At 45.4% G+C, this 144,179-nt stretch overlaps 1 long non-coding RNA gene across 7 annotated transcripts; it reads right to left on the bottom strand.

Moving 5' to 3' along the window:
• Positions 1–67,625: 67,625 nt before the first annotated feature.
• On the bottom strand, positions 67,626–143,383 carry LOC149120635 (uncharacterized). 7 transcript variants are annotated; one of them, XR_016225937.1, is made up of 4 exons: positions 136,940–137,259; positions 136,228–136,355; positions 132,123–132,196; positions 67,626–68,217 (listed from the first exon to the last, which is right to left on the bottom strand). It is a non-coding gene; the product is annotated as an uncharacterized LOC149120635 (long non-coding RNA). The 7 variants fall into 7 exon arrangements; XR_016225940.1 differs by lacking the exons at positions 67,626–68,217; positions 136,940–137,259 and adding exons at positions 109,716–109,982; positions 142,698–143,383; XR_016225941.1 differs by lacking the exons at positions 67,626–68,217; positions 136,940–137,259 and adding exons at positions 109,716–109,982; positions 142,809–143,382.
• Positions 143,384–144,179: the final 796 nt, after the last annotated feature.

Below are 144,179 nucleotides of genomic sequence, written 5' to 3'. Positions count from 1 at the left end.
GCAGAGTTATGGGGAGATAGAGGTCTTCGAATCTGTTGGTTCACTCGCCTTATGGCTGCAACACCCTCTATTTCAAAACTAGTAATCTACGCATTTCCAATAAACTACTGAGTTTGAGAATCTTTGCAGAAGAAAATCATTTGGGTATGGAATTGGTGAGCCTACTTTTCAAGTGTGTAGAGATAAGAAAAGTCAAGACTTAGTAAAAACATTTTCTCTATTTTATCCCAGTTTAGAATGATAGCTTCTAAAGATTGTCTTGTTCACTGTTCTACTTTAGTAACACTGTCCCTAGCATATTATAGTGCTCAGTAGACATTTGTTGTATATATACCAGGAAAAAATGTGAAAGAATTAAAGTCAAATCAGGATAAGATTCATTCAGCACACAATATTCTTTCAATAAAGAGGATTTCTTTTATAGTTATTATGTTTGAAGAAGACGATACTGTCTCAAGCAAGATGGGCATGTAGCTATACTCTTATCACATCTATAACTTATTAAAAAATAAGCAATAAACAAAATAAGTATATTTCAAGAAGTGACAGACACAATGAAGAAAATGAAGTGGAGAATTGTAGAAGGAAGGTGGGATATCTATATTCTAAAACACACTTCCAGCAGCAGGCACTGGTCTAGTGACTAAGATGCTGGTTGGGGTGCCCACATCACATATTGGAGAGCATGGTTTACAGAACTGACTCTGTTCCTGATTCCAGCTTCTTCTTGGTGCACACCTTGGGAGGCAGCAGATGATGACTCAAGGCGCTGGATCCCCACCACTCAGAGTTCCTGGCTCCCAGCCTAGTCCAAGCCCAGCCCTGGGCCTTGTAGGCATTTGGGAAGTGAACCAGGGGTTGGAAGATCACTCCCTCTCTTGAGTGCTCATTCTCCTCTCTCTCTCTGCCTCTCAAATAAATAATAAATAAAATATACAACTATACTTTGATATTTTGACTTTTTCAGGGATTAGTCACTGGGTAGAACATTCTAATTGTAACCAGGTCTCTTCAGCAGTGGTTAGTTGGTTTGGAGGATGGAGGTGATCCACTTCTGGCCAATAAAAAGTAAGGCAAAATCTGCTCATCTAAGAAGTTTCTTTGCTTGTTAAATAAAACACAATGGGCACAATAGCCTTTTTTTTGCATGGGTTTTGTTATATTTGCCTAAAACATCCCAAGCCTCACAGCCTTTTTATGACCTAACAGGGGAATGGGAGAACAGGGGGACATCCTGGGGTTCCTGATGACATCACTGAACAGAAGCATTTACCAAGAGTGGAGCCACCTCTGTCTGTGGGGTGACACAACACACCTTGATTTTTGAAAGTGGCTTGAGTTGGGTTGCCTTTGCTTATATCAACAGCATCTTAAATAATTCAAAGTAGAAGATGCTGGGTGGGCAGGGGATGGGAGTAGTCCAACAACGGGCTCTCCAGCAAGGTAACATTTGAGCTGGAGGCTCCATTAATGGAAAGAACAGTCCTCTGAATACCTGGGAGTGATGAATTCAGGCAGAGGACATCAAATGCAAGAGTCCTAAAGTGGTTGCACACTTGGAGTGTTCAAAGACTTGAAGAAGGCCAGCCTGGGTGGAGAATGAATCTCACTATGGGATCCACTAGTGGGACAATTTAAAATCCCACAGATGATGGCATAGATCAAAGTTAACAGGCATAGTAAGGTAGCTAATGTGATTCTCAGACCCCCTAAGTTACCTTACGTGGTCAAAAAGACTTTGCAGATATGATTAAGTAAGGAACTTGAGACATGGAGAATCCTGGGTTATTCTGTGAACCCAGAATAGTCAGGAAGGGGCCTTCATAAAGTCCTGATCAGAGGTGGGAGGTCAGAAAGAGCAGCAAGGGAGTAGGATGACAGCTCAGAGGGAGAAAGGCATGAGCCTAGGAGTGACGATGTCTGCAAAAGGCAAGGGAACAGCTTCTACCCAGCAGTCCCCAGGAGGAATTGTCCCTGCTAACACCCTGACCAAAGGCCAGCAAAACTGACCTTGAGCTTCTGATATTCAGACCTGTAAGAAAACAAATGCGTGCTGCTTTAAGCCACTAAGGTTGTGGTCATTTGTAACGGTAGTAAAGGAAGCTGATGCAGTGAGGCATCTAATACCACAGGAAAGCATTCAGTGTCATGGGGGGGGGTGTTTAAATAAGAAGGTACTGGAACAGCACAGTGCAGGAATTTGGAGCAGTTGAAGAGTAGAACAAAGTTCTGTTGGAATAGTCAAGAGAAGAAGAGACAGGAACACAGAGGTGGAAGTGAAGGCGGTGACAAGTAGGATGAGCAACCATTTCCGTTTGCTAAAGACTGAAGGGAGCATTATGGGATGTGGCAATTTCTATTTTCAAATGAAGGTAGTTCTGGTCGAGCATCCAGGCTCTTGGGTCTGAGGGAGATCCTCCGATGTGGGAGTTTCATTGCTAGAGTTGGAATAGTCTCAGGCGGCCCTGGATGGGTTGGTGACTCCAGTGAGAAATAAGAGGATATTAGTTACATAGGAGACGGACACAACACACCTTGCTGATCTGGGTTGAGGGAAGAGATGGAAGATACGAGTGAAGTCTAGATTCTGGCAAGAAACTGAATGGATGGTGGTTCCGTTTAGGGAACCGAGGAAGACTGGTGAAGGGCATGGTGGGGGCCAATCGCATGACCAGTATGGGGTGTTCCAATAGAAGAGAAAGAAACTAACAAAAGGACTGGTGCCACAAAAATCTACTTATTCTGCTTCACCATTTTGCTAAGCACTAGCCTGAAGTTATTCAGTCCAGGAGCTATTTTTTCTTCATTTGAAATAATCGTGACAACAGCCTCATCCTTACAAATTGAGTTTGTCTTCTAAGGTGTGTGCTAGAGCTTTACAAGGGGCTTAATCAGTTTCACATGAATTAATGATGGCTATCAAATGGAGAGAAAAGAATGAATTCCAAATAAATACTTATTGCATAATTGAAGTTGCAAGAATCCACTATAAATAAAATATATTTGTATTTACAATGCATAAATCTGATGGCAACACTGTGGGGCGACACACAGCTTTTTGATAAGAACCCTGAACAGTGTTAAATTAGTAATAGGCTGAATACATTTCTTAATTATGTCATGGGCATTGTGCTCAGGAATACAATTTGCAATAAATTGAGTCCCATTTGTATGCAGGCAGTACAAGGAGAAAGTGCCGTATTTTGAAAATCCTAATGTACTCATGGGAACACAGGTTAATGTCAGCTACTGCTTAAAATTAGTCCTTGGTTTCAGAGCTTGCAATTGTATTAAGACTTATCATGTACTCTTTTCATCAAAGTAATAATTACTATAGATTTACATATCTTGCCACAAGCAGAAGCATGGGTCCTTGAGGAGTTTCCAAATTGGGGAGTAGTAATGTGGGAGTTGTGGGCAGAAGTTACATTTGTGTGTGTTGTGTGTATATACAGATACGTGCATGTATATTTATGCATGTTCCTTTTTAAAAACTATTTTTGTTGGAAAGATCATGAACTATATGAAGGTAAAAAATCACAAAAATGAAAGCGATCCATGTTGTTGGTTTAATAGTTGCACCAAAATGGAAACAAATCCTAATCCTTGGAAATTTTGAGTTGGGTATCATTTGGAGAAAAGTTCTTTGCAGATGTAATTCAGTGAAAGATTTTAAGGCGTGGCCCCAAACTCTTCTAAAGAAAGGTCTGAGGTACAGAGTATAGATTAGCACTTGGGCTTACTCTCTGAAGAGCTGTGTAACAGAACACAGATTTGAGACAGAGACATAAAGAGAGGAAGGTAATGTGAAGACAGAGGCAGAGATCAGAGCAACGTGTCTACAAACCTAGGAACTCTAAGCCTTGTTGGCAGCCACCAGAAACCAGAAGGGCCTGGAACAGATTCTCACTGAGAACTTGCAAAGGGAATCAACTCTGACTTCTGGCCTCCAGACCTGTGAGATAACCAAGCCCTCTTTGTGTAAGCCACCAAGTATGTGGTTATCTGTCATGGTAGACCTAGGTACTTAATATCATCAGTTTTGCTATTGGAGAAAAATACCAGTGACCTATGTTTCTGAGAGAAATGTGGTCTATGAGGGAGGTTCCAAGGGGCAGGAAACTGAGGCACAGAGAAATTAGGCAATGTGTCAAGATGAAGTAGATGACAAATGGTCACCTGTGTTCTGAAACCCAATATACAGGCTCCAGAGCTGTGTGTTTTCACTAAATAAGCCACTAGCCAAGTGTAGTCATTTAAGTTAAAATTTTAATTAATGCTAAATAAAAAACCAATTTCAATTTCAGTTCCTCCAACCTCATGGCAATGTTGGAAGGACTGAAAAGCGGCACACAAGTTGTGCCTACTGCATTATCGGTTAGCAAGATGATGGAGTATTTCCCCCACTGCTAAAAGCATTTCTAGAGAACAGCATGTCTAGAGAATCTGTAATACTGAACTTTATACTGTACTACTTCATAAGGTAGTATTTATAACATTATTAGCATGGGGTCTGGCACGGAGTAAGCTCCATACAAATCCTATTTATTATATCATTCAAGATTTATGTTTTTGAGTATATCTGTGTGTCTATCCTCACCTATGCATACGTGTCTAAGGGAGATGATACTTACAGTCATAAATCTATATTTTTTGTGGTTAAAGGGCACACATGAGCTTCTGCTTCCTGTTTCCCCTCAATGAATGACGGACTGTCTCCTGATAGATACTTGAACTCTTTGAAACAGCCTCTGCATCTTGTCCCGGGGCACTGCACTCGTCGCCAGGCACTGTGGTCTCTTTCACATAAGAGCGGATGGCTGTCAGGAGTGAATCCCAAGAGAGGGCAATGCGATATGGCGGTTGATCTTGGTCAATAAACAAGGTTTTCTGATGATTGTCACTACGTGGGATAATAGATCATTGCGATTCTCTGGGTAATAACTGAATCCCAGTGCAGTACTTAACTTCCTGAGTAATAACTGACAACTCTCAGTGTAACGTCGGGCTCTGTGCAATAATTGACTTTCTGTGTGATCACTGATTCTGTGTGTGACAATTGACTTTCCCTATAACAATGAGCTCTATATCTAATAATGCACTCTCTAACCAAAGGCACAATCAATCAAATGCTAGAACTAGCAGAGGTTACAGAAATAGAGTCCCTCCCATTGCTAGGGATAGGACACCATTCAAATTAGTGGGAGAAGAAGGGCATCATTAGCTCACACACCTGGGAAGTCTAGAGACTAATTGGCCTCAACCCTAGCTGAGTGCCTGTGTTCAGCTGAGGTCCTCAGAACTGTACACTTCTTTCCATCTCTGGGCTCTTGGCTTTATTCCCAGAGAAGGCAACCCTCCACTTGGTGGGAGATGACCCTGGCAACTCCGGCTTCCATGACACACAGAGCGCCTGGCCCTTGGCAACTGAAGAAAGCAATGCCTCTAGCATCCATGTGAATTCCCCAAGGGAGTTCTGGCCAGCCTGGTTTATGTGCCCACATCTGAGATGGTGGAGCAGGCACCTTGATTGACAGGTACATCATTATCACAGGGGGTGGGGCGTAGTGCACAGAATGAACGGATGTGGAGCAGAACAAACAAGTAACAGATGTCTCCTCTTGTTCACAGGCTGTGAGCTCCAGCCTCCCGAGGGGTGAGCATGAGCTGCCTGGATTCATCCCAGCAACTTCTGCAGTCCTTAGGTGAACCAGGCACTGTCTTTAGCACTGATGGTACATTATAAAACGTTTACGGACAATGGGCTTAAGAGATAATACAATTACATTTTCCATGAACTTTCTGAACCGCTCACGTGTCTGGCTATTTTTTGAATAAGCCTAAGTGGCCTTAGGAAGAATATAAAGCAAAGGCATTTAAAACATCGAATTTATAGTAATGTTTTATCTTTATGAATGTGCTCAATCAGTGGCTACTAATACATAGCTATTGTCTGTTAGGCTTTTAAAAAACTTCTCAGAAAATACCTATGAAACATGGAAGCATGTATGTATGTATGTATTTATTTTTAATTCACAAGCTTTTATTGGGATTCCGCTCCTGGGCGAGGTTCCCCAGTCCAAACAGAGCAGGGGCCAGGGAAGTCACATGTCAGAGGTTGGGAGGGCTCCTTTTATAGATACAGGGCGTGTGGGGGGATGTATGTATTTATTAATACCTATTTGAGCCTTTCATTGTATGAGTTTTTTTTTTTAAGATGTATTTGCTATTTGAAAGGCAGAGTTCATAGGGAGAGAGAAGAGAGAGAGAAATATTCCATCCACTGGTTCACTACCCAGCCGGCTGCAATGGCTGGAGCTGTGCCAGGCCCACGCCAGGAGCTTCTCCAGGTCTTCCATGTGGATGCAGGTGCCCAAGCCCTTGGGCCATTCTCTGCTTGCTTTCCCAAGTCATTAGCAGGGAGCTGGATCCAAAGTGGACCAGCCAGGACTTAAACTGGTTCCCAATGGCACTGAAGGTGGCAGCTTTACTTGCTATGACACAACAGTGCTGGCCCGTGGATGAGCTTTTTTTCAGAGAAACTTTCGCAAAGTGGATGAAGATTTGGAATTATTACCTAAAACTGAGGTGCCCAGATTGGGGCGAGGAAGAGGAGGTGCAGAAAGAGATTCCCCAACTGTCTGTAAGCTTCTTTCTCTTTATCCTCCTGCTCACAGTGCCAGCATTGCTTCCTTGGGAAGCCTCCTTCTACCTTCTCTCACTGGGTCTAGTTCCCTTTGTGCAGCTCTTACGTGGGTGTATATATTATGCCCACTTTCAGTACACACACTAACATATGTTGTAGTGCCTGCCGTGGCTACTTAAACAGTCTCTCTTCTCTACTAGACCTGAAATGCCCGGAGAACTGAGCTTTGTTGTACCATGGTCCCAAGCACAGAGCCTACAGCCTAATAGACACTCATCAAACATTTGTCAAATGAGTGAATGAGTCCATAGTGTATAAATACTAAAGTGGAACCACAGGGTCACATCTGATTTTCTTGTATACTATCAGAAGACAAAGTGCTCAGTTTCTGGCAATATCTAGGATATAGATGCTAAAAGCTTTTACTACATAACAGCGTCTTTCCAATTCATGGGCAATTTTTGTCGATTTTAAAAATGCATTCTAAAGAAAGCATTATCGGGGCTGGCATTGTGGCATAGCAGATTAAGTTGCTGCCTATGACACCAGCAGCCTATGTGGGCACTGTTTCAAGTCCTGGCTGTTCCATTTCTGATCCAGCTCCCTGCTAATGGCCAGGGAAAAGCAGCAGAGGATGGCCTGAGTGTTTGGGCCCCTGCCACCCACGAAGGGGACCCAGATGCATCTCCTGGCTTTGGCCTAGCTCAGAGCTGCCCATTGCAGCCATCTGGGGAATGAACCATGGATGGAAGACCTCTCTGTCTCTCTCTCTCTCTCTCTTTGTGGAAATTTGACATTCAAAATAAATAAATAAATCTTAAAAAGAGAGAGAGAGAGAGAGAAAGCGTTATAAACAGAGGTGAAGGTAGAAGACTCAAGGAGAGGGTAAGAAAATGTAGTCCAAACAGGCTTTCTTGATGACGAACTTCAAACCCATTGTGTAATTTAGAAAAATTAAAATTCCACCCTTGCTCCAGGCACAAACAGAAATCTTAAGTCAGATCAATGTAAAATCCAACCAAGAAACAATTTCTTCTGGCATTTGTTGTTGATTCCAGATCAAATCAGTTGTACATGATGGCTGGAAAGAATATCACCCAGACCCAGCAGCAATGCTGACGGATGTCTCCGTGTTTGCCTGCCCCGTCTATCTTCCTCTGCTGGAACAATGGCTCTTTCAACCACATTCTACGACCTAGCATTGGCCCTGCCTTCCCCTTAACTGCAGGTCCAATCACAAGGTCCCATCTCACCGGTCACAGTCTTCGGTTCTGAAATATTATGTGTCTAGAGTGGAGCCAATCTGAGTCTCTCAAAGGCTTTTTGGTTTGTTTTGTTTTGTTTTTTTTTTTTTGGCTTTGGTTTTTGGTTCTGTTTTTGCCAAAGCTAAGAGGGGAGTCACTCCACTGTGACAAATAAGGTAAGTGTGCTAATACCCGGATGTGGGGAATCTAGTGCCCCATGGGTCTGCCATGCATGGGCGCACTGAAGGAGTGGAGAGAAATGGACACCGGACTGCAGCCTCTGGACCTCTGGCTGAGGTGGAGGAGCCTGAAGCCAGCAACACCCTGGAACTTCTTATTTATTTGAGCCAATCAATGGATGGCTGTTTTGTTTTGTTTTGCTTTGCTTGAGCTGGGTTTCTGTTGCTTGCAACACTTAACACATCTGTAGTTTATTGCTTGTTAATGTGGATTTAAAATGTTGCTTGGACTGGATAGTAGTGGTTTACAATTGCTTAGGCCAAAAGAACCACTTTGCAGGCCTAGCCATGACTGATCTCCAATAGGCTATTACACAGTTTCTCCCATGTTTTAGTTTCTGTCAGATTTTGCTATAGTTGTTGAGTGGCTCATAAAAGAGTATAACCAGACAATGGCTCCAAAAGGCATCCTGAGTGTGTGTGTTTTTTCTTAAAGCTTAGCAAGAAAGTGAGACATTTTTCATGTCTCTGGCAGCTCCATTATGATGCTTTTGGACATTTTTGATAAAATTATGAGGCATAAAAAGTTGGAAGCATTGAAGATTAATTTTCCTCCATAAATATATAGATCATAGTCAAATTCTATACGACTAGTTTTGCCCAGAGCAAAAAATATTTTCAGTGTAATTTCACAGTGATATGGACGCAGATGATAGGACAACAGCATTGAGAAAAGCTTTTGTGGATTGTAAGTGTCAGGTTAACATTCACAACCTGATGAATGGAGAAGCTGCTGTTAAAATGCAGGGCTTTGTTGTTTTAAAGTTTAAAAAAAAAGTTGGGAGCTGGTACAGAAGTAAAATTAAAGTAAAAGAAAATAAATAATCCATATCTCTTCTGTTCTGTTTAAATATTAAAGTGTCAGCTGCAATTTTGAAATGACACAAAGAGGCTTTGCTGAGCTGAGAAAATGCCTTATTTGTTGGGTTTCCGTGCTGTCTGAACTGCAATTCACCTAAGGACGAGTTTTCTGGAAAGAAGCACTTGTGCTGCAAGCTTTCTGACTGGGAACAAGGCAAGTCCGCCATGCGCTGGTGGGCTTTGTTTCTTCTAGTTCCTCTCTGGGCTCATGGCCTCTTCCCAGTGCCTACTGCTCGCAGCCCCGTAGGGTGGAGCCACTGGGTCCAGATGGCACTGCAGGTCCTTCCCCAGGCCGTGCCTGCATGATTTGTTTAGGTCAGCGAGTTGTCTCATAGGATTCACAAGGGCCAAGATTGAGCAGCTTAAATGCTTCCTCCCATCTGGGGCCACCACACGTCTTTCAGGGCGGATGCTGCGGCACATCCCTGGCTTGGGATGCCCACATTCCGTACTGAGTGCCATCTGGAATCCTCTGCTTCTGATCTAGCTTCCTGGAAGACAGCAGATGATAGCCAAGGACTTGGGCCCCAGATGGAGTTCTGGGATCCAGGCTTCAGCCTGGCCCAGCCTCCACTTGCCAGCATTTGGGAGTGAAATAGCAGATGAAAGATCCTCTCTCTCTCTCTCTCTCTCTCTCTCTCTCTCTCTCTCTCTCTTTCTCTCTCTCTCTCTCTCTCCCTCTTCCTCTCCCTCACTCTGCCTTTCAAATAAACAAATAAATAAAACTTGAAGCTTCAACTCTTGTATCTAAGGATAGGTGCTGTCAATTCAGGATCTTGGAGGACTGGAAACGACTCATCATGAGGCACCGTCTCATGGTGTTTTCCAGCTCTGTTCTCTCCCTGTGGAACTGGCAGTCTTTTTTTTTTTTTTTTTTTGAAGGCAGAGTGGACAGTGAGAGAGAGAGACAGAGAGAAAGGTCTTCCTTTGCCATTGGTTCACCCTCCAATGGCCGCCGTGGCCGGTGCGCTGTGGCCGGCGCACCGCGCTGATCCGATGGCAGGAGCCAGGAGCCAGGTGCTTTTCCTGGTCTCCCATGGGGTGCAGGGCCCAAGCACCTGGGCCATCCTCCACTGCACTCCCTGGCCACAGCAGAGAGCTGGCCTGGAAGAGGGGCAACCGGGACAGAATCCGGCGCCCCAACCGGGACTAGAACCTGGTGTGCCCATGGAGGCAGGGAGAGAGATTTGGGATGCTGCTTTTCTTGGGTGCTCTCAGTGTAGGATTCCACGAGTCACAGGGCTTTGGGAGAGCAGCGGGAACAGGCAGTCAGCACAATCAAGCTAAAGTAGATAGGTAGGGTAATAAAGCAGCGAACTGCACCAAGTCTACAGGCAGAGAGACATACAGAGGTCAGGCTCAGTGCAAAGAATTTGGAAAAGGGCTGAGACAGGATCAGAGCAAGTAGATGTCAGAAATAAATAAGGAAGATTCCGGGAACTCAACAAAGATGGCTCTGCAGTATCTATTTACGGTGAGATGAAAGAAAGGAAAGAAAAGAAAAAAGGAGAGGAGAGGAGAGGAGAGGAGAGGAGAGCAGAGGAGAGGAGAGGAGTGGAGGAACCAAAATCCCTTTTCTCTGAGGAGTTTTCCAACATAATTTTTTGGAGAAAACACAGCTCAACTCTTAAACTAAAACAAAAAATCTCAGCAGACTCATTTTCCCAACATCTCCTTCAACCAGGGCGTCTCGGCACAGCTGACATTTTGGACAAGATAATCTTGTGCTGTGGGAAGCTCTCCTGTGCACCTTAACATCTTTAGCAACATCCCCGCTGCTATCGTGAGACGCTGCACAGTCCCTCCCCATGGCTGAAATTCAGAACAGACTCCAGACACCGCCAAATGTCCCTTGGAGGCAAATGCACCCAGGTTAGGACCCCTGGAGGGGATGGGGCACAGATCTAGACTCAGCCAAGCAGATGCCGTCTTCTGCAGACCAAGAGCTAATGAGTCATGAAGCAGACCAAGGAGTTTGTGACGCCCTCCTCCAGTGAGGGCTCCACCGCCAGCCACGCCAGCAGCACCCAGTTCTGAAGGTGCAGTGGGCTGCAGGTCTTTACAGTGAGGTCCAGCGGTGTCCAGTTTGGCTGAGCTAGCTAGCATCTAATGTTAGTTACGTTTTAACCAGCTCTTTCGGGACCATGGCATTGCTGAGACACAGCTTGCCAAGCTCCCTGGTTTCCCAGCTTTCTTTTAAGCTGAACTCTCTACCTTTCTGTTGACTTCATGAAAAATCCAAAAAATTTATTAACAAATCCCCTTTCCGGTCCATTTCTGTTGCATATACTAAGAACTTTAACTGACCGACCGACCAGCCCTTACACCTAACTAGAAAACAGCCAGATCCATGGGTGGCAAAAGAGCTGAATTCAGAAGTTGTGCTAGAATAGGATGCACCGTGCTGGACCAGACACAAGGTCCCGTGGGTGTAGACTTAAACAAATCATGTCTCCAGGAATTTTCTCCCATGCTCCCACCTACCCTACCTCTGCATCTCCAAGAAATGTGGAACAAAGGATCTCTTTGCAGATACATTAGGGATGTAAGCATATCTAAGAGAAGCCAGCTTTCTAGGTTTATGTCCAGGCAAGTCAGAGCTGGTATTTGCAGCCAACCTGCAAGAGCAGAGCAAGTAGATGTCAGAAATAAATAAGGAAGATTCCGGGAACTACCCTATGCTTCAGTCTCCTCAGCTACAACATGCGTGCAGCGTTTCCAGCATGAAAGCTGATTGATAGGACAGTCCTGAAGCGGTTCTCGATTGTTTCTGCCTGCTCAGCATACATTTCTCCTTTTCTGTTTCCTGTTAGATCACGCCAGTGGTCGTTTTCCTTAGGGACATCATCTCAGTGCAGGAAACTGACTCCAGCCTACCAATGAGCATTTTCTATAATTCGAAACCACAGCTATTGCTTCATGCGTGGACTCACGACTCAAGTTTGTCTGATCAGAGTCGATTTGCGGGCCAGCAGCAAGGTGGTTTACTGCTTCTGGGGCAGTTCCAGGGGGCTGTAAATACAGGTCCAGAGCTGCTGGCAACCTTGTCGTTGTGAAGGGGGATCAACCAGCGCGCAGGGAGGTAAGAGTGCAGTGGAGAGAAGAGAGTGGAACGGTCTTCACACCAGAATTCCAGAATCTTAAGCAGGTCCTGGACCGGAAGTTCCCCTGGAAGTGGCTGTGTGGCACTCGCCACACAGGTGCCGACAATGAAACCACAATACACGTCTCAAGAAAGAAGAAATGCCTGCGTACGTCAGGTTGGCTGCAAATACAGTGTTGTGTCAAACCTTGCTTCGAATCTTTGTCAAATAACTTGATAGGAATTAGATCCTACTGCAGTTTTAATAATCATATGACTATTTGAAAATCCACTTTATATGAGTGAAGCTGAACATTACTTCATTTGATTATTGTTTATAGCCCTTGCCTAGTTTCCTTTTGGACTATGGTCTTTTTACTTTATTATGCTCTTTATTTAGTGGTGCCATTGAGCCTTGGAATATAATGTAAATAAAAATATATGATCTTGGCGATCTCGGCGAGTGCCGCAGCTCACTAGGCTAATCCTCTGCCTGCGGTGCCGGCACCCTGGGTTCTAGTCCTGGTTGCTCCTCTTCCAGTCCAGCTCTCTGCTGTAGTCCGGGAGTGCAGTGGAGGATGGCCCAAGTCCTTGGGCCCTGCATCCCATGGGAGACCAGGAGAAGCACCTGGCTCCTGGCTTCGGATTGGTGCAGCGCACTGGCTGTAGCAGTCATTTGGGGGGTGAACAAATGGAAGGAAGACCTTTCTCTCTGTCTCTCTCTCTCTCACTGTCTAACTCTGCCTGTCAAAAAAAAAATATGACCTCAAAAAAATTTTTAAAGGAAATCCAAAAAAATAAATAAAATCCGACACAAACATTAAAAAAGAGAACCGATCTTGTTGACCGTCCCCAGAACTGTAGACTCATCATGGGTCCCAGGAGACAGCAATACACATGTGTTCTACTGGCATTTCATTGCATGAATGCAAGGAGTAGGATCCGATAGGACGAATTTCTGCTCACCGAAGCTCCTGACTTGGGCTGATGTCTGTAGGGAAAATGAGCCTCTGGTCCATTCACAGAAGACACACGTGCTCCTCCACTCTCTAGAGCTCTCCAACTCTTCAGGGATTGAGCTCTGTATGTGCAGGAAGGTTTTGAAGCTTTTAGGTTAATGAAATTATGACAAATGAGCCCGACCTGGGAGTGCTGCCTGGGGCCCAGCACAACTCCCTGCCCCTCAAGTTCCGTAGCACGGAGCGCCAACAGGATCTCTGGCGGAGGAGGCCTGTGTTTAAAAGCCACTGCCAAAGGGGCCTGCAGATCAATACCATCCCCCTTGTAGCATTTCCTCACATATTACGCTAAAAAGACTAAGCCCTCGGAGAGTTGTAAAGATGCTTTAGTGCAGAGCATATATTATGAATGTTTCATCGTGAATCCTCAGGATTTATTTAACATTTTACTCGACGGTCCCTTTGGATTTTTGATTGATTACTAGGCAAATTAGATAAGAAAACTCTTTCTGGGAGAGATTCTGTAGTGCTGGCAAAGCTGAGGATCCTCCAGGTGACCTGGCCCTTCTTGTGTCAGGAAGCCTGCTCAGCTGTTCACGTGCCCAGCTTCTCTTGAGCTTTTCACCTCTTTGTGGTTCCCACGTTACAAATGAGTCACTGAAGCTTGGAAGGTTCCTTAGGCAGGCAGTGTCCCTTCAAGGTCAGCATGCTTAACGCACACGTGAGCCCCAAGATATCATCAGGAGAGGGATGATGCTTTTATCACCATAGTGCACCAAGAAGGTGGTAAGATGTTGAGACATGTATACAGCATGGTAGAGACTAGCTTGGTGCCAGGCAGCTGCGGTCCCAGGCTACCGCAAGAAACTCATCCCTGATAGCATGATCCTTCCTAGAGGATTTAAAAATAATTATGGAAAGTGGATTTACAGATAATTTATTTTTGTGTAAAAAATAAATGGGAAATCCATGCATACCAGGGGTCCTCAAAAAAGTGTACTGAAATTTCTAATAAAAACTATGCATGGATATAAAAAAGTTTTGTACCAAAAAATTATATTTTAATTTCATTTTCCATTAATTTTTTGAAGTACCTTCATACTTTGAAGTTAATGTCATGTAAAATAAGATTCAGGATCAAATAAATTGGAAAAGCGTTGTTTCCTCTGTGTTTGGGATTCGCGAACATGGGGGCCAATGAAAGGTTCTGAGACGTCCTACAGGGAAGAATCAGTTTTCCATCGATCTTCCAAATCCTGTCAAATTAACTCGATTCTGAGACCTTTTCTTTGTTGGTTTTGTTCATTAGCTTCCCCTCATAACAACACTCTGAATTAGGAAAGGAAAAATAGTTAGGATACTGAGTCTATTAAATAAAAAGTCTGGTCATTGACAACACCATGCTGAGAGTTGGACATAGACGTCAGAAACCCACAGATGGCGGGAACCCTGAAGATTGAATTACAATGATTAGAGGGAGCAGACATGTTTTATTTCTCTCCATTGACAGCACATCCTGGAGGACCCACATCTTGTATTCTTGCTGACTCTGTTAGAAGCTAGAGGATGGCCAAGTAGCTGCATCCTTGTCTGGCATTCAAACGATCTTATGGAGCCTGTAGCCTGGCGTGCCTTGTGTTTCAATGAGCTTGCACATCATCAGGATGCTGGATGTGCGGTGGATTGGCCCAGTCAGCTTAGACCATGAGAGTGAGTTTGCCTCCTTACTTAGGGGACATTGGGCCACGTCTGGAGACAGCTGAGGTTCTGCTACTGGCATCTAGTGGATAGAGCAAGTCTCGAAGAGTGCACAGGACAAACCCCAGAGCCAGCAGCACCGAGTTCAAGACGTCGCCATTCTGAAGGGTGGGAGACCTTGGGCTGTACTGTGTTAACACACAAAGCATATCATCTCAGGGGCTTAGCATGGCACACATATTCGCTGTTGCTGTTAACTGCTTCCTCTTCCTTCCAAGACATGCTTACATTTGTAGCTTCATGCTCTGGGACATGATCCTCCACATGGTACCTGAGCAATGCAGGCTCCCAGCTGCTTCTATCACTGGCCTTTGCTGTCTTCCAAGACCTTCCTATCAGCCACACAGACAGGTGAAAGAGCCCATTGGTGCTTATGACTCTCCATGAGGGTCCAAACCCTGCAACAATGTAATCCTCCCCTTCTACATTCTGACAGCCAGACCTCATGGAGGTGGGCACAGCAAGACTTGCGGCACTGTGGAACAGCCTTCCTGCATCCTTGGAAGTAAAATGAAAAGTTTTGATGAGTGCATTGTAATGTCTCTGGCATGCGCAGAAAATTTATTTGGAAAAAAATGCTGGCTATAGAAAGCACAAGAGCCAAAATGTTTATACAGAAACTTAAAAAGTGGCAAACCATAATTTAAATTTAACAGAATAGCACTGTTGCTGAGAAAATAGTTCTCAGGGCCATGCATCAGGATTTAGGCAACGAATCTGACATTTCGTAAAAACTCACCAGTGAGAATCACTTTGGAATGAGCGAGCCACTCAATCACTCTGTGATGCAATTATTACTCATATTTTATAGGTGAGGTCATTGAGAACCAGAGAGTCCAGGACACCCATGACAGCACACACAGTAAACACATTACAGTGCTAGGATACAAGTAAGGGACTGCTTCCCACCCCTGTTCTATTTCCATCAGCATCTTCTAAAGCAGGGTTAGTCATACATTATGCCTAGGACAGGATCCTGGCCAAAATTGTCTTATAAGCTAAAGTATTTGAGACTTTCTGAATACTGTTTGTTTTTCTGTTGTAAAGTCCTAATGCCTAGTAGAATAGTTAAATCATATAAGTCTTGTTTGAAATTTTTAAAATTTCATTTCATTTATTCTAAAAGCAGAGAGAGAGAGAGAGAATCTGCCATCTGCTAGTTCACTCCCCAAATGTCCACCACAGCTGTGGGCTCAATCCAGATCTCCCACACAGGGGAAAGGGACCCAGGTACTTGAATCATCGTCTGCCACCTGCCAGAGTTCACAAGCAGGAAGCTGGACTCGGGCTGGAACTCCAACCCAGGCACTCTGATATGAGCTGTGGGAGTTTCAAGCAGCATGTTCACCCAGTCCAAGTCTTGTTTTAAAGAGATGAATTAATCCAATCAGATACAAGATTCCTGCATTTGCATTACACATACCAATATTCCATGCAATTAACTAGAACAAATCTTGGAAAAATGTTGCCAGCTCACAACTTTTTCTGTTTTCAATTTAGATTTCAATTTTACACCCACATCTGTGCATACAATGTGTGCTGTTTCATCTAGCGCACTGTTTGGGGTACACACCATGCAGTGAGCAGGGGGTACTTGGAGGGTCCTGCTTCTTCGTCCTTGTTAGGACACTTGACCTCCCTGCCTTTGGTTTCAGTCCATACATCAGAGGGTTGAGGGACACCAAGAGGAGTTCTCTTCCTTCCCAAATCAAATATGCTCCATTCTACTTGTTTCGCTTTGCTTTATCTTACAGTTTGTTTTGTGTCTCTGGATTACTTCAGTTAGGAGCCAACACCTGTTAATCCCCAAAAGAATTTTGCTTTGCTCCAGTTTAGAGCCACAGTGGTGAATGACCACACTTCTCTCTGGAGAACGTTTCACTGAGGGCTCACAAAGCACACTGGTGGTCACGTTGCAGGGCCCAGTGGGGCTCCAAGTGTGGAAACTAACTTAGTTCTGGAAACAGGAGGAGAAGCTGTGCACCTCCTCCACAGTAACAGCCATTAGGTTTCTGCCCACTAGACCACGAGTCACTGCCTGGACATGTCAGTGGGCACCGTGGTAGGCTGCCCCGGCGGGACCTTCCACTGTCACCCATCCATGCATGTCATACACCATGACCCCCTCTTGCCCCAGGATTATTCTGGAAGCTGGACTCACTTTGTGGTATGGACTGCATGTTTGTGCCTCCCTCTCCGCCGCATTCCCAAACCAATGTGTTGAGAAGGACTCCCAGAAGCAGGGTGTGGATAAGGAGTCTGAGGCCAGGTTCAGCAGAAGCAAAGAATGTTCTGAATGATTCCTGGTGTCTACTGGGAGCAGAGGCAAGAGCACTCGTATTCTGTGTAACATAAATTTTCCACCTCTCATTTCCAATTCCCTCTGGTGTGAAAAATAACATGAACTATGAGCTCTTGCTCCTGCCTATACGTAAGACGTGGTGGGCAACAGAGGAGGCCCTTGACCTATGCGTAATTACGAGGTCTGTGGGCGTGTCCTAAAATCCCAGGACAAGGAAGGGCTAAGTGTCTAGACAGATCAGAGAGATGCAGGGCGTTGTGTAAGAGGTCACTTGGGAGCTGGTTTGGGACACGTAGGTAGGATCTTGGGAGGCAGAGGAGGGAAAGGACAGTCCACACAGAAGCAATAGTATCGCGGGAGTCTATATCATGGTGAAGAGTTCCGGAGCCAGGGGGTCCAGAACAGGGACAAATAGAAACAGAGGAACAAGTTGCAGCCAGGTAGGTGGAGATCTGTTTGGCACACCCTGGGAACGCTGGCCTCTGGGTGCAGCTCACTTCCAGGGTCTCAAGGTGCTGGAAGCGTGGGAAACCCTGACAGGTGCAAGTGGAAGAGCTGCTGATGCAGGTGGCCGGCCGCCTCCCTGCCACAGACAGAACCGGTTTGCACCGTCTGTCCCTCATCGCCCAGGGCTCCTGTCCTCTGCCTGGGCCTAATGAAATGTTTCCCGTTTTAATTTCAGCTCTGCTGGGAGGAGCTCTTTTATCTTGGCTGCTTCTCTGCCATCAAAGCCCACTCAGCGTTGAGTAGCTGCCCGCCCCCTCGCCAGCCCTGTCCTCCCCAGAATCCTGCCTGGAGGTTTTAATTCAGAGTCTCAGAAGACAAGCAAGGGGGCTGTCTTTGATTGATCAGTCAAGCACAATCCCTTCGTGATTGTCTTTGGAGACTCAAGCTCTAGACATGAAAGATAAAAACAAGAGATGCCAGCTTGGTTTCAGATGGAAGTGTGTGCTGGTTCTTTCTGTTCTTGCTTCAACTCAGAGGGAAAAAAAATGAAATAAAATAAAAGCCTTCTCTCTCCGCTCAATCAGTGCATTGTTTTGTTGTCTACCCATCTTGTTCTATTTCCCAAGTGAATTTTTACTTATTTCAGAAGTCATAAAAATCATCCAACATTTACTGAGTTGACTCTGATCACTTTCTGTATATTCTAGGCACGCCACGTACACTTAACCCATTTAATCTTAACTACCACCTTGTGAGGTGGGTGCCACTTTGGACTCCAGTTTGCAGACGGGGAAATTGAGTCCTCAAGTGCTCAGTGAGCTTCCCCTGGTAATACAGCTGGTAAGTGACGGAGCCGGAATTCAGTACCAGGGAATCTGGCTCTTTGCTGACATGTTGTGCTGTGCACCTGACATCATACATGTTGATGTAGGAGAAGAAGTTACTTCTTCATCGCTGAAGCATTGTGAGACTATCTCCTGGATGCACTGACAAGGACCGAGATCACCGTGAGCAAAGTCTTCCAGGATTCCCTAACCTCTCTCTCATACACGTGTTCTTTCATTCACTACGGTGTTTGTCAGATCCTTTCAGAGATCATAAATGACCTTGCTGTCCTCTCTCCAGGCAGACCTGATGCAGGGAAGCACCAGCAGGTGGGAGAGCAAGGGGGAGTGGGGGAGAGTGAAGGGCGAGCGCCCCCTCCGGTTGACGCTATTGTCGTAGATACAGGGCTGCCTGTGCGCAAAGAGACGCAAGCACGACTCTGTTCCTGCGGATGCTGGCTACACACGCACCGAGGGGCCAGTTAGGACACAACGATTCCAGTGGAGACAGAGCCCTCCTGCACCGGCCACCAGTTCCAGGGAAACACGGAAGACAATGGCGTTCCGCTCACCGCGTCTGTGCGTGCTCGCTGAGCGACAGTCTCCTGTCACTTCTGCGACTTCCCCACTACAGGACAGTGCCCTTCTCCTACTCAGTCTCACCCCATGATGATCACGTCATCCACAGTGAAGCCCTTCTGCCTGTTTGCCCTGAGACGCTCAGAGCCAGCCAACTGCCGATGTAGCTGCTTTGTTTTTCTGCTTGCACCTGCCACTCTCCAGTAAGGAGACTACACGGGAATTCATGTCCTTGCACAAGGGCTGTTGGGTCTCCCACCAGCACCCCTTCCATGGGGAGCCCAGCCTCAGCCCACTCAGCCTCCATCATCTTGTTCTACTTGGTTCTTTCCCTACCCTACCCCCAGTCTCCAACCTGTCACTCAGCCCTAATGCTGAAGGTAAGGGAAGAAGAATTGGAATTCTCTGCTTTCATCCTCCTCATTCTCTCAGAAGAACTCTTCTAAAAGCGTGCAAGTGTGTATCTGTCGCTACCATTTGCCACCAGACTAAGCCAGTCCATGCCCTTAGCACCTTGCCAATAAAAGTCAATTGAGTGCAGTTCAGCCTGACCATTGCAATTGTGTTGCTTTCCTTAGCCTCCTCCCAGCTCCTTAGTGCCACCTTGCCTTTATTGCAAAGAAGCCTGGAAGGATGGTAGTGGTAATGGGACATTGAATTAAATGAGACTGGGAAATGCTGAGGCTTACTCCAAGGGCCATTGTTAACCTTTATGGCTCCTTTGTGGGAATTAGGAAACGATGCTCCCTCCTCCAGGGAGGCACAATCCCATGGTAGGGTGCAGAACCCCCTAGCAGAACTGGAGTGGGAATGTGGTTCCCATTGCTCGACTGTACGCAGGAGCCTGGTCCTGCTGGTTAACGGTAGCTACTGTGCCTCAAGCCACTGACTTCATTCTCTGCTCTCAGTTCCCTCAGACACAGAAACAGGAGGCGCCCAGAGTGTATTAGAGGAAGGTGGTAGAATTCAGAGAAAGAAGATTCTCACGCAGTTATCGCCACGCCTCGTCCATGAGGAGCTTCAGGGAGATGCTCCAACACAATCACCACCTCATTTTTGTGTGACGCTCACACTTTGGATGTCATCACAGGCTTGGTTACAGTGATGGAGGGAACAGCCATAACTGACCGATATTTTGTTGTATTTCCAGCAATACAGAGAGCGTATTGCATTAAAATTAGACAAATAAGTGCACGAGACTTGTGAGAAGATAATGCGTAAAAACCACCTGCCTACGTGTTCACAGTGAGCATGGACTGTGTACCTCAGCTCCACTTCTTAAGCTCATTGAAAGGACCTTACCCCTGCTTTCAAAACCCCCCAAGGATTCCTGTGTGTAATCCATGACGTCAAACCTCTATGAATCATAAAATAATACATAGTGCACATATTACATATGGCTAATTCAAAATGTGTAATCCATATGTAGTTTTTTTGTAATATGCATTTCCATGAATTTAAGGGTCTATTATGTACATGCATCTCAAATTTTTTGCACCAAAATAAATGTATCTTCCCATTTTCCACAACTTAAAAAAGTTATTTATTTACTTAAAAAGGAGAGAGAGAGAGAGAGAGAGAGAGAGAGAATCATCCATCCATCCACTGGTTCACTCCCCAGATATCTGCAAAAGCTTCAAGCCAACGCCAGGAGTCAGAAACCCAATCTGCATGACCTAAGTGGGTGGCAGGGGCCCAAGCACTTGCACCACCCCCTGTTACCCACCAGGGTGTTCATCAGAAAAGAAGCTGAATTGGGAGTCGCGCTGGGGACTTCATTCCAGGCCCTCCAATATGGGACGCAAGCATTCCAGTCTTAACCGCTACACCGATTGCCTGTTCCTTGACACCATTTCGAAGTCCCCATGTAAGTGTATGGAGGTCATAGTGTGATGTCCAGCCTCCAACAGGGCCCCACTGACGATCAGCTCCTGGCACCTGTGCCCATGCGTAGTCTCCTCCCAGACTGAGTCAGTTCCGGTTACCATGGCCAGCAGGGCGTGTGTGACTCGGAAGGCGAGGTCATCATGTGTTACGGCTTAACCCCTCTCTTTCTGGGATCACTGCTCTGGGTGACGTCAGTGACACCTGGAGGACCTTCACCTGACCTTCTGCAGAGGAGCAGATAGAGAGGCGTGGAGGACTCTCCCTAGCAGCCAGCACCAAATACCGACATGTGAGAGAACCATCTTGGGCGCGTCCTCCACCTCCATCAAGCTTTAGTAACTCATTCCCAGCTGTCTGAACCCCGTGGGAGACTACGAGCGAGAGCCACCCCGTCGAGCCACCTCCAAAGTCCTGACCTGCACGATGTGCGTGAGAGGCAATGGATGCCTACCTCTTTTCAAATCATCAAGCTTTGAGAATAGGTTCCCATTCAGGAGTAGATAATTAGTGCGGGGTGTTCTCAGTTTGGAAGGAATGGCTGTAATTTCTGGTTTTCCAATCACGTCTCTGAGATGGCCATGCACTTGCTAACTATGGGCCACTCAGTTCTGTTCTTTGGGGCACGGCCATTCATCTTCGGTGCATTTCTATGACGTTAGCTACAACTGAACCACTTTGCAGATGAGAAAACCGAGGCTCCAGCAGGCCCCACTGCTGAAGATCGTTCAACCAGTGGGTAGGTGGGGCTGGAATTTGGATGCAGTTCTGCCTAAGCCGATGGCCTATGTCCTCAACCATGGTGGCAGATCATCCTCCTATGAGACGTTATTGCCAAACCCTGGGAAAAGCCTCTAACATGTGTCATCAAATTTGACTTTCATAGTGGTCACAGGTTGAAGATGGAGAAACCATAGCATTGGAAAGTCAGGGTGTGTTTCTTGACCCTATTTGGAAAAAAATCAAACCATAAACATTGCCACATCTTGGAGATGGTCAGCCACGTGCCTTCATCCAGGTCATTCATGGTGACAAGAAACAACTAGACTTGTAGGCAATGTGTCGCAAGGGTGTTGTGCATCCATACCAGAGTGACCGTTTGAGTTCTAGGTCCTCTGTTAATGCAACACGGGGGGTTGCTGGTGATTGCTCAGGTATTTGGGTACCTGCCACCAAAGTGGGAGACCTGGATGATGGCCTGTGATCCTGGATTTGGCCTGGCACACTTTTGGTTGATAAGAGCTTTTGGACAGTAAACCAGTGGATGGAAGTTCTCCCTCCCTCTCTCTCTGTCTCTCTCACCTCTCGCTGTCACTCTGCCTTTCAAGTAAATGGAAACAAGTAAACGTTTTTAAAAGAAAAAAGAAATGCATAGAAATTAGGAAACAAAGCGGGGTAGAGAAGATGGAAGGGAGGGAAGGGAGGGGAAAAGGAAACTGGAACAGTAAGATTCCCCTTCAGTCAGATCCTGGAGTGAGGCACAGTGAAGAGATCTGTTCGCCCCAGGGTGGGACTGGAAGATGTCACAGATTAGGGATTCAAAAAAGGATTCAAGTGGGCAGACATGCGATGAGGCCCGGAAGAGTATTCAAGGAAAGTGGTGACCCAGCAACAAGAGACACACTTGTCTGGTCTGAAAGAGGCCAGTCTCACCCTCTCAGTCCATGGTAGGCAAGCAGGTGACAGGTGTGCTGGCCCAGGGTGACACATGTCCCTCCCACCTCCTCTTCCCCCTCCTCTTCCTCGCCCTCCTCCTTCCTCCTCCTTCCTCTCTCTGCCCCCTCTTTCTTCCTGAAGTTGAAAATCCAGATTTGTATGTGAAGCCTCCAACTTTTGAAAGTTGACGGCTAATTCTTTATACTTTATTTTTTTTTTTAAACACTACGTGGGCCAAGCACAACCCGGCTACAAGCTTGAAGTGGCCCGCAGGCTGTGTGTCGGTGGCCTCTGCTTCAGAAAAAAACAAAAGGGCAGGAGGTGGCCAGACTGAGAAAGACCAACCGCTAAGGAAGAGAACAACAAAGGGAAAGAGGAGAGTGTTGCTTGATTCTCCTCCCACCTTCCAACTTGTAACCCAAAGGCTTGCTCACTCCGCCACTGGACAGTGGACGCAGGTGGGAGTGGGGCCTTGGGAAGCTTGCGGATGAATCATGACCATGACCGTGCTGCAGCCTGGCAGTAGTCAACCTCATCAACTCTGTTCTCGGGGAGAACAAGTGTTGTCAAAACAGAGCAGCAGCCCCCGGCAGGATGTGAGCTATATTCTTTGTTAAAGCCTACATCTGATCACTGACAGTTTTTTTTCCCCTTCTTCTTCCTTTTGACTCGGGAACATAAGGGATTGAGCACAAACTGGCGGTGAATGCTATCCCTCCCGACTTTGGGTGATTATGTGTGTTAATAATGATTATCACTTCTATGTAATATTTGCATGATAAACTATAGACATCTGGTGGAGCGTGCGTGTGCGTGTGTGTTTGTTAGGAAACAGAAGCAGGCTAAACGCTGATGAAATGCGGAATCTAACCGTTCAGACTAAAAATAAAGTCAGGATTTCTGCCCGCCTGCAACTCTGAACGGCTTGCACACTCTACCTTAGTTACCGTGGAAACACTTGGCTGTGCAGACGCAGCGGGCAGAGTGCACATTGTGTGGGCCTGGCCCCTGGAGGGGCTGGGGGGGACATTACAGAATTCATATGTTTAGAAATATTTTGCAATAAGGGCCCTGGTGTCGCTCACTAGTAATACAGTGTACAACTCCCTTCATCGCCATCAACCACACGTCTGTTGATTAGGGAAATGAATCAGCTTACTTCTAGGTAAGAGGCTGAGTGTGAGCGTATGCAGGGATATAATTTTATCCTTAATGCTTCCATGGAGTGTTATGTCACAGTTTATTTTTTTTCCAAGGAATTTTGCCTCTTACTCTTCCCTTAACTGCAGCATCAACTGAAATCTTGGAATTTGTATAAAACAAATTGTATTTCTGGAGCCCAGGCTCAGAGGCACAGGCGCGCTGTGTCTTGCAGTGTGTTTTCTCTTAAAGTGCAGATTTTAGATAATGGCTGATTTTCAGCATCACTGGCTTCATGAATTCAGGTGTCCTGGATGTGAAAACCTTTAGCCAGTTGTAAGTGCTGTGTTGTGTCAGTGGCGTTGGAGTAACATTCTAAAAGCATTCGCAAGTGAAAACACGACTGTGATTTTTTTTTTTATTATTACCTGCTCTGAGTTTAGAGGATAAGCGACTCCCCCGGATAGGTTGCTCCTTGGTGCTTTTCCAAAGTGTTCATCTAAATCTCTCCCGTGGCAGACAATGGGATGCTTTTGTGCGTTAATGGTTTTGGGGCTGTTTCAGGAAGGCCTGTAGTTGAACACTCCCTGGTGGATTCTACAGCATTATCAGAAGGATACGCATCGCAGAAGCTGCAGAAAACTTGGTGCTTTCCATGCAAGCCACGCCACTATCTACAGACGCCCTGTGCCACGCTGGCTGGTCTCGGTTCTGAGCTGCTCCTCTAAATTGGAACAGATGCGGGGTGAAGCTGGGAGATCTTTGGTTCTGCAGCTCTTCAGACCTGACGTAGGCTGGCCCTGCATTTCACTCAGCATGACCTCAAATAATTTCCTTATTTCCTCATCTGAAAACCTGAGGGACTAATGCCTACCTCATCAAGCCTTTGAAAACATTAAACATTCTATGAAGCGATAGAATGTATGCAAAAAAAACCGCCAGTAGTTGAAAAGATTATATCCTAATCAAGCCTTTTTTTTTTTTATCATACACTGTGTTGAACAATCAGTACACATTTTCTTGTTTCGGTCTTGCTGCAATCCTTGGAGGTAGGCAACATTATTCATGATTTTTAGCTGGATTAAAAAAACAGTAGAGGCTTGAGAGAAATAAATATCTCACCTAAGACGTACAAAGCCAGCTGAGTCGGGGATTACAGAGCTGACTAAGGATACTTCCTATACCAGTAAGTAATGCTAAGCACTGTTATTACTAAGAGAGCTGTGATGATAATTGGGAAACCTATCTGCGCAATTTTTGAAGGGGTAGAGAATAATGTTGGAGCATTAAACCCAATGGAACTCCTGGAGATTTGATACAGACAGAAGGTTTACCAGAGAAAAGATGCCCTTTGTATTCCAACTAGTGAAGAAAACAAATAGGTGACTAGTTTGCAGGCTTTTGTGAGAATCCAGAACCAAGCACCCCAACCAGCAAGGTCATTTGAGTGGACAGCACTCGTCATGGTGTGCCAATGGGGCAATCGGGGGTGAGCCTCCTGGATTTGGGAACGGGAGCAGTCCTTTCCCTGCCACTGGGATGAAGACGGAAGCGAGCTATCCAGGCAGGCGCTGCACGCTCCAAAGAGAGATTGGCAGCGATGGGGCTGAGAAGCCTAACACCAGAGTCGCGCCTTCGCTCAAGAGAAAGCACGCAACAGAGCAAGGATGCGACTCCTCCTCCAGCTCCACCCCGCAGCAGTGCCATGAGCAGCAGGACGTGTTTCCAAGGCAGAGCAGACCTCAGCCCTCCAGGGGCTCACTTTCCGGGGGGAGCACTGTTCGACAGAACTTTCTGTGGGCGTGTTTGCTACCTGTGCTATCTATCCACTGTAGCTCTTGACATGGGGCTGGTGTAACTGATGAACTGAAGGTTTCATTGCATTTAATTATTTGTATTTCAGAGTTCACTAGCCATAGAGAGCTAGCGGATAACTCCCTAAGCAGTGAAAATCTGGGGGATGTGATGGCGGACCGATCAGTGACTATGATGGGAACTGGAACCTTCTTGTCTCGAGGAGGTACTGGAGTCTGCATTCTCCCAGCCGTGTGACCTCAGGAAGTTAAAGAATTTATCTGAGCTTAGAGCATGCATCTGTAAGATGGCAACAATTGCAATGAAAGAATTATGGTATTTTTGTGAGTACGAGATATTCCACACAGGCTCCTAATGGGGCTTTAAAAGAGTTGATAAAAAGACTAGCGATTACTACTATCGGTAGTGTGTAATTATCATCATTTTATAATAAAGGCAGTGAGAGATTACCTGCTGTGGCTGAGACTGACATGGAAGGAGATGGCTGGTAAGGGGGGTGAGCTTGGGGCCTCACTGTCCACTCCTGATAGCGGAGGGTGACTCAGGCAGGCGGGGGCTTGGGAAAAGCACTGTGGCTTGAAGGAGCCTAACTTGTTCGGGGAACTGAGTCTGTGCGCTGGGAGGAGCAAGATGCTGGCATCAAAGCACCCACGGTGGAGGTTTGGGAGTCTTTTGAAGACGGCAGTGATTTGTCATACAGATCTATGGAGGGAACTGAAGTCAATTTTCATATCAAAAACCAAATCTGGGCATTATGGGGGAGTGAATGAAAGTAGAGGGTGGTTAAAGGCAGAAACAAGCTAGAAGGACGTGTGGTTGAGCTGACGAGATTCCCAGTTAGGCCAGTGTCTGTGGTGAACAGGAAGAGGTGGCTCTGAGAGGCAGGGAAAGGAAAAATTGACAGGAATTTCAAGAAAAGAGACCTTGGAACTTGTATAACCAGGAGCCAGATTTAGGTAAACCACAAGGTATGCCAAAAAGTTCACTGAAAAATAGAATTAAAAGATGCTTACTTTGGTGTAAACATTTTTGAAATCCATACATGGTTTTCTCATAATATGTATTTTCCATGATTTTTTGAGAGATCCTTATAACAACAATGATGACGACACTGGCTAATGTGTCCATTGTGTTTTCCAACTTACAAAACATTTATACGTTTATACAGATACCGTGAAGATTAGAAGAGAGGATGTGTATGAGGTGCAGGCTACAGCAAGCTACTGAGCACTCAGCAAATGATCTTCACTGGGGCAGGTGTCGTGGCACAGCGGGTTAAGCCGCTGCTTGCAACACCAGCACCCCATATAGGAGTGCCAGATGGATCCTGACTGCTCAGATTCCAGCCCAGCTCCCTGCAAACTGGCCTGGCAAAGCAGCAGGACAGGGCCTGCCACCCGTGTGGGAGACTGATAGAGTCCCAGTTTCCTGGCTTCAGCCTGGCCCAGACCTGGCTGTGGTGGCCATTTGGGTACTGAACCAATGGATGAATATCCTCTCCCTCTCCCTCTCCCTCTCCCTCTCCCTCTCCCTCTCCCTCTCCCTCTCCCTCTCCCTCTCCCTCTCCCTCCCCTCCCCCTCCTACCCCCTCCTCTTACTTCCCTCCCCTTCTCGCTGTCACTCTGCCTTTCAAATAAACTAGAAAGAAAATGTAAAAGATCACCATAGTCCACCTTATCATATTATCATTGATAAAACATTGTCACTAATGTTGCTTTGTTAAGGAAAGTTTCTTCTTTATCATCTGTCAAAATCAGGGTAGTATAGTCACCCCTCAATTTAGACAGGGGGTTAGCTCCAGGACCCCCAGAAGATACTAAGACCTGAGTGGGGCCAGCTCTGTGGCAGAGTGGGTAAAACCACCACCTACAGAGCCTGGTTCAAGACCCAGCTGTTTGTCTTCTGAACCGATCTCTGCTGTGGCCTGGGAAAGCAGAGGAAGATGGCCCAAGTGCTTGGGCCCCTGCACCCATGTGGGAGGCCCAGAAGAAGCTCCTGGCTCCTGGCTTTGGATCAGCTCTGCTCTTGGCTGTTGTAGCCATTTGCAGAGTGAACCAGCAGACAGAAGACCTCTCCCTCTCTCTCTGCCTCTGCTTCTCTATAATTCTGCCTTTCAAATAAATTTTTTTAAAAAAATTTAAAACAACAACAACCTGAGATTGCTCATGTTCCTTAACTAGAATGACCCATTATTTGCAATGTAACCTTCTCACATTCTCCTGAATATTTTCAATCATCTGCAGATTACTTGTAATGCCTAACACAAAGGACACGCTGTGAAAATCACTATACTCTATTTTTTAGGAAATAATGACAACAAAACAAAGACTAGATGTGTTCAATACAGACAGCTTTTTCTTCAAATTTTAAAGATTTATTTATGTTTTTTTTTTTTTTGACAGGCAGAGTGGACAGTGAGAGAGACAAACAGAGAGAAAGGTCTTCCTTTGCCGTTGGTTCACCCTCCAATGGCCGCCGCAGCCGGCGCGCTGTGGCCGGCGCACCGCGCTGATCCGAAGGCAGGAGCCAGGTGCTTCTCCTGGTCTCCCATGGGGTGCAGGGCCCAAGCACTTAGGCCATCCTCCACTGCACTCCCTGGCCACAGCAGAGAGCTGGCCTGGAAGAGGGGCAACCAGGACAGAATCCGGTGCCCTGACCGGGACCAGAACCCGGTGTGCCGGCACCACAGGCGGAGGATTAGCCTAGTGAGCCGAGGCACCGGCTTAATGATTTATTTATTTGAAGGGCGGAGTGACAAAAGAGAGACAGAAAGAGAAAGAGCTTTCATCCACTGGTTCACTCCCAACGTGCCCACAAAACCCAGCATTAGTCCAGGTTGAAGCCAGAAGCCCAGAACTCTAGCCAGGTCTCCTGCATGGGTGGCAGGAATCCAGTCCTCAGACCACCATACACTGGCTCGTAGGCACATCAGCAGGAAACAGTAACAGGGACTCGATCCAGGAGGTCCAGTGTGGGACGTCGGCATCCCAAGTGGCAGATTAACGCACTGTGCCACAACGCCCAGGCTTCAGATACTTCCAGTCCATGGATGGTTCAATCTGCAGATGCAGAAGCTGTAGACAGTGAGTGCCAACTCTGTGTAGGTAGCTTTATTTTCATATTAAACGACACAGCACCAATATGATGAAGACACAGAGGATTCCAGTGGTCAGTGGCAGCCTCTCTCTTCTAGCGATTCTCTTAAAAACTGTGAGATGTGGCCGGCACCATGGCTCAGTAGTCTAATCCTCCGCCTTGTGGCGCCGGCGCACCGGGTTCTAGTCCCGGTCGGGGCACCGGATTCTGTCCCGGTTGCACCTCTTCCAGGCCAGCTCTCTGCTGTGGCCCGGGAAGGCAGTGGAGGATGGCCCAGGTGCTTGGGCCCTGCACCCCATGGGAGACCAGGAGAAGCACCTGGCTCCTGCCATCGGATCAGCACGGTGCACCGGCCGCAGCACGCTGGCCATGGCAGCCATTGGAGGGTGAACCAATGACAAAGGTAGACCTTTCTCTCTCTCTCTCTCACTGTCCACTCTGCCTGTCAAAACAAACAAACAAACAAAACAAACAAAAAAAACAACTGTGAGATGTTTTCTCAGCATGTGTTTCATGCTGATAATGTACAATGTTTGGAATGGTGGGGGGGTTATGGGAGAAAGACAGGGAGGGAAACTGAGACCCAAAGATTGAGATTTGTTATTTCTCTGACTTCTTCTGGTGTTTCCATGGTATACCAGACCCTAAAACTCTGACCAGTCAGTCTGAGAGAGGTCTCTAGAGGATTCCAAATGAAATTAATGGAGTTGAGAACAGGCCTCAAGGCAGCTTGCCTTAAAAACTCATTAGCCAGAGATGGCTGAAAAGGAGGCTTGACAAACACTGCCGGGCTCAGAGCCGACACGCTTGCCTGGATCAATGCTCGGGCACTGGCTCCTTGGACCCATCTCTCCAGGATGGGCAGGGCCGACAAATCTTCCCTTTGATGTCCTTAGCAGTTCTGGTCCAGAATAAATTTGACAGTCACGGTAGCTCTGGCAAATGTGCCCCAGTGGGCAGCTGGTGCCAGGATGGGTAATTTTTTTTTTCAATTTCAATTTCAGAAGCTTTCAATTTAAAGGTGAAGAGGCCTCAATAGCAGGAGAAGGCTTGCAAACTGTCTGAGGTTTGCAACAAATCTTTGGTACCTCTAGGGGCAGGCTTCTGTCCTCCCCCACCATGACACCACCTAGCCACTTCCAGCCTCTCCCGCCCTGAATACTCAGGAGACCACACAGAGCAAAGCATCCTACAAAAACGAGGTCCCAAACAACTTAAATCTGGGTCCTTTAAACGCGCAAGCTATTTGCTCTTATGTTAGCTTTTCGTGTTGTGTTTTTTTTTAGAAAAGTTTTATTTAATAAGTTAAATTTTTAAAATACAACTTTTGGATTATAGTGGTTTTTTCCCCCATAACTACCCTCCCACCCACAAACCATCCCATCTCCTACTCCCTCTCCCATTCAATTCTTCATTAAGATTCATTTTTAATTATCTTTATATACAGAAGACCAACTTAGTATATACCAAGTAAAGATTTCAACAGTTTGTACCCACACAGACACACAAAGTATAAAGTACAGTTGGAAGACTAGTTTTACCATTAATTCACATAGTACAACACATTAAGGGCAGAGATCCTACTTGGGGGGAGTAAGTTCACAGTGACTCCTGTTGTTGATTTAACAGTTGACACTCTTATTTATGAGGTCCTGAGGTTCTTGTCATGAGATGCCAAGGCTTCTATGGAAGCCTCTTGAGTTCACAAACTCGGACCTTGTTTAGACAGGGCCATAATCAAAGTGGAAGTTCTCTGCTCCCTCCAGAGAAAGGTACCTCATTCTCTGATGGCCCGTTCTTTCCACTGGGATCTCACTCACAGAGATCTTTCATTTAGGTCATTCTTTTTGCCACAGTGTTTTGGCTTTCCACGCGTGCAAAACTCTCACGGGCTTTTTAGCCAGATCCAAATGCCTTAAGGGCTGATTCTGAGGCCAGAGTGCTGTTTATGGCATCTGCCTTTCTATGAGTCTGCTGTGTATCCTGCTTCCCATATGTTGTGGTTTTGTAGAAGCAAATAAACACTTCATCCCCCATCTCCCCCGCTTTCGTAAGCAAAGCTGGTCCAACTCAGCCTAAGTTTTCTTTGATGATTCAGATGTCTGGCACATGATTTCATGAATATGAAATGAGGATGCACCGATATTGACTCAGGTGAGTAGGGAGGTTTGTCCTTGCATTCAACGTCCCCACACAGTCTCAGCTTTGTGAAGCACTGCACCTGCTTATTTTGTGATGGTTTCTGCTCATCCTTTCCTTACTGTAAGTCCAGCACCCGATTTCACTTCCTGTTATCATCAATGTCCAGAAAACTCCCATTTTTCTTCTGATTTGTGGCTTCTGATGGGCTTGCGGAGTGAAACGAGGAGACAGACGCTTACTGTAAAGGTCCCCGATGCAAAAGCGAACAGGCTTCATGAGAAAATCTTGGTGGCCAGCACCCAGGTCAACATGCTTGGATCTACTTTGTGAAGTATTCTCGGGTACTCAGGAAACTGTGTTTTGTTCATTGTTGTTGTGGTTTCGGTGATGGTGTCCTCTCCTGAACTCAGGTGCAAACACCAGCCCTGAGGCACAGACATTCAGAGGCGTGGCCTTGGGGAGGTGGCGGGGCACTGAGTGCGACCAGCACCCTCGGAAAGGGCCTGGGAGCAAAGAGAGCACTTTCTTGTTCTCTTGCCCCGCGGGATCTGGCAACAAGGCAAAGAGCGCCCTCACCAGGCGCCAGTGCCACTGCTTTGCTCTTGGGTGTTCTGCCCTCCAGAAGTACAAGCACTTCTCTATTCTCCATAAATTTCTGCTCTATATAAATGACCCTGTCCGGGGTGTTTTTCTGTAGGGGCACACATAGACTAGGACAACTGGTGACTTGTTGTTCCGAGTGGACAAACACAGACAAACAAAAAAAGCATCACTAGTGTGTTTTTTTTTTAAAGAAACAGATTTATTTATTTATTTATTTATTTAAAAGGCAGAGTTACAGAGAGACAGAGGCAGAGAGAGAGAGAGGTCTTCCACCCGCTGGTTCACTCCCCAAAAAAGCCACGATGGCTGGAGTTGGGCCAATCCAAAGCCAGGAGCTGCCTCTGGGTCTCACAAGTGCGTGTAGGGGCCCAAGGACTTGGGCCATCTTCTACTGCTTTCCTACGTCAGAGCAGAGAGATGGATTGGAAATGGATCAGCCAGGACTTGAACTGGTGCCCATATAAGATGCTGGCTTTGCAGGAAGCCAAAGTGGTTTCTTTAAAATGTATTAATTTGAAAGTCAGAATTACAAGGAGAGGAGGAGTGACAGAGAGTGATCTTCCATCTGGTAGCTCACTCCCCAGATGGCCACAATGGCCAAGACTGGGCCAGGCCAAAGTCAGGAGCCAGGAGCTTCTTCCAGGTTTCCCATGTGGGTAGTAGGGGCCCAAGCACTTGGGCCATCTTCCATTGCTTTTCCCAAACAATTAGCAGGGAGCTGGATTGGAAGTGGAGCAGCTGGGACATGAATTGAAGCCCATATGGGATGCCAGGATTGAAGGGGGTGGTTGTATCCACTATGCCACAATGCCAGCCTCATCAATAGCATTTTGACATGTTGTGATATTTGCTGTTGTTTGTTTGGGTTACTTATTGATGCCAGCATCAAGACTCTGGACCAGGCAAGATAGGAATATCCTTACTAGGGAGAGAGGAAGACATACAAGGCAGACACTGTGCTATCTTCTAGGAGGTGAAAATTGGTTTACGAAGAGTTTTTGTAGACAGTACAAGTGCTATTTTGAAAAGCATTGGAAAGGACTTCTGGCCAGCATGCCCCTGACACCCATTATGGATGCACCTTCTCCCGAGGCCTTGTCTCCCACATCCTCTGGGAGGGTGAGCACATGCTGGGATTCCTCCTTCACCTTCTCTTTCGTTTTGTAAACACACTGAATCACCGTAGGAACACCCATCCGCTGTGGCTGGAGTGAGCACTGTCAGGTCACACGCAGGAGCTAATGAAGGTCATAGCTACCTTTTAACAGCAGGAAGACACAGTCCTGTGCTTGGGAAATGTCAGAGGAGAAGCAAAAAAAAAAGGTATAAAAAAGAGAGAATAAAAAATCAAGCCAGCCAGGTTTGCGATTTTGCACCCAAATAGCTTGATTTTAGGGGACAACCTTTGGCAGCAACATGGCTACAGGGCGAGGGGGTCTTCTTGGCCATGGATTGCAGCAACCCAGCTAGCTTTAGGGTAGCACGCAATGAAAGCTACTCCATAAAGTTCTGCTTAGCTGGGGAACAAAGGATCTTAGCCATAGCTTATCTGAGTCACTTGGTAGATGAGACGCTGAAAACGCTCTATGGTTTATACTTCTATACTTGCTGCCCCAACCTTCTCCAGTGGAGAAACAATCTTTAGTGTTTTCTGAAAACATTTTTAAAATAAAACTCCCACTATCTTCCCACACTATTGGGCGAATCTGCCAATTCATTCTGACACCCATTTCATAGACCTCATTCTGATGACATTTTCATGAAAACCAATTTCTCTGCAGCCTCAAAGTTCTAAACATCTTTTTCTTTCATTTTTTTAAAAATTTATTTATTTGAAAGGCAGAGTGACAGAAGGGGGGCAGGGAGAGAGAGTGAGTCAAAGAGATCTTCCATTTGCTAGTTCACTCATCAAATGCTCTCAACAGCTGGTGTTGGGTCAGACTGGAACAGGGAGCCAAGAATTCCATCCAGATCTCCCATGACGGTGGTAGGGGCCCAAGGACTTGATGCATCATCTGCCACCTTCCCAGGCACGTTAACAGGAATTTGGATTAGAAGCGGGGCAGCCAGGACGGGAACCAGCGCTCTGACATAGGATGCAATGTCACAGGCAGCAGCTTAATCCACTGAACCACAACACTGGACCCTCAGTCATTTTTTTTTTTGCTCTTTTATTTCTTTGTTAAAGTTTGGGTCATACATATAAGAGTGGCCCCAAACCTGTGAGATCTCAGTGCTAAGGCTTTGGAAGGAACCTGCATTGGTGTTAAGGACTGAAGTGGATCACACATTGTAGTGGCTAAAAATCCATACGGCATATTGTGCAGGTGGCTCATGACTGTGATTTGCTCAGAGTAAAGGGCTATTCCCAGCACTGAGGATCTTGGGAAGCAACTCTCCCAGAGGCCTGGGATGTGAAAGATGAGGGAGCCCCAGTTTGCATGGGTAAGAGCTTTCTCTTGTATCTGGGAAGGATCAATGGACTGAGAGGACCCCGCCTTCGTCAGCACAGGAAGAGGTCAGTTACCGAATACAGGGATCCCAGAGAAACAGCTTGCCTTTCACAACACAAGAAGAGTCTCAGTGGTTCTGATGCTTTTTTGCAACGGATTTCCTCTCTGAATCCCCAGGCTGGGCTGCAGCAGGCAAGTGCCCTGCCCTCCCCTGGGAGGAGGCCCCGTGTGGAAGTAGCAGTGTCTTTGTGGAGGAGGAGGGTCGTGAGCCCTGGCAGCCTCAGGAGGCAGCGCTGGCCATGGGGTGGCTGCACAATGAACCAGGAGGTCACCACAGAAGGAGGGAGTCACTAGTTTATGAATACATTTGAGTGAGGGCCCTGGAAACACTCAGGCAAAGGAGGCCAAGTCCGGGCCAAGTCGCAGCAGCCCCTGGCGGTTGCAATTCCCTTCTTTCCTGTCTCCTTCCTTCCTTCCGTCTACCTTTCTTTTTCCTTCCTTCCTTCTCCTCTATCCTCCTTTTACGTGCTTCTTTCCTGTTCTGATCTGATAGCATTAGTCCTCTTCCAGCTACAAAGGAACACATCTAACTACCTAATATATTGACCCACAAAAACTTGAATTTAATCCAACATGCATTGGCTGGAAAAAAAAAAAAAACAGGTGTATCAAAGAACTAGTGCTACAGTTAGAACTTCCATGTCCTACAAGGACATCCCCAGGATCCATGGTCTTGGTGATGTGGCTTTATCTTCCTCTCTGCTGCCCTCCAGAAGGCAAGACTTTCCCAGCAGGGACAAAGATGACGACCAGTAGCTTGAAGTGACACCTGCCCTCGGAAAGAGGGGGCTTCTTTTCTGGCGATGCGTACAGGATTCTTATACAAAGATAGATGACTCGGATTTCAAAATGAGCAGGAAATCAGGCAAACCGAAACTGAGGGACACTACAGAACAACTCGGCAGTTTTCATCCGCTCTCAATGCCGCGAAAGGCAGGAAAGGCTGGGAACTGTTTTTTGAAGAAAGCAGACTAAGCAGAGCTGGCAGCTAGGCAAAGAGTGATCCTGCCTAGGAACCTGGACTCGAAATGCTACAAAGGATGCCGTTAGGAAGATTCGCTAACTTTAAATATGCACTCTAGTGTAGGTGATGACATTGTATCAACATTAACATTCTAGAATCTGATACTCCTGTTACGACTATGAAAGAGAATGTCTGTTCTTAGCATGGCGAAGTATTTTGTTGTCAAGGGCCATCATCGCTGTGACATCCTGAAATAATGCAGAACGTATGTATGTATAAAAAGACATGCATAGCCGGCGCCGTGGCTCAATAGGCTAATCCTCCACCTTGCGGCGCCGGCACACCGGGTTCTAGTCCCGGTCGGGGCACCGGATTCTGTCCCGGTTGCCCCTCTTCCAGGCCAGCTCTCTGCTATGGCCAGGGAGTGCAGTGGAGGATGGCCCAGGTGCTTGGGCCCTGCACCCCATGGGAGACCAGGAAAAGCACCTGGATCCTGGCTCCTGCCATCGGATCAGCGCGGTGCGCCGGCTGCAGCGGCGGCCATTGGAGGGTGAACCAACGGCAAAAGGAAGACCTTTCTCTCTCTGTCTCTCTCTCTCACTGTCCACTCTGCCTATCAAAAAAAAAAAAAAAAAAAAAAAAAAGACATGCATGGCCGGCGCCGCGGCTCACTAGGCTAATCCTCCGCCTTGCGGTGCCAGCACACCAGGTTCTAGTCCCGGTCGGGGTGCCGGATTCTGTCCTCGTTGCCCCTCTTCCAGGCCAGCTCTCTGCTGTGGCCAGGGAGTGCAGTGGAGGATGGCCCAAGTGCTTGGCCCTGCACCCCATGGGAGACCAGGATAAGCACCTGGCTCCTGCCTTTGGATCAGCACGGTGCGCCGGCAGCAGCGCGCCAGCCGCGGCAGCCATTGGAGGGTGAACCAACGGCAAAGGAAGACCTTTCTCTCTGTCTCTCTCTCTCACTGTCCACTCTGCCTGTCAAAAAAAAAAAAAAAGACATGCATACACTCCTACATATATTCTTCCACACGTGTATACATGCATTCATACACACATACACGCATTCATACACACATGTGCACAGTTATGTACATGTGTACAAATTCCCAGAGTGACAGGGACTGCCAAACAGCAAGAATATTAAAGCATTAAAATATTAACAATTATACATCTCTTTGAAGGATATCCAGACAACCACTGCATACTTGCAATATCCAACTTTTCTCTATTTTTCAAAAGAAGTTTCTTTTAAAATAGAAAGTAGAAGTGGGATTCAGCTTGCAGTTCAAATGCCCGCGATCTGCACAGGAGTTCCCTAGGTTTGGTTCCTGACCCCAGCTTCTCACCAGTGCAGGCCTTGGGAGTCAGCAGGCAATGGCTGAAGTCATTGAGTTCCAGCCATGGCCTCAGGAGACTGGGATTGCATGCTCAGGCCCTGGCTTTGGCCCAACCCACCCCAGTTGCTGTGGGCATTTGGGGAGTGGACCAAAGGGGGCTCATTCTTTCTCTCTCTCTCTCTCAAATAAATTTAAATTTTTTTTAAATATAAAGTAAACAAAAAGACAGAGAAAGGAAAGCAGATTTCTTTCATGATAATTACACACCGAGTGCCAGAATCCACTTGCCCTGGCTTGGCTGGGTGCACTCTAACCTGTGCCTGGACAGGGCTGTGGGTGCTCACTGTGTGGGTGGGCCCAGGTCCCATGGGTGGGCTCAGTTCTACCTAAACAAGGAAGAGCAGGTCAGGGGGTGGCTCCTATAGTGAGACAGGTGCTCTCACCAACAAGGAGTGAAAATGTGATAGAGTAAAACACAGATGTCCGGTTGACGCCCATCTTCCCTCCACCGTAGGACAAAACAGCAAAATTCTGAAGCATTTTCTTGTTTGCCTTAAACTACCATTAAAAGGTTGAGCAGCACTTAATGAGCTCAAAGCAACCTTCACATCCGATTCTACAAAGCTGCTCCAACTTCTTTTTTCTGTTTAGATGAAAGACAGTGAACTCATTGGCTGATCTTAACACACACATCAATTAATTTAATTGACTTAAGAGTTGTTCTTACAGAAAATGCTACTCTTTGGTTTGTTTCAAAGACATCAATTTGTCATAAGAAAAAAAAAAAGACCATACAGTAGCTTTAATTTTTTCCTCTAATTCCTTTAATATCTGTTTTTGCTAAATGCTTAGCAATAAAAGGCTGGCTTGGGCAAACGCTTCTTTGCTGTGATAAAAATAATCTAAAATTCAGATGTGCTTGCAATGATCATGGCAGTGTGGATTAATTAGCCACGCTGAACCTGACTCAGCAGCGTCTTCACATCGATCTTGCTTTTATGTGGCTCTGTTCTCAGAAATGTATTCACCCTTGCCTGTTACGACTTCCGTTTCTCAATCAGAAATCACAGTTGGCAAGAAATTTTTTTTTAGGCTGAAGTTAATAATTCATTAATAAATATTGGAATTTGGATTTTGTGCCTGGGGCCAAGATGAAAGCTACTTGCCACAATGATGAGGGGATGGCAATAAACGAGATTATCCCTCTCCTGAGGGAATTGACTTTGTTTGAGGGAGGTATTAAAATGTGGATTCCAAAAGCTAAATTATACGATATCCACAACAAGCCACGTCACGAGACAGGTCGGTCATTGGTGCCCAGGAACGACTGCAAATAGTTATGCGGAGGTAGGGGCTCGTGTGGGGTGGCAGGGAAAATCTGAGAAGACTTGAAGAAAGCGAGTCGGAACAGTAGTGCTGCACGCGGCCAGGGCCCAGGCCAGGACTTTCTCTGTCATTCAAACAGCTTCATTGCAGTGTTATTTATATAACTTAAAATGTACTTAACTGTACTATTCAGTAGACTTTCAAAGTGACTTTACAGAGTCGTACAAATTTATAACACTCCCATCACCCTAAAAAGACTCTCAAACCCATTTCCACTTCATCATTGTTGCTATCCCCATGCAATCCAGAATTCCCTTTCTGTTTATAATTTGCCTTTCCTCAACGTAATTATAAATGGAATCACACACTATGTAGTGTCTGGCATTGTGGCATAGCAGACTGGGTTGCCGCCTGGGGTTCCCTCATCAGTTCAAGTCCTGATTACTCCACTTCTGATCCAGCTTCCTGCTACTGCACATGTGAAGGCAGTGGACGATGGTCCAAGGGTGAGAGTCCACTGTAGCCATTAGGATAAGGTGCCAGCAGATGGAAGAACTCACTCCATTTTTCTTCTTCTCCTCCTCCTCCCTTTCCCTCCCCCTCCCCACCGCCATCACTCTGTTTTTCAAATAAATCTTTAAAAAAAAAAGGAACAGAATGCAAAATGACACTGTTCATAAAACATGATATTAGGCAGGCTCTCTCTCTCTCTCTCTCTCTCGTGTGTGTGTGTGTGTGTGTATCTGTTTGTCTCAACAGGAAGAAGACAAAAGAAAACATTACCAGTAACCATCACTGAATGAAACAATTTTGGCTTATTTCTTTTCCTGTGCTTTCCAAATGTTTCATAAAGAATAAACATTCATTGTGGTAAGGATAAATAATATTTTTAAAGCTTTGGCAACCCTTCAAGTAGTGCATTTTCCTCAGCAAAAATGGACCGAGAGACAAAATGGTATTAGACAACCCAGGCTCGGGGCAGAGAATGCCTCCCAGGAGGGCCGGACAAGCATCCAGACAGGTTCTCTACCTCCCCAGGGCCTCGACTGGCAGAGATGAGGGTGGGAGAGGGAAGGCAGCAGGAGGAGGAGTGTGGTTGGGAAGAGTCTGGCGGCAGGATCCTGCCTGATGAGCGTGGGACGTCTGGATTTGAGAGTGAGGAGCAGCCAAAGGTGGAAGCGGCAAGGCAGGTGTCACCAGCTTTTATAGGACCTTACCTTGGGATTTTCAGGAAGTTGTGGGTTTTTTTCCTAATTAATATTTAGTCTTTGAGATAACTTCTTCTTTTTTTTATTAATTTATTTGACAGGTAGAGTTACAGACAGTGAGAGACAGAGAGAAAGGTCCTCTCACCGTTGGCCCACTCCCCAGATGGCTGCAACTGTTGGAGCTATGCCGATCCAAAGCCAGGAGCCAGGTGCTTCTTCCTGGTCTTCCATGCGGGTGCAGGGGCCCAAACACTTGGGCCATCCTCTACTGCCATTCCAGGCCATAGCAGAGAGCTGGACTGGAAGAAGAGCAGCCGGGACTAGAACCGGTACCCATATGGGATGCCGGTGCTGCAGGCAGAGGATTAATCTAGTGTGCTGCAGTGCCAGCCCCAAGAGATAACTTATTCTTAATTTACATTATAGTCAACGGCTTAATGGTCCTGTAAACAGAGTTCAACCAATAAAAAGTAAGATGACCATAGTTCCATAGGAAAATAGACAAGGGCTATAAATAATCAAATGAAAAGATGTTCAAATTTCACCTTTTCATACTATGTCAGACTTAAAGAAGAGTTTTAAGAAAGACTAGTCCTGATCCGAGTTTTTCACTTTCAGAGCAAGTATCTCCTTTCTGAATTGTTGCGTTTGTTCTATTTACGCTACTTTCTCCATGTGTGGCAGTGTGTGTATGTGCATGCGTTTATACACACATACATATACATACATATGCAAATATACACAACTTACCTATACAGGACATATATTATGTTATCACATATAAATATATTTTATGTTTTACACATACATATACATATGAGGAGTTTCCTAAAAGTTCATGGAAATGGAATTCAAAGATAAATTTTTAGGTATAAAAAATCTTGAAATCTATGCATGTGAGTGATCTTGAAAACACTCATAGAAAACTCGTATTACAGAAAATTGCATGGGTTTCAAAATTTTTCTGTGCCCAAATAAGCTTGTGTTTTAATTCCATTCTTCCGGACTGTTTGAAGTACCTTATTTCTTCCTAAATCACCTGGATTAACGTGCCCCGAGTCCCTCAGCAAGGATACGAGGATATTCTTCCCAGACACTCAACTTCATGGTCAAAAACAAGACATTTAAGTTAGGCACACACCAGTCTTTCATGGCAACCCACGTTCACATGCTGAGCTAACCAGAGCTCCGTTCCCTGCAGCACTGTTTCCAGGTCGCGTGTGGTCCAGGATGGCGCCTCAGCCTCCTTCACACTGGGGCACTTACTCAGCCTCTCTCAGTCTTTCTGGATCTTCACACTTTGGGAGAACACTGCCCAACTGTTCCCTAGAACACCCCCTCCCTCCAGTTTCTCACAACAGTGGCCATGCATTAATTGATTTTATTTGGCAGAACACCATGGATTCACTATAAAGGCATCCTCAGGGTAGTGTATACAACAGCAGTTTGTTGTAGTATTGCGGATGTTAGCTTTGACTCCGTAGTTAAGCTGGTGTGTGCTGGAGTAGCCTTGCAAAGCTACCCTGCACCCTTGGTAATGAGGAAGCAACTAGAAGAAAAATTGGGACTATGTGAATACCCTGCCCTTCATCCCTTTCACTGCAATTTTCACATCTACTGGTGATTTTCTAAGTCTACCATTCTTCTGATATTAATTATTTGGCAATATAAGGTAAGGGGAAGCTCGCTCTTCTCAGGAACTCATTCACAAACATTTTTATTTAATGACATGATGCATTTTATCATTGGTTGTATCAATGCTCAAACTGTCCTAGATTTGGCCCATGGAAGTTAGTCTACAGGTTTTTAGCCTTTGTCCCATGGGCAGAGGGAAACATATTGCAGAGGTTTAGACAGATGGAAGAAAGAATCAGATTTGCTCCTTGGCAAATGACTCCAGCTAAGACATGGAAAGGGATTGGAGGCAATCGCTTTTTTATTATTCTTAGTTTCTTGTAGCACAGACTGTTGATATGAGACGTAAGCTCTGAATGGTTGAAGTGTATGATCCAGCCCTGTCGACTACATGCACACCATCATACATCAGATCTCTGGATCTTACTCATCTTGCATAAATGAAGTCTTCTACCCACTGAACAACTATTCTTCAGTTCTTCCTCATCCTTATTCCTGGCATCCTCCAGTCTGCTCTCCACTTCTCCGAGTTTGACGCCTTTAGCTGCCTCCTGTAAGCTCACACCCTTGTGCACACATGTTCCTAGCAGCATTGTTCACAGTCTAAAACGTGACAGCAACCTAAGAGTGACCAACGTCTTTCACTGAAGGTTCGTCTGTGTCACCGCCTGCGTTGGGATCTCCTTCCTCTTAGAAAGTAGAGTCGGATGCAGCCATTTGCACACATCACAGTCAGCTGTTGCATTCTTCATGGATGGACACAGGTTGCTCTTGTGTGTTAGCTGCTGTAAATAACAGCATTAGGAACACATTGCACAAATACTTCTTCAAGACACTGCTTTCAATTCTTCTGGCCAAACTGAAACTTCTGGGTAATGTGGTAGGCTCTATGCTTAATGTTTTGAGAAGACGTCATACTGTTCTCCATAGAAGCTGCAGTTTTTTCATTCCCACGAGTGTTCCAATTTCTCCACATCCTCACCAACACTTGCTCTCTCTTTTTTAAGGCTGCCACCCTACCGGGTGTGAAGTGATGTCTTCTTGTGGGTTTTCCATTTCCATAATGATTAGTGATGTTGAATATTCTTTTCATGTACACCTTGGCCATTTGTAGCAATGTCTGTTCAAGTCTTCTGCCCATCTATAAACTGGATTTTTGGTTATTTACTATTGTGGTGAGACCGTTGTATATTTTGAAACTTAACCCCTTCGTGGTATATAGTTGCAAACATCTTCTCCTATCCCTTCAGTTTTCTTTTACTCTGCTGTCTGCTGGGCGAGGCAGAGGCTTTTTACTTTGGAGGTAGTCGCACTGGTTTTTGCTTTGTTGTCTGTGATGTGGGTGCTACAGCCATGAATTCATTGCCAAGATCAATGCCATCAATGTCATGAAGCTTTCTCCCCATGTTTTCTTCTCGGAGTTCTAGAGTTTCTGTTCTTGCACTTAAACCTTTAGCCCGTGTTGAATCGATGTGTGCATCTGATGTAAGATGAGGGTGCACTTCTATTCCTCTGTGAGTGTGGAGAGATGATGGAGCAGGAGCTACGCTGCTGCAGGAACACGATCGAGGCTGTCGACCTTTCTAGTCTCATCCCTGCGTGTTTCTCGGCTTGTGTTTCCTGCTCTGTGTGTGTGTGTTCCTCTGGTTCTCTATGCTGGGGACTCACTGTCTTTTATGTGCGTACACAGTTTTGTTAACAGTGTGGACTTTTCCCCCAACAGTTGTGCCCTGTTGCCTTTGCAAATTCTCTGAAATACTTTTCCTTTTACTATGGTAATAAGCCTTCAAAACCATAATTGAATTCAGATATTAAATACTGTAAGCACTATCATTTAGCTTCTGATGAAAACGTGCATTATTGTGTTTGAGATGACAAAAAAAAAGAGTGGTGAATCAAAACAACATTTTTTTCTTCCTCCTGTGAAGTCTTCGTGTGGAATGACTCCATCTCCTTCAGACGGCATTCTCTGTGATGTGGGAAATGGGACCAGGGCCATTGTGCAACAATAAGATGTGGTTTCCAATTCTGCAGCGCTGTGGGGACCGGCTCCTTCCTGGGTTTTATCACCTTTGGGTTTGCCAAGTACTTCCAGCAGGGAGAACACTGCGTTGATCACACGGGGGATGGGCACAGGGGAGGCGTCTAAGGTTTGGAGTGATCCATTCACTGCCTCCTTCATTCAATCAGGCAACAGCCTTCGATCACGTCACGGGACACTCACTCCTGTGCTGAGGATCTAACACCAGACCAGAGCAGCAGGAGCTGGCTTCGTGGAGTTTGCCCACACTGCCCCTGCTGCGTGCGTGGGAGGGGTCTTCACTGTGGTCCAGTCACTTAACTGTCCCAGTCGTAGCTTCTGATCCACACAGTTCTGTCCCCTCTACGAGGGTGACCTCACAAAATTGGAGACACAGCAAGAGCGGCGTGGGGCAAACTGGCCGGCATTTTCTCCACCATGGGGCCCATAAGTGAGACTTTCATTGTTCCAGGTTGGGTTGCTCCTCATTTTTTCACTCGGTAAATGCATGAGCTCTAGGCTGTGTTGGCTGCCAACCGGACCTTGCGGATTCATGCTGTAAGGAGGATCAGAAATGCTCATCTTTTAAGGTACTTTATGCACAGAAAATTGGTGGTAAGACGCTAGAATATTTTCAAAAAAACAATTAGAGGGAAGAGAGACCTTTCTGAGAGGCACTACTGTATCCCTGTTTTCTGGTGTTTCTGTCCAGCTCCGCTTCATTGAACGTGGGCATTTGTGTACGGAATTAGGAGAAACTGTGAGGGAGGGCTCGGCAGAGACTCAAGCTTGGGACCTGCGTTGCTGCTACTCAAAACCAGACTCAGAAACAGGAGAGAGGAGGGGCAAGCATGATTCCTCTGTGGCTCCTTCTTGGACTGGAAAGAATAAATGGCTCCACATTCATTGCTGGCACGTTGGATTCTGCTTCTGCTCCAACTTCTTGGTCACCCATAGTCTGGTACTCTGAGACAGAGACCACTGAACACTCTCCAACATCCATCATCCCCTTCTTTTTTTATTTTCTTATTTTTTTTATTTTTCAACATCCCCTTCTTTCTCAGACGCAGAATTCTCATTTTTGGCTAAGCACATCATTTCTCAGACTAAAAATTTACTGTTTTTTAACCTCCCTTGTAGTTAAATGGGACTCATGATAAAATTCTAACCAAAGGGCTTTGAGTAGACGTGTTCCTTGCAGATCTTCTAGAAAATCTCTTTAGCCTGGAGGAGCACACACATTTTTCTTCTTACTGACTGGAAGCCAGTTGTGATGGCTGGGCCTGAGGCAGCCCTCTGGTACCAGGAAGCCTTTATGCCACGGGTGGTGGAGCAACCAAGATACAAACAGCTCAGGTCTCAGCCGCTCTACCTGTCTTGATTTATCCACCTCTGATGCACTTTTATACAAACAGAAATAAACATAATTCCTTCCTTCCCTCCCTCCCTCTCAATACCTTTTCATTATAAACAATGAGAATCATCCCAGAGACAGCATGTACCTTATGTAGACTCCCAGCAGTAGCACTGTGGACAGAATCCGATGTTTATGACCTTATGTGCAAATCTCTTCCAACACCCTCAACTTGCTCCCTGTTAAGGCTGAGTCAGAGTAAAAGTGGAAGCACTGGGCGTGTGAGACGGATACTACAGAGATGACCACAGGATCACCCACACACGGCATGAAGGCACTGCCAAAGGGACGCATCTAATCTATTATGATCATTCTGGAGCTTGTGTCTGCCCGAAATGAGTAGATTTCATTCTCCTTTTCCTTTTCTTTCAAGATTGAAGTAAGACAAATTGAGAGATTAGTCTATCAGCCAATATTGATTTCCTTGAAAATGGCTGGCGTCGAACAATTACACCTCCCCACTGGCTGATATAACAAGTTGTGAGTTGAAATGAGCTGGAATAACTTGGTTTTGGTAGAGTCCCAGGGGTGCATACATTTGGAACTAGTTGAATTGAGTTCATAACGGTGCTTTTAGAGAAAATCCTTTTAGAAGCTTGGTCTGGAGGAAAGAGAGACATAATAGCTCTCTTGGATGTGCGCACACTATTAAGTGGATTCTAACGCCAGACTGTCTCACTCACAAGCTGTGGTGACATTTCCTTTAAAGGTTCTGTCTTAAAATCAAGAAATGGTTTATAAAATGGGAACCCTGTGTTGTGGTGAGGATCAGTGTGTAGAAATCTTGGGCTTGGTGCTGACTGGCTGAATGTGAAACATGATGAATTGTATTCTGAGAGTTGATGCCTTTTTAATGCTAAGGCATTGCCTGAATGATCCTGATAAGGAGGCAAGAATCTGACTGAGCTAGGGCGGGGCTGGAGAACTATAATTGGGAATCACCAAAGTTTCGAAATGAATGGAACCTATTCTGTTAGGATGTCACCCCTCCCAGGAAGCCTGCCTAGATCTGTGGGTCTTTTCCCTCTGACCTTGCTCATAGGCTGTTAGGAGACATCACGCAGGTGTTACAGGAACTTACAACGTGTGTACTTTCACTGGTGCTTACTAAGCCCTCACCAGAACCTTGCATTATCTACTCTGCCCTCACCAGAGCCACAGCAGGTGCATTCTTTGTGAGTGCCATTTTGCAAATGTTTATAACCTCTCAATGACTTGCTCGGGGTGAAACAACACATACCTGTAAAAGGTAGATTTTTAAGTCAGATTTTTCCCTACCCAACGGATGACCCAGAAAAACTGTCAAAAACAAAGGAAATTCACAGGACTGAAGACTGGTACATCATAGCTCATTCAGCAACGTGGGTCGAAAACTTTAAAATGTGCATAGTCTGTGAGTTGTCATTTCTATTTCTGGAAGCTTCCCCCAGGGAAATAGTAGGAAATGGTGTATTCATTTTGAAGGTAGAAAAGACGATATTTTACCAATAACAAGAAAAAAGAAGATTCCGCTTAGAAAGCATGCAGCATCAGATGTGCATTTGTTATTTTTAATGTTAAAGAGTGAAACAAAGAGCCACGTTCATCCAAAGGAAAGTGACTTCTAGAAGGACTGCGCCCGGGCAGGACGAGCAGTGCTGTGGACTTCCAAGGCTCAGTGCAATTCGCATGTTGGCTCCCACTGACTGCTTTGTCCCTCTGCTGGGATAAGGACGATGAATGTACAGTGGTAGCCTCGTCCTGCTTCCCAAAGCTCGCGTGATCCCGGGCAGGCGCGGTTGGCCTCACAGGGAGGTCTCGGGCTACACGGCACTCCCTGACAGCCATTTCCTTCTCTCCCCTCAAACCCGAGTAATGAGGAATCCAGTGCAGAGTAATTAGACTACACGTGATTGAGGTGCCTGCCAATTATGCTGATGGGACTGAAGCCTTATTACACTAATAAGGTTTTCTAAATTGGACTTGGGGTTCTTGGTGATGTGAATATTCCTGAGAGAAGTTACCCAAGTATGTAAAGTGAGTTTATCTCGGGATAACCATTCACCTCGGATGAACTGGAGTGAGCTTTGGAGCCAAAGGGAAGAGGACACGCATTTGAATTCTGCCACTTATCAGTTATTTGACCCCGGGTGCACTGCACTTTTGAGAGTTGCTTTGCCCTGTCTGCAAAATGCAATGTCAATTCCCACCCACCTACGAAGATTAGGATGCTAATCAAAAAGATTAAAATGGTACAGCATTCACATTTGATGTGCATTACCTCATGATCTTTAACTTTAGATATGGTTCCTCAATCATGCCGCATAGTAAGCAATAAAATACATGCAACCAGGGTTGGTGCTTTGGCTTAGTAGGTTGAGTATCTGCCTGCAGCGCCGGCATCCCATGTGGTCCGGCTGCTCCCTTCTGATCCAGCTCCCTGCTGGTGGCCTGGGAAAGCAGTAAAAGATGGCCTGGGTACTTAGGCCAGTGCACCCACATGGGAGACCTGGAGGAGGTTCCTGGCTACTGGCTTCAGATGGGCCCAGCTCCAGCCATTGTGGCCATTTGGGGGAGTGAACCAATGGATGAGGTACCTCTCTGTCTCTCCCTCTCTCTGTAACTCTGCCTCTCAAGTAAATGAATAAATCTCTTTAAAAAATCGCATGCAACCATTTTATTATTGCAAATATCTTCTAACCTTGGAGAGCTTTGCAGAGAAACCTACATTTGAATCTCAGCCACCAAATTGACAAATACCTTGTTATCACTCTTAACCTTGCTTTCTCACATTAAAGGAGAACAAAATAATAACAAGAGTAGTTATTTCTTGTGACAGTGTGGTGGTGATTAAATCAGGGAACGCGTGGAACGTGTTTACCACACGGCCTGGCTTAGGAAAGAGAATCCTATTACTGGGGGGACTGAACTATTATCGAGACAATTATTTTCAGTTGAAATTGAAATGCATTGATGACGCCTGTTTTCCAACTTGGAATTGTCATGCTTATGCACTGGGACTGTGATACTATTGACATTGTGTGTAGCTCTAGGCAGTGAGATGGTGTTAGAAATAAACAGATCAAAACAGTTGAGGAAAAAGTTATGCTTTCATATAATGATTAAGTCCTGAGTTAAAATTAAGTTCTTTCCTATCTGGATCCCGTAGCTCCAACGTCACTTGTCTCTCTCTTCATCTCTGATTGTGTACTGATATCTCCACGTGTGAACTGGGTGTGAAGTTTGCTGTTCCAGTATTCAGATAGTGAACTAGGGAAGACTGATGCGCTCTGCTTAGGTCTGTGGTTTTAAAGCGCTGCTGTGTTAAGGGGGCCGCTGTCCTCAGCCATGGTGCTGAACGCCTTTCCAGGCGTCCTGGCCACCCGTCTCCACGTCGCCACCAGGCTCATGAACTCTGCCTGCGCTAACCCTGGAAACAACAAGGTCTCCTACCCTTTTGACATCCAAACTCCTATTTTAGAACTTTCCTCTGTTTCCATATCTTCTGAAAGAAGGAGTTAAAAAAAAAAAAAAAAAGGGAATGGGAACCTAACATTAATAGGCATATCTCTGATAGCATAAGTTCATTTTCAAAGTATGTATTAAAGCAATCTACACTTTCTTTTAGTTTTCCTATGCATGTGAAAGTTAAATACATACTGCACTGTAGCCTATGAAGTGAGCAACAGCATTTTGACTGGAAAAGCTAAGTACATAATTTAATTAAAATAGTTTATTGCTAAACAATGCTAGTGATCATGTGAGCTGTTGGAAAAATGTTGTTGATAGACTTGCTCACTGCAAGTTTACCACAAATCTTTGATTTGTAAAAATCTTCGGTATCTGCAGAGTACAACAAAGTAAAACACCACAGAGCAAGGTGCACCTGAAGTATTACATTTTCTGCCTTTGGGAATGACAGAGTAAATTTAGCATGACCTGGAGAATGTCCAAATTTTCTATGAATGTGTTATGTCCATATACTATGTGCTAGGAAGCCTTATCAAACACTAGGGTTGAGGAATGAGGATATAACACTTGACTGTGCGGGGTCTCTGTGTTTCCAGTGATAGAAGTCGCATAAATGACCAAAGTGACTTGTGAGAAGTGTTACAAAGGCAGTCAGTGGATGGTCAAATCAACCAGGCAGAGCTGGGTTTGGAGGATCCCAGAAGGGCTTGGGGGAGGATGCACTCCCTATGGGGAGCCCACAAGATGAGCTCTAAATGGAGAATAATCTGTTTAAAGATCCACCCGATTGGTTGTTCTCTCACCTGTGACCTATCGGGCTGTTTTCCAAGTGGTCTGCAGCATCCGTGGTGCAAATGAGCCTTAGGCTTGACCAAGGTGAGTCCTTGTAGGTAGGGTCAAGAAGAAAATTTTAAAGGAAGAAGAAGGAAAAGAAGAGGGGAGAAATGAAAGAAAGGAAAAGGAAGCAACAACGTATTTGCCCAGTGCCTGTGTTCCAATGAGAAGAGATTGGGCTGCCAATGATTGAGCGAAGCTCTCTGATGATATAGATTAAACCAGAAGGGCCAACAGTAAACAAGATGAACTTCAAAAGAGCAGCAACTCCACTCTCTGGGGACCTCCATTAACGAGTCACCAGATAGGCAATTACTGTACAGTTCTTGTAATGACCGGGATCAAACGCAAGCATTCTGCACAGTAGGCAGTCAGAAAGCAGGCAGACAAAAAACTGTGAAAATATGCCATTAAATCTTAATTATTCTTCAAAGGAAAACAAGCAGGACCAGGGGGCAGAGAAGGAAGGAGTATTCTCCGTCTCACCACTGCCTGGGGCTCGGGGCAGTAGCACAGCTACTGTTTCAACTCTGGTATTTACTTAAAACGGAACATCTTGCTCTGACTTCTGAGTTAGGCTGGGGAATTTGGGTTTACATAAGCATCCCAGTTTCTTGGACTCTATATAATAATAAGCTTTCTTGGGAGTGTATGAAGGCTGTAGACCAAATTTGGAACACAAGGTCTGAATAAAAATGATTGATACCCTCATTATTCAAAGCAAACACTTTACCTCCAAAAGCTGATCACCGATGACCCTTGAATTCAGAACAGTCTCTTAGCCCCTTCAAAATCAATACCCTTTGTTCTGTAATCCACAAGCAGCAAGTGTCATGCTAGCCATGTGTCATCTCCCTAAGGCAAAATCTGAGACGTCCTTCATTGGTACTGGGAAGTCATTGCATCCCAAACCCAATATGTGGTCTTATTTAAGAGGAAGACTTGGAGAACTCCAAAGGCATTGATCTTGAATGCTGATCGTGAGCACCATTTACGTCTGTGTGGTGTCGGTGTAGGGTGAGATGTTGTAGAATATATAAATGTAGACCCGATATTAATCACTCAGCATTGTATAGTTATATATTCTGTAAATATTCAATAAAAGAGTTTAGGGGCTGTGGGGAGCAACTGAGACTAGGCTAAGTTACTGGAATTAAGACTTATTCTATGCATCTGCTCTCCCACAATATGGCGCTGGGAGAGGAGGAAACAGCTTCTACACAGCTGCCTCCAGTTCAACCAATAAACTGTGGGACCTGCTCCTGATTGGAGGAGAGCAGCGTACTCGGCGTGTGGGTAGCAGAGTTGGGATTGGTGGAAGAGGACTATAAAGGAGGAGAGAGACAACATGCACCAGGAACATCTAAGGGGAACATCTATCTGAAGGAACACCTGTGCAGCCCCCGAGAGAGCCGGTCGGCGGTGTGCCGCTCCCCCGCGGAAGTGGGGAAAGTGGCAGGGGGAACCGCCCTTCCATGGAGGTGGAAGGGACAGTAGCCAACCCGGGAAGAACCAGCAGCAAACCTGGGGAGGGCCGAGCAGACAAAAGAACAGCGCAGGGTCCTGTGTCGTTCCTCCATGAAGACGGGGAGCGACATAATGGTGCCGTGACTCGGATAGGTAAACCTAGGCAGGGTTCAGTGTCGCTCCTCCACACAGAGGGGGAGCGACAAGGGGCCACTGTTGTGGCATAGCAGGTAGAGCCACTGCCTACAACGCCAGCATCCCATATGGGTACCAGTTTGAGTCCTGCTGCTCCACTTCTGAATAAGCTCCTTGCTAATGGCCTAGGAAGACAGCAGAAGATGGCCCAAGTTCTTGGGCCCCTGCATCCACATGGGGGACCTGGATGAAGTTCCTGGCTCCTGTCTTTGGCCTGGCCCAGCGCTGGCCATTGTGGCCATTTGAGGAGTGAACCAGCAGATGGAAGATTCTGTGGATCTCACTCCTTCCATCTCTGTAACTCTGCCTTTCAAATAAATAAATAAATATTTTAAATAAAAGGCTCAGAACTCACAGTGGCAATACAATGTGAAGCATGTATGAGGGGACTTAAACATTTTTCTAGAAAAATGGAACTAAAAGATAAGTTTTGGTGCAGAAGAGTTTGAAATCCATGCATACAAGGGGTTTTCAAAAGGTTCATGGAAAATGCATAGTGTGAAAAAACTGCAGAGATTTCAAAAACGTTTTTCACCAAAATCAATGTATCTTTTTATTCCATTTTCTATGGGCCTTTTGAAGTACTCTTTTATGTAATTTTTAATTTTCTAGGAGCCACATTTATAAAGGGAACAGAAACATTTTAAATTAATCTTGATAATATATTTTACTGAACTCAATATATCCACAATATTATCATTTCAATACAACAATTAATGAGATCTTTTATACTCTTTGTTGGGGGGGGGTGTCTGAAATTCAGCCTGTGTTTTGCAATTCACGCGCATCTCAGTTTGAAATATCCACACGCCAAGGGCACATGGGCTGGTCATTTTCACATCAAACACACAGGGCTAACCTGTGTCTCCAGCTCCATTCCAGGGTGTTTCTCCCTTGAAACGCGCGTTGTAGGTGCAGGCGACACACTGCACAGGCGATGCAGCCATGTGACTCCACCAGCCCAGCAAAGCAAACTGGCCTTGAAAGCTCCAGCAACCGATGAAGACAGTAGCCATGGACACACTGAGGGCTCACGAACTGCATCCATTCTGTTGGGGAATTTGAACTTGAGACAAGGGGAAATGACCCACGTCTGCTTCCCCTCTTTCTAATCAGAAACACTCTATGGGAGAAAAGGACCAGGATAAGCCTGTGTCCCTGGGACATTTAGGTACATGAGGATCACCAGGGTGCTTGTGGAAAAGGTAGATTCCCAGCCCTGTCCCCAGGAATTTTGGTTCTGTTTGGAGGTAGCAAGTCACCTTACACATTTTTAAAAAGATTTATTTTATTTATTTGAAAGGCAGAGTTCAGAGAGGGGTAGAGACAGGGAAAGAGAGGTCTTCCATTGCTTGTTCACTCCCCAAATGTCTACGATGACTGGGGCTGGGCCAGGCCTAAGCCAGGAGTTTCTTCCAGGTCTCCTACATGGTGCAGGGGCCCAAGCACTTGGGTCATCTTCTGCTACTTCCCAGGCACATTAGCAGGGAGCTGGGTCAGAAGTAGAACAGCCAGGACACGGACCAGCGCCCATATGGGAAGCAGGAACTGCTACCACACAGTGCTGGCTCCGCACCTTACACATCTGAAAAATTATTTCAGGGGCTAGTGCCATGATTTAGTGTGTAAAGCTGCTGCCTACAGTGCCAACGTCCCATATGGGTGCCAGTTCGAGTACCAGTTGCTCCTCTTCCAATTGAGTCTCTGCTGTGGCCTGGGAAATCAGTGAAAGATGACCCAAGTCCTTGGGCCCCTGGACCTGGGAGACCCAGAAGAAGCTCCTGGCTCCTGGCTCCGGATCAGCTCAGCTCCAAACATTGCAGCCATTCGGGAAGTGACCCAGTGGATGGAAGACCTCTCTCTCTCTCTCTCTACCTCTGTATCTCTGTGTCTCTGCCTTTCAAATAAATAAATAAATCTTTAAAAAATAAAATAAAAAGTTATTTTGAAAGGGACCAGTTAAGGATAAAGAAATTATGGGATATGTACTCTTTAGAATACTATACCGCAGTAAAAAACAATGAAATCCAGTCATTTGCAACAAAACGGAGGAATCTGGAACACAGCATGCTGAGTGAAATAAGCCAGTCCCAAAGGGACAAATATCATATGTTCTCCCTGATCGGTGACAACTGACTGAACACCAAAAAGGAAACCTGATGAAGTGAAATGGACACTATGAGAAACGGTGATTTGATCAGCATACCCCTGACTGTTAATGAACAACTTAATACGTTATCCCTCTTAGTATTTTTTTTGTCTGTTCTACTTAATACTACTGGTTTAAATCTGTAATTAATACACAGTTATTCTTAAGTGTTGAAATTTAACTGAAATGTGATCTCTGTTAAACATAAGAGTGGGAATAAGAGAGGGAAGAGATGTACAATTTGGGACATACTCAAGCTGACTTGCCCCAAATGGTAGAATTAGAAACATACCAGGGGATTCCAATTCAATCCCATCAAGGTGGCATGTACCAATGCCATCTCACTAGTCCAAGTGATAAATTTCAGTTCACAGTTGATCATAATGAAAGGACTAAGAGTCAAAGGGATCACATAAACAAGTCTAGTGCCTGCTAATACTAACCGATAGAATAAAAAAGGGGAGGGCGATCAAACATGGGAAGCGAGATACACAGCAGACTCATAGAATGGCGGATGTCCTAAACAGCACTCTGGCCTCAGAATCAGCCCTAAAGGCATTCGGATCCGGCTGAAAAGCCCATGAGAGTATTTCAGGCATGGAAAGCCAAGACACTCTGGCAAAAAAAAGAAAAAAAAAAAAAACCCTAAATGAAAGATCTCTGTGAGTGAGAGAGTGAGATCCCAGTGGAAAGAACAAGTCTCCTCCCTTCTCTCAAGGGAGGAGAGAACTTCCACTTTGACTATGACCTTGTCTAAATAAGATAAGAGTCGGAGAACTCAAAAGGCTTGCATAGCCTTGGAAACTCATGACTGGAGCATAGGGAGATTACTGATGCCATAAACAGGAGTGTCAATTTGTAAAGTCAATAACAGGAGTCACTGTGCACTTACTCCTCATGTAGGATCTCTGTCCTTAATGTGCTGTACATTGAGACTTAATGCTATAACGAGTACTCAAACAGTATATTTCACTTTGTGTTTCTATGGGGGTGCAAACTGTTGAAATCTTTACTTAATGTATACTAAACTGACCTTCTGTATATATAGAAAATCGAAAATGAATCATGATATGAATGGAAGGGGAGAGAGAATGGGAAAGGGGAGGGTTGCGGGTAGGAGGGAAGTCATTGTGGGGGGAAGCCATTGTAATCCATAAGCTGTACTTTGGAAATATATATTCATTAAATAAAAGTTAAAAAAAAAGACTATAAAAAAAAAAAAGAAAGAAAGGGACCAGTTAAGCCTTGAGATACTGGCAAGGACACAAGCAACCCCACTGTCCTATCCTGTGATCCTACCACGTTACCACCAAGTTGTTTCTTGTTTGGGGTGCAGACAATGAGAGTGAAAACAGAAGCCATTTCTCATCTGCCTCTCTGACTGGAACAGTTAACTGCCCATCCCTCACAGGTATTCCACCTTCACTGCACTGTGTGTTTTCCTCTGTAATGTGGAGAACACGCAGACATGTTGGAATCTCCACATGTTCCCTACTTGTCCTGCCCCTTCCACAACCCTTACATACTTGTAGTATTGAGGAACAAGAGCCCTGCGACAAGGACAGAGGTGGGAACTGACCTCTCAAGGGAAGACGAAGTCCCTGGGAAACGGGACATCAAGAGCCACTGAGGACTGAGGGTAGGTTCAGGAGTTTGTCCACATTCTTCGCTCTTCAGCTCTTCACTGTCTAAGCGATCACCTGAGGAGGATATGAAAGCCTCATCCTTCCACCTGTTCATATCTCCCTCGGCCTCCTTTAGCCAAACAGTTGTCCAGTGAGAAAATCAAATATTCAAACCGTGGTAGTCCTATTGCTGGAATCAATAGTAGAGCTTTGGATTTCCCAACACAGCCTCACTTGCAAAGGATTTATAACCTCTTGCTTTCGTCCTGTGACTGTATTGTATGCAGCTGTGAACCAATACTTATTCAAGACAGAGAGAAGGTGGTAGACAGACAGAGACAGTGTGATAGGCAGAGAGCGTCTATCCGCTGGTTCACTCCCCAAATGCTCACAACAGTTGGAGCCGAGTCAGGCTGGAGCCAGGCACGAGCAACACAGTACAGGTGTCTCACGCAGGTGTTACCTGAGTCATTACCTGCTGTCTCCCAGGGTGCCCATCAGCAGGAAGTTGGAATCAGAAGTGGGTTAGGACTCGAGTCCAGGCATTCAAATATAGGATGTGGGCACCCTCAAAGGCATCCTAACTGCTACACCAAACACACAGGGTCTCAATTTATTTCATAGACTAGTTCAGTATTCAGGAAGTATTTCTGCATACATTCTCTCTTCTGACCTCTGAAACATTCCTTGTGTGGTTGAAGGCAGTGAAGCCTAGAAACACTTTATGGACAACGACACTGACGCTCAGGTGCTAAGTGAGAAACACCGACTATGTGGTGTCAGAACCAAGGCGAGGGTGCTGGTCTGTCGCCTCTTGTCTGGTTTTCTCTCCGTGCTACCTTGTGCTGCCACTGTCTCAGAGAGGGCAGGAGTCCCGCATTCTCCCACCCTCTGTGTTGCGTCTTCACCTCTCTAAGCTTTGTCTGAAATGACGCTCTTCAGAAGACATGGAAATGGCAGCAGTCAGCGACAGGGAGAGTAGCTCCCACGGCCAACACGCCTCAAACCTGTCTACAGAAAATGCTGAGAACCGGAGCCACGTTCCTGCTGAGAATTCTAGCTGGCCCCCTGGACAAGAAAGGGGCACGCTTTCAATTATACTGCCTGACTGCAGAGACATGGGCTCCAAAGGCAACCGGCCCCTTCTTTCCCTTTCATCCCAACTTCAGTGACATCAAACTCTGGTGAGTATGAGGGTGGGCTTGTGAAGGAGTCTGTAGGAAATTCTGCCTAAGCCCCGGCCTGATGGGAAGGGCGAGTCCTGTTGTGATTTTTTGGTACTTGCTCAGATGAAAAATATCAGAGAAGCAAGTGGCATATTCCCTAGCAAGCAGCAAGTGATGAGGCTACGCACTCTCCAGGTTACTCTCGCGACACCTGTGCTTTAGAACTCACGGCTGGGGCCACGCTGGGATCACAGAACAACCCTATGGGTGGATCCCGAGCTCACATGGTCTCCTCTCATGTCTTCTGGCAAGTCCAAGGCCCTCTGCCCTCCAGCTCATGGGCTCCGTATTTGGTTGAATAAAGACAAACTAAGTACTTACAGCCTGTGCCGAAGCTGAGCACCTGTTGGCTGCATGATCTCAGAGAAGCAGGCATTAAGCATCAACATGGGATGCATCTCACAATCACGTTTAACTCTATCACTTGGCAAACGTGAACACTGAGAACCTAAGATGAACTATGAGTTTCTAAGGTCATGCAAAGAGGAGAGAGCTTGGGAAGTCTTCTAGACTTGCTATGCACCCACTATTGCAGTGTTCACAGATCCATGTCTGGACACTTGGAATAAGGTCCCACCTCCATCTCTCAACTTACAGAGCTCTGAGTGAGCTCCAGCTCTCACTCCTTAGCCTCACCTCCTGCATCTTCTACTCTACTTCTGTTTGTCCACTTCCCAGGCCGTTGTAGCCTTATTTTGTTTATTGAACCCATCCCTCGGACTCAGCGTGTTTTCTGTTCTGGGTCTGTAGTGCTCTCTCGTTGGTGCACCTGTGACTTGTTCCATCCCATACTTTAGACCATGGTCCAGAAACAACCATTCAGGGTGACCTTGCCTCAGGACTATATGTGAAGTCTCCCACATTTGCCATCACATTCCTGTGATTTGTCATTCTCTTTGTAACAACATCTGAAATTGCCTTCCAACCTATATGTTACATTGGTGTTCAGTTCTCATCTCCCCACAGACTGCAATCTCCAGGGGTATTTTGTTGACCACTCTATTCCCAGTAATGACAACAATGCTTTTCACACAGGAAATGCTCCATTAACAGATGCTGAATGAATTAAAAATGAGAAGCACCTTTATCTGCACAAATTTTTTCAGAAATCAGAATGCCTCTTGAACTTGATATCTCTTTTATGAAGTGCAGTACTGCCTTCCACCCTGTTTATACAAATGCAACACCTCTACCCGTGTCCCTAGCTATCCCTGTAAACAGATTGATACTGTATCTACCCTCAGTGGTATTTGAGGTCTCCCTTTTGGGAGCTAGGTTTGGGTCCCTCGGTGGTGTTTAACTGTTCTAGCAGTTGATACCCCAGTCCTGGTTGACGCCACAACTTTCTCAACTCTAGCACATAGCTGCTACATTGATACTTTCTGGTTGTCAACTACAAATAAGCTTCAATTTTTAGCAAATTGCATTTCTGAGAGTTTAGTGACATTTATAGCAATAACTAGAGGCTTCGTTTAATGTTATTCATCCAGACATAGAATCTCCAGCGTAGGAAAGGTTGTTGTCTTCCAGATCATGAAACACAAAAGCGACGAATTAGTCCTGATTATCTAGACAGGGAAGCAACACGAGGGGCTGAACACACCTGCTTCCCCTCACTCCTGTCTCCTTTCTGCACATGCTTCTCCTCCTCCAGCGTCCTCCTCTCCCCTCACTCCTCCCTCGCCTTTCTCTCTTTTCTTGTCTCCATCCCCTTTCTGTCTTACTAAAAGGGCTTTCTGAAACAGTAAAACCACAGTCTCGAATGAATGCAAGCTCACATTCCTCAATGGGAAAGTGATTTCCAGAAAGCTCACCCTCCATGTCGATTTTTCAAAGGAAATCCTCCCTTTTTCAATATAAAAATCGCTTTCGCCAGAGGAGCTTCCAAGATAAAGATGAAGTGATCACCATGCCCCCAGTTATACAGGATACTGTCATTTTACCAAAGAGCTTACCATGGAAAAGAGAATTATTCTGTGGATTTTTTTTCCTGGTTTAAAATTGTTCTTTCAAAAGTGCCTTAACTCAAGGAACATACAGTTCACCATGATAACCCCAGTAAATAAATACAGCCGCAGAGAGAGGGAGACAAAAGCCTGTGCAGTTTAACACCATCTGACTGACAGACCAGGCAGATTACAAAACATAAGAAGAATTAAACAAATGACAAACAAGCGCAGCCGCTGAGGGGACAGCAGTGGGCACCTACTCGGGTGCAGAGGGACAGCGATGGTCAGGCAGAAAGCGCACACTTGCAGGAAGCCTGCTGGCATGGGAGCTTCACAGGTCTTGTTGGGGAAGCAAAGAAAGTTCCCAGCAACCCTGCCTCCATGTGCACACACTTTCCTTTTGTCTGTAAACCCACAAATGTCTCCCCAGTGCCACTTGGTAATGAATGCTCAGCTCTGAGACAAGAGGGCCGAAGAGCTTTGTTTTGTATCCATGGAGTTTGCAAAGAGATCAACAGAGAATAAAGGAATAAGAGAAGAGCAGCTGGAAACACGGCCTTCGCATTTCCCTTTCGCCAAAGCTGAGAGCTGGGGAGAGGCCAAATGAATCGACTTCTCCATGGACAAGTCTAATACCCCTGCGACTCCAGTGGGTAAACAGGACAGGATTGGTTGAGTCACTGCTGGCTGTGTGTGCACCTGCAGCCTAAACGGTGAATGCAACTGTAATTTCAGGTTCGCGCTTTTCCAATCTGAGAAGTACGTTGAGGAGGAAGCAGACAAGGGAACTCTGATGTGTGCGACTCATGAGTTAGGTGCTCTGGGCACCATACAACAAGGCTGCTGTTGCCACAGTGTGAGTTTATGCTGAAGTGGGAGAAGCAGGCCGCACTCTGGTATTTATAAACCAAGGTCAAAATGTATATTTTATTGATTCATTTTATTTGACTGCTTCTCTTGGAATGAAAACTCCTTGAAGGCAGGGATCTGTAGGAGAAGGGTTTAGTTTGTGACTGCGGCGTCCCATTCACTAGAAAACAGGCAACATTCAGTGAAAGAACTGGTGGGTGCATGAATGGGTGGTGGAGGTGCAAAGCGAACATAGAGGTCTGAGAGGGATAGAGTTGTTCCAAGAGGTGGGCTCTGGAATAAACGCTGCTTCAGTGTGGCCTTAAACACTGCAAAACTGGGATCATAAAAGCAATGAACATTGGGGAAAGAAAGAACAAGTGAACAGGCCAGTATCTTCACGTCCACAGGGCCACAGGTATCAGTGAGATGCATTGCTCTTTCTCCCCACTCCCCACATTCCTCTCTCTCCAACAAAGCTACAAGACCTTCCCCATGCTTAGGGCACAGTCCCTCGCTTCTTTCAGTTAGACTGCACAGGTCTGCATGGTTGGGCCAGCCTTTATGGGCTTTATTTTCAGGAAGAACATTGGATCCTCCACACAGTCAGACAAACCTCGATTTGCTCAACATATTCGATGACTTGGATTTTAGAAGGCAGGCTTTCAATGGTAAAGAAATGTACCATCGTAGTTTATAAGTGGTCTTTTTTTTTTTTTTTTTTTTTTTTTTTTTTTTTTACAGGCAGAGTGGACAGTGAGAGAGAGACAGAAAGAAAGGTCTTCCTTTGCCGTTGGTTCACCCTCCAATGGCTGCCGTGGCCGGCGCGCTGCGGCCGGCGCACCATGCTGATCCGATGGCAGGAGCCAGGTGCTTCTCCTGGTCTCCCATGGGGTGCAGGGCCTAAGCACTTGGGCCATCCTCCACTGCACTCCCTGGCCGCAGCAGAGAGCTGGCCTGGAAGAGGAGCAACTGGGACAGAATCCGGCGCCCCGACCGGGACTAGAACCCGGTGTGGCGGCGCCGCAAGGCAGAGGATTAGTCTTGTGAGCTGCGGCACTGGTGGATTTTGTCTTTATAACCTATTATACACATCAGACATTCTTGGTGGCCAATCAGTAACTCTGAAATGAATTTAGCATCCTGTCTGGGAAAAAATCTTGGCCAATGTTTCCATACATCTCATAATACTCTATTCCAGGGGTGTCAGAAAACAGTAGCCAGGCTAGCTCCCTGCAAGCTAGCTACCTAGTTTGGTGAATTAAGTTACACACGATAGTTCAAAAGGTTTTGGAAAATGAAATCAAAGCTGAAGTTTATCTCAGTGCAAGACATTTTGAAATCCTTTCTTTTTTTAAGTAATATACATTACCCATGAACTTTTTAAACACTCCTTGTATGCGTGGGTTTCAAAAATATTTTGCACCAAGATAAACTTATTTTCTATTCTATTTTCCACAGACTTTTTGAAGTTCCCTCATGCTGGAACCCAGCCATGATGGCTTATACTTTACTGTCTATGACTACTTCTGAGATACAAGAGCAGAGTTGAATACTGATGGTACACACGCCACGGCCCACTAAGCTTAGAATATTTACTATCTGATCCTTCAGGAAGGAAGTTTGCCAACCCCTGTTGTATTCCATTATCATTGCCATCATAGAAGTCATGCCCTTGTGCAATGCATATATTTTGTCAACAAAATGAGTGTGAGTCTATGATTCGGACCAGGGAGATAACTGGGTGTCCACTCTTCTGGGAAACGTCTTTCATGGTCTTTTTTACAATCCTATAAGTGGGAGAAAATTGATGCTAAAAATGATTCATACCCAAAGAAAAGCAAACAAATTGTGCCCAGTGGAAGGCAATTGATTTTTGTCCTATGATGTGGGCCAATTTTGCTGCCGTGGTTGGGTCTATCTGCAAACTCACTTCAACATTTTTGATTGCCTATGAAGATATGGTGTTTTGAGGTAAATATCTTACTGGCTTCCTCATTAATTATCAAGATACATAAAGTCCTGGACACACACAATTCCTCTTCTATCTAAATGTCAGTCATGATTTTATCTCTATTTAAAAATGTCCTTTGGCCGGCACCATGGCTCAATAAGCTAATCCTCCACTTGTGGCACTGGCACCCCAGGTTCTAGTCCCGGTCAGGGCGCCGGATTCTGTCCCGGTTGCTCCTCTTCCAGGCCAGCTCTCTGCTGTGGCCCGGGAGTGCAGTGGAGGATGGCCCAAGTGCTTGGGCCCTGCACCCCATGGGAGACCAGGAGAAGCACCTGGCTCCTGGCTTCAGATCAGCGCGGTGCGCCGGCCGTGGCGGCCATTGAAGGGTGAACCAACGGAAAAGGAAGACCTTTTTCTCTGTCTCTCTCTCTCACTGTCCACTCAGCCTGTCAAAAAAAAAATGTCCTTTAAAGTTTGCATATTGCACACACACACACAAGGGAAGCTCTCTGGAGTGGGATCACCTTAGCTTTGCTGCTGACCACTCTGAGTTAGTATTTGAAGACAGGCGAGTCTTCTAATGTCTCTGGCCCTGCATGGCCTTCTCTGTAACACAGCTGCTTGAATACTTTTTACCTTGTACAGTTCGATGAAGATTAAGCGATGCAATCCATGTACAATAGCTGGCACTCAGGAAACAACCTGGCCGTGTTCGCCGCTGTTTTGTAATTGTCATTGGAAACTGCATTTTCACTCATTAGCTAAATTTCCAGCATCCTCCTCCTGTTACCTTCTGCCCATTGCCTGCCTGCAGCCCCACCGGCCAGGCAGGGCCTGAGACGAGACAGGGGCAGCTCTCCCTCGCAGAGAAGGTCCCCGGAAGCAGTAGGGCAGAAGCAGGAAAGTGAGAGGCAGGAGGGTGCACAGAGGGAGGGGCTGTGTCTCCGACACATGGGCACATCTGTGGCAGCTGCAGCTCAGACCTGCTGCAGACTTTCAGGAGTGCACTGGATTTGCCTCCGAATCAAGACAGGAGGCAGAGGCATTTGCCATCAACACCCATCCCTCATTGATTAAAAGGATTACCCAGGGCCATCCACGCCTCTACAATTCCAGGCCACCCAGCTTGAGGGATGAACAGGGGCAAACCTGGAGGCAGAGCCAGGTGCTGGAGTGCATAGGCACTGCTCTTCACAGTGGACACTCCGGACGCTTAGAGACAGGCCAGGGAGACATGACCAGAACACAGAAGCACCTCCTGTACCTGACCCTGAAACCAGCTGACGGGCTACCCTGTCCGGTCTCTTCTTATGCCCTTGCTGGGTATAAGCTCTGGGTCCCCACACCTTGCACAGGCACAGGAAGGGTAAGGGGTGTGAGCGCAAGCAGCTGGGGCCAGATCACCAGGTGCAGTGGGGCGGGGCAGTCAGCTCTTGCTGTCCTGGTGAGGCTGTCCCTCGTCACTCCAGAGACTTCCCTGGCCCTGGGAGAGAGGTCTTGCAGCTACAGTCCCCTCTGGAATGCTTCAGAAGACCCTAGGAAAGGACGGGGCCTGGAGGCACTCTCCTGGAGTCGGAGAGGCAGGAAGGCAGGCTGGGCTCGCTGGAACTTTCTTTGCTGCCCTGCTCTGGGAGAAATGCAATCAGAGATCTTATAATTTCACCGCCACTTCTAACTTCTCAACAAGCTGAAATCTTCCTTTTACCTAAGTGACGCACCAAAATGCACACGTAGACAGCGTGGCCTGACATGACTGCAGCGTGGCTGGCTGGCAGCCATTGACTGAACGCTCTGCCAGGCCTTCACGTGAATCTCCCTAGAACTCTGCATCAGGGCAAAACTAGAGGGACAGGAGAGAGACCAGTGGTCACCAGGGACCTGGGGCAGGGAGGGAGCGGGGTGGTGAAATTATTCTGTATGATACCGTCATGGTGGATACATGACATTGGATTTGTCAAAACCCACAGAACAAATGAAGCGAAAGTGAAGTGCCATGTCAACTGTGGACTTTAGTTAATAATAGTATCTTGATATTGCTCCATCCATTCTAACAAATATGCCATAAACTGATGCGAGATGTTAACAACAGGAAACAAAAGCAGAGGGCTATGCAGGAATATTATACTTCCTGTTTGATTTTTCCATGAGCCTAAAACTGCCTGAATAAAGTTCATGATGCTAACAAAACACTTTCCAGCAAATCCTGGCTATGGGCACTATCACCTCCTTGCTACCGATGATGACTGCAAGGCTGCAACGGGTTTTGTAAATTGGCTGGGTTTGTGTGATAGGGAAAGGAGTGGCAGGGGTGGACCCTGGTTCACGGGGCTCTGTGGCCCAAGTCCCTGCCATCACACCTTCTTCACTGGCCACCTGCCTGCCTAGTCAGTTCTGTCTCTCCTCCCGGGCAAGTGGCCTTGGCTCTTCACCCTCTCTGCCATTTTGACGTGGCCTGTCCCCTTGGGTCACTGTGCCAGCACTGTGCAGTCAGGTTTTCCAGAAGAACTGGCTCATCAACCTGCTGCTTTCTGATGAGCCTGTGAAGTGTCATCAATCCTTAATCCCCCTTCTGCTGAGTATCTCAGGGCCGTGATGTATGGATCAAGCTAAGTGCTTCTGGTCTTTGAAAAGCCTAGTCCAGTGGCAGCCCTGGGAATCCAGCTCATTCAGTTACCCTTTTGCTAATTTATAATTTAGCTGACACAACTCCGCTGCTGTTTTATTTGTCTCAAATGAATGTCAATTGGTACAGAGGACAAGGCTTTGGGGAGCTAAATTAACTAAATCATTGCATGAATTAGTCAGACTGTGTTGAAATACAACACCCATTCCTTTTCCCGTTTTTTTTTTTCTCCATTTTGCAAAATAGCTCACCCTGCCTTACCCTGGCACCCAGACACACTTTTCTATTCTCTCTCAATCCTGCACCTCAACATAATTTACTCTGGATGGAGATGCCCGGCTAGGAGTTTAATGCTCCAAATATATAAACAATAATGAGCCCCTTTAATAAAATCAGACATAAGTTATGCAGCAGACATCAATTACAATGGATTTTAAAGGTTTTGATCTAGAACCTGGGTGGTGTTACATTTAGACTAATAACTGTAACCATGATTTATGTCTTTGCAACCAAAATGGTTTCAGTGCCTCGATATATGTCCACAGCAAAATTTATAGTCTGCTACAGAATGTATAAATAATGAACAGCCATATGTCATCACACATTTAAAAATGTGACTCCTTCCACAGCAGCAATGGGGTAAAATGAATTAAAATCCTAAGTTCATTGGGAGTCAACTTATTCGGGAGCACTTAAGGAACGCGCACACGGCGAACACTGATTTCATAATTGCTCTCCCCAAGTCACGGAAAAATGGCTGCTATAACAATGACAAACACCCTGGGAAAAGTCCCAGGAGGCATCAAACTCACCCGTGACACGAGAGGAAGGAGGAGAACTGGGCTGGCTGTGGACGGAAAGATCCTGGAGAGGAATTTTTCTGACTCGGTTGGGACCACAAATGATTACAGAAGATTTTACAATGGTCCATTAAGTATAATAAGTGCAGGATGAGTAGTAGAAGTTCATGCGAGGCCCGTGGAGGTTGTGAGCTGTCCCTGATAAAAGCAGACGCTGCTGCACATGGTTTAGGTCCTCACGTGAGCTGTGTAACTCACTCAGCCCTCTGCTTCTTCATCTGAAAATGAAATAAATAAGGTCCAGTGGAGGAGTGGAGGGGATTTTTAAGAATAATAAAGAACATGGCCGGCGCCGTGGCTCACTTGGCTAATCCTCTGCCTGTGGCGCCAGCACCCCAGGTTCTAGTCCTGGTTGGGGCGCCAGATTCTGTCCCGGTTGCTCCTCTTCCAGTCCAGCTCTCTGCTGTGGCCCGGGAAGGCCCAAGTGCTTGGGCCCTGCACCCGCATGGGAGACTGGGAGGAAGCACCTGGCTCCTGGCTTTGGATCGGCACAGCACACCAGCCATAGCAGCCATTAAGGGGGTGAACCAATGGAAAAAGAAGACCTTTCTCTTTCTCTCTGTCTCTCTCTCTCCCTAACTCTGCCTGTCAAAAAAAAAAAAAAAAAAAAAAAAAAAAGGACATGGCGAGATATATTACAAGACCTGAAAGAAAAAAAAAACTCTCAACCCAGAATACTGTACCCTGCAAAACTCTCATTTATGAATGAAGGAGAAATATGGATTTTCCACAACAAACAGAAATCAAAAGAATTTTATCTTCACACCCAGCCCTACAACACTGGTTCAAGGATGTGCTACATACAGAAACACAGAAACAGGAACTTAACTAACTTAACTACAGAAGAAGATGAATGTAGAAAATGGCCCAGCAAAAGTACAAATTAAATCCAAAATACAAAAACAGGTCTACTTAAGGAAACATAACAGGGAAAAGACAGTATCGGCACAGCGCCGGCCATAGCGGCCATTAGGGGAGTGAGCCAATGGAAGGAAGATCTCTCTCTCTCTCTCTCTCTCTCTCACTAACTCTGCCTGGAAAAAAAAAAAAAAGAAGAAGAAGAAGAAGAAAGAATGTGAAAGCAACTAGGGCAGTGCCTGGATTTGCTAATTGGTTCTCAATCAATGCTAGTTCTGGTTTTGTCTTCATAGCCCCCAGTGGATAGCAAAGTGTTGGGTGCATGAGCTGTGCCGTCCTCATCTTTCCTGGTATGATACCTAGAAAAGGAATTAGTGCTTAGTCAAGACTGACGTGTCTTTGCCAAAGGAACCATGAATCAGGAATGTGTTTCCATGGCTCCAACAGCCACTAGGAAGGTTAGATGCCACAAAGTGCTACATGGCATGAAGAGGCTGTATATTTGAGATAGTTGAGGAAATTCAGCGACAATTGCTAATAGATTTACTGAACATCAAAGCTTGCCTCCTTAAACTCGAAGTCTATGTCATAGTTCAATAACCCTTGACAATCAAAATATTTTTACAGTTATTCCTCAATGCCGTGGATTTGCCAAGAAAATGCTGGCAATGAGAATGTAATTTTTCTTCCAAACTCCAAATCATCACGAACATGTGAGTCCGAAGTGACATAATTCAGCCATGTTTACAGCGAGGCGTCCACTGCTGGGTTTGACCACTGACTCCGCCTTCTTCCTGGTTTTGGTTTCTTCTCTTCATTTTAGCCATCACTGTGACTTCTGTCAGCTTGAACTTGCAATGCCCACTGCTGCCAGCGCTCACCTTTGGTCTTCCCACTGCTGAAGAGCCTGGTAGGTCTCACTACATCTCCAGTCCATTTCAAATCATCGCTTTGAAACAGTTCCTTCGCAGGACTCAGGGTTCCGCCTGTGGATCCCAGCGGGGTGTCTCCTGGGGCTCTCATCAGACAGCAGCGTGGGGTGGAGTCCCTAGTGGCTCAGCGGGGAGCAGCATCCCAACAGCTCATTACCTGGCTGAGATCCGACACTGACCTGACGTCAGCCTGAAGCTCAGATGGTGCCGTGGACAGGAGAGCCCCCACAGGGCTCCCCTTTGTGGACTGATATTCTCCATCTGCATTCCTGAGAGAGCCACCTAGTAGACATCTCCCCAAGAGATCCAGGGGGGAGATGTAGGGCTCCCTACGGCCTGTGCTACGTTACCTCTCCCCCATCCTGTCAATCCAAACACATACAACGCCAGGCTGAAGCACCAGGAGACATAGCTCACCTGGGAACTACCTGCGGGAAGTGGCTCCCATTCCTGTTGTTAAAATGAAATCTAGGATATTGAACTGGAGGTTATCAAGGTCTTCTGCCCACAAACGGTTTTTATGCTTCAACGCATAAAATTACAGATTTTTCTTTTGACTTCCACCACTCACGTTCTGATTATTTGTCTGTCTAGTTTGACTTACAGTGTTAAAGTAGGTGAGCTGTGGAAGTTTTGGGGGGTAAATTAGCCCTTAGGTAAAAGCTGTTAACACATCTTATGAAGTCCCTATTGCAAGGCCCTTTTTACTATACCCACTTGTCTATTTATCTCAATTGTTCTTCACTTTCCTTTGTTCTTTCCCACAGTGGAAATTAATTTTTGCTGACTCAAAGCACCCTTTGTTCCTATAGGTTAGAGTTTGGAATAGAGAACATGCCTATGTCTGTTTTGTGCGTGAGGGTTGGAGATACATAAGAGTCTTGTCTTCTCATCTCCCATCAAACCAAACACCAGCTCCGTGTAATAAAAGAAAAAATAAAAATAAAAGAAAAAAAATAACTCATACACACTCTCTCGTGTTCTGTTGATCACAAGGAAAAGAATCCAGGACTCAGGCCACCTACTTCCCCCAGATGGATGGACTGAAGTTCATTTCAATAACCCCGTATTTTCACAACATATGTCCGCTTACTACTCTTCTACCGCTGAATGTGTGTACCCACCACAATCACTTGCTCTGGATACATGTCTTGTGTTCATTTCTGTCTTTGTTTCTTCCTCCTAAGTGTCAACAGCCATAGAGTCGGAAGCTTCCATTTCATTCACCAAGTTGTATCAAGTTTCCATTACTTTGCAGAGTCACGTAGCTCAATACATACATTCTGAAGTGCCCAACTGACTGTTGTGATCTGTTCCCAGGGGCCCCTGGATTCTCCAGTCCCCCAATGCCTTTGACATTGGGCTAAAACTGAAATCTCATTAACACAGACGGAGTCCCCTTCAAGCTTCCACGAGGAGCCTGAGTATGCAGCGAAGAAAACACCTGTTCTGTTGCACTGGGCAAGACACTCCCATTCCCTGAACCCTCATTTCTGTTCATGTGACATGGGACGAAGAAATTCTCTGTACAAATGTTATTAAGAGGCTACAAAAGGGAAACGTACACTCAGTCCATGGCTCAGTGACCAGCGCATCCTAAGTTAATCGTAAGTGTGCCTTCTCTTCCCATCCCCCCCTTCAAGGAGTGTGTGTGTGTGTGTGTGTGTGTGTCAGTGTAGTGCATGTTCCATTATCTTATTGAGGACACTTAAATGCATACATCTTGTTGACCAGGTAGCCACACTTATTAATCCAAGATCCAGCAGCAGAGAGAGAGAACTTAGACTGGGTGATTTGAGGGCAGTGTATAAAAGGAACTAGTTACGAAGTCTGGGAAGAGACAGAGAAAATGACAAAGGATGTTCAGTGTGCACCCTTGGGCCAGAGACAGTAGTAAGAGTGGAAAAGGGAGGGAATTACTGACAAGATCTGTGGCCTCCAGGAAAGAGCTGCCACCAGCCCTGGTGGCCTGGGAAGGAGGCAGCCTGGAGATCAGGTTTTGTAGCTGCATTCTTCTCCCTCATGCAGCTCTGCTGGCTCCTCCCGTCACGAGAACCAAATGAAAAGCAACGTACAAGGGACAACCTATAGTCCATGCAGGTCAGCCTTCCAACGAACACAGTAGGAAAGGGAAAGCAGTGAGTCTGGTGGTGAGAGCAGAACCTATCAAGTCTAGACCTCATCTCTCAACGCCGGCATCTTTGGTCACCCTGGCCTCCCCACCACCAGGCGCAGGGGTTCCCGAGTCTGAGGCTGTGGACTCATCGAGAAGGCTACTGTTGACCATGAGCTCTCACACTGAACTCCACCGCACCGTGAGCATCTCAGGATATGTTGCTTAGACCTCCGAATTCTCCACCTGGTTTACTTCTAATCAGGTGATGACCAGAATAAACGCAAGTTGCAAATCACCTTCATACTAAGTACAGAGGTGAATTCCTGCACTTGCTCTTCCTTTTTGTTTCTACCTAAGTCTGGCCCACGTTCAATACCACATATTGCAGAGGGAAGTGTTCCCAGTGAATGATAGGAAGTAAATGTGCTCCCGGCAAAGAGCAATATAGGAAGGCGAGCTGCAAATGCCTTGCATAAGAATTTTGATGATCACAATCTCATGGCTGGATGTGTCTCCTGGTTATCATCCTTGTCTGCGTTAACTTTGCAGTGGTTTGCAAGAAAATACATTTAGGGAAACTTTTCTTTTCCTGATTGCAGCAATAATAGAACTATACATCCATTTAATACAGATCTCAAAAAGCCACAACGCTAGCCTCATCTTCAAGAGAACAAGTCAGCTTTATGGAAAGTCAGCTGGCCCCCTCAAAAGTTGATCTCCCTCCATTGCAGAATTTTGGTTCTAAATGGAAGACTGATGAACCTGACAATTCTAAATTTGCAAGTGAAGGTTCAGGAGATATTAATGCTATTCTGTGTGATGTAACTATTAGGGAGTTATTATCATCACAGAGGACAAAAGACTAAGAAAGTTAATATGTAAAAATATACCTGAAGCTAAAGTTTTCGACTATTAAATCCCATAATGGCAATTAATATCTTTAATTGCTCACATTACATTAGTGTCATTAATTTGGATTCTGTTGGTATCAAAGCCTGTGTGCATTCAATTTGTGAGAGTGTTTGAATTTTTATGGCCGTGTAAGAGCCAGGAGCATGAGAGTTTAAGTCCTCGTTGCTGGTCACCCACATTTAACTGAAGCTATTATAAGAACACTGAGTTGATACTGAAGAATTTACATTGCTTCTCCTCTTCACAAGCTATGTGAGCAACACTAAAGTTTACGGATGCACTGTCAGTTAGTTCCTTCTCTCCAGGGCCTGTTTTGGCAATGATCTTCAAAAGTATCCCTGGTATCAGGTTCCAGCTGCCAGGAAGACAGAATCCATCACTGCCAGAGCCCCTGGATACAAAACAAGAAGAAAAAGCCCAGTCCCTCAGCTCCACCAGCTCCAGCTCCAGCCCGAAGTTCCCTGCGTGGTGACGAAGGTTCACTTTCATCCTCTTGGAAGGTGACAGGCTGCAGCGCTTCCCACCTGGGGAGACGGAAGAAGAAAGAAAACTCAGCTTGTCCTGGAGAAGAGCTGTCAGCCACACGGACCCCTCTCCTTGAGCAAGCTGCCCGGCATTACTGGGAAGTTATCTAACATGTCAGAGAAAACACCATTGATTTTTTAGTCTGTTTTGTCAACTAGTCAATAAACCTTGCTTTTTCCTGGATTTTTTTTTTTCTTCTAGAGCTCCCTGCCTCTGCAGAGTTCCTTCCTCCCTTCTCCCTGTTGCTGTCTTGCCCTTCTCTATCTCTGTCTGCCTTTCTCACCCATCTCTCTTGCTCAGTTTTCCCATATTTTCCCTCCTTCCCTTTAGTTCTTCACTTCTCTATTCCTTTCCTCTCCTTACAGTGTTGTCAGCAAGTAGTTATAATAGCTCCTCAGTTATTCAAACTCAGCCACTACCAGATGCATGGTAATTCATCCATGTGATTCCTTTCTTTAAGATAAATGAAGATTGATTTTTATTTAGCAACACTAGTTTTGAAGCAGGTAGAGATGTTAAAGATAGTCACTGCTCGTCATGCCTGTTTGCTTCACGGTAGCATCTCAGGACAGCAAAAAGTCCCAGCGCCTTACAATTTCCCTTTATTGTTGGAGTGATTACAAAAAGAAGCCACTGGCAGATCTTTCTACCATCTTTAGATCTTCTTCTTAAAAATTTGAAGGGGTTGTGAGATAGTAAATGGGACTCACCCTGTGCCAGATACTGTTGTATATTACAGAGTTGTACAGTCCATTTTTGCATGAACCTGGTGAGGCAGATTTGATTATCACCGCCTTATGGATGAGAAAGCTGAGGCCCCCAAAAGATATTTCTTCCAGCCCTCTGCGATGCTAGATCCTCTCAGAAGGGGTTCCACTGGGAAGAGATGTGATCACTATAGTTAACTCAGAGTTAGTGCCTGGGCCACATGCCCGGTGTGCCTAGTGTGCACTATGCCACTGTATTCAGGGGAACACAACCTGTGGTCTCCCCCAGGGCTACAACCAACCAATTACAGCCTCTCTTGCATCTTCCTGTTCCCTTAACTCAGCAAACATGCTCCAATCTGAGATGAGGCTTCCTCTCTCTTCTTACCCTTGGGGTGCTCCCACCTGAGTGACCCACACACTGGTCAGCATGGGCTGGGCTTGGCTGCAGAAAGAAAAAAACCATCTTCGTGACTGTGAATAGCACAGGGGGCTTCTTACCCAAGCTCACTGCCCATTGGCATTGTCTGGGACCCTGCCTTTTCTAGTGCTCAGGGACCATGCTGAGGCAGGCTCTTCAGAGAACACTGTGGGCGAGAAAGGAGGACGGGGAAGGACCAGCTCCCCCATTTACTTTGTAAAATCATATCAATCATTTTAGGTGCACAATTCACATAGACACATTGTTACACCACCATTCAGATGATCTTTGAATATCGGTAATATTTTCTCTCTCATATTTCAGGTTCAAGGAAATAATTGAGTTGACTTAAGTGTGTAACTTCCAAAGCCAATGATTCAAAATAATGTCAAGAAATTAATAGTTCTATGCATTTCCCCTTTGATCATCTAACAGAGTTGGCTTTCAGTGATGTGTGAACACAGAAAAGCTAAGTGTGAATCATTATATTTATATTTATTTTATACAATGTATTTATTTAAATTGATAACATGTTTATATAACAAGAAAATTGCTATTTTGAATCCCAACTGCCTTCTGAAGAGAGAACATGGTGGGAAAGAGAACAGATTTTATTTTCCAGGGAATCTTGGCCCTTTTGGAGTTAAGATTTGCAGCGAAGAGATGATGTGTTGAATTTATCTCCTCCTTCTTGCCTGTTCTTTTCTTCCTCAACCCTTCCCCTCTTTCCCTTCCATTCACAAATATGCATTGATGGGGTCAGCCTGTCAACTGCTTCATTTCCGATCCAGCGTCTTGCTGATAGACTGGATCCCCTCCCACCTGGCTGTTGCAGGCATCTGGGAGTGAACCAGCTATGGAAGATCTCTCTTTTTTCACTTTTTATGTGTTTAAAGAACACAAATTTCTGTGCTTCATATATACAATTTTTTACAGATCTATTTATTTTTATTTATTGAAAGAGTTACAGAGACAGGTAGAGACAGAGAGAGGTCTTCCATCTCTGGTTCACTCCCCCAAAAGGTCATAATGGGTCTAGGAGCTTCTCTCAGGTCGCCTGTGTGGGTGCAGGGGACCGAGCACTTGGACCATCTTCTACTGTTTCCCCGGAGTATAGCAGAGAGCTAAATTGGAAGTGGAGCAGCTGGGACTCGAACCGGTGCCCACAGGGATGCCAGCACTGCACGCAGGGGCTTTAATCTGCTGCACCACTACCCAGGTCCCTATACATACAGTTTTTAGAGCATAATGATATGTCCCATTGTACCCTCACTCCCTCAAATAAATAATGTGTGTGTGTGTGTGCATTGAGCTTTAATCATGCTAAAATATGAGTTCTTAAATGTACTGGGAAGAAAACAATGAATCAGGCAGACAAGGCTCTGACCAGAATATCTAGAGAGAAGCAAGTGGAGGAGTACATCAGCATAGCAATAAAACCCTTGCTCTTGTGTTTTGAAAATACTGTCCATGCAGAGCTGGAGCTAAGCACACTACCATCCCTCCCTGAAGTTCTCCTAAACCAATAAGTCATCCCTGAGAAGAAAATGACCGTGGGGCTGTTTTCCTCAGTGGCCTCTTCCCCACGTTTTTCTCCAACTGCAAGCTGACACCAGGCTCACCCTCATGAAACCCAGGGATAGAATTTGCCACGTGGCAGGGGAGGTCAGAGTTGGAATCCTGCCTCTGATAATGACTGGGACAGTCCAAACTTGGAACCCAACTCAGCAAGCAATAGGGCACAGAGCACAGACCTTCTAGAAAGATCCAGGGTATGTGGTCATCGTGTTGACAAACAGGCACTTGTCAAAATGGCTGTAGAGGGGCCGGCGCCATGGCGCAGTAGATTAATCCCCGACCTGTGGTGCCAGCATCCCATATGGGCGCTGGTTCTAGTCCCGGTTGCTCTTCTTCCAATCCAGCTCTCTGCTGTGGCCTGGGAAAGTAGCAGAGGATGGTCCAAGTGTTTGGGCCCCTGCACCCTCATGGGAGACCAGGAAGAAGCACTTGGCTCCTGGCTTCGGATTGGCACAGCTCTGGCCATTGTGGCCACTCAGGGAGTGAACTGACAGAAGGAAGACCTTTCTCTCTGTCTCTGCCTCTCACTATCTGTAACTTTACCTCTCAAATAAACAAAATCTTTAAAAAAATGTCTGTAGAAGTAGTGCATTAGTGTTGTCTACTTAATGCAAAGGAACATATTTACTGCACCCTATAGCAGAAAATGATCATGAAAACACAAACCATTCCATTTAGAAATAATCAGAATTAATCTCTTTGTGCATTTCCTCACCATACATTTTATATCTCTGTTTTCCTCAAATTTTGATTAGACTTTATTAATTCATTCTTGCATTCTCTCAACAAATATTTATTCAGCCACCGCTGTGAGTCATATGCCTAGGATACAGGCTTGGACAAGATAGATGTTATCATTGGGCTCATGGAGAGACTTAGCTAGGGAAACATTTTAAAACATCCATAAGACTTCAGTTTTACTGTGGCAAAGGAGCGATATTCTACACACCTGTTTATGGACATGTGTCAACCCTGGGAATAGACGTGTTTCATCATAGGGTAAGTGTGTATTTGTTTTATAGTAAACAGTTAGGCCTTCCCTTACCACAATTGTACCATTTGTTTTCTTGTCCCAGCACTGAAAGAAAGCGACATTCACTCCATGGCATTACTAGTGTTTGCTGCTGTTCATCTTTCCAAGTTTTGTCATATTTATGAGTAGTGGCAAAACTCATAGAAGAATTTTTATCAGTTTTATCGCCCAAATGGAAAGATTCTAGGTGTTCAGGCAGAAGAGAATGGGTAAATAAATTGGATATATTCATACAGAGGAATACGTCTGAGAAATAAACAGGAGCAAAGAGATTATACATGCAGTCACATAAGTTAATTACAAAGCCACGATGCTGCAGGAAAATACATATTATAAAAAAGAATATGTGTTGGCCAGCGTCGCAGCTCACCAGGCTAATCCTCCGCCTAGCGGCGCCGGCACACCGGGTTCTAGTCCCGGTCGGGGAGCCGGATTCTGTCCCGGTTGCCCCTCTTCCAGGCCAGCTCTCTGCTGTGGCCAGGGAGTGCAGTGGAGGATGGCCCAAGTACTTGGGCCCTGCACCCCATGGGAGACCAGGAGAAGCACCTGGCTCCTGCCATCGGATCAGCGTGGTGCACCGGCTGCGGCGGCCATTGGAGGGTGAACCAACGGCAAAAGGAAGACCTTTCTCTCTCTCTCTCTCTCTCACTGTCCACTCTGCCTGTCAAAAAAAAAAAAAAAAGATTAAAAAAAAGAATCTGTGTTTTATAACCTTAATTAAGACCTGGAATAAGCAAAGGTAATCCATGGTAGAAGATTTTAGGACACTGGGTACATCTGTGGGCACGGGAGTCAGTGTGGAGACGGCTTTTTGAGGTTCTGGCTGTGTTCTATATCTGGTATAGCGGATGTGGACCCCCCCTTTGTATGCATCTGTCAAAACTGTGGGCTGCGCATTTGGCATAGTGGTTAAGGTGCTACTTGGGCTAACTGCATCCCATAGCCAGTTTTCCCCGGGGCCAAGTCCCAGCTCCACTCCCAATACCAGCTTCCTGCTAATGCACACCCTGGAGGGTGCAGGTAATGAGGTAAGTGGTCAGGTCCCTGCCGCCCACCTAGGAGACATGGACTGAGCTCCCAGCTCCCAGCTTTAGCCTGGCCCAGCCCTAGTAGTTGAGGATTTGGGGGAGAGAATCAGTCTCTGTCTTTCAAATAAAATAGAATAATTAAGACTTGCATATTTTATTCTATACAATTTTTACCTTAAGGGAAAGACTGGAAAAAAAAAATAAGCAAACACAAAGATACGCTACTTCACTCTCCTCTCAGACATCATTCTAGAATAACAAAAGGAGAAATGTGAGTGCATGCTCCATTTTTGAAGAAACTAGAGAAAGAAGGTAGCTCGCTCTCTCTCTCTCTCTCTCTCTCTCTCTCTCACACACACACACACACAAACACACACACACACAACTCCCAGTTCAAGTGCAGTTCAAGTTGATTGGAAAGAGGAAGAGGACAGGACATACCAGATGCAAAACAGAGTTCTTCAAAATGAGAACACAAACACTGAGTCACAACCACTAACTTATATATATATATATATATATATATATATATATATATATTGGACAGGCAGAGTTAGACAGAGAGAGACAGAGAGAGAGGTCTTCCTTCTGTTGGTTCACCCCCAAGTGGCCATTACGGCCAGCGTGCTGCACCGATCCAAAGCCAGGAGCCAGGTGCTTTCTCCTGGTCTCCCATGTGGGTGCAGGGCCCAAGCACTTGGGCCATCCTCCACTGCACTCCCGGGCCACAGCAGAGAGCTGGCCTGGAAGAGGGGCAACCGGGACAGAATCCGGCACCCCGACCGGAACTAGAACCCAGGGTACCGCCGCCACGGGTGGAGGATTAGCCAAGTGAGCCATGGCGCTGGCCCCACTAACTTGTCTTGTAATATGAAGCATGGTATACCGAGAGCAACTAATGGCTCCTTACCCATTTGCCCCAGCAGATAAGTGAAGCACACACACACATACACACACGCACACACGCAGCCATGTTGTTAGGAATTTACCTGCAGATGAGCAAGACGAGGAAAAAGGCTCTGAAATAGAAGGGTTTCTGTAAATGATTGAAATTGGTTCTGGGAGTGGAAAAAAGTCTACACAAATTAACTTCCCGTGAGTGTTGTCTCAGAGTCAAAGGGCTCCAGAGAAGTGCTAGACTCAGATGATTTTAAGTGGGAATTTCATCAAAAGCAAAAGGATTTGGTCACTCCCACATTAGGCAGCCATTTCTAGAACTTGGGGAAAACAGAACCTTCCAAATTCTCACTGTGAACTGACCACGACGTTGATAGCCAATCCTACCAAAGACAGCAAAGACCAAGCTCACCTGCATCAGGTGTATCCAAAATCAGATACAAAGACTTCTGACCCCTTCTGCAGGAAGGGGGTGCAACCTTGACACCTGGATTTTGACTGCTTCTGCCCAAGCCCGCAACTAACCTCACTGTCCAGGTCTCCTCTTCCCCTCTCCCGGCCTCTGTGCTGCCTCTGGGCTGGGGGCAGCGTCTCAACTCATTTCTCACAGCCACACCTCCCTGTGTGGTATCTTTCCCTGTTCCACTTGGTCAGGCTACCAGTCCATCCACTTTCTAACTTCCATAAAATGCTAAAATATTCCATTCATGCCATTATCTTCTAACACTTTTATTGTTATAGGTGTTTAAGTTATTTTATTTCTTTCATCTCATTTGAATGGCATTTCCAGAGGGAGACATGACATAAACATATGGCCAATACATCTGTTTAATCAGTAGCCCTTAGCACCGTGCTTTGCATAAAATCACTCCAATCTCCTGATTGCACCCAAAAAAATAGCAGTAATTCGTAACATCATCCAATATTTAGTCGGTGTTCAGATTCTGATTGTACCATCAATGTGTTTTATCATATTTTCTAGAATAGGTCTTTTAATCTGTTTCTTATATTTAATAATCATTAAATTTTAATGCCATTCATATATCTCTAGGCCAAAAATTATTAGCTAATAATCAGTCTAATGAAGAACTAGTATCTAGTATATGAATAAACTATAGGCCATGTCAATATTTGCCATTTTTGTTAGTTCAAACCAACTGTTCAGTAGCTAAGTGTTTTCACACATGTGTGTCCTTAGTCCCATTTTTGCAAACCTAAACGACGCACCAGGAGGTGTGCCATGTGACACGGTTTAAATGCTCTGTGCTAAACACATTCTGGATACTTTAGAAATCAGTTTTCCAAAGTAGCTGTACATATAAGTGCCTATTTCTCCTACTCCCTAGCACTAGGCTCAGTGTTTTGTAAATCTACCCGAACAGGGGCCAGCGCCATGGTGCAGGGGGTTAACGCCCTGGCCTGAAGTGCCGGCACCCCATATGGACACCGGTTCTAATACCAGCTGCTCCTCTTCCAGTCCAGCTCTCTGCTATGGCCTGGGAAAGCAGTAGAAGATGGCCAAGTGCTTGGGCCCCTGCACCTGTGTGGGAGACCTGGAAGAAGTACCTGGCTCCTGGCTTCGGATTGGCACAGCTCCGGCCATTGTGGCCATCTGGGGAGTGAACCAGTATCCATGGAAGACCTCTCTCTCTGTCTCTACCTCTCTCTGTACCTCTTTCAAATAAATAAAATAAATCTAAAAATAAATAAATAAATCTACCTGAAGAGCAAAAAAAAAAAAAAAAAAAAAAAAACCTGCCTCTTGATTTTGCTTGCATTGTGTACCTGTATTAATGAGGCTGAGCTCTTGGAAAATTTGTTTGTTTATTTTATCTCAAGGTACAAAGGCAGATCTTCTATCCACTGATTCACTCCTCAAATGCCTGTAGCAGCCAGGGCTAGGCCAGGCCAAAGCCAGGAGCCTGGAACTCAATCTGGGTCTGCCACATGGGAGACAGGGACCCAACTTGCTGACCCATCACCTGCACCTCCCAGGATGCGCATTAGCGGGAAGCTGGGATAGAAGTGGAGCTGAGACTGGAACCCAGGCTCTAGGACACCCACTGTACCAAAGACCTACGCTTGATCTCCTGCACATATGCCCCCTGGCCATTTGTACTTCTTCTCCTTGATACACTCGGCTTCCCCGCCAGGGTTTTCTCCTAACTATTCTATTCAGAAGTGAAGCTAACAAACTCAAGCTGGAGCAGATGTGCTGAGAGGAGCCCCCGCCCAGGTAGGCGAGTGAGTGAGTTTTTCAGAGAAATGAGCTCCCCGTCACAGTAGGTATTCAAAGACGTCTTAATCCTTTGATGGACTCAAGATTAAAAGTGAGAGTGAATTAGTCTCTTCTAAGGCCCCTTGAAAACTACAGGCCTCTCTGTTAAATCGAATCGTCATGACTGGGGCTGGCGCTGTGACATGCAGAGTTGGCTGGGCCTCCGTCTGTGACGCCAGCATCCCATGTGGGTGCAGGTTCGTGTCCCGGCTGCTCCTCTTCCAGTCCAGCTCTCTACTATGGCCTGGGAAGGCAGTGGAGGATGGTCCAAGCGTTTGGGCTCCTGCACCCACATGGGAGACCCAGAAGAGGCTCCTGGCTCCTGGCTTCGGATTGGCCCAGCTCTGGCTGTTGCAGCCATTTGGGGAGTGAACAAGAGTATGGAAGATCTTTCTCTCTGTCTCTCCCTTTCTCTGTAACTCTGTGTCTCAAGTAAGTGGATAAAATTTTTAAAAATATGGGCATGACTGGGGCCGGCACCATGACTCACTTTGTTCATCCTCCGCCTGCGGTGCCGCCATCCCATATGGGTGCTGGTACTAGTCCCGGTTGCTCCTCTTCCAGTCCAGCTCTCTGCTGTGGCCCAGGAAGGCGGTGGAGGATGGCCCAAGTGCTTGTGCCCCTGCACCCACATGGGAGACCAGGAGGAAGCACCTGGCTCCTGGCTTTAGATTGGTGCAGTGCCAACTGTAGCAGCCATTTGGGGAGTGAACCAATGGAAGAAAGTCCTTTCTCTTTGTCTGTCTGTCTCTGTCTCTGTCTCTCTCTCTCTCTCTCTCTCTCTGTCTACAACTCTACCTGTCAAATAAAAAAAAGAAAAAGAAAAATATGGGCATGACTGCCCAAAACTATGGGATAGGCATTTGTCCTAGTGGTCAGGATGCCCTGTGGGACACCTGTACCCTGTATTAACGCACCTGGGCCCAAGCCCTGGCTTCTCCCTGACTCCAGCTTCCTGCTAATGCACACCCTGGGTGGCAGCAGGTGATGGCTCAAGAAGTTGTGTCCCTGCCATCGATGTGGGAGGCCTGGACGACTTCCTAGTGACTGGCGAGGCTGTTGTACGCATCTGTGGAGGGACCCAGAGAATGCACAACCACACGTGTCTTCTCTCATTCTCTCTCTCCTCCCTCTGCCTTTCACATTCATGAAATAACAATAATTTTTACAAATGCCAGATAAACAACTCTAAACTTGAAAATTATCCGAGAACTTTTCCTTTGCAAAAGGATAGCTTATTTTTTTTTTAATTTTTTTTTTTTTTTTTTTGACAGGCAGAGTGGACAGTGAGAGAGAGAGAGACAGAGAGAAAGGTCTTCCTTTGCCGTTGGTTCACCCTCCAATGGCCGCCGCGGCCAGCGCGCTGCGGCCGGCGCACCGCGCTGATCCGATGGCAGGAGCCAGGAGCCAGGTGCTTTTCCTGGTCTCCCATGGGGTGCAGGGCCCAAGCACCTGGGCCATCCTCCACTGCACTCCCTGGCCACAGCAGAGGGCTGGCCTGGAAGAGGGGCAACCGGGACAGAATCCGGCGCCCCGACCGGGACTAGAACCCGGTGTGCCGGCGCCGCTAGGTGGAGGATTAGCCTAGTGAGCCGCGGCGCCGGCAGGATAGCTTATTTTTTTTTATTATACATCAAGAAACTGGAGCACATTGTGCTAAGTGACGTAAGCTAAACACAGAGAGATAACTACTGCCCGTTCTCACTTCACGTGGAGCCTGAAACAGGGGAACTCCCAGAATCAGAGAGTACGATGGTGGTTACAGAGGCTCGGGGCCAGGGGCCAGGAGACAAGGGACAAAGGGCAGAGCTTTCTTTGTTACCTAGGAGGAATGAACTTGGTTACTGATTTATTTATAGATCTTGTGCTGGTCCAGCGTTCGCCTGTGTTTCAAACTAACCAGGCAGCAAGTACCAGGTTGTTTCATATAAAGGCTCACTGTAAGTTATTTCCCTGATAATGAAGACTGTTCTATGTAAAAGAAGAAGGAGTGGAAGGGAGAATGGGAGGCAGGGGGCAGAGACGGGAGTGGGGAGAGGGGGATTGCTGGGGAAATGCTTCATGAACTCATGTATTGGCAGCAGTCGCTGGATATGATGCCGAATTTAGTGTTTTTCATTACCTCTTCCATCCTATTTTTTCCCAGTAATGCATTTCTTCAGCCTCTGAAAATATTTACGTGGAATGAACACCCGGTTTCTTCCCTGTCGGCAAGTGTCATTGTTAAACTCCAAAGTGTGAAAGCAAACAAGGATACCATCGCGGCCTTGAATTAAAACCCTCTCAAGGGTGACTTTCCGGAACACTTCGCAGAATATCAGCAAGAAAACAGCAGATGTGCGGCCTCCGTCCGGGAGCAGCCCTAGCTCGTTTGCAGGGCGCCACATCCTTCTGTGAGCTTTCCTGAAGGAGCGGTGCACTTCGGCGCTTATGCAGGAGGTCACCGAGGTTGAGGCTGAAGCTGTTTCTTTTCAGGACGTGGGTAAAAAAACGCAAACATCTTTGAGCAGGTGGGATGAATCAAAATCATCTACGTACATGAGTTAGGATACTTTGATTCTGGAATCGAGGGATCCAGTCGTGACTCTCTCAGACCTTAATCCTACTTTGTAGAAAGTCCAGGAGTACATCACTAGTCGGCATTAGCATCTCCAGTCTAGTAATCTACTAAGGAATCTAGAATAGCCTTCAGTCTCTGGCTCCTGCGTTAGGATAGACGGAAAATGCTCTTAGACTGTCTATTGTACTTACAGCTTCTGAAGATCGTGGAAGGTTTTAATTCCCCGAGAGCCTCCAAAATATTCTTATTGTGGGAAACAATGGCCATGTAGAGTTTTTTAAAAATTAGAAAACAAAAGTCTCTCTTAGAAGCTGATGTCACGGCATAGTGGGTTAAGCCACTGCCTGAGACACAGGCATCCCACATGGGAACCAGTTCAATTTCCAATCCAGCTCCCTCATCATGTGCCTGGGAAAGCAGCAGAAGATGGTCCATGTCCTTGGGCCCCCCTTGCACCCACATTGGAGACCCCAAAGAAGCTTCTTGCTCTTTGCTTCAGTCTGACCCAGCCCTGGCCATTGTGGCCATCTGAGCAGTGAATCAGTGGATAAAAGACTTCTCCTCTCCTCTCCTCTCCTCTCCTCTCCTCGCCCCTCCTCTCCCCTCCCCTCCCCCCCTCTGCTCTCCCCTCCCCTCTCCCTCTCCCTCTCCCTCCCTCTCTCTCTCCCCCGTAACTGATTTTCAAACAAAAATATTTTTTAAAAGTTTCTATAGTCTTCACCTAATATGACATCATAACAGAATCAGCTCCTTTATATTTTTTAAAGATTTTTTTTTTGTTTTAGAGGCAGAGTTACAGAGAAAAGGGAAGAGACAGAGACAAAGATCTTCCATCCACTGGTTCACTGTCCAAATGGCCAGGGCTGGGCCAGGCCAGAGCAGGGGCCTGCAGTTCCATCCTGGTCTCCCACATGGGTGTCAGGGGTCCAAGTACTTGGGCCATCTACTGCTGCCTTCCCAAATTAGCAGGGAGCTGGATTGGACGTGGAGTAGCAGGCACTCAAACAGGTGCCCGTATGGAATGCTGGGAATGCTGGCAGCAACATAACCCATTGTGGCAACACACTGGCCCCAAATCAGCTACTTTCTAAATATGGGTTGCTAAGGGCAGTAGGAAGACAGACCCCTAAAGACTCTTCTTCCAGCTTCCCTTGGATGTTCCTAACCCTGTGAGTTGGTGAAAAGCAAGATTTTTTCCTGGTCCGGATACTGTCTTTCTATTCACAGAAACCTTAGCTGAACCGCCAGGGCTTTCCCATCCATCTGGGCCTCTAATTCTAGGCTTCTGAGAGGGTGGATGAAGTCATCTTGTGTCCCTGGAGTGTGAAGCAGACAAGAATGTTCCAGAAGCAGATCCTGGAAAAACAATCCAGATATAAGTAGTTTTGCTGAGAGTGGAAGAAAATACCATCAGTGAATGAGGAGCTAAGACAGGAAAAAGAAGTTAGACAAAATATAGAAAGGAGGAGGAGGAGGAGCAGCAGCCCCAGCGTGGTCAAGCTGATCAGGGTAACAGATAACTGGAACTGAGTTAGTCTCCCTGGAGACTCCAGCTGCCAGTGTGGAGCACACACCCACAGGGTACCTCATCTGAGAGGTGAAGGAGGTAGGGAATTCATACATTTTAACTCCCTTCTACCATGGTTTGAGGGGTGCTTGCCTGTGATGTGAGGTCCCCAGGTCTTCCAGGCTCTGCATAATAGTCAAAGGAAGCATCGATGGCCAAAAAAGAGGCCGTGAGCCAATGCATGCAGGTGCCAATAGCTGCAAGTCTGTCCAGTTTCCACTGAGACACAGGGATGAGGGAATTCGGGCAGGCATCTGTCACTTTGGCAAAGGGGCTGTGTTTGCTGCCCCACCCCAGTCCTGGACCCACGAAGAGCTACCTTAACTTGGTGTGAGAGCTTCGGCTCTTGGGATGTCAGTTTCCTCATCTCAGATGAGACAGGTGATAAGGTAAACCAGGGGGATCTTGGGTCCATATACACCTGCCTGCCACTTTCCTGATGCCTGTGAGTGAGCGTGCACCACACACTCAGTAACTCAAGTCTTCAGCTAATGCACAACTTTCAAGAACCGTTTTCAAGTTCTTGATTGGACTCTGGAGATTCACTGATCGCTCGCCTGGGACTGAAGCTCCCTGTGCCTGCTGCAGCCTACCGACGACGCTACTGGAAGCAAACAGCGTGTTCCTTTACCACACAGTAACATTTTTTAGATGCATTCACGCATATAATCGTGCTCACACTGGTGAGGGGAGAACTTCCGGTAGGTAGTGCACTTTAAGAAATGTGGGGAAAGGCAAACTCAAAATGGAGATAGATGGTCTCAGCCGCTGGCCATTGTGCTGTTGCTTATGTTTAGGTTTCCATTTGCTGGAAGGGTTATCTGCCTTATAACTCATCCATAAAAGTGGAGACAACAAAGTTGAAAATCAGATTCACACTCAAGATAGCACCAGCCATGGGTGGCAGCTAAAACTCCAAAAATATTGAGTCTTGCCTGACCCAGTTTCACTGTGTACTTGAGTGTCCCAGCTACCATCTGTACTAGTCCAAAGTCTCTCGCCTGAATTCCTAGTCTGTCTGTCACTAGAGGAGGTTTGAGTCTCGTTATCTGAACAACCACCTGTTCTTCAGGCTCCCTTTCCCTCTTACACGTCTGCCAAAAGGAAAAGCGAAAAAGAAAAGAAAAAGAAACAGGGCTGGCATTGTGGTGCAAAGGGTTAAGCCAGGGCTTACGGTGCAGGCATGCCATAGGGGTGCTGGTTCAACTCCACTTCTGATCCAGCTTCCTGTTAATACGCCTGGGAAAGCAGTGGAGGACAGCCCAAGAGTTTAGGCCCCTGCAGCCACATGGGAAAATTGGATGAAGCTCCTGGTTCCTGGCTTCAGCCTGGCCCAACCTCAGCCATTGTGGCCATTTGGGGAATGAGCCAGCAGATAGAAAATCAATCAATCAATCAATCAATCATTCTCTCCTTCTCTCTCTTTCTCCCTGTCTCTCCCCTCAGTCTCTCTTTGTAACACTACCTTTCAAATAAATAAATTTTTACCAAAAAAAAAAAAAAAAAGAAACCACTTGTCCTAAAAACAAGGATATTTATTATGAACTCAAAGGAAATCTATTCTGACAGCCATAAATGGGCTTAGCCTGGATGGGAATGAGACTGTCACACAATGAATTGTGTCCCTTTGCCCTTGCTCTAGTTGCCCTCTGGTGAGCCCGCCCCCGATGCCCTGTCCTGCAGCTCCGGAAGGGAGTCTTAGAAACTGATGTTTTGACAGTGAGCTGACGTTCGTGACCATATCCATAATCTGGGCAACTCATTTGGATTAGGCAATTTACAGTCTTTCCTTAAATGGAAGGCTGTCACTTACAAATGGACTCCAGCAATCCGTCAGCTCAAGTGCGTGACAGAATCATTGAGGGAAAGAAGCAGAGGTGGATGGGTGGATGTGGGGGACGAGGGAAGTTTGGGATTGATCACCATCACTTTCACGCTGCTTGTCACCAAAGAGCGAGGAAGCAAGAGATTAACATGACTCTGGAGAGTACGTATTTGAGGAAACATACATTTCTTTCTCTTGATCAAAAAAAATATATATATATCCATTTACCTGAGAACCAGAGAGAAAGAAGTATCTGTTAATTCACTCCCCAAATGTCCTTAGTGGCCAGACTGGGCCAGGTTTAAGAAAAGCCAGGACTCCTCGAGGGTCGCAGGAACATAGCTACTTGAGTCAGTAGCAGCTGCCTCCTAGGGCGTTCACCAGTGGAAGCTGCAGTCCAGAGCTGGGGTGGGGACCCAGGCAGGCAGATGTCCCCTGCAGCTTCAAGCCCTCTAAGCCAAATGCCCACCTCCCTTTTTCTTTCTAATTCACCCCTGAATGCTGTCCTTGGGATGCTGGACGGCAAATGAAGGCTTTTTTTGTGTAAGGCCTTTGACACCCTGATACATGCGGGCTGGTAGAGGGTGAAGGGTAGAGGGTGGAAAGAGCCCAGGTCCTGGGAGACTGTGGGAGAGAGCAGCAGCCCTCGGTGAAAGGACCGCCCCCTTGTGTTGTCACCGTGGGAAAGATGCAAAGGGAGAAGTGGCTCCTGGTGGCCTAGACTTCTCTTGTCTCCGTGAACAGGATTGGAAGAGAAACTCTTGGCTTTCCTTAGAGTCTCCCCTAGGAGAACTGCACCATGTCCTATCTCCCACACACAGACGAGTTCTTCCTGATCCATGGGGCAGGGGTGGGGGGCATTCTCAGGGCTCCTGGTAGGTGTTTCTTGATGGAGTGGAGCAAATACATTCAACAGCTGTGCAGAGGTAGTCCCATCTTCCTGGTCAGCACAGCTTTCCTGAAACCACATGCCAATCACTTGTTGCAAATCTGTTTGATTTTTTTTCTATTTCTCTCAAAGGAAAATGAACAGAGATACAAAGAGAACTAATGAAGTCTTACCTTCCAATAAGCAAAGGAGCCAAAGCCCTCTTTTGAGTGTCAAGATCAAAGGTCAAAGGCCAACTATCTGAAGAAGGGGAGGAAACTTTAAATTACTGTGCCTAGACTAGAACATAGAACTGACAAACACACCAAGGGATTCCTGCACAGTTTACCTTGGTGCCTGCATTTGAGCCCCACCTATGCCAGCCTTGGTCTTAGTGAGCCCTAGAAACACAATGATGCATAAACATTGTCCCTGACAAAGCCTAGCATGTGCATAAGGTGGGAAGTGGAAATCTGTGTATACTTGAACTCTTTGGGGAAGAAACAGGAAGCAGTGTTGTGTGATAAGTCCCAGGGGAGATGGGAGTAGATGGGGAGAGATTTCACCCAGGGCAGGGAAGGCTGTGGACAGCAGGCACAGATGGCAATTAAAGAAGTGTAGTTAGGAAAAGCAGGCAAACAGAGCAAGCACGGGGCTGAGCTTCCAGACACTGGAGAACACAGGACTTTTGCAGAGGGAGGATGGGGAGTGTTTCACTGTGGCTAAAGCATCATCCTTCCTCTCTGTGGTACATGAGGCATCTACAGCTAGGACATTCTAGTGATTTATGGAAAGGTGCGAAGTTAATAGTGCGTAGAACTCAAGCCTTAGAACTCATAGCCCGATGCTCTTTCTACTACACGGCTCCCCTCCTCGCTTCCCTGGCACGTCATCCTAAGATAAGGACCCACAGTGCGGCTGCTTGTTCAGCTACTGTTCTCTCCTTCCAGAGAGGAGCTCCACAAGACGACGGCGATGGAAGTGCAGAGAAATGAAACCTCCCAACTCGGGGCAAAGGCACCATATGTCTTCTAACTCCTGGGCGCGATGGGGAGTCTCTTTAATGAGTTTCCTAATTCTACCACCCTCCTGCCCTTCCATGGCAATGCTGGCTGCACATATGGTGTCTCTCCCTTCCGAGGAACTGCTTTTACTGATATTGTTTCCTGTCACAGCCTTAATATTCTTTTAATGCACTGCCATTGCTTGCCGCAGAGCTCATCTGTTATCCCTTGTTATGGAGACCTCATTGTAAATGCCAGAGCAGAGAACTGTCTCTCTCAGCAAGCAGCAACACTGCTATTCGGTTTAAACCTGGCGTTCAAAGGGTGGACGTTACGTTCCGGGATGGGCAATTTTGAGTTTGTATAAGCTGTGACTATGTAAATTACTTTGGGTTGCTTTTCGCTGCTAGTTATCATAGCAACAATAGTAACAAAAACAAATTACACTAAATAAAAAAAAAAATCCACATGACTGAAAAGTCCACCATAGCGTAGGATTCAAGTAAAGCTCAATCAAGCCAACTGCAGGTACCACCAAGGTTTTCTCTCTCTCCACTGTATTTTCTGTGGTGTTTGTGGGCACAGAGTTGGTTACAAATGATTGCCAACAGTAACCAGTATTACACGTTTCCCAGTTTATAACAAGCAAGAGGGGAAATACCTCCACTCAAAGTTCCCAGTAAATGTCTTTGTCTCATTGGCCTTGGGCCCATCTGAGTTCTATGACCAGGAGCAGGAAAAACACTGATTGGCTTAAGGTTGGCCACTGTAAAGCAGGTGTTTAGGCAGAATGGTAAGGAAGGAGAAATGGATTCAGCAGAGGCCAGCCCTAAGTCAGAATGGGTTTTGGGAGTCACGGTGAGCATTAGGATTTAGAATTCAGTACCTGCATTTAAATACCAGCACCATCACTCACTGAGTGATTTTGATAATGCTACTTAGTCTCTCTGTGTATCATTTCCAACATTTCTAAGATGGAATTAGTACAAGAATGAGCTTGTTAACAATTTTGTAAAAGGGGGAATTCTTAAATATTGAAAGCCATCCCCAAGGCGTAATGACCAACATGAGTGATGCTTCCTTCTAATAGAGTAAGCATCCCATAGAAACTTTATAGTTGAATAAAACACTGCATGCAGCTAAGTTCTGTGAGCTTCCTTAACTACTCTCATACATAAAATAACAACACGGAGCAGGTCACGAAGGGGCTTGTGTACCCAGCTCCCCCAAGAGAAAAGCCAGTTTCAGAGTCATTCAGCAACTTGCCTGAGTTGGAGACACTAATCCATTGGCAGGTTTGTATTCTGGGCCCAGGAAAATCTCCAATGGGTATTGAAGTCTTTGACTTGCTTTTCAAAGTTCCAAAGTTTCCCTTTTCTAGAGAGTGTATATAGCCACATGAGACGATTCAAATTTTGTGAATTAAAATTTAATAAAAATTAAACTAAACTTCAGTTTCTTGAGTTCAGCATTGCAAGGGCTCAAAAGCCACATGTGGTTGGGAGACATCATGTTGATCAGTACAGATATAAAATATTTCCTCCATCACTGAAAGCTCTATTGAGTAACATTGGTATAACCCGACCCATGCCTTAAATGCCTGATATCATGTTACCTTCCCAGTACAGGAACAGGAAGTGGTGGGATTAAAGTACTTAGCTCACATCCATTCATTCCCCTAAGTTGGTCAAAATGCAGATTATTTTACAGTAGTAATAGGATCTATTAAAAATGGGAGGAAAGACAACCTACAGAATGGGAGAATATATTTTCCAACCATACATCATGATAGTAGGCTAATATTCAATATATATATAAGGGACTCACACAAGTAAATAGTAAGAAAACAAATAATCTGATCCAATAAATGGACCTGAGGAGGCATCTCTCTAAAGAAGACATACAAACAACCAACTGGAATATGTAAGGAAGTTCAATATCCCTAATCATCAGAGAAATGTAAATTAAAATCACAACAAGATATCAACTCATACCTGTTATGGTTATCAGAAGAAAGAAGATAACAAGTTCTGGTGAGGATGTGGAGGAAAGAGAATCCTTTCACCGTGTGATGGAAATGTAAATTAATACAGCCATTATGGAAAGCAATATGGAATTTTGCAAAAGATAGAACTATCATAAGGAGCCACCAGTCCCTCTACTGAGCATACATCCAGTGAAAAGGAGACCCATATGCCCACATGCTGCACTTTCATGTTGATTATAGTGCTGTTCAGAATAGCTGAGATATGGAATCACCCTCAGTGCCCCACAACATGAACAGAGAAAGAACATACCGTGTACATGCACACTGGGGTACTACTGAATCTTAAAAAAGAAGAAATCCTGTCATCTGCAAGAACAGGGAGAAACCTGGAGCACATCACACTAGAGGAAATGAGCTAGACAGAAAGACAAATACTGCACAAAGTCATTTATGGATAGAGCGTAAAAAAGTCAAACTCAGAAACAGGGACAAAAATGGTAGTTATCAGAGGCTATAGGATTGGGAAGGGATTGCGAGATATTGGTTAAAGGACCCAAAACTTCATGAAATATGAAGCATAAGTTTGGGAGATCTGTTGTACATCATGATAACAACATTAATGATAATATTTTTAAAATTGCTACTCCAAGAAAGATTTTAAGTGTTCTCACTGCAAGGAAAAGTAAATATGTGAGATAATGCATATTTAAATAGCTTGATTGAGCCATTCCACAGTGCATACATGTAGCAAACCATCATGCTGTATACCATAAATATAGTTTCTCTTGAAATTTTTAAAATATAAATGAACAAATAAGTAGATCCTACATTTTGGTGGGCCAGGTGTAATTGTAAATAATGGTATGAAGAATATGAGAATGCATTTAAAAATACAACTACGGCATATTCCAAGAAAAGACCACATCAGCAGGAGGATGCTGACCACCCAGGATCCCTTCCACAACACATACAGGCCATTTGTTGAATACTGAACTAAGATAACAAACAAACAAGGAAATCTGCTGGATCCAATGTAGAGCAAACTCCATTTTGGAAGCGCTTCCTTCCTCCACTCCCCCATCCCCACTTTTTTTTTTCTGTTCTCCATTATTCTTCCTTGCTGCAAGAAAGGTCTGGAGAAAGAAAGGATGGGCAGAAGAGACTTGGCAATTCTAATATACACATCACACGCTACCAGGAACCTGGCATCCTACTTTGGAATGCTTTGGAACCATCTTCCCATTTCCATGCCAGACCATGTTTTTATAATTAGCTTCTCTAAAAAGGACTGCATTCTCAAAGCATGTTGTGAGGTGGGGACATGCTGCCTACAAAGCGGGTGTGTGGCAGAGGAAATGTAGCAGTGGCTCTCCTGTTGTCTCGCCCTCCCTCTCCTCCTTGGCTTATCTTCCCCACAAGACCTTCCATGCATCTTTTGTGTGTACGAGAGAGAGTTGAAAGTGGCAAATTGTGTGAGTAAGCGGAAGTGTCATTGCGCGAAAGAAACATTTCCTCTTGTTCATCTATCACCTGGCCGGCCAAGACTATCCCTGGATGGCAAGCACTGGGCCTCTGTTTCCCCAAAGTGACATCTGGCTTTCTGGCTGACGCACTCGTGTGCGTGTGCAGAGGCGCAGCTGGTCAGTCTGCCAGATGACAAGCTCTGAGCTGCTCCCCGTCTCCAGGAGCCATTTTCTTGGGCTCACCTTTGACCTAGTCCTTGGAAGGTGTTCTCCCTGTTTGGAATATTTTTCCTCAGTCCATTTTTCATGAAGACTTTATGTGTCTCTGATCACCCTTTACAAAGGGAGCGTGAGACATATGAACGCTTCACGGGCCTCTCCCGTGTCTGCATGCCATCTATTTTAGAGTGTCTAGTGAGCAAAGCAGGACTTGAATGCCCTTCTACACCCGGAGAAGAAGACGTGCGGATCTAAAAGAAATGTCATGCCAACAGGCTGTTTTCTCCTGAGTATTTACCAAGAGGATTGCTCTTTAAATAACCCTGGTTAAAAATGGGAGGTCTTTAGGGATAAGAAACAAAAACAAAGCCAAAACCAACCAACCGAACAAAAAATCTTCAGAAGAATATGCATAAGATCATTTTAGCTGCATCTTCACTTGGAATTAGGGGGGGAAATTACATAGCAGGGACTTATGGACAAATACAAGATTACCTATAAAATGACTTTTGCCAGAGGTGCTAAGGACACACAGTGGGGAAAGGGCAGGGTTAGGAACACTGGATATCCATATGCAGAGGAGTGAAATTCCTCTTTCTTACCATCTATTCCTTCAACTCAGTGAAATCTCCTCATCTCACACTGCCTGCAGTTGAACATGAAACTGAAGATTGTAAAGCCACGAGAAGAAAGCACAGGAGAAAACCTCCATAGCATTGGTCTGGGCCATGGATGGACTCCAAACAGGGACAACTTAGATTGCGTCAGACCAGGCAAAAAGAACTGGGATTCCGCACTCTAATAGGTCCTGACAGCAACTCTGTTTGATTCCCTGCCTCCTTTATGATCCTGTCTTTCCATCTGTAGAAGGTAATCCCTGTCTCCCATCAAGCACTACCAACCACCAGGTTCTCAAGGCAAAAATCTAGAAAGCACCTTTGATTCCTTCCCAGTTTCTATTTATACACTAAATACCTTGGCAAGCTCTGCAAATTCTAAAATATCTGAAATCTGGAAAACTGTCTAAACTTTTCTCTCAACACCCCAGTTCAAGCAACAAACCACGTCTGACTAGAACTGCTGTCACTGTACCTTGACACTGCTCTCTGCTCCCATTCTTGCTTTCCCAATGCCTAGAAGCTAGAGCTTCCTTGTAAAATGTGAAGCAGATGATCCCACTCCCTGCTTAAATGGCATCACCCCTTATGTTTGCATCAGTGCCCTATCTTTTCTCAGTTTACAAGACCCTGTATGACCTGGCCTTGGCTTGCACCTCCAAGTTTACAGGGAGCTTGCCCACCACTTGATATGTTTCAGCCACATAAGTTTTAAATTCATCCATACAAGTAGGAACTTGTTCTCTGCATCTGGATGTCCCCAGATCTCCACATGTAGAACACCAGGTCCTTCTGCAGGTCTTATCCAAAATATGACCTGAAGATTTTTTTTGAGCTCTATGTAAGGAACTTCTACCTGCCCTGTACAACATTATTTTCTATTGCTTGCCATACATAGATAGATATAGATATAGATATAGATATAGATGTAGATATAGATATGGAGAGAGTGAGCAGTTATCACAATTGATGCTGTTTTGCTTATTTATTTCCTTTTGTCTCACATATCAGAATGTCAGCTTCATTAGAAGAGAGGACTGGTCTTCTCATTCCCTTAGTCTCACCACAGCTCAGTTAGGGTCATGTATCTAAAGAAGGGACTCAGCAAACATATTCTGTACAAGAAACAGGTGAATGGATGGATGAGTGGATGGCTAAATGGATGTTTTATTCTGCTTTTCAAAAAAAGACATTGCATGGACTGTTGGCCCATGGGTGTTGAGAAAATAGATCAAAAGAAAAACTTCATTCCTGTGAAGAGGCAACTGGCAGAATGGGAGAAATTATTTGCAAACTGCAACTGATAAAGGATTAATAACCAGAATCTACAAAGACATCAAGAAACTCAACAGCAATAAAGCAAACAACCCAGTTAAGAAATGGGAAAATATTTAAACAACATTTTCCAAAAGAAGAAATCCAAATAGCCAACAGACTCATGAAGAAATGCTCAGGATCACTAGCCTTCGGGGAAATGCAAATCAAAACCACAATGAGGTTTCACCTCACCCCAGTTAGAATGGTTTTCATACAGAAATCAACAAACAACAACTGCTGGAGAGGATGTGGGGGAAAGGGCACCCTAACCCACAGTTGGTGGGAATGCAAACTGGTAAAGCCACTGTGGAAGACAGAATGGAGATACCTCAGAAATCTAAAAATAGACCTACCACATGACCCAGCCATCCCACTCCTGGGAATTTACCCAAGGGAAATGAAATCAGCATATGAAAGAGTTATCTGTAGCCCCATGATTATTGCAGCTCAATTCACAAAAGCTAAGACATGGAATCAACCCAAAAGCCCATCAACTGAAGATTGGATAAAGAAATTATGGGATATGTACACCACAGAATACTACATAGTGTTAAAAAAGAAAATAAAATCTGGTCATTTGCAACAGAGTGGAGGATCCTGGAAAACATCATACTTAGTGAAATAAGCCAGTCTCCAAAGGGATAAATACCATATGTTCTCCCTCATTTGTGATAACTAGTAGAGCACCTAAAAAACAATCTATAGAAGTGAAATTGACACTTTGAGAAGCAATGGCTTTGAACAGCCCTATTCAAAGTTGAGGAACTTTTTTTCATACAATTTATTGAACTCTCTACTAAACAGAGTCAATCATATGTGTATAAAGTCAAATGAAAATAGATATTAGTCAAAAATAAGAGTGGGAAAAAGAGAGGGAGGAGGAAGATGGGTGGGAATATGGGGGAGAGGGCAGGCATGGTGAGAAAAATCACCATATTCCTAAAGTTATAATTATAAAGTATATGAATCTTATAACTGTAAAGCTGTATAGTTCTGCATACATTCCTACAGACTTACTTCTAAAGTGTTAAAGTAATCATATAGATAGTGTTAAGTGCCTGGTAATAATATATAGAATTAAAAAGCAGTGAATGCTCCTACATGGGAAGCAGTCCATACAGCAGACTCATAGCATGATAATCACTTTAAGTAGCAATCTGACCTCAGAAGCAGCCCTTAAAGCATTCTGATCTGGCTGAAAAGCCCATGAGAGCATCTCAGGCATGGAAAGCTAAGATACTGTGGCAAGAAATGTCCTTCATGAAGACCTATGTGGGTGAGATCCCAATGGAAAGAAATGGTCATGAAAGAAGGATGTAGTTTTCTCTGAAGGAAGGAGAGAACTTCTACTTTGCTTATGCTTTGGCTAAATAGTGAAGGAGTTTGTGGATTCAAAGGCTTCCATTGGCTAGGCAGCTCACGTCAAGAGCCTCGAGTGATCACTGATGTCATACCTAAGAGTGTTAATTTTTAAATTAACAAGAGGAGTCACCATTCACTAACTTCCCAAGCAGGATCTCTGTCCTCAAGTTGTGTTATGAGCATTAACAGTAAAACTTGTTCTCAAAGATTGATTTCATTTTATTATATTAAGTGGAGGATATTCTTATGTTTCATAAGTTTTAGTTTTGCATAAGTGTCCAATTCCATTAGTTGTTTTCTTAGGTGCTTCTTTAATTAATGATAAAACTTGTTCTCAAGTACTTATTTTCTTTTAACGTATTAAATGGAGGATATTCTTATGTCTCATAATCTATAGTTATGTCTAAGTGCTTGCAAAAGATCTATCATTCTTGGAGGCTTCCTTAATTAGGTTTATCAAAAAAAAAAAGAAGAAGAAGAAATGAAATTAACTTTGCAATGCCATGACTTTTAAGAGCCCTTGTCTTGACTGTTGAGGAATAGTTTGTTGTTGTTGTTGTTGTCATTGCAAATTGTTGAACTCTTTACTTTGTATAGAGTTGGTCTTCTGTGTACAAAGTTAATTGAAAATGGATCTTAGTGGAGAATGGCACTGGAAATGGGAGAGGGAGGAGGAGGAGGAGATGTGGGAGTGTGGGTGAGAGGGCGGGTATGGTGGGAAGAATCATTATATTCCTAAAGTTATACTTATGAAATACATGCAGTTTGTGTTCCTTAAATAAAGTGTTTCTTTGGTAAAAACGGAGAAGAAATACCTTATTCCATTTTGGGGAGCTCAGCTTGCACATTAACAATTAAGGGTTCCAGGAAGACCTAACATGGTATATCTAAACTTTGATAGCATAAACATTTGGAAGCAAATAATTATTTGTTGTGGAGGGTGGGCCTGTGCATTACAGCATCCCTGGACTCTTCATGGGTGTCGGTGGCAAGCCACATAGTAATGGCAACTAAAAATTTTCTACAGACATCACCAAAAGCCCCCTTGGGGTATGTGTGTGTGTGTATATGTGTGTGTATGTGTGTTTGTGTGAGAGTCAATCCCAGTTGAGAAAGGTGTTATTACAATGAGTAAGCCTGTTTAGCCTAAGAAAATACTGCTTGCCATATTTGGTTGACCTATAAGAGCCCCTTTACCTATCAACTAATAACTCACACATTCAGCATGTAGCCAGCGCAGACTATCAGCCCATCCTAAATGCTTTTCTCTACCTCTGTCCTTTACTCCTGTCCCTCTGAAACCTTTGTCTCATTGTCTTTGCTCCATAAACAAATTTAGCTCGTGCTTTCCCCTGCAGTCTATCTTTAGCCCTCCCATGGAGCTGGGTAAGTGAGCAAATGATATCTTTGAGGTTTCCCCAATGTCAACCTCCTTTGATCTCTACTTAGTTGCACCCCCTGGTCCTCTCCTGCTCCCCTGAGGGTTCTTTGTCTCTGCTGGATCCTCCCTATTTAGGGATGAGTCACACATACTGATATAACAACCTGGAAAATTCCCTTGATTAAAGGATTATATTTCACATGGTCTCATTGCAAACTCAATGTCAAAGGGAGTAGAAAAGGACTAACTAGTTTTTCAAAACAAAACAGAAAAGAGGGGCAGGCATTTGGTGCTGCAGTGGAGACACCACTAGACATCTGCAAAGTTCAAGCCCTGAATCTTCTTGCAATTTCATTTTCCTACTAATGTGCACCCTGGGTGGCCGCAGTAATGCCTCAAGTCCTTGGGTCCCTGCCACCCATGTGGTAAATGTGGATTGAGTTCCCTGCTGGCAGCTTTGGCCCGACCCAGCCCTGGCTAATGTGATCATTTGGGTCTTCAATCAGTGAATAGAAATTCTCTTGCTCTCCCTCTATGCCTTTAAAATAAAATAAGTAAGTAAACTGTTTTTAAGTTTATACACACACAACAAAAGAAAAATGATGGTCAACCTTTCAACCCAACTTTGCATGATACTTCATATTAGTTGTGTGTTATATTTTCACATAAACTCCACTGACATTTGGGATGCTGTGTTAGTCTGCGACAGCGGGGTCTCCAGATACACAGGGTGGGAGGTTTGCACACATTTGTAGGCTCTTTCCAAGGGTCTCCACTAGTGCCTACCTGAAACTGATAGGAACAGGTCAGGCAAAGACAGCCCTCCTTAGATTTATGCAGGTGTGTTGCGGGGGAAGGGGAGGGCCTGGATGCTACTGCATGAGAGGTACTTACCCTGCTCCCCCCCACACACAGCTAAGAGAAGGGTGATAGAAGTCTCCACCCCATGGGGAGGCAGAGGAAGTGGATATGGACCTGGCAAGAGGAGGTACACCTGCGAGAGAAATGGGACGTTTCTACCAGGAGAGACCACCGACACAAGATCGGCTTGCATGCCCACATGGGAGGGACAGGAGCAGGAGAGACCACCGACACAAGATCGGCTTGCAGTGCCCACATGGGAGGGACAGGAACATCCAGAAAACCCAGTATCTGAGGCTTGGGCACACAGGGCTTGCCTAAGGCTGAAGCTGAAGCTCCCCTTCCTAAGACTCCTGCACACCCCTACACAGAACAAAAAGCAACCAAAACATACAGCCGCTGATGAGGCAAGAGCATGGAGAAAAACCTAGTCAGTTGGGAACAGGAATAGTGAAAATCTAAGAGTTGAGCATGAACTGATGCAAAAATATTTTCAAAAACACTCCCATCCCATCCTGCCCCAGACACAGGCAATACCAATCTGCTGCTTGGAGAATTTGAAGCCAGTGGCTCAGTAACTATAACCACACAAGCAGAAGCAACCAAATCAAGCTTAACTCCTGACTCAATGGGCTCAATCTTACACACTAATACCCTATTAAAGAAGTGGTGTGCCTGTTTTCACCAGTAATGATAAATTAGTGTCAATTGGTCACACTCAATTTCTGACATTTAAACAAAAAATATGACACAGAGAAGAGTACAAAAAAAAAAAAAAAAAAAACTCAATCTACTGTCAAGAGAAAAAGCAACCAATAGAACCAAATTCAGATATGACCCAAATGTTGGATCCATAAGACAGGGGTTAAAGTAATCATGATTAGTATATTAAAGGATTCCGTTGAAAAGTTGGACACCACATATGAACAGCTGGAGAATGACATAAGAAACATGAAAATGTAAGAAAGTGCTAAATGGAGACACTAGAAATAAAAATGATCGTGAGGGACAAAGAATTTATTCAATGAGATCACAAGTAGACTCAAAAGAACTGAGAGAAGAATCTGAGGATAGACCCCAAAAATTACATTAACTAAACACAGGAGAAAAAAGGAAAGGGTAGAAAGAAATAAGCACAACTCATACTGATACGAATAGAAAATACTTCTATAATAATACCTACACTTGACAGATGGGCTATAATTGGCCCATTAGCACAGAAAAAAATTAGCCAGGTTGATAAAAGAATTCACAATATATTTTAGGGGGACAAACTCCAGATTTCTGTCACTGCCATACTTCTTTCTTGAGTCTTTGGGTCCTCCGCGTTGCTTTCGTAAAAATTTAATTAGTAAGACAAAGAGCTTCAGCCTCAGAAAATCATTAACTCCAACCTGGCATCCTCCACCCATTCTATGACCCTAATCAGATTCTCAACAGCTCCACGCCCCAGCTGTGGAAGATCTAAAAACCTGCGGTAAAGGTCATGTTACCAGGGTATCTGGCACACAGGAAGTACTGGCTAATGTCATCATTGTTAACATTGCCACAGCTGTCAGTGTTAGACTTTACAAACCCAGTAGGAAGCCTCCTGTGGTGGTGAGGAACATGAGTGTTGTGGCACAGGTTGAGCCACCACTGCACGGCCAGCATCCCATGTTGGGGTGCTGGTTTGAGTCCCGTCTGCTCCATTCCCAATCCAACATCCTGCCAATGCTGCTGGGATGGCAGTGGAAGATGGCCCGGTGCTTTGGTGTCTGCCATTCAAGTAGGAGATCCAAATGGAATTCCATGCTCTTGGATTTGGCCTGGCCCAGCCTAGGTTGTTGAGGCCATTTTGGGAATGAATCAGTAGATAGAAGATCTCTCTCTCTCTCTCTCTCCCTCTCCCTCTCCCTCTTTCTCCATCCCACCCTCCCTCCCTCCTTCCCCCTTTTTCTCTCTCTGAAGCTCTGCTTTTCAAACAAATAAATAAATCTTTATAAAGAAGAATATGATCTTTATTTTTTTATTTATTTTTATTTGAAAGTCAGAGTTACACAGAGAGAGGAGAGGCAGAGAGAGAGAGAGGTCTTCCATCTGATGGTTCACTCCCCAGATGACTGCAACGGCTGGAGCTGCGCCGATCCGAAGCCAGGAGCTTCTTCCAGGTCTCCCATGTGGGTGCAGGCACCCAAGGACTTGGGCCATCTTCTACTGCTTTCAGAGGCCATAGCAGAGAACTGGATGGGAAGTAGAACAGCCAGGACTCGAACTGCCGCCCATATGGGATGCGGGCGCTTCAAGCCAGGGCGTTAACCCATTGCACCACAGCACCAGCCCCAGAATATGACCTTTAGAGTCCGACTATATGGCTTTACTTTTCTCATATGTGAAATTAAACTAATAATAGTACAGATGTCTGCTTCTATTTGCAAGGTGCATAAAGTCAGACACTGTATTTTTGTTTAATTAGTTCTCAAGTAGGCAAACAAATAATATAGTATAAATCAACTAAACTTTACCATTCAACTGTATAGATTATAGAGATCCTGTGTTAATATGTGAAAGAGCTGATCACTGTTATCATTCAATTATCCTAACATAGAAATTGCAAACAAAAAGTTGAAGAGATTTCCTGTCTTGCCATCAGCCAGGCTTCATTGGCAGGTGTTGAGATCAACCTGGTCATATTGATACTGGAGAGAATTCCAGAATGAAACACTAGAAGGATTCTGAAGGTGGTGATCTCTCTTTACCCCAATGCAAACCAGCCTACATCCACTCTGGGAGCAGCATAAGCCTCATCCTCCCTGTGCACCAACATTAAATGAAAGTCAGCTGCCAATGAAGCCAGGCGCCATCCCCCAAGCTTTCCAAGAACATTCTCATCCTGGATCTCTTTCGCGGTCCTCCAGTGACGGTGGCTGTGATAGGACTTGCAGGGTTCACTTGGACAGAACGGGCAATCTGTTCAGACTCTCCTTGTGGAGCTGTAGACGGACCGATGTCTCCCTCCTCTGCCACTGGATGGCCCACCCAGCACTGCTGAAAATGAAGGCTGCATGGCTTCAGTGAGCAAACCTCCTTACTTACAGCTGAGCGAACTTCTGTTCACCAGTATTATGGACCCCTGGTGCCTGTCAGGAACTCAGTTTCCTCCGAGTATCCGACGAACGTTGAGAGTGGAATTTAGAATCCTGGCCTTCTGTGTTTTTTGTTGTTGTTGTTGTTTTGGTTTTTGGTTTTTGGTTTTTTGTGTGTGTGTGCTGGGACCTGCTTCTGGCTGGATACAGGCTGGATGTAGGCAGCAGACTCTCCTCAAGCCATCATCCCTTACACAATATTTTACTACGATTTCTTCCTCCAGCTTTTTATTTTCCACAAGGTGGGCTCAGTGTGAGTGTAACAGCTTGGGAGAAAGACTTCTCTGGGTAGATAAAAGAGCCCTCAAAGCAGCAAAAGAAAAATCCACCTCTCTGCCTTGGATTAGTTACTTCTTGTGTGACACTAGACAACCCTGAACCCCTTTTAGCTTTAGTTGCCTTACCTGTTCTCTGCAGAGACTCGTATCCATCTGCTTGGCAAGGGGCCAGGGAGAAATCAAACATACAACACTCACTATTTACATGACCCTGTTCTCTGCCAAGAGACAGGTGAAAACTTCATCTGCTTTATTTAATCCTTGCATCCACCCTAGGAGACTTCTACTATTGCTATTCCCATTTACTAGGCAGGAAAGACTGGCCTGCAAAGATGAGTGACTGGGGCCAGCGCCATGACTCACTTGGTTAATCTTCCACCTGCGGTGCCAGCATCCCTTATGGGCACCGGGTTCTAGTCCCAGCTGCGCCTCTTCCAGCCCAGCTCTCTGCTGTGGCCCGGGAGTGCCGTAGAGGATGGCCCAAGTGCTTGGGTCCCTGCACCCACATGGGAGACCAGGAGGAGGCACCTGGCTCCTGGCTTCGGATAGGTGCAGCACCAGCCATAATGGCCATTTTGGGGCTGAACCAACAGAAGGAAGACCTTTCTCTCTGTATCTCTCTCTCTCTCACTGTCTATAACTCTACCTGTCAAATAAATAAATAAATAAATAAATAATTTTTTAAAAATTAAAAAAAAAGATGAGTGACTTTGGCAGCTTGTCACAAGTTCAAACCCAGATGGTCCGAGTCAGGGTCCTGTGCTCTCAGTGACCCACTGCCATGCTTGCAATGGACTTGCAGAAAGTGATACTGCACACTATGCCTAGACATCCGAACGCTGCCACTGTTTGTACTCCTAGTCCTGTGGTAGAGTGTCCACAGAGACAGCATCTGACTGCTGAACCACACATGGCTCAGTGCAATGGCTTTTTAAGAAGTACTACTCCGGGGCTGGTGCCGTGGCTCAGTAGGTTAATCCTCCACCTGCGGAGCCAGCATCCCATATGAACACCGGTTCTAGTCCCAGCTGCTCCTCTTCCGATCCAGCTCTCTGCTATGGCCTGGGAAAGCACTAGAAGATGGCCCAAGTGCTTGGGCCCCTGCACCCGTGTGGGAAACTGGGAAGAAGCTCCAGGTTCCTGGCTTCAGATCGGCGCAGCTTTGACCGTTGCAGCTATTTGGGGAGTGAACCAATGGAAGGAAGACCTTTCTCTCTCTCTCTCTCTCTCTCTCTCTCTCTCACTGTCTAAACTCTGCCTGTAAAAAAAAAAAAAAAAAAAAAAAAAAAAAAAAAAAACAAAAAAAACATTCCTGAGATGGAGTAAATTAAATGGAGGGAGAAGAGCAAAGCAAAGCCATGCCCCCTCGCTTCACACCCACCGCCTCCAGGTTTGTGAGTGCCTTCTTACCGGAAGACAGTGAGAAACCACACGTGTGGATGGCTCAAGCCAGGCTTCTCCTTACTCTGTAAGACCACAAGCAAACCACAGACTCCTAAAAACCTCACCCGACCTGCTTTCTTCCCCTTACCAAGCCCAAGTACCCATTGAACTTAACAATGAGGGTGAACATAGTTACATTCAGGAAATAGAAAAAGCAAATCTCTCATGTCCTCACTCATATAAGAAGGTAAAATAGTTGGCCTCATAGATGTGGGGAGTGGACTAAGCGGTTCCCAGAGGCTGGAGAGGGTGAAGGGAATAGAGAAGTTGCTAATGGGCACACAATGAGACTTAGAGAAAAGATTAAGCTCTAGTGTAAGTAAGCAGAGTGACTACAGCTAATAATGTACACTAAATGTCAACAGTTAAAAGAGAACACTTTGAACGTTCCAAACACAAAGTAATGACAAATGTTTGAAGTGATGGATATGCTAATTACCCTGATTTGATCATTACACATTGTAGACAAGGATCAACATATCACAATGGAGGGTCAGGCACTGGTACAATAGTTAAAATGCCACTAGGAGGGGCCAGCGCTTTGGTATAGTAGACTAAGCCTCCTCCTGCAGCGCTGGCATCTCATTTGGGCTTCCAATCCAGCTCTCTGCTACGGCCTGGGAGAGCAATAGAGGATGGCCCAAGTGCTTGTGTCCCTGCACCTGCATAGGAGACCAGGAAGAAGCTCCTGGCTCCTGGCTTCAGATCAGCCCAGCTCTGGCCATTGAGGCCACCTGGGGGGTGAACAAGCAGATGGGAGATCTCTCTCTGTCTCTCCCTCCCTCTGTCTGTAATTCTCTCAAATAAATAAGTAAATAGATACATAAACAAATAAATAAAATCTGTTTTAAAAACTTAAGAAAGATTCCACTAGGAAGACCTGCACCCACTACTGGGGTGCCTAGGTTTGAGTTCCTCCTCTGCTTCCTATTTCAACTTCCTGCTAATGCACACCCTGCGAGACAGGAGACAGTGTGTTGAGTGCTTGGGTCCCTGCCACCCTTGCCTGAGAGCCAGACTGAGTTTCTATGTCCCAGTTTTAGCATAGCCCAGTCTCAGCCATTAGAGACACTAGGGGAGTGAACCAAACAGGCAGATGGAAGATCTCTGGCTGGCTGGCTCTGTCTCTTTCTCCCCTTCAGATTATATATGTAAAATGTGTATTCATTCAAATTTAAAAGTCAAAGCAAGTAATGATACTATTATGTCTAGTGATGGAGACAAAGGATTTAGCAAGTAGAATCATTTGCTCTTAGTAGTAGAAACGATCTTGGATGCCACCTGATTCAGCCTTTTGAGAGGGAATTGATCTGTGCTGGACACACACAAGTTCTTGGAATCTACTGATTGATTCATTGATTAGCTGATCTATGCGTCTAACACACACCCACTATGGCTCAGACCCTCTGCTCATAACCGGTATTTTCAAGATGAAGAGTACATATCCCCTGTCCTCATGGTATGGAAGGGACAAAGCAGGCACAAGAATAGATCATTGATTCATGACAAAGAGGTCACCACAGGAGGATGAACAAAGTGCTGTTACCTTGTGAGGTAAAGGGTTAGGAAAGCAACCTTCAGACACGTAACAACTGTAGTACCCCCTCCCAGGCACTGTGCAGAGGGGACATCATCACGGCCTTGTCCTGGCCAGGCTTACAGAGTGACAGGGGCCATAAGACAACCACAGAGATGAACTTATTGCATGCGAGAAAATTCCAGTGCCACAAGACAGGTTCAAACAGGGAGCTGATGATCCAGGCAAAACTCAGGATGCAGGCAAAAATGCATCCAGCCAGGACAATCCAAAGGCCTTCCTGGAAGACGTGCTTTTTGGTCTGCTCATGGGGAAATCTCCAGACCTTCTGAGCACACAGCCCTGAGACGCAGGCCTGGGACAATCCCACAGCAAACAAACAGCAACACATTCAGTTTGATTTAGTCCCTGGCTTCCTGGTGCACATAGCATAATAAAGTTCCTGAGCATAAACATATTCCTTTTAAAATCCATCTTCAAAGTAGACTGGCGTTCCAGGCCAATGGGGACTTGACATATCAAAAGAAACTTGCTGACACAAACTGGAGTATGGAGCTTGATCTATTCTAATATACGATTTTAATGTTTCTCATTTTGCAGCCTTGCCAGCTTCCATCTATCATCCACTGTCATATTTAAGTTTCCTAAATTACTGCTTTTTAACTTTTGTCACTTATTCAGCAAAGAGATATGTTCTAGAGCCCAGCCTCCCTCAGCCCACCCCTTGCAACTGCATCTTAATATTAATAGAGAAAGACAGAGGAATAGAAATCTTGGCTCCATCGAAAATAAGGGAAGTTTGTCTTTAAAAAATAAGTCATAATATTTTTCTGGTTGCAAATTTGAGCACTGACTTGGTTGTTTCATTGCTCAATGATTTAGGGTGGGAACTAGATTCTGTTGAGAGCTTTGATTATTAGAGAGAGAGAGAAAGAGAACTTCAGGACTCTTTGGAACATTTCTGAATAAAGGATCCAATTATTTTTCAGAGTTGATCCCTCTTTTGCAAAATGCAAATGTGCATTTTCCGACCTAGATGCCGACAAGATAATAAGCTCTGTTTTAACTTTATAGTCCTCTATTTCCTAGTTGACCTCCAGATGATCAATTCTAACAGTGTCATCATTTTGGAATTGACTCTCTGACCTGATTTGCCCTTTCCAGTCAAGTGGAAATGTCTTCCTGTGGGTCAAATTGTGAGCTACCCACAGAATGAAGTGAGAGGAACACACATATTATAGGACGACCAATTATACAGCCGCTCCACTCATGGATAAAACACACTGAGCACGCAAACGAACACTGAGAGCCGTGGAGACAACTCCAGTGTTGGCAGAACCAGAAGCATAGCCCCAGTCGCCCCTACTGACCCAAGAACAGAGGCCAACATCTGCTCAAGGCGTTCTGTGTGCCTCTCTCTCCCTATTGCCAGTTAAGCCACAGTGCACCTGAGAAGTTACGTAATGAAGCCCTTGGAACTTTTCAGAGAGTAGTCTCCTAGTAACATTATTAAGAGCAACTCATTGGCCAGTGCCGCAGCTCACTAGGCTAATCCTCCGCCTAGCGGCACCGGCACACCGGGTTCTAGTCCCGGTTGGGGCGCCGGATTGTGTCCCGGTTGCCCCTCTTCCAGGCCAGCCCTCTGCTGTGGCCAGGGAGTGCAGTGGAGGATGGCCCAGGTGCTTGGGCCCTGCACCCCATGGGAGACCAGGAAAAGCACCTGGCTCCTGGCTCCTGCCATCGGATCAGCGCAGTGCGCCGGCCGCGGCGGCCATTGGAGGGTGAACCAACGGCAAAGGAAGACCTTTCTCTCTGTGTCTCTCTCTCACTGTCCACTCTGCCTGTCAAAAAAAAAAAAAAAAAAAAAGGCAACTCATTGTTGGAATAGTGTAATCAGTAAATATCATCCAGTGGGAAAAATAGGCTAAATTACCAATTCCTTATTTCTGTTCATTTAATTGCCAGTAGAGGCATCCCAGGCTATCTACCCATTTCTGTTTCCGGCTAAGATGGGGGAAGGACTCTCCTCTCTATCTCTTCTGCTGATTGCAATTCAAAACCCCAAATTGAATATGTAAAGAAGCCATCCTATGAGTCTACAGAGTAGTGATTGCAAGAAAATTGGGGAGGGAAATTAAAGTATCATCGATAGGGTGGTGAGTTTCCCGGGGTTTTCTTCTCATGGATTCAAAGATTACATGCAAGAGAACCCCACATTCCAGAACAGAGCCACACACATGAACAGGAAAGGCTCTGGGTGAAATCCTCCTTTTGTGGCTGGAGAAAGAACAGAAGACCCTGGCAGATGACAAAGACCAGAGGGATCTCCCGTGCTCTTCCCTTCCCCCTCTCCCGGCCATGACCTCAATGCAGCCAGCTTTCTGCAAGCAATGGTAACAGTAGAAGCCCCAAAGACTCTTCAAAAGTTCAAGATGAAATCCTTCTCGGGGCCGGTGCCATGGCTCACTAGGTTAATCCTCCACTTGCGGCGCCGGCATCACATGTGGGCACCGGGTTCTAGTCCCGGTTGCTCCTCTTCCAGTCCAGCTCTCTGCTGTGGCCCAGGAAGGCAGTGCAGGATGGCCCAAGTGCTTGGGCTCCTGCACCGGCATGGGAGACCAGAAGGAAGCACCTGGCTCCTGGCTTCAGATCAGCGCAGCACACCGGCCGTAACAGCCATTTTGGGGCTGAACCAACAGAAGGAAGACCTTTCTCTCTGTCTCTCACTCTCACACTGTCTCTAACTCTACCTGTCAAATAAAAATAAAAAAAAAAAAGAGAGAGAGAGAGAGAAGAAATCCTTATTTCTGACCCGACAGAGAAAGTAATGTCCTTGCATTCTACAGAGAGTTGGAGGATCCTTGGCTGTTTCTCTTTGTCTCTTTTCTGTCACCGTTTGGACTCTAAGGGATTCCAGACACAAGGAGTTGTGTGACCATGGGGAATTTGAAAACCCAGGCTTCCTAGTCAAAAGATCAGGACAAGGGGCCTATGGAAGTCAGCGAGTGTAGGTGAAACCACTAACAAGCAGGCATTGGAGAGAGATCCTTAAGTTTATAGGCATTGGATACTGGTCTCACTCCTGTTCCACACAGGTGTGGGACTCACCTGTCTCAGCCCAGAAGAGGCTGTGTGGGCTGAGCTACAGAGTAGGGATGATTCCTACAGTTCATATTGGCCTTGGTGTGCTATGTACACAGTGAGGCTAATCCAAGCCTTTGAAAATATAACTGACATTCAGAACCACTGTCGTCAAAAGGCAGATTGGTATTTCTGGTGTAAACCCAACAAAGTTATCATTGGCTGAATAAAAAATAAATGCATTCGCATAGCCTGTTTTCCAAATGACCAAGAAACTCTTCAAATTCATACAACATAAAAAGAATCAGCAAACTCTCAACTCTCAAGCAACAAGAAGCCTACAGGCACCAGTCCTGAGATGACTGACATTTTTGGATCTGAAGGAGACTGTCTTTAGACATGAACCATGAAATGGGAATGGCCCATTGTTAAGTGAATGCAAAGACAGAAAATCTCAGTGTGGAATAAACATTCTAAAAAGAACTAGTAAGAACTCTTAGAAATCAAATTTGCAATAATAAACAAAACAAATCAATGGCTATGATCAATATATTTGTGCTGATAAAGGAAATAGCCTTGGATTTGATGCTAGATCAATAGAAATCACTAATCTTAATAACGGATTGAAAATTTAAATGAACAGACTCTGACACCAGTAAGTTCAAATGAAAGGTCCAACACTGCGTCTTTCGTGTCTTATGAGAAAGACAGAGGAGCAGAAAAAAAAAATTGAGTATTTATTGGCTGAAATCTCCCCAAGTAAAGAGCCATATTTATAACTAAGAATCTAACGGATTCCCTAAGGAGAACAGATCCAAAGCAACCCATGACCAGAAAACTTTTCAATATTTAATTCCACTAATAAACCAAATAAATTGAAGCTCTTTGGATAAAGAATAGGAGGACTAGATCATTGTCTAAAGGACCAAAAATTCTCTCCATGAGAGTGGTTATTTTGATGCACACACAAATGATTTCAGCTGCTAGTGGGCCCTCAGAGGATACAAACTGCTTCTAAGGAAGCCATCTCCTTACACCTGTGAAATATAGTTGTAAAAGTCGTGAGCCCTTATTATCATTGAGTGGAGAGATCACTCCTGAATTCCCCAACCCTAGCATTCTGTTTCATGAGAAAAATAAAACTATATTTCTCAAAGTCATTGTTAGTTGCGTCTCTGTTGCATATCGCCAAACGCATTACCACTAGTTGAAATATAGCTTAATATTGATTGAGCACCTACTATTGTCCCGGCACTAGACACCTTAATTTGTATCAATAAGTAGAGGGAAACAATCACTCCAATCACTGTTACCAAGAAGTGCTGTGTAGGAAAGAAAAATAATGGCAATAACTATATCAATCACTGTCTAGAGACTTCTAGGTGTCAGAGTATTTTCATATTTTATCTTCAATACCAACAAGGCAACTGGAGTCAGATATGTAGCCTAGAGAGGTAACTTGATGTTTGGCTGAGCTCCGTCTTCATTACCCAGTAATTCAGGGATGGAAATGGTTTTTGAGACGAGATATTCAGACTTCAAGCCCCACATTCATCTCTCTAAGATTTTTCCAGAGACTTCTACAGCTCACCTGCTGTCTGCCAGCTTGCACTGACCCGGTACCTAACATTCTGAGGAGGTGAGATGAGCCATTTGAAATTAGGTCTAGGAAAATTCAGGTATAAAAGACAGACTCTAGTACTGATGATTCAAAACAAAAGCTACTGGTAAGATGCTACACTAACTACAAAAGATACCTTGGTGTAAGGTAGCTATATTTGTAGGTAAGTGTCCACATATGCAGGTTTTCCTGGATTAGTCCTAGTTTACACGGATGTGGCATTCAGTTAGTAGCATCGGTAGGTCTCGGAAGTGTCCCACTCTGGCCATTCAGAGCTTTCCCTGTTTATAGGAAACATCAGGATGACATTTTGTCTGAACATCCAAGCATGTGAACACCATGGTTTGCAGAGAATGAATCTATTATGGACTAATGTTTCTGCTCAGTTGTCATTATTGTCATCAACACAGCTCTTTGGTGTCTGTTGTAAAGATAAAGTGTCACCAAGGATGTTTCCACGTGACTCTATTTTTCTGCAGCTGAATGTGTCAAGGAGAAAACAGGATGCTTGGGACTTCTCTTGAGCTGGAAATCATTTTGAAGTTGAAGGCGAGCAACTCTTTTAAGAATTAATTTAACACTCTCATCAGAGGCAAAGGATTCACACTTTGCAATCAGCTTTCCAGATTCTTAGAGTGATGACATTTAAGATACTCCTCAGCCCTGCAGCAGGTACAGCCAACACATTATCCTGGCTTCTGAAAGACAAGGAGTGCATTGATAATTACAGCACATAGAAATTATAGGAAAACTCCCAGCTCATGCTTTACTGTTACCTGAAGCAACAGACGATGATACTGAGGTTTTTAACTGGATGAAAGATGAGAAAGAAGGGGACATAGTGCTATGTGGGGGATTTAGCCTATCGTCTGACATTGTTGACTTGGGATATGGGAGCAGTCCAGTACAAGTCTGCATTCTAAGGATGAGTGTCAAATGCCAGGCAAAGTGAGCGCAAGTATGTCCTTTAATTTCTTCCTTCCTTCCTAATTAATTAGAAATTTATGACAATGAAACACTAAAATGCATCTTTCAATCTCATCCATTTTTCTCTATCATCCCTGCCTCCAGCCTTGTTCTAGCTCTGGGCAACTATGCCCCTAGGTTTCCTCTTAGGCACTCCATATCATTCATTTCCTGGCTCCTTCAGTCCATGAACAGAGTATCAAAGGGGCTTTCGGGACAGTAAATGAGATGGTGATACTCTGCTGTGGAGAGCTCCTCACTGGCTCTGCACTGCTCTCCTGATGCAGACAGCAGGCTTTGAGTGAGCCAGTGTCACTGCCCCTCAACCCCATCAGGTGCCAATCTGCCTCTTCCTAAATTCACAATGGACTACTCCTAATTCCTTAGGTCAAGCCCTCTTCCACTGGAGGACCAAGTACATGGTCCCATTCACATTCTCTCTGTCCATTTGAAACTGCTGTAGGCTTAGCACTATTAATAACAGTATTCAATATATATGGTGCAAACTACATACAACCAAACCTTCCTACAATTCTAAAAATTATTTTACCAATAATTATACTTATTCTTACAACATGGTCAATTTACATCAGACTTATTATTCAATTCTCAGTTTAAATGGCACTTATCCTAGGCAACTTCTCCTTATTAGTCAGTCACAGGCAATTATACAGCTATGTGGTTTCAAAAACTTTATTTGCTTCACATCTACTCCTTGCTTAGTACATCTTATAAGTTACTAAAACCCAGGCACCAACTAGAAAAATCATATAGAATACTTCCACTTATTTTAATAGAAAAATTATTTTGTATTTTGTACCAAATTGGTACATCCAAATAATCTATATGGCTAGGAATAATATACATTTATTGATTAAGAAAGCAGGGGATAAGAAATAGTTTGGAAGTAAATAGTTTACATGTGCAATTCAATATAATGAAGATTTTATTGATCAGAGGAGGAATACTGATAGTGGGTATTAACCTGGAGAGCAGTGGGAGAGAAGAGGCATTTAGGAATTCTTTAGAAAAATAATTCTTTGTGTACAAAGGTTTCAACATTTTGGGAGAACTTGTAGCTATGTATCAGTTAAACTGCACTTAAAAACAAAAATTATAGCCCAGGCTCGCGCCGTGGCTCACTAGGCTAATCCTCCGCCTTGCGGCGCTGGCACACCGGGTTCTAGTCCCGGTCGGGGCGCCGGATCCTGTCCCAGTTGCCCCTCTTCCAGGCCAGCTCTCTGCTGTGGCCAGGCAGTGCAGTGGAGGATGGCCCAAGTGCTTGGGCCCTGCACCCCATGGGAGACCAGGATAAGTACCTGGCTCCTGCCATCGGACCAGCGCGGTGCGCCTGCCACAGTGCACCAGCCACGGTGGCCATTGGAGGGTGAACCAACGGCAAAGGAAGACCTTTCTCTCTGTGTCTCTCTCTCACTGTCCACTCTGCCTGTCAAAAAATAAAAAAAGAAAAAAAGAAAAAATATAGCCCAGAAAAATATATCTAAATCAAAATAAAAACCAAATGCAAAACTTCTCTAGCATTTATGGAAATAACACTCAGGTAAAATGACCTACGTATGAGTGTTAGATGTTACCTCCGCATCTCTCTCTCATTTTGCATATGCAAAATATTTGAGGTTTATCCATATATTGACTGTAATTCAAATTTGCTATACATGACATTTTCTTTATGAGAAACTTTCATGGAGAGAAAATTGATTGTAATATCCAAATATAGCTCCGTATTGCATGGGCTTTCTGTATGAAAAATTCTGTTGTAAGAAATGTTTCATTGGTGCACATTTCCAAAATCCCTTATAACTTTACAACTTTTAATTTTATACACAAAATACATATATAATTATATATATATTGTAACTTTAACAAATCATATGAAGAGCTATCATTCCATAGGGAAGTTTAAATTACACATTTACTTGCATCAATATTTATTCAATATTCTATCACTGCCACCAGAGAATAAGCTCCATGAAGGAGTACACTGTTTGATTCATGTCATTTGCCACAGTACAATATATAATGTCTTAAATGGTGTCTCATGGCACAAAGAGCCAGGAAAAAAAAAAACAGGGTTGAACTGAAAGTGATAAATGAGCAAGTTGGGGTTTGGGGAGAATTAGAAATTTCACACCATTAATGTGAAAGAAAGTGGGGGGGGGTATAAAAAACTACGTGCCTGAGTGTATTACACTGCACTATATCTGACTGCTCCCACACCCAGTCCCCAAAATGGGAAGGATGAGAGCAGTTTATCTACCTAACACCCTTTTTACCTCTCTATTCTTCTATACAAAGTAACCATCTTATGTGATGGTCACCACATGAAATGAAATAACTCTGTAAGTGGCTTGCATAGTGCACAGGATAATTTATTTCTAAAAACACAGTAAATAGTAGAAGCTTTTGTGTGTGCATTTAGCCCAGTGTGTGATTCCACAACAACACACATGCTGAATAATTAACAACTTAGTTCCTGGTTTCAGCACCTTGAAAATGGACAGCTCCGTGTGAACGTGCTGGCTGGCCCCAAGCAATGAGCTCAATTAGATTCAACAAATAACCTCTGTGCATGCCAAGATAATTTTAATATAAGACCCTGTGTGAGAGAAAACTACATCTATTCTTACTGAATGAACACCTTTGAAAATAACCTTCTCAATGAAGACATGGGTTGGACGGGTAGCAAAGTTTTATTCTAGTGCCTTTCCAATTCATAGCTGTTTTCAACCTAGTTAAATCTCCCTCGCCCCACCCTGACCCCCACCAAAAGGGAAAGAAACAAGTTTGACCTGTCTTGAGCCAAAGTCACGCTGTTCTGGCTGTTAAGAATATGATTAGCTTCTGAAAGTGACTGATGCCCTGGGTTTTCAATCATGTTAGAATTCTGGAATAATGGAATTTCTTATGAGGTCCATGAAAAGGTCTTATAGACTTTGAACAGCAACTTCCTCCTCCTTCATGAGAACAAAATTCACTTCTGCCAGTCAACTTCTCTTTACTGCCATGTGGACATGCACACTCATGGTCTGGTCTGTGCGAAGGGATCTGAAAAGCTGTGGTATGTTCAGTAATTCCCGAATTGAACCACCAGTGGACTTCTCTTTGATAGAAAAATTAACTTCCACTACATTAAAAGTTTAGACACATAACATTTTAATGAGAATTGGTATCCTTCTAGTACACAAATAAAAATAGGTTCCATTATCTATGTAGAAACCCAGGTTTCAAGACTGGATCCATCCCTAACAAGCTATGCAGATTTTGTCCTTTTTTTTTTTATCTATTTGTGTTTTAATTTCCTTGTCTGAAAGATGGATTCTAGGACTCAAATATGATTTAGCCCTGACTCAGGCAATAGTTAAGTCCCAAAATCGTATATTAATGATGCTAAATGGGTAAGACTTAATCAAATAATGGTATTTAGAGGTAGAGCCTTTGGGATGAGAGTAGATTGGATTAGTTTGTTAGGGCGGAGCCCTGTGATGGAATTCTGGTGGCATTATAAGGAGGGAGGGAAGAAAGGAGGGAGAAAGAGACAGGGAGAGAGAGAGGGAGGGAGAGGAGGAGAGACAGGGTAGAGAAAAAGGGAGGGAGAGACAGAGATGGGAGAGAGGAGAGAGAGAGAGGGGAAGGGGGGGAGGGAGGGAGAGGAGGAGAGAGAGAGAAATACAAACACATATACTCCCTTGTCTATTGGGATGTGATGACTCTGCCAGCAAGAACATCTTTACCAGAGGCCAAAACGATGGGGTCCACCAAATCCTGAAATGTGAACCTCTAGAACCACTATCAGATAAACTTCACTTCTTTAGAAAGTAGACAACCTCAAGCATTTCATTGTAGCAATGAAAAGCTAAACAATGAAATGGTGATTACAGGAGTATCGTCTATGGTCGAACTGCTGGTGTGCTAGCATTATTACAGAAGTACCAATGTTATGCTTGCGATGAATGTTACTGTTGAATTTATGGGAATATTATTATATCCTTAGATCTGTATCTAAGAACTATATTGAATCTGTTAAAAACTAATTCAAAATAAAAATATACTAGTGAAATAAAATACTATAAAACTTCAAAGCAATTTTCCAAAGAAGAAATTGCGTTAGGTGAATATCCCAGATGTTCTTGGAAGGAATGGAGGTACTGAAATATGAATGTATTTCAATAAATTTGGGGTTATTTTGGTGAAAGAGATTGGTAAACACTTCCATAAGGTTCCCAAATTATGTATGTGATTACATTAAATGATGCACTTAGTGTAAGTGCAATTTCTGGGATAGCTCTTACGCCTTTACCAAATGGATTTATAATATTGGGCTTACATTGTAGTTGAGAACACAACTGTGTTAACACATGTAAACTCATGAGTTGCATTAATTTTAAGGACGAAAGATTTGTCTTCTAGTATTTTTGAGAGCCCCTCTACCATACTGACCCGCACACAAATAACAACTATAAGCTCTGGACAAAAGAAACACACCACTTTAGGATCGGGGAGTGGGGGGAATAAGGCAGATTCTTGAAGAGGCAATTATTTTATTAAAGAAGGGATTGAAGTAGGTGAGTTTCTCATTTTCCGTAGCTTCTAGCTGATGGCAAGCCCCCCAACATGCTGTGCTGTGTTGCAAAAAGTCAAACAGAAAATCGACCATATGTTTTGCCCAACAAATCCAAGGAGAGTTTGGGGTGATCACAGCAACAAAACAGCGGGCAGGTTCTGAAAAAGAACAAACAAGAGAGGAAGACTTCGTATTTTGCATATAAATCTGCTGGAATCTCTGACCACTGTACCATCTACGCCCAAGGCAGACTACAAACAAGCAAGCCAAGACTAAGTCGACTGAGGGTGAGGTTTCCTTCCAGAAGTTGAGGTTTGCCAGCTGAATTCTAGAGTCAAGTTAATTTTCTGCTGAAACAAAAGACAAATTGATACACTTTTTATAGTCACCAGAACAGAATATTTTCAATAATCTTGATACAGCCCCAAACTGCTCACCATACCAAAAAGGAAAATGTGACTGAGTCCCACAATAGGAAATGTTAATAAAACGAGTACAACCTGGGAATGATCAACAAATTGGAAATAACAGAAAATGATTTTAAAGCAGCTCCTATAAGTATGATGAAGGATGTAAATGTATGTTTATAATGAATAAAAAAACAGGAAATGTCATCAATGATACATAAACTATTCAAATGAAACAAATACAACATTTGAAATTAAAATTCACGAGACGGAAAGGAGCAAGAACATAAGAAATGTTAAATATTTATATGAGTATAAAATATTTTTATTTTGTCTTAAATTCTTACAAATGTCTATTCCAAAATACTATGTAGATCTTGATAGAAAAGATGCTTAATAATCTGAGATTGAGTAAAAAATGTGGGAAGAGGGTAGAGGGAGAATTTCATCAGAGAGAAAACTGTATAATCCTGGCTATATTGGTAGAACTCAGATATGGTGATATCTTGATGAGCCAAAGAAGCACTTTAATTTTTCAATTTTTATTTATTTATTTACTTGATAGGGAGAGTGGGGGGAAGACTGTGCTGCTACCTGATACATCACTACCCAAATGCACACAATGACCAAGGCTGGGCCAGCTCTAAGCCAGGAACTGGGAATTCAATTCACAGCTCCTATGTGGGTGGCAGAACTCAACTACCTCCACCATTGCTGCCTCCAAGTCTGCATTAGCAGGGACCTGGAGTCAGGAACTAGAGCCAGCACTCAGACCCAGGCACTCCAACGTGGGATGTGGGCATTTTAACCACCAGGTCAAATGTCTAACTGGAAATGATCACTTTAAAATTTTGTCTTCAGTGTCTACTAAACAAAAGAACTTTTCAGGTGTTAAAAATACAGTGGTATTGAGCAGGACCCTGGCACAAAAACAGATGGCACATTCAGAAAGGATGATTAAACCAAGTTTAATGAATGAATTCCTTAGAATGCATGTGGCATCAGCAGGGAGAAAGAAGTAACCTCAGGCAAACAACACAGGAATGCAATTATCACCCCTACATCACATCCCTGGGGGTCAGTGAAGAAAGTGGTTGCCAAAGCCTGACGAGGGTGGTCGCTCTGTAATGAGCCTATCTGATAGAAGCCAAACCTCAGATAGAGGCACTTCACTGTGCTAATGAGCACAACACCACAGTCCAGTGGGAAGCCCATCTGGAAATGAACTCTGACATCTCTTTCCTTTTCCATCTGATTTCCAACTAGTTCCTCCCATTGGCTCAACTGGACCAAAGTTGTGAAGGCAAAGAAGTCCTGTAGGTATAGCCTCTTAGTGCCCCACTGCACACAGCAAAGTGGAGGTGGATGGAGGGTGACTTCTGCAGCAAGCAGAAGATAACCAGGACAGAGAGCCAAGTCCCGATTCTCTGGGATGCAATTCCACAGCATTAATAGGCTTGGTCTTCATCAGTAACAACTCAAAGTATCCTGTAGATCGGGCCATCTCCTCTACTGTTCTCTAAAACCAACATTGTTCCCCCCTCCAAGTAAGAGAATTTTCATTGTTCAGTCAAGCCGGGTTTGAAATTAATGTTTACTTCAACTTTGATATACTTCATAATCAAGGAAACAGGATGAAAAAAGTAAAAATTTTTGGCTAGGGTATTACAGAAAGTGATTGTGAGATCCATTGCTGGAATCAGATTTTTTTATCTAATCTAGCCAGTGTTTATTACACTACCTTTTTTTTTTTTTTTTTTTTAATAAAGAGCAAGGTAGCAAAGTTCATTGGGAATAGGGAATTCATTAGAATGGTAGGGAAAGAGAGAGTGCCCCATCACCCAAACTGGGAAAAAGTGAGGTTCTATGGTCAAATGGAGAGAATATACCTGGCAGGCCAGGTAGGTGGCTCAGCAGAGAGCTGAGAGCCTGTTTGGTCTTTGTTCAGACCACTGATTTTAAGGGAATCTGTCTAATTCTTCAGCCGTCTCTCTTTACCTCCTCCCCCTTCTCCTCCAGGACAAAGGGTTTGCTGAGTGTAAATTAGGAAAATTCCTCCCAGCGTTTACTACTATTATCAGAGTGTGGAGCCCACCTGGCACCAGGCAGGGGCGCCTCCTCTAGGGTGCCTGCCTTGGAGGAAGGCTGTGACGGTTTTATGTCTCCATGGTATCAGGTCAGGTAACCCATGTAGTGCTGAGGAGCGAGGATTTTCCTGGGGAGCTTTCCTTGCAGGAAGGGCTGAGACCACCTGCAAAGTTACCAGGGCCTGGGCAGGACTTCGAAGTGTAGATGCTGGGCGGCTTCCAAGGTGGGTGTCTGCAGATACTGCTTCTTCAGGCCTCCTACACAAACAGGCTCATTTCTAAGTTCCTACGGTACATTCCCCTCTCAAGAGAAAACACCCATCATCTTCTGGGGACAGATGGATGAGGATTTGTCTTCTATATTTTCTTCAAAGCGACAAATGGGTGTAGAGCCGCATATGGTTTTTTTCTCTTGCTATCTGTCCTATGTACAATACCACTTTAAACATAAGCTGTGGACATTTTTATTTTGATTGCTGGGCAGGAAGTTCGTGGAGCCTGGTTTGGGGTGATTTTTTCCATTTCTAGGATGTTTCCTCAAGTATCTGCTCTCTTAGCATAGAGTACACGCTCAACTTACGATCTCAGCTGCTTTCCAAAAATCACTATGTAATCTTTTTTTTTTTTTTTTTTTTTTGACAGGCAGAGTGGACAGTGAGAGACACAGAGAGAAAGGTCTTCCTTTGCCGTTGGTTCACCCTCCAATGGCCGCCACGGCTGGCGCGCTGCGGCCGGCGCACCACGCTGATCCGATGGCAGGAGCCAGGTGCTTCTCCTGGTCTCCCATGGGGTGCAGGGCCCAAGCACTTGGGCCATCCTCCACTGCACTCCCGGGCCACAGCAGAGAGCTGACCTGGAAGAGGGCAACCGGGACAGAATGCGGCGCCCTGACCAGGACTAGAACTCGGTGTGCCGGTGCCGCAAGGCGGAGGATTAGCCTAGTGAGCCGTAGCGCCGGCCACTATGTAATCTTAACAACAGCAATGCCCTGAGTGCATTTTTCACACCAAACACTGAACCAAATTTTTTAAAAGAATGAGTTCATCGAATTTTTACAAAGTCAATACACAATAGGCAGTACCCTCCCCCCATCTACAGACAAGAAAATCAAAGCAGCAAGTGATGAAATTATTTGCCATAAGCCGGGTTATTAAGACAGGGGCAGGGCCGGTGCCATGGCTCACTAGGCTAATCCTCCGCCTTGCGGCGCCAGCACACCGGGTTCTAGTCCCGGTCGGGGCTCCGCATTCTGTCCCGGTTGCCCCTCTTCCAGTCCAGCTCTCTGCTGTGGTCAGGGAGTGCCGTGGAGGATGGCCCAAGTCCTTGGGCCCTGTACCCACATGGAAGACCAGGAGAAGCACCTGGCTCCTGGCTTCGGACCAACACAGTGCGCCGGCCACAGCGGCCATTGCGGGGGTGAACCAACAGAAAAGGAAGACCTTTCTCTCTCTCTCTGTCCACTCTGCCTGTTAAAAAAAAAAAAAAGACAGGGGCATAGGCAGAAACTGAGCCTCTGTAATCAAAATCCCTGTGCTGTTAACCATTCTATGCATCTTGGGGGTAGGTGAACTGAAGCCATGCCTGACCTTGATGGCTGGTGATATATTAGTTCTGGGCTGATGGAGTGGGAACCAATTCATAATTTATCTCAGAAAAAAATGCTTCCTCTATCTTGCCCCTGACAACTGAAACTTTTAGCAGCATCAGGGGGAATTACGTTGGAAGAAAAATGGCATGTCTGTGAATACTACATTATCTGCAGGTCCACTAAATTGATTTTTATTTTCAGAGATAAAATATTTCCAGGAGTGCTGTCTGCATTGGCAGGGCGCCAGGGACAGTTGAACTTTTCCATCAACTCTTTTGGGTTAGTCCAAGCCTTCTAGTTTCAAAGTCTCTCCAGGAAAACATGTTGGTGCGGAAAGAACAGAGAAGTCTTCACTTTTGTGAGAACTCATGTTTGGAATTAAAGAATGTGACTTCTCTCACACTTCCTACGAAAGATTTGCCAGCATAGGAGAAATAAAGCAACAGAAGGAGGGAGGTTTTATTCATCAAGCGGAACTAGGGGCTTCCCTACCAGCCAACTCCTGTATTTTAAGTTTTATCTGCCCCTCTGCAGTAAGTATTCATAAAACAAATAAACACAGCAATAGCAGCCAAGTGTTTACTGAACCTTCTTAATACGCCAAGTGTCGTTCTAAATACCTTAAATGACTTCCTTTATTTAATCTTTGCAACAAACTGATGGCTTGGGACAATTATTACCCAATTTTTCTAGATAAAGAAACTAGAAATGTAGAGAGGCTTAATCATAAAACCTACAGAAAGCTTAAAATATACCAATACCTTGAACTCACATTCACAAACCCAGTGCACTGGATCTGGGATGGGGAGGAGGCAAAATTCTTTTAAGCTCTGCCAGCGATTTTGGTGTGTAGCCCAGGAAATCACAGCACTGAGCCTGGGGGTACAGCATGTCAGAAGGGAAAGCTCATTAAAACAGTGAAGACGTCTGATAATGATGCTTACTTTTGTAGCACACTACATATAACACAAACTCCATAGAAGTCCAAATCCCCTCCACCACAGATGGAGACTTGCTGAAACTTATCAATCAGCCAAGATCTAAGGTTTGCCCCTAGACTTCATATTTTGCAGGAAGTATTAATATTTCTTGTTGGTTTCTTTATAATATTTTAAGATCATAGAACCATCCTGGAGGCAACCCTCAGAAAGACCAACCCAAGAAGTCAATAAAGAGATTTTTCTGTCACTAATAAAATAGATCACACCAACCCCATCTCAAGCATCATAGCATTTCACCATCAGAAGATGTAGAAACCACAAAAGACCTCAGTTCTTCAAGGTAACAAATCAAACACACCGGGGGACAGAACCATGTCCCTATTGACCACTATGATAGGAAGGGTATCCATTTTTATGGGGCAACAGGCATTGTGACTGCAAGATTATTCAATCATCCAGCTTAAATCAGTTGAGTGGGAAAAGTCTACTTCATTACCAAAGGGCATGAATGCCACTTCGTTCAAAAGAGAGCATTCATTGCTCATTTTTATTATCAGCATGCCTTTCAAGGGATTTCAATTCATCTATAATATGTCCCGATTCAAACAGATTTAAATCTAAATAGAATACATCTAAATATCAAGGGAAGTGGTCTGGTTGTCCATTGATTAAAGAACTTGTGGGCTCAGAAACCAGAATAGAGAAATTGAGTTGATTTCAAAGTTCCAATATTTAGCAATCATGAAATTGATAGGAAAGTTAATACTATGAGAAACAACAGACTTATCTAACTTAGCCACTCCACTACTCAAGAATTATATAAAATTTTGCGAATAGAATATGTATTTTGGGGTTGGTGCTGTGGCATAGCAGGTAAAGCTGCCGCCTACAGTGCTAGCATTCCATATGGACGCCAGTTCGAGTCCTGGCTGCTCCACTTCTGATCTCTTCACTGCTAATGGCTTGGGAAAGCAGTAGAAGATGGCCCAAGTGCTTGGGCCTCTGCATCCATGTGGGCGACCCAGAAGAGGCTCCTGGCTTCAGATTGGCCCAACTCCAGACATTGAGGCCATCTGGGTAGGGAACCAGTAGATAGAAGACTTATCTCTCTCTCTCTCTCTCTCTCTCTCTCTCTCTGCCTCTGCCTCTGCCTGTCTATAACTCTGCTTTTCAAATAAATAAATAAACATTTTTTAAAAAGAGTATGTATTATTGAGGGACAAATTATAAAACAGTAAAACAAGTATAATAATATGTCAGTCAACAAAAGAGAAAGAACAGCACTGGTAATTCTAAAACCTTCCATGTATATCCTATCTTTTTTTAAAAAAAGATTTATTTTATTTATTTGAAAGAGTTACACAGAGAGGCAGAGATAGAAAGAGAGGTCTTCCATCCACTGGTTCACTCCCTAGATGGCCACATAGGCCAGAGCTGCGCCAATCCAAAACCAGGAGCCAGGAGCTTCTTCCAGGTCTCCCATGCGGGTGCAGGGGCCCAAGGACTTGGGCCATCTTCTACTGCTTTCCCAGGCCATGGCAGAGAGCTTGGTAGGAAGAGGAGCAGCCGGGACTAGAACCGGCGCCCATATGGGATGCTGGCGCTTCAGGCCAGGGTATTAATACACTGCGCCACAGCGCCGGCCCCTGTATATCCTTTATTTAATGCATCCTCCTGCACTATATCTAAAGACAACATCCCAAATCTTGTGATTATCATTTCTAATTTTCTTTAATTTTTAAATTCATATAAATAGAACAGATTTTATGCATGCCATAGGTACAGTTCTAGTTTTTCTTTACATTGTTACCAGGTAGTGCTCATTCGATATAATTTACTTTCAAGTTCTTGCATCCAATAATGAAATCCTACTATACATGTTATTTTACTATTTGCTGTTGCCTTGACTTTTGATCAAGAACTTTTTGAGATTTATCTATGATGTGTGTAAATATTGTTCATTTGCCTTGTGCAATTAGGGCATGGTGTGAATATGCCACACTTCATTTACCTGTTTGCCTATCATTGGATGTGTTCATGTGTTTGCTTTAAGAATTTTCTTCTGTCACTTGTCATTATTCATGGTTAGGTGTTAAATTTTTTAAAGGATAAATACATTTACTGATTGAACACTACACAATATATACATGTAATGACACAACACATGACAACAGATGCTGGCAAGGATGTGGGGAAAAAGGACACTAACCCACTGTTGGTGGGAATGCAAACTGGTCAAGCCACTATGGAAGTCAGTTTGGAGATTCCTCAGAAACCTGAATATAACCCTACCATACAACCCAGCCATCCCACTCCTTGGAATTTACCCAAAGGAAATTAAGTTGGCTGTCGCTCCCCCTCTTCGTGGAGGAACGACACAGGACCCTGCGCTGTTCTTTCGTCTGCTCGGCCCTCCCCGGGTTTGCTGCTGGTTCTTCCCGGGTTGGCTACTGTCCCTTCCACCTCCGTGGAAGGGCGGTTCCCCCTGGCCACTTTCCCCACTTCCGCAGGGGAGCGGCACACCGCCGGCCGGCTCTCTCAGGGGCTGCACAGGTGTTCCTTCAGGTAGATGTTCCCCTTAGATGTTCCTGGTGCATGCCGTCTCTCTCCTCCTTTATAGTCCTCTTCCACCAATCCCAACTCTGCTACCCACACGCCGAGTACGCTGCTCTCCTCCAATCAGGAGCAGGTCCCACAGTTTATTGGTTGAACTGGAGGCAGCTGTGTAGAAGCTGTTTCCCTTCTCAGCGCCATATTGTGGGAAAGCAGATGCATAGAATAAGTCTTAATTCCAGTAACTTAGTCTAGTCCGAGTTGCTCCCAGTTGCTCCCCACAGATCCCCCTTTCTTTTTATTTTTGGCGTTGATACGCGCCTGTCTTCGGTGCCCCGCGGCACACACTCTGCTCTGCTTGCTAGAGTTGCCCACAGGTTCTTACAAGTCCTATCAATCAGGCAAACCGAATCCGGGTCCTCTCTTCGCCATGTTGTGAGGAGGTTTTTAGGCGCTGATGCGTGCCTGTGTTCGGTGCCCTGCAGCACATGCTCTGCTCTGCCTGCAGGTGCTTACAAGCCCTAGCAATCAGGCAAACCGAATCCAAACCTTCTCATTGCCGTATTGTGGGGAGACTTATTGGTGTTGATAACGTGCCTGTCTTCAGTGACCTGCGGTGCATAAGCTGCTAGCCGCCCGCAGGTGCTCATCGCCTCACTAATCAGGCAGACCGAATCCAAGCTCTCTCATTGCCATGTTGTGGGGAGGCCTTTCTATTTCTCTATTTCTCTATCTCCGGGCATTCCTATTTCTCCCATTTTACTTCTATCTTCCAGCATTCCTATTTCTCTCATTTCACTTCTAGACTTCTGTTTCTCTTACCCCTGCGGCATCCCGGCGCCCGCCCCGAGGCTGCTTCTCGGCGGCTTCCCGGCTCTGAGCCGCTTCAGCCAGCTTCTCTCATCTGCGCGGCTTCTTCCCGGCGCCCGCACTGCGGCGGGCTCCCGGCTCTGCGCAGCTCGGCTTCACGCGCACACTCCGCGGTCTCCACGCCCTTTGCGCCCGCACCACAGCCTCGCGCCAGCCCAGCATTCCCTATCTATTCACGCCCTGTGCTCTCTCTGCACGCGGCGGCTTCCGCGAGTCACACAGCGTAGCTTACGTCTCCGCCACTAGCATTCAATCCAAGTTCCCCGGACTAACCTGGCGAATTCCAACCTGGTGGCCCACGTCTCTGCCTCTGGTTCCAGATCTTCGCCTCTTGCTCCCCGGGGTGACTTGAAAAATTCCAAGCTGGCTTACGTCTCCGCCTCGGCCTGCACTCGCGGCTTCATCCTCCCTAACATATTTTTCTACCCGGTATGTTTCCCTAAGTTTTCTTCCAACAATATTCCTCCCTCATTTCTCCTGGCCTCTCCCCACAGTCCGTATCCAAGTCTAAGTTTCTTATAGGTTTCACTTTCACTTTCAACCTGCAGTCCATATCTAAGTCTAAGTTTCTTCTTGCTTTCACTTTAAATCCTAACTTCTTTCCCACAGTCCGTATCCGAGTCTATGCCTAGGCTTTCAATAGCTTCTTCCGGCACCTTTTCTGCCCGACTTTTCCCTAGGCTCTTTGCTAGTCTCTCTCTCCGGTATTTTCCAACTTCTTCCCGTTTCTTCCCTCCTAGGTTTCCTATCCGAGTCACGGCACCATTATGTCGCTCCCCCTCTTCGTGGAGGAACGACACAGGACCCTGCGCTGTTCTTTTGTCTGCTCGGCCCTCCCTGGGTTTGCTGCTGGTTCTTCCCGGGTTGGCTACTGTCCCTTCCACCTCCGTGGAAGGGCGGTTCCCCCTGGCCACTTTCCCCACTTCCGCAGGGGAGCGGCACACCGCCGGCCGGCTCTCTCGGGGGCTGCACAGGTGTTCCTTCAGGTAGATGTTCCCCTTAGATGTTCCTGGTGCATGCCGTCTCTCTCCTCCTTTATAGTCCTCTTCCACCAATCCCAACTCTGCTACCCACACACCGAGTACGCTGCTCTCCCCCAATCAGGAGCAGGTCCCACAGTTTATTGGTTGAACTGGAGGCAGCTGTGTAGAAGCTGTTTCCCTTCTCCGCGCCATATTGTGGGAAAGCAGATGCATAGAATAAGTCTTAATTCCAGTAACTTAGTCTAGTCCGAGTTGCTCCCAGTTGCTCCCCACAGTTGGCAAATAAAAGAGCTGTCTGCACCTCAATGTTTATTGCAGCTCAATTCACAATAGCTAAGACCTGGAATCAACCTAAATGCCCATCAACAGTAGACTGGATAAAGAAATTATGGGATATATACTCTATAGAATACTATATAGCAGTAAAAAAAAAGATGCAATCTGGTCATTTGCAACGAAATGGAGGAAAACAACAAAATGGATGGAAAACATCATGCTGAGTGAATTAAGCCAGTCCCAAAGGGACAAATATCATATGTTCTCCCTGATCGGTGACAACTAACCGAGCACCAAAAAGGAAACCTGTTGAAGTGAAATGGACACTGTGAGAAACAATGACTTGATCAGCCCTTGTCCTGACTGTTGAGGAACAACTTACTACTTTAATCCCATTTAATATTTTTGTTTGTTTGTTCTACTTAATACTACTGGTTGAACTCTTTAATTAACACACAATTATTCTTAGGTGTTTAAATTTAACTGAAAAGTGATTCCTGTTAAATATATGAGTGGGAATAAGAGAGGGAGAAGATGTACAGTTTGGCACATGCTCAATCGGACTTGCCCCAAACAGTAGAGTTAGATACATGCCTGGGGACTCCAATTCAATCCCATGAAGGTGACATGTACTAATGCCATCTCACTAGTCAAAGTTTCAGTTTGACTAGTTTCAGTTTCAGTTCATAATTGATCATAATAATAGGATTAAGAGTCAAAGGGATCACATAAACAAGATTAGTTTCTGCTAATACTAACTGATAGAATAAAAAAGGGAGAGAACGATCCAACATGAGAAGTGGAATACACAGCAGACCCATAGAATGGCAGATGTCTTAAGCAGCACTCTGGCCTCAGAATCAGCCCTGGAGGCATTTGGATCTGGCTGAAAAGCCCATGAGAGTATCACAGGCATGGAAAGCCAAGACACTCTGGCAAAAAAAAAAAAAAAAAAAAAAAAAAAACACCACAACAACTAAATGAAAGATCTCTGTGAGATCCCAGCAGAAAGAATGGGCCATCAAAGAAAGAGGTACCTTTCTCTAAAGGGAGGAGACAACTTCCACTTTGACTATGACCTTGTCTAAATAAGGTCGGAGTTGGCGAACTCAAAAGGCTTCCATAGCCTTGGCAACTCATGACTAGAGCCTCAGGTGATTACTGGCACCATAAACAAGAGTGTCAATTATTAAATCAACAACAGGAGTCACTGTGCACTTTCTCCCCATGTAAGATCTCTGTCCTTAATGTGTTGTACTATGTGAATCAATGGTATAACTAGTAATCAAACAGTACTTTACACTTTGTGTTTCTGTGTGAGTGCAAACTGTTGAAATCTTTACTTAATATATACTAAATTAATCTTCTGTATATAAAGATACTTGAAAATCAATCTTGATGTGAATGGGATAGGAGCAGGAGATGGGGAGGGGATGCAGGTAGGAGGGAAGTTATAAAGGGGAAAAAGCCATTGTAATGCATAAACTGCACTTTGGAAATTTATATTTACTAAATAAAAGTTTAAAAAAAATTAATCTTTAAAATAAATAAATAAAAGTTAAAAAAAGAAACCTACTCTCTAATCCAGCCTTTGGTAGATACTTGGCATAGCTGTGTCTGCATTCGTGTGCCCATCTGTAGAATGGGAATAGACCTATCACCGTGCAGGATTGCTGAGTCATTCAATGCCTAGGGAAGTACTGTCGTCAGACAAATGCAAATGAAAAGAGTTACAAGATGACTTTTTATAAAAGATAGATAATCATCATGCCTGTGGGGTGTGTTAAATATTACAGAAGGAATATGATGTTAAAAGTTAATTCTGTCTGAATAGGTACTATATTAATAATAATAAATGATAATTCTAGATTGCCAGATTTAGGATAATTATTTTAATTGTATGTTTCACCATCTGGATGACAGTCCAGGATATTTAAACAAGTTTTCAATTAGTATTTTGAGGAAGTACCAATAAAATTGTTCTCAGGGTGTTAAATTTCTTCCCTCTTTTTCATAATAATTTCCTTTTGTTTTCCCATTTAATTTTAGGTTTTAAAAGACCCGCACTTCTGGCAGAGTAAATACGGTAAAAACGATAGCAAGGACAATGGGAGCTGAACGCTGCTTCAGCTCCTCAAGGAGGTGCCTCAGGTTCTCTGTGTGTGAAACTGGAAGGAATATGTACTATAGAAGTTTGTAGTAAGGATTCAGTATGACCAGCCACATAACAATCCTCAATATGGCATCGGGTACACGGAAGAAATTCTGTTTACCAAAGGCAAGCACACTACTATAACAAGAGCAAAGCTGTTGGAGCAGCGTATCTGATTATCTCCTAACAAACAGCCATCAGGCTGCAGGTTATTTGTCCCATTTCACAGATGGGATCCTTGAAACTCCAAGAAGTTACGTCATGTGCTCTGTGTTCCTGGGTTTCAAGGATTTCCATGCTGGGGCCAGCCATCCTCATACTAGGTCTCTTTCTCCCTTATTGAGCTAGGGACTCACCCATTGTACATGAGAGTATTTCAGAAAGTTTGTGATAAACTGAAATTAAAAGATAAATTTAGGGGTGGGTGTTGGCCAAGAGATTATAACCACAAATCCCAAAGCCTGGATTCAATCCTTGGATCCAACTCCTAACTCCAGTTCCCTGCTAATGAAGACCCAGGGAGGCAACAGATGATGGCTCAAGCAATTGGGTCCCTACCACCCACATAAGAGACATGAACTGTGTTCCCAGCTCCCAGTTTTGGTCTCTGAGCCACTGTAGGGATTTGAAGACTGAATCCATAGATGGGAGCATTCTCTTTAGATTTTCCTCCCTCTGCATGTCTCTCTGCCTCTAGGATCTAGGTAAGCAGGTAGGTAGGTAGGTATGTTTATTTTAGTACAAAAAATCTTGAAACCTATGCACAGGTTTTTCATCATACACATTTTCCATGAACCTGTTTAGAGATCTTCCTAAGTACTCTTTGGGGTGAAACATGATATGAGAAAGACCCAGAAGAATGTGTAATAGCTTGCATTCATGTGGGGCACCGCAGGAAGTACTACTTAATTTATTCTTCTCAGTTACCATAGGAATAAGGTAAATGAAGGAACCAAGGCTCAGCCACTGTCACAAACAAAATGATTTCACATCTGGAAACTTCCGACTCCAGGCTTGTCTCCTTCTGGAACAAATGTTTAAAGGAAATCAAGAGTGAGGGTCAGAGGTGAATGACGTAGCCCTGAAATGCAAGCGTGAACGTGTATCCCAGCCTCACCCTCCTTTGGGGCATAATGGGAAGCATTCACCGGTAGCATCTGGCAAAAAAAAAAGCAACCATCCACTTTTGAGATGCCAGCAATAGAGATATTTTCAGATGCTTGAGAAAGATTTTCTGTTAGGATAGTCCCGAGCTGGCAGTGCAAAGCTGAGCCTCTCTGCACACCAGGGGAAGCAGGATGGCAACATTGGATCATCGTCTCTCCTTGATATCGAGTGATTTGCAATCTGAAAGTGAAGTTGGCCTGGAAAGGGAGAGAGAGATAACAAGGGAAAAAAATATTCAATTTGAAGTTGCCTTCAAGGAAAAATGTCACCCAGAAAATGATTTTATCAGGTTTGAAATGCAAATGCAATAAAATCCCTGACATATTTGGAGTGGTAAAATAATATATTTCAGGATTGAGCGAAGAGAGGATTGCAGTACAGGAGAAGTTGTATGACTGGCTACAGTTCGAATATAAAAATCAGTATCTCAGAAAACAAATAAATTTCCTGACACTGGGTCATAGCTGAGTAGAAATAAGGTGTCTAGTCTCAGTGAAACCTTTCTCTATGACCATATCCCCAGTTCTTTAGCAGAAAGACTTACTTATTGATAGGTAGAATTACAGAGAAAGATGAAGAGACAGAGACTGAGAGACAGAGATCTTTAATTCACTAGTTCACTCCCCAAATGGCCACAAGAGCAGGTGAAATTCGAGCCGGGGCTTGGCAGGTGAAATTCAGGATCCTGGAACTCCTTCCAAGCTTTCCATGTGGGTGGCAGGGTCACAAACACTTGGACCATCTTCCATTGCTTTTCCAGGCACATAGGCAGGAAGCTGGATTTGAACTGGCGCTCATATGGGATGCTGGCATTGCAAGCAGCAGCTTAACCTGCTACACCACTCACCAGCCTCTATATCCCGCTTTCTGTCCTGAGGAGACTTTTAAAAAGACAATCTCGGAGCTCTTTGTCTGTATTTCTTTGTGTTCTTCTATTGTGTATGACTTCTGGGTGTAAAACCATCCAACATCACTCTTTTCTGAGGACTTCCTCCCATCCTCAGGGTGGGCTTCTGTTGTCACAGGTGTATGAAATGACCTGGCTAACCACCCCACCACCGCCTCTGCAGCACTCAATCCACCCCATAAAAGTCAGGAAGGTCTCCAGTCCTTGATATCCCAAACAGGGGGTCAACTGGAACTGAGTGGCTGGGAAGCTGCATTTAGCTTCTAGAGTAAGATGAAACATATTCTCACAGAGAGAGAAACACAGGAGGCAGAGCAGGCATCCTAAGGTGATGGAGCATCAAAGCTCAGCCAACCATGCCTCTCCAGGTGCAGGCTGCAGGCACTCAGGGCCTGGGTATATCCATGTCCTTAACTGCTTCCCATAATTCCTCATCTCTGCCTAAGTCAGTTCAAGCAAGCAAGGAAGGTCTTGATGGATATGACGTCACTACATCCACACACCTCAAACTCCTTATTCAAAGTGCGGTGTCAATGTGTCTCTGTGGATAAGAATAATGGTGTTATGATATTTACTGATGTCATGAATTACTCAAATGATAACCTTCCATTTTCAGCTTAGTCTTCCTCAGGTCTCCAGGTCATCCAAATAGCTATGACTATACCACCCACGTTCCTTTGTGCTTCTCTACTACAGACATGTCTAGTCATCTTACATCTTGTTTCTGTTGACATCACCACGTTCAGGAATGGTTTCTGGTGTCAAGTGTATATGAAATTTCTTTGATTACTGTCTTCATTCTATTTGACAGTGCGGGTGGATTTTTTGCAATAAAGACCCCCATACATCCTGGTACCTAAATACTACATGGTATAACTCCCCCATAGGGCACCAATTATGGGATCCAGGCAGGCAGGCAGGCATCTTATCAGAGCTTGACTCTGGTAATCTGATTTTGAAGGTGTGCTGGTATGCCGCTCTATGTTGAACATAAATGATCTCGAAGTTCATAGATACACAGGAAATCACAATGTGGGGAAGGGAAAATTGGATTTCTTGTAGACACCAAGTCTTGTTACAATGTCAATACAAACAAAGAAAGCAAAATAAAAGACCTGAATGTAACAGAAATGAATGAAGTGAGAAGGACGAGGTATTTTGTCTGCAGGGTCCCACAGAAGTCTGCATTGTAGATGCAGTTCTGCAAGCTATTCTGGAAGACAAAGTAGAAAAACTGCAATTGCTCAGTAGAAGGTAGGCAAGTGAGAATAATACCGGAAGCTCAGCCCGAAAAACTGTAAGGGAGGGCTGGCATTGTGGCGCAACGGGTTGGGCCACCACTTGCAATGCTGACACCCCATGGTGGAACACCAGTTTGAGTCTTGGCTGCTCCGTTTCAAATGCAGCTGCCTGCTAATGCACCTGGGAAAGCAGCCGATGATGGTCCAAGTACTTGGGCCTCTGTCATCCATGTGGGAGACCTCGATGGAGTTCCTGGCTCCTGGTTTCAGCCTGGCCCAGGCCTGGTTGTTGTAGCTATTTGGGGAGCGAACCAAATGACGAAAGATACATATTCATTCATTCTCTTTCTCTGTTTCTAATAAATAAATCTTTTAAAAATAATAATTTAGGACATGAAAAAAATTTTGAGAGGAGAAGCCCTGTGGAATACAATTATCCTCTTTGTATCAGACTCTCAGCTGACTGCAAGAGGAAGTAGAGAAATCGAGCTGGCCTCTAGAACTGGGCTTCCCAAATCCTGGTCACTATTGTACAGCCTAAAGTGTAACCACAGAAAACCTGTGCTTGCTTCTGTCCATTTAAGTTAGACTTCCTTACTGAGTATAAATAAATGTACTATAAAATGATATCTTACATCATTACCATACATGGAGAGTGAGCAGCACCCATGATAAACAGGAGTGAAGAGTAGAAGATGAGGATGCCACTATAGAATTCTTGCTGTAGACGTTGTGTGCCTAAATCCTCCCATCTGAGAAGTGGTACCTTTTTGGTAAAAATATTAGAACATGTTAGAAAGTTATTAAAGATAGAACAGACCAAGATCTCCTTTTTGATGTCTGAAGCAATCAAAGAGAGCGAAGGAGATAGCTTTCACTTGATGGAAGTTACTGTCACTCAACGTTTCCTACTCACTGTTCCAAATCCCTCTAGATGAAACACTGAGCAAGGTGTCCAATGACTGGTCAGGCAGGAAGTAGGGATTTCAAGTCAAAGAAGTTTCCCAGAGAGACCAGAGTCAGTGGGAAGACACCTGGCTCCTTGACAGCCAGAGCCCAGCTGGACCACGGCAGCGATGAGTCGTGATGGACGGAGCTGGGCATACTTCTAAGCACCAGGACCTTGCATCCACCCAGTCCCACGGCTGAGGCTCCTGGTGATTCCACGGGCTGCTAACTGAAGCTTGCGTGTTCGTTAAGCTTCCCAATTAAAGCTCCCCGTTTTCAGAGGGAAACGCAGCAGGGTCCCGTGGGATTCAGCTGCACGCACACCAATCTCACCATGAAGCAAGCATGGCAGTGTCACCGTGGATCTCATGTAACTCAAGCTGTTTCGTTTTCCTAGCAGTGGGGTCACGATTTCCTGCTGGTTGAGTGGGAACCAGAGCCACTGTGCACCTACTCCGGTATAGAGGAGGAGCCCTGTGGGCTACTTCCAGAGGACCAGGGGCTCCCGGGAAAGGATGGCTGCTCTTGCCACTTCTCCTGCACAGGTAGGAGAGGACAGCACGAGGTTCCTCGCTCATGCGGATCAGGAACACCACGGAACATTGTGGAAAAGAGTGTGGGCTCTGCAACGGAGGTGGCCAAGTTCTGATGCCAGCTTTGCCACACTTCGCTATGTACGCTTTTGTAACTAAGCGGTGGGATCTCTTTGAGCCCCAATTTCATGAATTTAAATGAGATGAATTTAATAACTCCTAAGACCTGTGATGAAAAATTACTGAGATAACATAAAATAAATGCAATTCCTCTTTTCCCTTCATAATACTGGTGCTGCCAGACAGATGTATGGGCAAGAACGAGTCACGAGTTTGCCCTGTCATCAACTCAGTCCCAAGGAAGAAGGGCTGGGAATCATAGGAAGGTATTTCGGTAAATTTTGGGCTAATTGAGGCAAACAGCACAATCAGCCCTTTTTTGCTGAGCTGCTTTGGCACACATTCATGCACTGGGATGCCTTGAGTAAATGTTTTTATGGAAGAACCCCTGCATATCAGGCACGTTACTGGGCTCTTGAGGTTCACTGGCCGAACGGATAAGCACCTTCCTCACGCTCATAGAGCTTACCATCCCTGGGATGACGGATATTCACATAAGCTTAGGAAAACATGTGAAATGAGACTTGTGATGAAAAATGGCAAACACTATGGAATTCTGTTACAAAAAGATGATGCAGGCCAGCGCCGTGGCTCACTAGGTTAATCCTCTGCCTGCGGTGCCGGTACTCCAGGTTCTAGTCCCAGCTGGGGCACTGGTTCTGTCCTGGTTGCTCCTCTTCCAGGCCAGCTCTCTGTTGTGGCCAGGGAGTGCAGTGGAGGATGGCCCAAGTGCTTGGGCCCTGCACCCACATGGGAGACCAGAAAGAAGCACCTGGCTCTTGGCTTTGGATTGGCACAGCGCGCCAGCCATAGCGGCCATTTTGGGGGTGAACCAACAGAAGGAAGACCTTTCTCTCTGTCTCTCTCACTGTCTAACTCTACCTGTCAAAAAAAAAAAAGATGATGCAAATTCATCTTTCTACAAGCGTCAGAACATACTTTAAGGTATGGACAATCTTCCTAAATATTTATTTTCATCTACTTGAAAGAAGGAAAGAGAAGCAAAGACAGCTTCCATTTCCTTATCTCCTTCCATCCTCAAATGCCTGCAACAGCCAGGTTTGGGCCAGGCTGAAGCCAGGAGCCTGGAACTCCATCACTCCATCTGGGTCTCCCACATGGACAGCAGAGGACCAAGCATTTGAGTCTCACCTGCTGCCTCCCAGGGTGCACTAACAGGAAGCTGTCAGGTGTGGAGCAGCCACACCCTGAATGAGTGCTCTAATATGGGATGCAGGCCTCCTAGGCAGGGGCCTTACCCCTCTGTGCCACTACGTCTACCCAGAGAGGGCAATTCGTAACCCAAGCCCTAAATCATGAATTGAGTTAACCAAACAAAAGGAGTGATGATTATACCACAGAGGCATAATAAGTTTGAAATGTCTGGGGGAGGGGAGGAGGTCCACAAAATGATGGGCTTTTTTATTCATATTTTTGATAGTGTGTTTTAGTGTATTTTTCAGTTGTATTTGGTTTAGGGTTTTTTTTTTTTTTTTTTTTGTAGTTTCTATTTCTGAGCTGGAATTTCTAAGAGATTCACTTGTGTCATAAGCCTTTCCCTCTAGATGCCTCAACCTATTTCTAGTCGTTATTTTTCTGCTAATTCAAACATCTGTGACACGTGTGGATCTTCCTGGCTATTGTTACTCTTGAGAATGCCATGCTATCTTACATATATGGGAGATACCTGAGTGGGTATGTGTGTAACAACAGCGGAAACTGAAGGTGACAGAATTTGTCCTGGGGAAACCCTTGCGTCCTCTGTTAGTTTGCTGGAATGAGGCTGAGTCAACAGAATCAGAGTTGAACGTGTCTAGGTTGTTTTCCGGTCCCTGTGACTTCAAGGAGTAATAAGTAGAATCAAGGCTTTCCTTGCAGCAGGGTTTGGTATCTGAGCACCAGGTTCAATCTAGAGCTTTCCCTAAACTGTGCTGACCAGGCACCACCGTGGGGAGTCCTGGAAGAACCCTCTTTGTACTTCAGCCCCATGCTGGCTTCCTTTGCCTCAGGCTCATGCTCTCCAGTGCCAGAGGCTACAGCCCTGTTGGGGGTGTGTCCCAGCTCTCCTGCTCTGCCCCAGCCTTCGGCTAACACCACCAAACAGGCTGCACCTCAGCGTCCCTCTCCACCGTCCTGATCCTTACTCGGACATGCACCTGGGACGCCACAGACTCAGCCTCCATCCCTATCCCAGCCTCCCGCGGCCTGCCACCATGAAGCCCCGCACCCATGGGAAGGAGCTGCCCACTGGTGCAGACTCACTCACTCTTGGACCTGAGCTCCATCAGGCCAGACCACCAGGTCTGTGCAGTTTGATTTCACCTTTTAGTCGCTAGCAGGTTTTGTCCTTCTCACATCTTGCCTGGAGATGAACGGAGCCATGGTTTCTTCTCTCCTATAAATAGCTCAGTCTTTTCTAGAATTCGTTTTGGGTTTCTTTCCATTCTTTAGTATGTGCAAGCTCCCTCTCTTTCTCTTAATCTCTCCCTCCCCTCCCTTCTTTCTCTACCTCTCCTCCACTTTTTGTAACTAAAACTAAATTATATATGCCACCATTCTCAATGGTAACTTTCTACCTATCCTTCTAGAAAATAAATTTCTGTGCAGATGGTCCCTCTTTTATTTGCTTTGATCATAAAAACATGCCATGAGTAGACTGTGTAATTTAGATAAATTGTATCATGCTAAGTACATCATTCCTAGACTTTCTTCACCCAAAATTCTACTTTTTAGATTGACCCATATTAATAGAGACAGATCTAGCTCTTTGATTCCATTCTATGAATATGCCACTATGCATTTATCTGTAACCCTCCTGATAAACATGTGGATTGTTCTTTCTCAGGGGTCAAGGATATAAACAAAAGGGAATAAAGGAAACATTAGGTAATTTGAGCACCTGTTTTGCCTCAGCCATTGTTCTGGGACTGTGGACATAGGGAAATGGATAATACATTTACAGTCTACTGGGAGGGACAAGGAAGTAAACAACAATCAAATTTGCATTTCAAGAAGATTAATATTGCAGTCCATAGGGCTTAAGGGAAGAAGGAACAGTTGGAGACAGGGGAACAGAAGAGGAGTGTTCTCAAACAATGTGCAGAGGGTCAAAGGAGACACTGCAATCATCCCATTAAACCCTGGAAGTAAGTGAGCAACACAGGGGATGGGTGGTCTTCATGGCTGACAAATAGGGAGGGGACAGGTGGGACACGAGCCCACTGCTGTCTTTCCCCAAAACTTCTGCTTGCCCACCAAACCCAAGCCGCATGCTGGGAGGAGAGACAAAGGATCACTTTGTGGGAGGAGACAAGATGTTTGGGATAAAATAATGTAGAGCTTATAGCACCTGTTCTTAAATCCTTAAGCTAGTGGGAGAGATAAACAAACTGACTTTACAATGTAGAGTTAGACCATTTTGTCTACTGAAGTGTCCAACCCAAGCATGACATAAGCTCTAAAGATGAGCAGCAGAGCCAGGCACTGAAAGTCAAGGGCATTTCCAAGCGCTGATGTCACATGAGCTGAGGCTCAGGGAGGAGCAGGACAAGGCCAGGAAAAGGGACAAAGAATGGAGTCAACCACATTCTGTCTAGAGGAATAACTTTCAAGATTCTATGTCTGCAGGTCAAACCAACTGAATCACGTAGTGACCACTACGAGCCCCATTCCCTTCCTTTTCACCACAACTCCACAGGCAGGTGATATGATTATGACTGCCCCCATGTTCTGGAGGAGAAACATGAGGCAGAGAAAGGATATAGCAGCTGGCCACGTCACAGTCCTAATAAGCACCAGAACGAGGAATTAAACCCCAATGGGGAGGCTCTGCCGCTGAGCCAAACCAGCACTTCCTCTGATTGCCGGCAGTTCACACAGACACAGGGCGTGAGTAGCCCAGACTCCAACTCCGGACTCTGTAGACTTTCTGCATGAAAGTATCAGGCAGGAGCAGCCCAAAAGGGAGGACACCAGGCTACTGGGGAGGAACATCTTGGCGAGGATGCCACAGAAGCCATGCCACGCAAGCCCCGAGATGCTGGGGCTTGGAGGGAAATAAGAACGGGATGAAGCAGCCAAAAACAACTTTGAAACGTGACTGCAGGCCAATGCACCTGCACTGAGCAGTGTGTGAAGCCCTCTTTGCCCCCAGCCCCCAACTCTACCTTTACACAGGGGATTTCCAGCCTTGCTCACTTCTCTCACCTCCTGGTCTACACATCCAGCTCTTTTTGCAGTTTTTCCATCTGGAAAGCTCCCAGGCAACCCCGCTTCACAGCAGGTATTGAATGACTATCGAGCTCCTTCCTTCTTCCTTTCTCTCCTCCCTCTTTTTTTTTTTTTTTTTTTTTTTTTTTTTTTTTTTTTGACAGGCAGAGTGGATAGTGAGAGAGAGAGAGAGAGAGAGAAAGGTCTTCCTTTTGCCATTGGTTCACCCTCCAGTGGCCGCCATGGCCAGTGCGCTGGGGCCGGCGCACCGGGCTGATTCGAAGGCAGGAGCCAGGTGCTTCTCCTGGTCTCCCATGGGGTGCAGGGCCCAAGCACTTGGGCCATCCTCCACTGCCTTCCCCAGGCCACAGCAGAGAGCTGGCCTGGAAGAGGGGCAAGCGGGACAGAATCCGGTGCCCCGACCGGGACTAGAACCTGGTGTGCTGGCGCCACAAGGTGGAAGATTAGCCTAGTGAGCCTCGGCGCCGGCCTCCTCCCTCCTTCTCACCCTGGATGAGCATCTACCGCCCCTAACACTGGATGCTTTCCTTGAGACAGTGGGCAAGAAGGTGCGGGGTCAACAGTTCCAAAGGTGGATCACCTATACATTCCTGCTTCAAAAGGGCTTGTATCTAGTGGGCAAAATGGCATTTACTCTGAACTGCTGATTTCCTTTCCACTGGAGAGGCCAAGTGATGTCAGAAGTTGGGGAACAAAGACATTTTTCCATGCACTGCTCAAATTGAAAGAAAGTCTAGAAATAATTTTGTCTTTGGTGCCTATTTCTGGATTTCAGAACCCTGAGGTCCTCCCAGAATTTCCAAATAAATATAAATCCTTGTCTAAAAATCAGTAGATACACAATAATATAAAAATGTAATGACTATCACTCTGATTAAGGGAAGGGAAATCAATAAAGACAGCTAAGGCTTACAAAGCATTTATGACTTTTCTATGTGCTTTCCAAACAGGTGCTCATTTGACCCTTGCAAACATCTCATGATGGAGGAGAACACTGTTGTCCCACTTTACAGAATATTGACTGACACAGAGACAGGTTATACAGTTGTCCAGATTTACATGATAAGGCACTGGGACTCCAAAAAGTTCATGGAAAAGTAGAATTAAAAGATAAGCTTATTTTGATGCAAAGAAAATTGAAATCCATGCACAGCTGTTCTCAGCACATTTTGCATGAAGCTTTTGAAGGCCTCTCTTAATTGGCAAGAGTCTTGCAAAGGATTTCCATTAACTTTTTATCCCTTTAGTAAAATATCTACAAGGAGCAACCTAGGAGGGAAGAAGGGTTCACTTACGGTTTGGAGGTTCACTGTTCAAGAGCAGATGGCCCCATCATCTGATGTCTGCAGGAAGCTGGCAATGGCAGAGCCTGGGGGAGGAAGAATGACCACCGGTGAGCTGGGAAGCAGAGAGCACACACAGAGAATGCCCTGCCTGTGAAACCAACTCTCTTGCAACGACTTCCCTCTAAGGCAAAGCCCCCAGTAACCTGAAGTCCTCCCCACTAGGTTTGTCTCCCAGGAGCCATCATTAGACCAAGTCTCCACCCATTAACTATTAACATAAGACTGGCCTGCAGGAGTTCAGGGAATCTGGATCCTGTTCAAACCTTAACAAAGGCATAGTTGTATTCTCTTGTTTTTTAAAATGACCATTGAAAGAGCATTTGGATGCTTTAAAAAAAAAAAAAAGACTCTTACACTAAAAAAAAATTAATGTGACAGATTTAGATCAACCTCACTTCTGAGTACAGTGAAAAGCAAGCGACTTTCCCAGAATCTCCAAGTAAAACAGTAACAGAATCTGGATTAGCATAGAAAAAAGGTTTGAAGAACAGGTTCTGAGACAATCAGGTTGAGATCAGCTCTGCACTTGGGTGGTGTGTAGCTGAATGGTGTGGCTCATTTACCATCAGCTCCCATTTCCTCATCTAGAAAAGGGGAATGACATCCTATCACTGTCCCAGGGCTGTCAAGAGGACCAAGTGAGACGCTAGGTCTAGGTTGCCCATCACAGTGCTTGCACTTTGTACCACCGGAGCTGTGACTGATGCAATTGTTGCTATGATTTTATTATTTTAATTTGCCAAGATCTCATCAAGTCAAGTCTGGTGGTCTCTTGAATCTGTCTTTCAACAGAAGGTATCCCAAAAAGGTTATGGGAAATGGAATTAAAAGATAAGTTTAGGGGCCAGCATTATGGCACAGCAGGTTAAATTGCTACCTGCAATGCCAGCATCCCATGTGAGTGCCAGTTGAGTCCTGGTTGATCCAGCTTCTGATCCAGCTCCCTTCTAATGTTCCTGGGAAGGTGGAAGAAAATCCAGAATCGGTGGATTCCTCTCACCACCTGGAAGAACTGGATGGAGCTCCTGGCTCCTGGCTTCAGCCTGACCCAGCCCCGATTATTGTGGCTATTTGGGGAGTGACCAAGATGATGAAAGATATTTCTATCTCTCTCTCTCTGTCATTCTATATCTCTCAAATACATACATATTTTAAAGGAGATAAGTTTATCCTGGTGCCAACAAACTTTCAAATCCATGCATACGAAGGGTCTTCAAAACATTCATGGGAAATTGTGGGGAGCAACTCGGACTAGACTGTTACTGGAATTAAGACTTATTCTATGCATCTGCTCTCCCACAATATGGCGCTGGGAGAGGAGGAAATAGCTTCTACACAGCTGCCTCCAGTTCAACCAATAAACAGCAGGACCTGCTCCTGATTGCAGGAGAGCAGCGTACTCGGCGTGTGGGTAGCAGAGTTGGGATTGGTGGAAGAGGACTATCAAGGAGGAGAGAGACAACATGCACCAGGAACATCTATCTGAAGGAACACCTGTGCAGCCCCCGAGAGAGCTGGCCGGCGGTGTGCCGCTCCCCCGCGGAAGTGGGGAAAGTGGCAGGGGGAACCGCCCTTCCACAGAGGTGGAAGGGACGGTAGCCAACCCGGGAAGAACCAGCAGCAAACCCGGGGAGGGCTGAGCAGACGAAAGAACAACGCAGGGTCCTGTGTTGTTCCTCCACGAAGACGGGGAGCCACAGGAAATGAGCATGATTAAAAAAAAAAAAAAAACCTATATGTGGATTTAAAAATTGCAACCAGAATAAACTTTTTATTCCATTTTTCCACACACCTCAGGCAGAATAGCCTGCTGATGCGGAAGTGTGCCCTGTGTCCCATGTCTTCATCAATGGAAGCACCTACCAATCCAAATCCAAATGCAACTGGTGCAATGATTGCTTGTCACCGTATTTAAAATGAGCAGGTTCTGTGAACGAGAGCACTCGCTCCTGGTCCTGTCAGAGTCCAGGGAATCGTGTCTGCGACTGCCCAGCCCCGAGAAGGGCCTGGCTTTCACGCTCACTCGTCCTGTTCCATCCCTGACTTACTTCTCCGGTCATCAGCAGAAGTGAACTACAACGAAATATCAACTGCAGGATGTGAATGTGGATGCCCGCTGGAGACTTCCATCGTCACGTGCTCAGATGCAAACAGAAGGGCAGACGCACAAACAACAGGAGAACAGGACCTGCAGGTTCTCTCCGGGGGCGGCTGAGCAAGAACCCAGCACCGGATTTCCTGCTGCAGCATCAAGAAGCCTCAGTGTGGGATCTTAACCACATCCTCCTTGCCCAGAGGTCTACCCCTCGTCAAGTGGTGGAGCAAAGTGTGTCCTCCCTCACATTCCAGCCTTCAGAACTCGTCAGGCGCAATGCACACAGCAGTTCCCCCATGGGCAAAGGAAGCGCAACGTTCTCCAGGGGTCGCTTGGCTTTTACACAATTTCCTACCAGCTTCAATATTTGTCATGTTTTCTCCTCGGTTCCTTTCCTCCCTGGGTGTGTGAAGACATCCATCCCGCTCAAGGAGAGCATCAATAAAGATCATCTTGCCTGATGCTGTGATTAGCCACGAATGAAGCTCCGCGGTTCTCAGGGTTTTGCCAAGTTCATGATAAATGTGCTTCCAGCCTCCTTATCTCCAGGATTTCACATGTTGGGGTAGTATCATTTTCCAACGATAATGGTTTGATCCTCCCATAATGAGAGAATTCTGGGCAATGCAGATGTTGATACACCACCGTCACACTGAGTGGGTCAAACCTGTGTTTCTTCATAAACTACCTGAATGAGACTTTGGGATTTAAATGAGCCTTTCGTATGGATAACATGACTCCAGGGCAGATCATCAATGGGCATCAGTCTGCTGTCTTGCCCCATGTCTCCTTTCTTTCTCCTAACTATGGAGTATCCTCTTCCTTTCCAAGATTCCATACCCTGACCCCAGTGTCTTCTTAAGCAACAAGATTGCCAGGTGGCTGTAGCTGCTGATGGCAGCATACCATCTTCCTGATCTAAGAGTACAACTGTGCCCCCAGGAAGGGCCAATCACGGACTGAGAAGGCCAGCGGGAGACAGAGTATTTCTCGTCCTCAAAGACTGTGAGGTCTATCTAAGTCTAGAGCTTTGCTTTCAGCTGCCATGGGGCAAGTCTAATTGAGAAATATACCAAGAAAGTGAAACAGGTCTACGAGATGGTGGGGGAGACAGAGACAGAAGAGGATAGAGAATGAGAGCAGGAGCGAAAGAGAGAGAGAGAGAGAGAGAGAGAGAGAGAGAGAGAGAGAGAGAAGGCGGGGACTGAGACACCCAGGGACATAAACTCCTGCAATAAATTCTATCTGAATCTGGAATCCAGTCGCATAGGAGGATTATTTAGTTGCAGGATTCAACAAAGTAGCATAATTTCTGACCAACTTACCCTTTTGGTTTTTGCTTAAGCGAATCTTAGTTGGTGTCACATCCTGTGCAACCAAGGGTCAGAACTGATTTAATGTCTTTTTCAGAAATCTTCATCAGGGGCTGGCATTTTGGCACAGCAGGTTAAGCCACCATCTGCTACTCTGGCATCCTGTAAGGGCACTAGCTTGAGTCCCGGCTGTTCCGCTTCTCAGCCTGTTCCCTCCTACTGTACCTGGGAAAGTAGCAGGTGATGTCCCAAGGGCTTGGGCCCCTGCGTCATGTGGGAGACCCGAATGGAGTTCAGCCCGGCCCAGCCCAGGATGGAAGATCTTTCTGCCTCTCTATTGCAAGCCCCCATCTCTTCCTGTCTATAACTCTGCATTTCAAATAAAATCTTTTTTAAAAATCATCAGATTTGGAAAAACATTTGTGTTAGTGTATGGCAGGTGCCTCCCCCAGAATGTCAATGCAAGGCCAGAGATGGGTGGAAGTTGCTTCTACGCGCAAGGGTCAGCGACTGAACAAAGTTGGGACATGCAGAGGCAAGATCTCTGGTCTAGGAGCTGGGGGAAGCTGAGCTCTCACTTTCTCTGTGTCCTTGTGGACACTGCTGCTCTACGGGCCTCTCTCTGTCTATTTCATCCTTTACTTACAAATAAAGAAGTGGCTAACAGTGGGGACCGCAGTCAGGCAATAGGGCTTCCACATTTCATTCTTCCATAAATACTTCAGTGACTTTGGACTGAACGAAACAAATGATCCCATCTTCTAGATTCTTCGTCTATAAATTAGAGCAGAAAAAAGGTAATTAATGTAAAGTGTTTAGTGTGAGTTCTAGTATATAATGAATTGCAATATATGTAAGCTAATATTATTACCTTACTGGGACGTAGGAGCTCAATAAATAATTAAGACTTAGCAGATGTGGCAGGTACAAGCCCGGCTAGTGTGTGTGAGACACACACACACACACACACACATACAGAGAGTTCACAACCATGTATAGCAGATTGAAAATGCACACTGCATCCCATGTCTGATACCATCATTGTGTGATCGATCAGACCTTTCTTATTTTCTTTTCTTTTCCCTTTGTTCTTCCCTTTTCTTTCAACAACATAGAGGACACAAAGTACCAAGCATTTTGCTAAGAATGAAGTGTAACATGGCAACACCATCCACTTCTCTTTCCCCATTGGACCTTCGTGTTTAACGTGGCCTCTGTGAGGATTTGCCCTGGAACCGCCACACACGTCACTTTGTCACAGGGAATTCAGATCAAGCTCTTGTCAAGTGTTCTTCTGTGTCATCAATGCTTCCCGCTCCCCTTCCAGCATTTTCTGGGAAAACTAGGAGGTAACAAACCTTGTAGGAGCTAGTGGAGTGTGGAGACGACGCATGCATTTTCTAAGCGTCGACCACTGAATTGCAAAAGCAGTCGGCAGCTACCTCTGGGAGTACACCCGCACTCTCTCTCTCTGGGTGAAAATTAAAACAGATATAACCACAAAGGCAGCCCTTCCTTCGTCCTGGATCTCCCACTACAAACCAGCACGCCGGTGCCTTGTCTCAGTGACAAGGGTGAATTATAAACCAGGGGCTGCCTTGCTCCTCGTTCCTCTCCCCTTTATGCCTTGCTGCATCCCAGGTGGCCATGATGGAGATGTGATTGCAGTTGCACAGAAGGAAATATTTTAAGACCTGCCAAAACCCTTGGCTCAGAACTTGCTTTTCCAAGCAACCTGTCTGAGCATGGTGACTGCGGTGAATTATTGAGACCTTAGAGGGTTCACCGAGAGCAGTGTGGCACAGGGCGGGAGAGGCTGAGGGCTGCAGCTGGAATCCGCTGCCTCCCCTCTTCAGACTCCAGCTGGGCTGCAGAGTCAGTGTCTCCTCTGGGAGCTGTGTGCCGGGCCAGCGTGGGGGGAAGGGTAGGATGATTTCGAGCTGGGGGGGAGGGGGAGGGTTGCTGAGGGTTCGGGGCATTGCCTTTATCTTTGACAGTGAGAAGCAAGACATTAACAGATTATTATCTACGTACATCTGGCTTCGGGTCTCCTGAGTGGAGCCTGATAATTAAAACACATGAGGTCCACCTTTAACCATCACAGATACACCTTGCATCCCGCGTTTAAACAATGGCAGTAGCTACCCCTTGGTCCATGCACTTTCTCCAGGTATGTGTTGTACATAGTTAATCCTCACAATTACCTGTGAAGCAGGTGCTACTTTTATCTCTCAGATATGTTTAGAGAAATTTGCATGCAGTCACTTATCTAGAAAGCATGGAGCCAGGGTTCAAACCAAGGTGAGCAATTTCCCAAGCCTGCATTCTGTACACTGCTCTGTTGCCGCTTCTCCGAGGGGATGAAGATCATGATGATGCTTTGTTCGCTTTACTTATTTTACTCCAAGATCCCTACCAGCTCATGAGTTTAGCTCCATTTCACAGGTGCACAAAATTTGGAACAAAGACGTGAAGCCATTTGTATATGGTCACACCATTCAATATCCAAAAAACAAAACAAGGAACTCGGGACTCAAACCTCAGTCTGTTCGACGCCTAGGCTGGTGCTTCCTGACCTGGGTGCCAACTGCAAGCAGACTGTCGGCAGCCCTGAGGCAGGACGTCCAAGGTCGTCTCATGTTCTCGAGCTCCCAAATGCCACCACAGCAACATTCAGTGTTCCCCCCATGAATGCAGGAAACACGGCTGAAGAAACACAAGTTACTCCCGCAGGCAGGGACCGAGTCTCTAAACACCAAGCCCGACTCCCACGCCAAGCTGGTTTCTGTCCCACAGTCACCACGCCTTTAAATCCCTGCCATGTCTAATCACTTCCAGCCCTGGCACTAAAAATGGGGTTTCCTGTGGGGCCCATTCCTTTCACAAAGTAACCAGTTGTGGTCACTCCCTGGGAGTTCTGAGACTGTGATGACAGGGTGTGAACTGCAGCGAGATCCCGCTCACAGGGGTGGGCACGCATTCCTACCACCCCTGCTTGGCAACCGGCAGATGGTGATAGGGCAGGTGCCAGTGAACAGAGAAACCACAAACGTGGAGTCAGCGATTATTGAGAATGATGCCATCAGCTGTGATGAAGTGGAGAAAACCAGACCCCGGTGTCCCCCTCGCGCCCACCTGTCCAAGACCAGTTGGATAAACTGCCTTCTACTCTCTGAGACATTTCAGTCCTCTGGGTTTTTAAGACCCTCCCCTGGCCCTTTGCACCTGGTGCTTCCTCCTCGTGACAATCTTAGCTTTGAACATTGACACAAGTGGCTCCTGTTTATTCAACCTCTGCTCAGGTTTCACACCTCCTCAGACAAGCCCTCTCTGACCAACCCCAGCCCCACTTCACCTGCTCATTTTTCTGTTGTTTACAACACCTAATACCAGCTGACATTAATTAACTCATGTTTGCTTGCTCATTGTCTCGTCTCCACACTCTTGTGAAGAAGACAGCAGCCTTCTCCTATCTTGTTCATGGCTAGAAAATGGCAGTGCCTAGGTTAAACCATAGTTTCCAAAATAAAGTTAGAGAGGAGGAAAAAGTGTTACTGTTCTATAGACAACAGGGTGATGGCAGGTGACAACAACTCATTTATCTCAGAATAACTAGGATGGAGGAATTGGAAGATGCCAACACACACAAACGATAAATGTCTGAAGACATGGAAATGCCTTTGCTTTGAGTTGGTAGATACACATGCTATATGTATATATTTCAAACTATCACTGTGCCCCATAACGATGTGCAATTATTATGCGTTAATTAAAATTGTTAAAAAGTGTCTAAAACAGAGGTGGCAGACAAACGGTGATCAACAAGGACTTCATTAATAAATGAAGGTAAGACTTGGAGATACTGTCCTTCCTGGCGCTGTGCAAGAATGGGTCCGGATTCCCCATCCCTCGAATATCAAATCAGCGGTGAGAACAAGCTCTAGTGTGCAGAGCCCAGGTCCTACCTCTAGCTGTCACCTGCGGCTCTGTGTTCTGGCTTAGATTCCCTTCCGCTCCTGATGATTCTGAAACTTCCTCTCCGTCGGGAAGCACGCGCTCCGTTCACTTCTGATTTCATCCTGACTTCATCGGACACAAATCTCTCCTAAGAATTCCGTTGTTTGGGATCATTTAAGCGGTGTGGGTTTCTCTGAAACTTTGCTGAAGGTAATCCTCTACTACGAACCCCTCTGAACAATTTACACTCGGTTCCTGGCATGCTGGGCTTCCGCTCGCTCTCTTTTTGAATGGCAGCCTGCCAAGGCTTGCTAATTGCCCCTGGTCAGGTCTCAACGGAGGGAAGTCGACAGAAATATTTCATGCCTCGATATTATTTTTTGAATTGTGCAGCACAATTCTGGAACTAGAAATTTCACATTCAGAGGAGGGAGTTCTTAGCCCCTGCTTTCAGTCCTAGGTCTTAATTAGGGCGGCAGCAGGGTACTTCCGTTCGGATTATTCAACCCTCTGGGAACGGAGCAGGTGCACACTGGGGGGTACCAGGGGCACAGGCAAAAGCAGACAGGTAGTGGATAAGCCCATCAGCCACCTGTCTTCGGGTGGGGGATTTTACAATATTCATTGAACCTCTGCATGTTTCCTCTCTTTCCTTGGAGAATTCAAGGTAAACAGTGGGACTCAATTGACGCTCAATCCTGAAAAGGCTACAGCCTCAGTGAGCAGGGATTACTCCATCCTGCTCACTGTGCTGTGCACCTCCTTTCTCTGGTTCACACCAATGCACACATCCATATTCTTATTGGAAAAATATTTTAAGCCCCCATTGACCAGGGTACCTCTGCCTTCCACAAACAATCCTATTCCCCTCTCCCCAGAGATCACTGCTCTGAGTGTATGTACGCGTGTGTGTGGGTGTATGTGTGTGCATGTTAGCATGTCTGCCATGTAGATGAGACTAAATTATGAAGTCATTTTTAAAGTCAACAAAAAGCTGATGATGATAATGTTTGAGGATTTCCCTCTATGCCGGCATTTGGCTGAGTGCTTCATCTTGCATATTTTATTTTTGATATTCCTCTTTAATGGAGATGTTTCTGTAGGACACACAGTCCTTCAAGTATCTGACAGGCAAGGTCCAGTCAGGCAGCCTAATCAACAACAGAAAATCATTTGAAGAGACACAAGGATGCATGTGAGCATTTTAGTCAGGGACCACAAACTCCAGGGATGGAACCAACTCAGAAATGACAACGGATATGGAGAGGACCCACCAAGCAGGTTCTGACAAATACCTCCGAACTCGTACTGGCCTTCCCATTTCGTATTATCATAAGCTTCCTCTAAAGCCCCTCACAAAACGCCCAAGTGGTTTGGAGACAGAACATGAGCAACAGCTGTGCACGCGAGTGGAGGCTGCCTGGTACCTATCTATCGCCAGCAGGTGATCAGGACGGCCTTAACACTCCCTCAACTTAACTGAACCTTAGAACAGGCTTCTTCCTCACTGTAGGCCTCTCCCTTTTAAGATTTACTTATTGGAGGCCGGCGCTGCGGCTCACTAGGCTAATCTTCCGCCTTGTGGTGCTGGCACACCGGGTTCTAGTCCCGGTCAGGGCGCCGGATTCTGTCCTGGTTGCCCCTCTTCCAGGCCAACTCTCTGCTGTGGCCAGGGAGGGCAGTGGAGGATGGCCCAAGTGCTTGGGCCCTGCACCCCATGGGAGACCAGGAGAAGCACCTGGCTCCTGCCATCGGATCAGCGCGGTGCGCCGGCCGCAGTGGCCATTGGAGGGTGAACCAACGGCAAAGGAAGAACTTTCTCTCTCTCTCTCTCTCTCTCTCTCTCTCACTGTCCACTCTGCCTGTCCAAAAAAAAAAATTTACTTATTGGAAGTCAAAATTTGAGAGAGATAGAGAGAAAGAGAGCCTTCCATCTGCTGGTTCTCTCCCCAGGTGGCCACAACATTGCGCCAGTGCTGGGCCAGGCCAGAACCAATCCTTACAACAACTGAATGCAGAAAAAAAAAATTCTAGAAATGTAGAAAGTGAGGCACCAAGAGATGGTGTGGCTACCCTAAGGCCATACTGCTAGCAAGCAGAGGGGCAGGGCATGAACCAAGTTCTCATTCAGGACTTCATACCCAGTAAAGATCATCAGGCATGTGGAATTTTTGCATCCTGGTTGTATTTCCTTTAACTCAATAAGCAAATGTTTTTCCTTAATGTTGTGATAAACATTTTAATTGTAGAATTTATTTTCATTTTATGTAAAAGGCACAGAGACAGAGATCTTCTGTCCACTGGTTCACTCCCCAGATGCCCTGGCCCAGGCCAAAGCCAGAAGCCTGGAACCCAACTGAGGTCTTCCACGGCAGCGACTTAACCACTGCACTGAATTCTGCCCCGACAAACATTATTTTCAAAACTGTGTACCTCTCAATTGGGTGACGACGTTACAGTGCAGAATGATCCTCTCAGTGTTCGCTGTTAGCACAGCGAGCCAGCTTCCAGAGACACCTGGGCATCAGATACCATAGATGCATTTTTTCCCAGAGTGGAGTCCATGATGTCCCTCCTCAAATATCCACATAGTAGTTGATGTCTGGGTTTCTCGATGGCTAATTTTTATCTACATACTCGGCAGCTGATCAGAGGCCTGGTCAGGGGGCCGAGCCGGAGGTGGTCCTCACACTCCGGGGGCTCCCCGTGTACGTTCACACACAATGAGGCTGACCTACTCCAGTGCTGTGAAGATGGGAGTGGACATTGGTAGCTTTGGGATCCGCAAGGAGGGAAGGCCTACACTTCCGGGAATGGAGAGGCCTACTTCCAGGGAAGAAAGTCCTTGTCAAGGTCCCCGCGGGTGCCTAAAGGTCAACCAATGAGGATCAGACCCGCCTCAACCTTTAACCCCCATGCCCTGAATCTATAAAAGGAGCTCTCCCAATCTCTGATGTGCGACTTCCCCGGCCTCCGCTCTGTTGCTCATGTTGGGACCGGAGAACCTCGCCCGGGATTGGAACCCCAGTAAAAGTCTGTGAATTAATTGATTCGTCTGCCTGGGAAAATCTGTTACACCCCAGGCGAGGTTCCCCGGACACCTTACAGACATCTTGCTCTGACCCTGCGTTCCTCTGTGGATTTCTGTCTTTTCCTTACCCAGAGTCATGGCCACAAAGCTCAACCTATCACTCTTTTCAAATTAGTCCTTGACTGCTTTCTCCGCACTGGGTTCAGGCATTCCTTCAAAAGGAACAGAATGCTTTGCACCTTGCTGGCTTCTCTGTTCAGCATTTCAGCCGGCGGCAGGCACCGTGCAACCCGCTCGGTGGGCATTCCTTGAGCCTCGTCCAGTAACCTGCTGCAGAGTCTGGGAGACGTGGATTCAAATCCCCCAAGTCTGCCTGCTTCACTGTGTGGCTTTAAGCAAGTCACGTGACCCATCAACTCTGCATTGTTCCCACCTGGAAGCAAAGTCGAGCCAGTCTGTCCTGACGCCTGCTGGGTAATTAGAGACCACGCCACCTGGGAGGCTTCGCGGCAATATTTGTTATTCCTTTTCTTTCCCAGTTCTCACCCATGGACTGGGCCAAGCCAAGAACCCCGAGAATGTTTTTCTCTGCTTGCAAGCCCCAAATGGCCACTTCCCTGTGCCGAGCTCCAGTTAGAGAGTGGCTCTCCCCCAAGCCTTCCTGTCTCTGCCATCTGCACAGCCAACTGTTCCCTGCCTGCGAGCTTCCTGCTTGCAATCCCGCTAAGCAGGTGGGGCCGATGCCTGCCTCCTCTCTGCTTTGCTCGCGGAATCTGATTGTGTTTGACAGGCTGTTCACGATGCAGAGAAAACGATGAATTGGATTAAATGCTCTTTGTTTAGACTTTATTAGCCAAAGAGGCTGCTGCATAATTAATTGGAGAGTAAGCTGTAATCTCACATGGAGGCAAGGCTTGGTCCCCTGGAACTTGTTTGTGTTCCGAATGATTGGGGCATGGGGAAGGAGGGTCTAGTCCTAATTGGCAGGGGCCTTTGGGGAAGCAATGGTTGTGGACGGAGAGAGAAGTGGGCCATGGTCTCAGTTAGCACAGGCTGCTGTAACAAAATACTGAAGACCACACGGCTTAGTGCATTTTTGCTTCTCATGGCGCAGGAGGCTGGAAAAGTCAAGGTGGAGGTGGCGGCCAGCGCAGTTCCTGGTGAGGGCCTCGGTCGCCGGTGTCCTCCTTCTCCCCAATCCTCGGGTGGTGGTGAGAGCGGAGGACTGTGCTTTTCCACCTCTTCCCACAGGGACACTAAACCCCAAAAGGGGCCAGCCTCAGAATCTCCTGGAAGCCTAATCAGCTCCGAAGCACCCCCTCCCCAAGGTACCATCTCGTAAGGGTCAGGGCTCGGACGTGCAGACATTCAGTCCCCACCAAACACAAAGGCATCCATGTAGACCACCTGTCCAGCCAACAGTGGTAAGCCAGATCCTGGGACAAGTTGCTGAACTAAGATTTGGTTTCCTTTGCTGTAAGATGGGTTGTGAGTATTCATAACATAAACACTCAGTACATGATAGTGGATATAAGAATGACAACACTGATAAGTTGTTTTGTGATGACCAATATCAGAATTGTTATTTTTTAAAAAGGTTCATTTATTTA

This window comes from Oryctolagus cuniculus, chromosome 19, assembly GCF_051225735.1.
Source record: "Oryctolagus cuniculus isolate XC-2025 breed Fujian yellow rabbit chromosome 19, ASM5122573v1, whole genome shotgun sequence".
NCBI lineage: Eukaryota > Metazoa > Chordata > Mammalia > Lagomorpha > Leporidae > Oryctolagus > Oryctolagus cuniculus.
Note: the sequence above shows the minus strand (reverse complement) of the source record. Positions and strands in the feature narration are given on the sequence as shown.